Source organism: Trichosurus vulpecula, chromosome 3, assembly GCF_011100635.1.
Source record: "Trichosurus vulpecula isolate mTriVul1 chromosome 3, mTriVul1.pri, whole genome shotgun sequence".
Classification (NCBI taxonomy): Eukaryota; Metazoa; Chordata; class Mammalia; order Diprotodontia; family Phalangeridae; genus Trichosurus; species Trichosurus vulpecula.
The window spans coordinates 283,791,506-283,935,684 of NC_050575.1; positions in this window are offsets into that span (position 1 = coordinate 283,791,506).

Below are 144,179 nucleotides of genomic sequence, written 5' to 3' on the forward strand. Positions count from 1 at the left end.
AGTTCATGTTCATTGTCTCCATCATACTATCTGTCCATGTTATCCTCTGCCATGCCCGTTTTACCTTCAATCTTTTCCAACATGAGGGTCTTTTCAAAAGAGTCTGTCTTCTCGTTACGTGGCCAAAGTACTTTAACTTCAGCTTCATTATGTGACCTTCAAGTGAATAGCCTGAATTAATTTCTTTAAGTATTAATTGTTTTGACCTCCTTTCTAAGGGACTCTCAAAAGTCTTGTCCAGTACCCAATTTGAAAGCATTGATTCTTCAGTGCTCAGCTTCCCTTTTAGAACAACGCTCAAGGCCATACATTACTACTGGGAAAACCATAGCTTTTACTATTTGGACCTTTGTCAACAAGGTGATGTGTCAGCTTTTTAGTATGCAGTCCAGATTTGCCACAGATTTCCAAGGAGCAAGCATCTTTTAATTTAAGACTACAGTCTCCATCTGCAGTGATCTTTGAGTACAAGAATATAAAATCTGACACTTTGTCCATTTCTTCTCTCTCTTTTAGATATAATAGATGTGCCTGTATATATATATGTAGATATGTGTGTGTATGTGCCTGTATAAATGTTTCTCCATGGTGTGAACTTAGGATCTACTTCCTCACTAGTGTCTTGGGAACATACCTGGGCTGGGAGTATCATTTTGAAAAGAACTGAAGTACCATTTTGAATGGGAACTTTGAGTGTAGGCCTCTCTCTAGCCAAAGATAATGACCATATCTACTTGATGCATAGAAGGATTCTGTTCTCAGGGAGCCATTGATTTTTGAGTAAAGAGTAAGAGGTTTTGTTGCTAATTCATGCCCATGATTTCATCAGTGTTGGGAATGTCTGATGTGGATCTCCCCAGACCAGTGTAGATGGGTGCTTTGTCTTTAAATTATAGCATAGGGAGTTATATGGAGACACTGAGATGTTAAGCAACTTGATCATGGTTTCACAGATATTTAGTGAAGGAATAAGATTGGAATCCAGATTGTTTCTGAAGTCAAGATTAATACTTTATCATAAAAAAGTTTTTTTTTTCTCTTTTCTACTTCAATAACTTTCTGCATATAAAGGAATTCTGCTTTAAGCAAATGGATCAAATCCAACAAGTGAAAATCCATGTATCTCTCTGTCCTCTGTCTTTTTGTCTGTCTCTTGTTTTGTCTCCCTTTGTCTGTGTCTTTTTTCTCTTTCTCCTTATCTGTCTCTCACACATATGCTCACACACCAAAATGGGAAACAGTACAAAGGAGCTACAGGATTATTTTAAATAATTAGCTTCCCAGGGCTCTATTAAGCAATTTAATTCACACATAGAATTTCTCACAGCTCCTGCATAAGGTGAGGTACACCTGAATTTTCTTCAGAAAATTACATACAAATTCCTAACAGGAGGGTAATTATTTTTCAAATGAGTTAGTGCAGTCCTTTCCAGTATAATTATTGAGCAATCTGCTAAAATATGTAATTATAAAACATTTGCAATTTCACCAGAGAGTAGGTGCTTAGTAAAGAAGGCATGGTATTTTCTTTGTTTGCAATGCAAGTGAAGAGAAACAGGATTCTGTAGGGGTAAAGGGATGAGACAGGAAGTGTGCATGCATGGGTACACACATGTGTGTGTATGCATGCACACACCCCCCCACACACATATCAAGGGAAGTACAAATGTAAAATCTGCAGAGGCGCAAAGGGAAGACAATACAGGAGCCCAAACTTGGTCTGCAGGTCATTTTCCTGGTTGAAAAGAGCAACATTTTAGAGTGGAAATTAGTTTGCTTATTCTGATTGTCTTTTTGTAGTGATCTCATGGAAAAGCAAGGCTTATACCTGAACACCTCAGAAGTATGATGAGTGAGGTGGCTAATGAGGGCCCAGTCTTTTGAACATGCATGGATTTCATCTTCCTAGCAAGTTATACAGAGAATGTACAAATATTGCTTGCATTGTTCCATTCTATCACATGGAGGCTTTTTGAGCCTATTTATACAAATATGTGAGGCAGTGTAGTAGCAATTTAGATTTGAAGATCTTTCCCACCTATTAATAGGCCATGTGACCTGCTTACATCACAGGAAGCCTAAGTCAAATGTGGTGGGAGGAGCTTCATGACAGGAAAAGGAAGTTATGTCACAGGAAATGCAGAGAGAGAGAGAGAGAGAGAGAGAGAGAGAGAGAGAGAGCAATGATGGCTGCTAATGGCCACCCTCATGATTGTTAGAACTGAACAGGCTGACTTAGCTGTACTGTGAGTTTGTATTTGGGAAGACCCCAGCAGGGGGTTGGAAAGGTTTTGGGATGGTGAGGCTCCATGCTGTGATATGGTGTTTTAAGTTCCTTGCTATTATGATAAAGTGGGCTGACTGTTTGTGGGAGCTGAACATTTGGTTATGGGATATGGTTCTCTGGTGTCTGAATAAATGTTATACTTCTTTTACCTTCTTTATGGAGAGTCTCTCATACTTTGCGATACGGAACTACATAGGCATATTCGTGATTATCATTAATGTTGTGTTTATTGCCTTACTGATACAGGCAGCTAGATGGTTCAATGGATAAAGCTCTGGGCCTGGAATCAGGAAGATCTAAGTTCAAATCTGGCTTCAGATGCTTACTAGTTGTGTGAACCTGTGAAAGTCACTTAACTTCTATTTACCAAGAATAATACTAACAATAATACAATCTTTGCCAAGAAAACTCCATGGAGAGTATAGTCCACAGGGATGTGAAGAGTTGGATATGACTAAACGACTGAACAACAACAATATAAATATGTGGGTTGCAGTATACAAATACATAACTTTGTATAGATGTGAATATATGTTCATATATTTATCCTTACAACAACTACTCTAGGTCATAGATGCAATTATTATCCCCATTTAACAGGAATACGGAACCTGAGGCAGGCAGAGGTTGAGTGAATTTCCAAAGGTGACACAACTAGTCAGTGTCTAAGGTAGGTCTTTTTGAATGGGAACAGTGAATCCAGAAAGGTTTTATATGGTGTCTTATGTGGTGCCTTACTTTATGTGGTACCTTAGCTGAGTCTTGAAGGAAGAGAAGAATTTTTGATGAGGAAGTGTGTTCAATCCAGGAAGCACAGACAATGCAAAAGAACGGAGATCAGAGATAGGGTACTATGTGTGAAGAAGAGAGAAAAGGCCATTTTGTCTGGATCACAGAGTGCATGAGAGGCAGTCATGTGCAATGAAGCTGAAAATTCAGGGTCATAACTTTAGAGGTGAATTGGGACCCTAGAGAACATCAAATCTAAAACTTTCATTTTGCAGAGAAATGAGACCTAAAGTGATTGGCCCAGGATTGCAAAGCTAGTGTTTGAGGTTGGAATTGAACGCAGACCTTCTTGGTTTTCTGTCTTCATCTTCACCCACTACGGTTTGCTGCCTCTTACAATAGTTCAGGCCCAAATTATAATGGGCTTTAAAAGGCAAACAGAGGAGTTTATATTTTGTACTAGATGTATTTTTCCCCTTCTCCCTTTCTCCTTTCCTCTCTCCTTTCTTATATGCACATGTGCACATATATTATCCCCAAAATCTAAGCTTAAAAATGCCCTAAGACTTTTGGGACACTATAAGAGTGTGTGTGTGTGTGTGTGTGCGCGCGCGCGCGCACGCGGGCGTGTTTGCATGCATGCATGTATGTGCACACATACATTCAAGGACCCAAAGGCATATATTATCTAATATGTTCCATCAATCAAACCTAACACATATTAAGAATGTGCTAGCTGTGTTCCTAACAAGACACAAGGTGAAAAGTGAAATAGTTACTGTTTAATAGCTTAAAACTACCTTAAAACTTTTGAGATAATTATGTACTTAATGTATATTTCTTGTTTTTAATTTTCATTTGGGACAATACTTTTCGATACCTATAAAATTTTTTAATCCCTTTAATTGACCTCTCTTTTTTCAGATTTTCTAAGATTCACTCCTTCGTCTAGTGTTTTGGTACTGTCCCGTGACCTCCGGTTTGCCAGCCCTAACCCTTCTATCTGTTTGACTTTAGTGCTACATGGTCTAGTTTTGGTTTTTGCCCGATCTTAGTGCTGTCAGTGACATCTGTGCTTTACAACAGTTCTTCAGTATGTACAGGGACTATGCACGCAAATTGATTGCATTAACGAGCAGTGGAAATGTACTGAATTCTGAGTCAGGAAACCTGGGTTTTATTCCTAACTTTGCCACTTTGGACAGTTTATTTCAAACCATATTTATTAACCATTAAATATATTTCAGTCACTTCAGTAGGTGTTGCAGAGATATAAAATGTCAAGCAATACTTTTGCTGGGGATATCCCTCGTGCCTGAAAGGTCCTTCCTTATTTCCACCTTTTGCAATTTTCAGTTTCTGTAAAAGGTTGGCTCAAATATATCATTTATAGAAAGCCTTTCCTGATCCCTCCCAACTGCCTGCATCTCCCTAAAACTACCTTGTATTTATTTTTATATAGTTTGTATGTATCTTTATATAATTGGTATCCATTGACATATGTGGGGCAGCTAGGTGGTGTAGTAGATAGAGTGCTGGGCCTGGAGTCAGGAAGACTCATTTTCCCTGGTTCAAAACTAGCCTCAGACACTTACCAGCTGTCACTTAACCCTGCTTGCCTCAGTTTCCTCATCTGTCAAATGAGCTTGAGTAGAAAATGGCAAACTACCCCAGTATCCTTGTTAATAAAACTTCAAATGGGGTCATGAAAATGGCTGAATAACAACAATATTGATGTATTGTAAGCTGTCTCCCTCTTTAGAGTGTTAACACTCCCAAATCTTTAATTTTGACTTTTGACTCTGTGTGTCAAGTGTTGAGTACACAGCTAGCACATGCTTCATACATATTAGGCTTGATTGATTGAAGGTATTGGATAGGATATGCCTTTGAGTCCGTGAATTGGGGGAATCAGAAAAAAATGCCTATTAACTATGGTGCAAGGCAGAATATGGTACATTCCATTAAGAGGTGTAAATGAAGTGTTATTAAAACTGTAATCATTAAAACTACATCTACCTTGGTAAGGTCACTGAAAGCTTTATGGAAGAGGTGGAATGTGAAACGAACCTTCAAGGATGAGTAAAATTGTGACAGGCAGACATGTAGCAAGAGAGTATTCCAGGTGAAGGGAACAACATAAGCAAAGGCTTAGAGACATTAAAATGTTCAAGCATGATCAAGCAAAGGCAAGCACACTGTCCAGTTCAGTTGTGGCTTTAAGCAGGTATAAGAGGGTAGTGTAAGACTATAAGATAAGTAGAACCATATTGTTGCAGAGCTTGAAAGTCAGGGTAAGGAATTTGGAATTTGTTACATGGGAATAGGGAGCCATTGAAGATTTTAGAATGGATAGTGACCTTTGAGAGCCATGGTTTAAAATGATTAATTTGACAGTGAATTTGGTAGTTGTATAGGATGGAAGAGGAAGAGACTAATGGTGGAGACAATTGTTGGGGTGCAATTGTTACAGGGAGAAGTAATAAATTTCTGAACTAGGATAATAGCAGTCAGAATGGAAAGGAGAAGATAAACCCAAGACTCATTTTACAATTAAATCCAAAGCACAGGGCAACAGATTAGATGTGGGCAAGGAGAGGCAAAATTAACTTCTGGATTCCTAGCCTGAGTGACTGGAAAAACAGTGACAATATTAATAGTACTAGGAAGGTCAAGGATAAGCTGATTTGAAGAGGAAAGCCTACGTTAAGGGGAGAAGGGAGGGGTAAAGATGAGAATCAGGAGAGTGTCATGTCTTAAGTTAAAGCAGGAGAAAGTCTCAAACAGTGTGAATACTATATTATGTCAATACTATGAAGAAGAGATGAGAGAAAAAGAGAATATAAGAGAAATGACCCTTTAATGTGGGGGAGAAAGTAAAGTTCTAAGAAAACCTTGGATTTGGTGATTAGATCATTGGTGACCTTCAATAACAACAAAAAGAGGCTCATTTAGTAATGGAGTCACAAGTGAATTTAGAAATGGTTAAGGACTGAGTAAATGGAGTGGAGAAGGGAGCAACCATTTATTAAATGTCTACTATTGCCAGGTACCGTACTAAGAGCTTTATAAATATTATCTCTTTGGATCCTCACAACAACCCTTGGAAACAGGTCCTATCATTTTCAATTGAGGAAACAGGTAGAGAGAGATAAGTGACTTGCTCAAAGTCACACAGCTAATAAGCATCTGGGGCCAAATTTGAACTTAAATATTATGAGGAAATACAGATAGCAAATACAGGGTAGTCTTTTGGGAAAATTGATTATAAATGGAAGGAGAAAGAGATGATGATAGTCTGAGGGAGTAAGTGTCTAGGGAAAGAGTTGGATTTTTTTGGGGGGGGAGGGGAATGAGTGGAGGTTACAAATGGAAATGGGTCATTCTCCCCTCTTCTTCTTACTGTGGGGCTTCCCCACCATGTTCAGACTGCCTTCTCATTCTGGAACTCCCCTCAGTGACTCTTGCCTTCTTGCCCTGTAGTATTGCCCTGCTTCTCTGCCCCCATTCTCCTACTGATGAGTCCCTCCCAGGTCCTCTGTTTTAGAGATGAGACCATGATTCTTTCTCATCTTGGCTCCACTTCTGACTCTCAGGACTGTGCCACCATTTTCCCCATGTAAATACCCACTCTCCCTGCTTTTAACCTCCCTTTTTGTGTTTATCTCTCCTGCTATTATAAAATGCAAACTCCTTGAGTACAGACACTATCTCTTTTTGCTTGTTTTCTATCCTCAGCACTTACTACATATAGTAAGCACTTAATAAACGCTTATTACCTAGCTTTCTTTTGTAGATAGAAGTGTAGCCATAATGGCTTTTGTTTTCTTTGAATGGCTCAGCTTGCCTCATTGAGCCTCTGGACACTGTGGCTTGCTCTTCCGGGGCAGGAGGCCCGGGGAGCATGCCGGGAGGCAGACGGCTTCCTGTGTGGGGAGTCATGGGGCTGGCTGAGGGGAGGTGTTAATGTCTATGCTAGGGGGAGGGGCCAACTCAGGAACCAATCGGCTCTGGTCATTTGGGCGGAGCTTGATGATGTCAAAAACCCTATAAGAGGGGAGAGGACAGCTTGAAGATTCTCTTTCCTTTTTCGGTTGGAGCCAGCGACAGTTACGACAGTTACGTCAGTTACAGCGACCGTTACATCGTCAGTTTCAGTTGCAGCTTCAGTTACAGACACAGACACAGCTGAGGCAGGAGCTGCCAGTAGCAGAGCTGACCTACGGGAGGAAGCTGAACAAAGACTTCAGGCCAGTGGGTAATCTTATTACCATCGAGGGGGAAGCATGATTTTGCTTTACGCAATCATGCTTCTCTGTAGCCTCCTGGTTACTCTTGCAAGGCGTACTTATTGGGCCTGGAAGATTTTGATCAACATATCAAAATGGGGCTTCTGGTTCATGGGTTGGTTACTGTGGAGCCTAAATAAATGTTTTGATTCTTCTGCCTTCTACTTTGAGAGTTTCTTATATCCGGCGGTTCCTAACCTTTCAGACATGTTTATGATCCTCTTTGAGATTATAAACTCGGCCCTCCTGATACAAGAAGGGATGGCTATAGTAGAGACAGAAAAACTGGAGATGCATGCGAGAGGGGCAATTGATGGAACAAGGTCCTAGGAAATGCAAGATTTGATACTTTGGGAGATCATTATTTGTCCATTTTATGGAACCTGACTTGGTTCTTTAAGCTATATCTAACTGTTCATGGGGGCACGCATATGAAAAAAAATAACTTTTATCTGGTGTTTTTTTTTCTTTTTTTCTTTAAGTAGAATACCTTGAAAAGAAGTCAGCAGTTACTAAAATATAAACGTAGCTCTCACTGGAATTTCTCTAACTCTGATAGAACTAAAAGTGAAAGAGATTTTAGAGAATATCTAATTCAAACACCTCATTCTATTTATGGGGACACTGACATCTAGGGAAGTTGAGGTTGGCTAAAGTCGTACAGAAAATAATCATCAGATTTGAACCCAAGACCTCTGGTTGTATTCTATGCTTCTTTCCCTGTCCAACACATACTCTCCTATTCTGGTCAGGCAGACATGCCCATTTATGAAATGAATGGCAAGAAATTTTAGATGATTTCAGTCAGTTTGGAAAATTGAATCAGAGAGGGAGTTCATTATACGCTCTCCCCTTCTGGAGTTTAGTTTTATGATGATGGTTGGATTAATTATGAGTCTCCTCCAAGAGGAACAGTATAGAAGGTGCTAGAAGGAAAATCAGAATACTTGGATTTTGGTTCCAGCTGTGTCAATGCTTATCTGGTGCCCTTGATCAAGCCCCTTTGCCTTTTTGGCCCTCAGTTTCCTCGTCTGTCAAATGAGGTCATAGGAAAGATGATCTTGAGATCCAATTCCAGCTCTAAAGGTCTATGTCTTTACAAACTCAGACCAGGAAGGGCTAATATAACTACCCCTCCTCCCCAACCTGGAACAATTGTGGAGAGAAAGGAGTAGTAGTATCATAAAGCATCCTTGAGAAGGGATGGCAGTGATCAAAATCAAGGCGATATTCATTCCTTTAGCCACTCTCACTTCTCGGTGCACCATAAACTATTTGGCTTGAGATAAAACATCTTAAAAATCCTCACTTTTCTTCTTATTTAAAAACTGTCAAGAAGCTTTATATCTCAACTGAGTATGTCTTCCCTTCTATTTGGAAGCAGCATTATTAGCCTCTCAGCTCCTAATTTAGACTTGTGTTTGAAGAGAGATTTCTACCCATCTCTTGCTCTCCAGAGAACTAATTTTCTTCAGGGCAAACATTCAGCTCTTTCTGTGAGCACTCAGACTGCTTTTTTATTCCTTTCTAGCCAAAGAGAGTTGACCCTCTTCACCTCTACCTTTGAAACCACTCTATTCTACAGTTTTCCTTTTCTTTCTTCTCCCTTCATCTCCCCACCCCCTTTTCTATTTTCCTCTTCATGATTTCTAAAGACTGAATTTGTGTTGATTCTGCTCAAAGATTCCTCACTTCACTTGCCCAAAATACTGTCTTTGCTCACTTTTCATCTTTATCCTAGAAATAGGAGTCTGTAGAATTAAATGACTCAAATGACCATTTCCTGCTTTCTCCGGACACCAAGGACCTCCTAATTGTCTAATTTTTCTTAGTCCACATCCTCCTTGACCTTCCCACAATATCTTACACTCCTACTTATATAAGATTCTCTTCTTCTTTGGCTTCTATGACACTATTCTATACTGGCTATCTTCCTAACCATCTGAATGCTTCTTCTCATTCCCATTTACTCACCTGTCTTGTGTATCTATAAAGATGCCGTTTGCTCTAGAAAATAATGTGGGGGAGCCCATCCATCCCTTTCTCATGTTTTCACTAAAGGTCATTTAAATACAACCAACTCATCAACTTACTGATAAGTAAATTGAGTCCAAGAGAGAAGAAATGGCTTGTCCCAATTAGTTTTATAGGAAGTATCAAAGTTAAGATTTGAAATTAGATCCTCTGATACCAAACAATAATAACAGTAATGATTATGATAATAATAATAACATAAGCATCTGCAAAACAATTTAAAATTTGCAAAATGTTTTGCATGTCTCATTTGATCTTCACAAAACCCAAGTATTTAGGTGCTATTATTATCCACATTTTACAAATGAGGAAACTGAGGCTGAATGATGTAATTGACTTACCTAGGGTCACACAGAAAATAAGTGTCCCAGGCAGAATTTGAACTCAGACCTTCCTGACTAGTAGTCCAAAACTCTATCCACTGTGCCACCTAGCTTCCTAGATGGTATATCTGTCTGTCATGTCATGTGAAAACTTGTTGCCATTAAGGAAAAGAAAGCATTTAAATTGGCCCCATGTGGCTCATCAATTTTCAGGATAACAGTAATTAATTTTAATTTCAGGTATTTTTTTAATAAATGTCCTGGAAAGTTTTATCAGAAAGAACACTTTGATTGGCAGTTTATCATCCTGCCGTATAGGTGGAGATGTGGTACTCTCAAAGATAAGATTAACTGATACTAGGGCAGCTAGGTGGCGCAGTGAGTAGAGCACCAGCCCTGGAAGCAGGAGGACCTGAGTTCAGATTCGACCTCAGACACTTGACACATGTACTAGCTGTGTGACCTTGGGCAAGTCACTTAGCCCCAATTGCCCTGCTGGAAAAAAAAAAGAAAACCAGGATCACCTGATACTAACAATTTATAGCTAGCAAAGTAAATTTCATTAAATATGAAGTTGTAAGGAAAGAAAATGTGAACAATAGTAGCAAAGTAGTTGCTGATCAAAGACAACTAGACAAACATATACACAAATACGTATAAATGTATATATGTATTATGTATACATACATGTGTTGGTGTGCATATATAGCATATATATAGGTATATATGTGTGTATATATATACATATATATGTATATATATACACACACACACAGACACACATTTACACAAATGACATTGGTGGGTTGTCCACCAATCCAATTTTTACTACTCTCCTTTTTTCTTCTAGATGTTGCTGTACAGGATTTATCTTGAGTACATTTTTTTTTTCTGATCAGGTGAATTGTAAATTAATCTATAAATAAAATCATCCAATAGGATATAATTTCCCCTTCCTATGTTTTTCACATAAATGAACAGAATCCTGCACTCATTTATTTCATTTTTCCATCTCTGTTTTGCCTGTGAAATGCTAGACCAATGAGCCTTCTAACAGACAGAGGTGATGATTAAAACAAAGATCCTTGGATTTCTGAGGGGCACTGAATCCCACTGCTCTCCTATAATGCTTTGAGTTTTGTGGCTTGAAATTGACCATTTCATGAGTTAACTTTAGCTATTAATAAAGCTTCTAGAAGCTGGCAGCAGGGAGTGGGGGCATGTTCAGAATGTGATTTCCTTCAGGATCTAGCTAAAGAGGCACTTCTTCCAGGAAACTTCCCAGGAAAGCTCCACACCAGGAGCTTCCTTTGCTCTAGGTTTTTATAGCAATTATTAGGATCATAAACCCCATGCTGCTTTATGCATTGTTCTATTTTATTCCCTAGCTATTTTATGTGGGGACATTTTGTCTTCACAATTAGGGTGCCAGCTCTAAGATTCAGGGACATTATATCTCACACTTCTCTTCCATTTATGTGGCCCTAGGGCTAGACATAAGTAGGCAATGACTGTGTATATTTAGAAGCACTGTCCCAGCACTAGGGAACACCCTAGAAGGGGGACTGCCTTTATAGAAGAGAATCTTTTTTTCTCTAAGGGAGACAGTCTGATTAAGCCCATGGACCCCCTTCCAAGAACAATGCTTATAATGCATAAAGTAAAATCCACAGGATTACAAAGTTTACCTACTGCTAGTAAAAATGCGTATGATTTCTTTTCACCCAAGTTCATAAATCTACTAAAGCCTAACCCTGGTGCCTTTAAGGCTCTGTAGACAGTGGGTTAAGAACCCCTACTCTACGGTGTCATTTGAAAGAGTTCAAGGAGTTAGGTGGTATAGTATATAGACAGTTGGTTCTGGAGTCAGGAAAACCTGAGTTCAAATCCAGGGTCAGGCACTTAGTAGCTGTGTGACCCCTGGGTAAGTCACTTAACCTCTATCTATCTCAGTTTCCTTCACTGTAAAATGAGTATCATAAAAAAATCTATGTCACAGGGTTGTTGTGAGGATGAAATGATATATTTATAAAACATTTGTGAAGATCAAATGAGATAATATTTGTAAAACACAGGGCCTGGGACATAAATATTTGTTCCTTTCCCATCCCTAAAATTCCAATCATCGAAGCTGTTTTAGATTTTTAAAAAAAGGCAAGAAATATGAATTGACTGCTTGGATAATAGCTCTCATTTAAATAGTGCTTTGAGGTAGAGGAAGCACTAACCCTAGGCAAGCCCAGTGTGGTAAGGTAAGGAAACCAAGATTCAGTTAGAGATAATAATAATATTTCTGTAGCACTTCCTATGTGCCTGGCACTGTATTAAATACTTTACAATTATTCCTCATTTGATTTTCACAACAACTTGCAAATGCATTTGGACCAGAAGAAAAGGTAAGCTAAGGGGCCAAGGTCATTCTCTTCACCCACCTAGTACTGATTCCTACATTTGTTAAGTGTTCAGCCCAGATGAAGCTGGGCAACCGGAGGAGGAAATGGGAGGTTAGTGTGTATTGTTGTTTGTCCTTCCTTCTGGAAGAGGATCAATGATGTCAGGAGGGTCATGTCTTGACTTGCAAGTGAATTGGATTTGTGAGGCAGGGCAGTGCAAAGTCATCAAGCCTACTCTCTCCTCCAGAGTCACTGGAGTCCAGTGGCATTCATTAGGATGACTGGCAATGGCCCTGGATACAGTAGGAGACCTTGGCCTTTCTAAGCTAAGGTCTTTTCCAGGTCTCAGTTTGTCTGAAGCAAAAACCATTCAGAGGTTAAAGGCTAAGTAAGAACTGAGGTTAGAAGGTGGCCTACTTTGCCTTCACAAAAGAATTAACCAGGGAGAGAAATACCCTCAGAGCTTCTGGCCAGAACAGAAACAATTGCTATCTACACTCACCCTGAGCCATTAAAACCCAAACAATCTGTTAGTGTTTAACAGGCAAATTGAACTAGCAGGAGTACCAGCACCACCACCACCACTCCCATCTCCTCTGGAACCCTGATGGAAGCAGTCCATGCCTGCAGCCCAAGAACTTTGGGATGAGCCATACCACTACCACACCTACTTTTTGCTTACCCTCTGCAGGCATCATTGAGGGGAGAAATCACTGAGAAGAAGGGTCCCAACTTCCTCATCAAAATCAGTAACAACAGCTGATCAACTGCCACCAAAAGGCAGATGGGCACAAGAGCCTAGGCCATACAATATCTCTCATATCACCATCTCAGCCCCCATACATATTATCCAGGGAAGCGAGTTCAATGGAGAAGAGGCCAGCTGTCTCTGCTACCTAAGCAGCCTCGGAGTTTGAAGGAGAGACAGATGGCAGATGTTTTAGGCAAGTTAAACCACCAGCACAACCTTGATTACAACCTCCCCTCAAACTGATAGAGCCCAGCACCCTGAACTTAAGGTCCTTGGGAATAGCAGTGCTTACAACCTAGTGCCTTTAGCCATTATCCTTGAATGCATCGTTTATGGAGATGCCACCTGACCATTGCTGTTCTAGAGATTATAGCCACAGCTGCTCAAGACCTAGGGAAGAAAGTTCTTGTCCCCAAAGTTCTTGGCATAGTCAGATGATTCAACATCTGAAAATGATGTGATTTTATCAGTGGAAATGACATTAAAGAGAAGATGTTGCCATTCACTTTTTCCTTGCGCCCTAAGGACCGTGGGACTTTTCTAACTGACTTGTGGCTGAAAACTTCCGTATATGTTGTCTCCCACATTAGAATGTGAGCCTGAGAGCAGGGACCCTCTTACTTTTCCATTTATGTTCCCAGAATTTTGCACATCACCTAGCACATAGCTAATACTTCATGAACGCTTTACTCTATTCATTCAATAACGTTAGTAAAAGGCAACATCAGATAATTTAAGGTTCCCATTTGATGGAAGAACCTTTAAAATAACATTTCTAAATGATTGCAGATTCACAGAACTAGACAGTGTGAAGGGATCTCAGAAGTCATCTATTGCAAACTTCACATGAAAGAATTCCTATTTTATTATACCTAATAAGTGGTCGTACAGCCTCTACTGATTTTGATATCTGAATGGGAGAAAGGAAAGGTGACCAAAAGTCACTACCCCCTTCTATTCAGGGCAATAATAGAGTTAGTAGATGGCAGCAATCATCTATCAGATGGCGAGGCTTCAGGACATATGAAAATTTGATGACATTGTGGCCTTAGTGGGCCAGTTAACTCAGATAGACCATAGTGCTAACAAGATCAGGGTTATGGGTCCTAGCCCTAGTTTATTGTTTCACATGTTATTTTCAGATTTTAAAAAAACTATCATGCAAATACTTTGTTTTTCCTTTTAGTAATCAAGTAGAAGCTTTCCCCTTCTTCCTCTTCCCCAATTCTCTTTTTAAAGGAGAATTATAAAGCCTGTTGCAAAATGATAGCCTCTAGCCTTTACCTGAGTAGTGTAAATTGTTTCCTTGGCCTTTCGAAGGTAATTAAATATATCATTCGTCTAGAGGTGCATGCAGCGTATTAAAGTTTTACGTTATTCATTAATGATTTAGTTGCAGACTCTCACTCCAAACGAAACAATCTTCTATGCATTAGATTTTCTTTCTTTACTTTAAATTATTATCTCCTCTACTCTTTCGCATGTATTTGCAACAAAACCTTGTGTGAAATATAGCCCTTTAAATGAATAAAGTATGAGCTCCCCTCAGTCCCTCTTGCTGGGCCCTTAATGAAATCTATTTCTCTTTGATGTTCTCAATTAAAAGAAGTTAAGAGATGGGAGTGTGACTTTAATTATTTCTTGATCTATCTGTGCTTTTGTTTCAATCATGGCAGTAGGGCTAGTCCACGGCCAGGGATCCCCAGGACTTTCTGCCATGCCTAGAATCATGTGAGGTATTGGAGAAAGGGGGGGGGTCCTTTTCTAATCCCTTTTAATTCCCCTCTGCTGATTATTTCTAACATATCTTGTACATAGCTTGTTTTTACATAGTTGTTTGCATGTGGTCTCCCACATTAGAACGTGATCTCCTTGAGGGCAGGGTCTATCTTTCACCTTTCTGTGTATCCATAACATTTAGCACAGTGCCTGACACAAAGTAGCCACTTAATAAATGTTTATTGACTGACCAAATGTTTAGTATAATGGAAATGAAGCTAGTGGGAATCTACAAGGAGCAAAGAACAAGGAACAAAGAACAGAACACTGAATCTTGTGTTATAGGGCCAGTATGATCCCTATAAACATCTTTTAATACATGAAAGGGACTAAAATACATCACTTGACTTAAACCAATCTGATGGAACATATCTGGACCCTCAAGGAGTGTGATGAAGCCTGCTAACTTTTTTCCACTGAAGAATGGATGTCCCAAGGGAAAAAAAGTAGAATGTCCAAGGGTCCTTTATTTTTCTTTAAGTACATTTTAAGATCAACTAATTGTTGCTGAGTGTCTACTATGTGCCAGGACAATGTGGTATAGCCACATAGGTTGTGTTTATCTCAGAATGGGTTTCGAAGATTATAGCTTTACTTAGGTCAGGGCAACTTCATATGTTCCCAGCGCTCTGAAACTTAGAGAGTGCTAATAATATCATCTTGGGATGTGCTTCCTTCCCCAAATAACCACACTTCCATCCTCTATCTCTGGTCCATGGTCAGAGGCATCCCACCTCTTACCTCCCACTTCCTTAACACTGTCCAGCCCTTCAGTGGTATAAAGAAATTTTAGTCTCTAAGGATATACTTTCTCTAAGCTTAGCCAGTCCTCACTATATATATGCAGCATCTATTTCTTCTTCAGCATAGAAGCCTGGCAAACTCCTGGGGTATTCTTCCAACATGAAGTAGCTGTATCCCAGGTGAGGTAGAAGGATCTACCCCTCTACTGTACCGCCACCTCTTACCCTTACTTGTGTGAAAATTCCAAGTTATATCTTTATTTATGTTGCTTTTCCTTGATTGGGTAAATTCTGAAAATACCACAACTCAACCCACATGCCCTAGGCCTGAGAGAAATCAGCACAGGCCATATGATATTCCAATTATAGGAACAAAACATATGAGGCATTTACTTTACTTTCTTTTTTCTTGCTTATTAAGATTGGCATTTATTTTCTGTAGGAAGCTGCTGTACTATCCTGTCATAGTCATAGGGGCAACCGTGTAAAAAGGTAAAGAGAGGAAGAAGACAGTATTGAATGTTTCATCAGTAATTAATACATACAGATGCTACTCCTGTCCCATCATCAGTTGCATATGTGCTTTGAGTTGTATTTGTTTTCTTTTTTATCCCAGAAGTAGTAGGGGCAGCTAGTTGGCGCCATGGTTAGACTACTGGCCCTGGAGGCAGGAAGATTCATTTTCCTGAATGTAAATCTGGCCTCAGATACTAGCTGTGTGACCCCAGGCAAGTCACTTAACCCTGTTTCCCTCAGTTCCTCATCTTTAAAATGAGCTGGAGCAGGAAAAGACAAACCACTCCAGTATCTTTGCCAAGAAAACCCTAAATGGGTTCATGAAGAGTTGGATATGACTGTTTCTGTCTTGGATATGACAGTTGGAAACAACTGAACAATGGGGATGCCTATGAAGTTGCCCTTGTGATGCAGCTGGCTAAGGTTTCGCTGTTGGTGACGTTTTTCTTTATGGAAGGTAAAGAACCTAACCATGACTTTGTCCTAACCAACATCATCCTCTAACTAAGCCCTAGCTCCTAGTTTCTAATGAGAAATATCGCCTTAGGCAAGATATTTCCTCTCTTCACACTTTAGTTTTTCTCATCTGCATGAGAAAGGGGTTGAATCGCATGGTCACTGTTGTCATATCTAGTTCAAATGTTCTATGAGCTAAAAGCAAAGTAATATTAATACTCAGGTCATGCTTGGAGACTCAGAAAAAGGGTGGGAATATTTTGCAGCTTTTCTCCTCACAACTATTTTGGTCAATCTAATGTGAAATTCTACAGTATAGCTGTATTAAAATCTTCCCCATGCATTAAATATGCAGTGGTGTATGTGGGGATGACCTATGGCAAATATACAGGTACATATCCTCTTGCCTTATCCCTTCCTCACCACCTATCAAATCTTCCTGAGCTACTCCCCTGCCTCTTAGCTGGGATACACAGGACTGTCGTCTAATGCTATTAACCCTCTAACGAAGGAATATTTTTACTGCAATATTGTGATGAATACATAATCTCATCAGCATGGTTATTTCACATCCTGGCAGAGTTCATATTCCATCTATACTTTTACATGCTGTGCAACTTTTGGTTATGTCTTTCCATCACAGTAGGGGATCTGACAATTTCTGTGATATCCACAGACCATGTATTTAATACTCGTCTGTATGCTATGTAGGAAATAAACTCCCCAACTTTCCATTGGATGGGAGCAAGGTGAAAAGCAACCTCTTAATATTATATTTACCCTTAGTTTTGTGTTGAAAATTGATGTTAAAATTGGATTTAGCTTCATAAACCTAATCCTGAACCTGAAGAAAAAAGTCCTTTTCATGTGCATCTCTCGGCAGACCCAAGTAAGAACCAAAGCAAGTGCTACGTGAACTCTTACAACTAACTCTTGAGGCATTCCCTATTGTGGAATAGGGACCATGTCAATTACAAGTATATGATGACCCCAAGAGTAAGTCTGGTCTAGAGTGAAACTCCTTCTCCATCAGACATTAGCTATAATTTCAAGAGCAAGAGTTTGAGGCTTGTCCTTTTTCACTGTCTCTGTCTTTAAGCATCTCATTATACTATAAATATCTGTGCCTCTAAAACTTCTATGACTTCAATACAAGTTTACTTTTTGAATAGGAATTCAATACCAAGGAAAGCAAATCCTTTGCTGGGTTACTTTGACATATTGTTGGCATTCTTTAAATGGTTAGAAAGCCATGAAGGACCAAACTTACACTTCTTAAGAAAAAGGGGCTCTTTGGAAAGCTGCAAGTCACAGCGACACTGCTGCATCAGTGACTAGCATGAATGGTCACCTGGTGTTCTGGTGAGAGAACTCACAGAGAGGGAAGTGCCATGAAGTATCTTCCTATATCATGTGGCTCATAAACAAGAAACAATACAGGGTCAAAGGTCTTCCATTTTCAAAAGTACAGTCTATGAATTAAAATTTGGCAGTGGTTATTTCTTCAACAAATTGGATAAATACATCCTTCTGGTCCTCCCTCTTAGAGTCATTAATTTATTGAACACCTCCCTCATTATGTACAATGAACTTACAGAGATGAAGTGTGAGCCTGCAAAGAGCTTAAAGGCTAACATGAAGCAGAATGTGATGTGTCACAAGCTTACACACAAGGATAGTTTGGAGAGGGAACATATATCCTCTCGTAGGAATTAGGGAAGGCTTCATGAAAGAGAAGGATGTGCAAGACCCACAAGTTTATAGCATCACCTGTTTAAGGGAATATTTACTGGAACTAGATGCCTTTTTACATCTGTAAGATGGAGGGCACAGTCTCACAGCATTGGTGACTGCAAAACATAAAACCTGTAAGCATTGAGTGCCTCCATGGAGTGGAGCCATGCTGGCTCCATGAACACATCCTTAAGATTCTGGTGTATTCTTGGCTACATTTTGCTAATTCTTGATTCCCTTAGGTAATATCAATGCTTGGGGCCACCCACAATGACTGTTGACTCCCTAGTACAGAGATAAGACCTTTTCTGAGTTAATAGTTATCAGTTATACAACACTCACAGGTTTCAAACACATTTTTATATTATCTCATTCTGTGAGAGAGACATTCTTACCAATGTGATTTTACAGTTGAGGAACCTGAAGCTTAGAGGAACTAAGTGACTTGCCCAGGATCACCCTACTCATGTTTGAAACTTTCCTGACTTCAGATCCAGCATTCTATCAATCATGCCACACTTATTTCCTGGATCAAACCCTCAGCTCCCTCCTTAATGATAACTTGCTTTATCCCACTGGTAATTTTGCCACATGACTTTTTCCTCCTCTTTCCTATGCTCACATAAGGCTACTTTGGCCTTTGGTAGATTCCATCATTAATTATTGTCCTTGCCACACCATCCATTTTTCTGATCAAAGTTACCATTTTTAAGTTGGACCTTAAAGGGTAGATAGGTAGGATTTCATGGAGGAAAACTGGAATGCTTTGTAGTCTCTGTAAACTAAAGTCAATGGCTTCTTTTTGGTCACTTGCTTTTCTGAACTCCTATAGATAGCTCTCAGAATATTCTAATTCAAAGCATTCAAAACACCACCAAGTTTAGCAACTGACTGGAACTGTCTTACATTATCCTCCAGAGGCAGCTTGACCATAGCAAACAGAATGCTAGACTTGAAGCTAGAAAGATCTGGTTTCAACAGTAGTTATGTGATCATACATAAGTTACTCAACTGCTGTATGCTCCAGGAAACTTCATGGGACATAGGTATTAACCCAAAGATGGCTTCTGAGGGAGTTTATCCCTGACAAAAATCATTGATCCTTTATTCCTTGTATTGCAAAGGCATGGAGAAAGAGTTCTGGACTTGGAGGCAAGTGACCTAGGTTCAAATCCTGCTTTAGACCCTTACTACCTATGGAATTATGGGCAAGTCACTTAACCTTTTTGTGTCTCAATTGCCTTCTCTGTAAAATGGAGATAAATACATTTGCACCAACTACCTCCCAGGGGTGGAGGGATTAAGAATCTTGGCAAACCTTAAAAAGACTAAAGAAAATCTAGTTTAGAAATTTAGTTTAATTTATAGTTATGTGTACATGCCTTATATTTTCCAGTAAAGGTGGGAGCTTACTGAGGGTTTCATGGCTTCATACATTCTTGTATAGCTCCTACAACACCTTGAAAAGGTCTGAGAATATATTAAAAAATGATTGATTGAGTAATTATTTGCTATGCCAAGTATAGTAAGGAAGAATTGCTGCTGGTCAGACTATAAACCGCCTACATCTTAGGGAACATATTTAATGCTTATTGTTGTCTCATATTGACTAATCATGGCAGGGAGACTATTATGCAATTTCCATCTTGTCAATGATGAAATTGAGGCACCAAGAGATTGTAAGTTATTTAACATGGATAGCCTAGGATTAGCTGAAGAAAGATATTCTTAAATTCAGTTGTGGCTCATAGCATTGCGTTTACAATCCACACTATGAATCATAAAATATTTAAGCAGGATACCAGAGAACTCAAAGCAGTGATAGTTCCACAGTTCGAAGTGTTCTCTAATCAGGCTCTGCTGTTCTAGGAAAAATGTTTCCAGGAGGAACAGTTTAAAGATAGGCTTTGCTAAATTGTGGACCATAGCCCCATGGGCCATTTTTACAGCTCTCTTGATTATTGGGATATTGCCCCACTCCCTCACTCACATCCCTTTTAAAATCTTCCTTTACCTCTGTGCATCTCAGTTATTCTTTGGACAATCCCAAGCTTCTCAGGATATAAGGTCAAATGTTGACTCAACAAAGACACAAATTTATATAAGATGTATGTAAAAGGTTCTTGCCTAGGCATGCAGCAAGGCTTTGCTGAATAGAATTGGATTAGATCAATTTAAATTTGGTATAGAAATATAATACAAATAGCAGTTTACATTTATATAGCATTTTATAGCTACAAAGATGTTTTATATAGTGTCTCATTTAATCCTGTAGATAAATTATTATGTCCATGTGTGCTGTTATGATTGTTGTGCACCTTACATTTAGGGAGGGTTTCTCATGAGAAGCCTTTGGTCTCATTCCCATGGGTTCTGGTACTTCCATTGATGGAGGTTATGGGATGTGACACTGTTGACTCCTCCTATCCACTTCCAGGACCTTATTGTAATGACCTGTAACTACCGTCTCCCTACCACATGCTTTTATTTTCTTCTTCCCCATCCAGGCACCTTTTCTACTCCACTTTGGTGCCCAACTTCTTGGGAAATTTGGCTATACTTGATATCCTCGCTGCATTTCTGCCCCTTCTCCTTCATTCACTTGGGTTTGGAATCTAGCCTTTGTCCACACAAACTATGCGAATTTATTTCTGAGTAGATACCAACAATTGCCTAGTCACCAAATTCAACTACTTCTCCCCCACCCCTGTCTTCATTTTTCCCTGGTTTTTCTCTAATTTTTGACATGTTAATCAATACTTCCTTCTAGATATTTTTGCCTCCCCTGAATTTCTGTGACATGCATGACACATCTCTGATTCTCTTTTTATCTAATTACTCCTCTTCTCCATTCTCATTCTATCACCCACCCTCTAACATTTTTTCTGCCTTTGTCTCTCTTCACTACTCTCTTTTATATTATTACCCCTGGCGAACAACTGTCACAACCATTAGGTGTTTCCCAGTTCCTCAGCTCTGAGTTCTCTCGTGAGCATCCTGACCCACCTCTGCAACTGCCTATCACATATCTTCCTTCTGGGTCCTATCAATACCTCAAACTCACCATAACTAAAGCTAAGTTTTTTGTTTGTTTTTTAAATCTTTTCCCTAAAAACTCTTTTATCCTTTTGATTTTCTGAGGAACAAGCATTGGATACATTGACACCTAAATCTTGTCTTTGACTTTTCCCTTTCCTTCATTTCTTATATTTGATAAATTACTAAATATTAGTGATTCTATTTCTGAAACATCTGTCACATTTCCACTCTATTCTTATGTCTATCTGTCTCCTTCAGGCAGGTAATCCATATAGTTTTCATGGACTTCATAGACTGTTTTCATAGTCTTCTAAAAGGTCTTCCCGCCTCTTTTCTTCTCTTGCTGTGCCAATCTAGGCTTCATATAGCTGTCAGAGTAATCCTCCTAATACACAAATCTGATGATATCATTATTCTGCTTGAAGACTCTTCACAGGTTTCCTTTTTTCTCTAAGTAATTTAGTAAGTAAATTTCAAATTTGTGTTCCAGACATAATAACTGGCACTTACAAAGTGCTTTAAGGTGCTAAAGCACTTTACCTAAACTACCTCATTGGATCTTCAGAACACCCTGGGAAAAGAAGTACTACAGGCTTTATCACCCCCATTTTATTACAAAGGAAGCTTAGTCTCAGAAAGATTAATTGACTCCTCTCCGGTCAAGTACCAGAGGCTAATGAGAATAAGAGGCAAGATTCAAATCCAAGTATTCCTGACATTGAGTTCAGCCCTCCATTCACCATACCAGGCTGCCTCAAGCATTTGGGGAACTTCCACAACCTGATGTTAACACCTTTCTAGCCTTATCTCTCTTCCAGATTCCAAATACTCTGTGTTTCAAATTGGACTCTCATTTTTCATGTATGACCAAGAATTTTTATCTCTGTGCTTTTGCTCATTAGATTCTCTATACTTCCAATGACCTGTAACCTCCTCCCGCCATGACATCTTCCCTTATGACCTGTCAATAATGGTCTTCACTCTCAGACATTAATAGAATGTTAAACCTCTCTAATGCACATGTTGTTACTTATTTTGTATTGCAATCATTTAATGAAGTTCTGTAGTCCCTTGTTAAGCTGTACACTCCATGAAGGCAGGCTCAAATCTTGTCTAAACATTAAGCCTTCACGAATGCTTCACATGTTATTTTGTATAAGTAACTGTTTACTAAATGTTTGCTAGGTTGAAAATTGAATTCATGCCAACTCCATGATAGAGGTGGGAAAAGTAGTATTATTTGTCTTTTATAGATGAGGAAACTGGGAATTATAGAAATTAAATGACTTAATTAAGGTCACACAAACAATGAATGAAAAAGCAAGGATTAGAACATGTCTTTTTATTCAAGGCCCAGTGCTCACTCAGTTATTACAAAAGGAAATACAAAAGTATTAATAATAATAGCCCTACCACTATATATGTATATGTTTGTATTCCTTTTCTAATTTTGTTTGCCCCAATTTTAATGTTGACAGAAAATTGAACATTGGAAGAATTATACAATTTAAACTTTATTATAGGTCTTTTTCTGGAGTCGGTCCTACATATCCTTTGGGCACTCATAACTCCTTGTGTTGTCCTGTCATTTTGTTATAAAGTGTTGCACAAAAGTGATGAGTAAATTCTTTTTGGTTCATAAATGTCTCAAACCATTTTAAAGTTCTTTCAGAAATTGATTTTGCCTCACAATTTTTGCATTGAATTTTTTTCCCTGGTGTATTTTAAAGGAAATGGAGTAAGTACTTTTCTGATTTATTTACACTTAAATTCAACCAAATGGAAGAGTTTTGCCAACAGTAAATGACTTTGGTCCCTCCAAAGAATTGCAATGGGGTTGGTACTCCAAATCCACAAAGTGAGAATGGGGTCTTATTTCAGCCCAATGCAATTCTCTCATCCCTCATTCTGTGTGCTTTGAAGTATGGTAGGAGCACATTATAAAGCCCAACATCTGTGCACTGAAGACAGAGTGGCACATTTCCCAAAGACAAATAATATAGTCACTGTGTTGAGCACACGCTTAAACCACCTACAGTGTTGAAAAACCTGATTAATGAATATCTACAAATAGGCTGATGCAAACTTGGAAGAACTTATTTTGGATGTTCTGAAAACTAGAGTCCTGAAGAATTGATTTAAACCAGGATTTGATTATATCGAATCGAACCATGTTTCCAGGCACTTTGATTGAAGTCTAAGTCTAACATGAAATCTCAGGAAGCACTGTAGTGAAAAAAAGCACTTGAGCTTTACAAATAGCAGGGCAATAGTGGTGTTTTGTTACAGTCCCCTTGAAACCTTAGGATGATTTAGAGTCAGCAGACACCCATGCAGATATTACCTACAGTATTCATAGTAGCACATAAGTGATAGAATTCTCTTCCTTTGGTGGTGAGTCCCACCTTTCCCCTGAGTCATACAATCTTCAAACTCCTGTGGTTTAGATTCCTCCCAGAGGATAATTAATTTGGTTTTGGTATCAAGGAAACCCCCTGATATTCCAGCAAGTCAAATTGTTCAGGGAATTCCTCTATCTCCTATACTAGGAAAATGTGGCTCCCAAAGAATACAACTCCCTTTATTTATTAAAAAGGTGTGGAGAACTTCTGTAACAGTAAAAGATTTTATTTGATACCTTTAAAATGCTAATTTCTACCTCTACACTAGATTCCTACTGTGACAACTTATTGTGGTATGGAGGTGTCATGGGTGCCCCAAAAGTATGAACTCTAACAGGTCAAATTAGTATAAAAGCTTTGAGGAAGGCTGGGAAATACACTTTGATGTCCAAGGACCAGCCTAGCAAAATATGGGACCAGTCTGGCTATGGGGTAATGAATTATTCAGATACAGCAATTCTCAACCACTATATGGTCAATCAACAAACATTTATTAAACAATTAATATATCTATCTGCCAGTTATTGTGCTGAGTACTGAGGGTCTAAGGAGAAAATAAAAAAAAAACATCATCCCTGCCTTCTTGTATTCTCTCATTTCTAGATTTTATTGATAATGATCTCCCCTGGTTCTTTTCTTGACTCTTCCTTCTGCTTCTGATTGCCCTTTATCTGTTGTCTCTCTTTTTTTTGGCGTTTCATACAGGTCGTTTTCACTAATTATGGGCATCCCAAAGCTTATATCTTGAGCCCTCATCTCTTGGCAGGAATGTGGTGCAATATGTGCTGGACTTGGACTCAGAAAGGGTTGAGTTTAAATTTGTCTGAGACATTCACTTCTGTGTGACCCCGAGATAAGTTATCTTATCTTTGTTTCAATTTCTTCATCTCTAAAATTTCATTAAACAGCATCTACCTTTTAGGTTTTTGTGAGGACCAAATGAAATGACATATTTAAAATTTTTATGCTATATAAATTCTATTTATTATTTTTAGTTTGCTTTCTTGCTTAGTAATATCATTAGGACCCATGGATGCAATTATATCTCTCTGAATGATTCTCGGATACAATCCAGACATGATATGTCTTCTGAATTACAGTCCCATATTATGAACTGATATTTGAACATCTCAAATTAAATATCTCTAGGCATCCCAAATTCAACATTGTATTGTTAATGTATGGGAAGATCATTCCCATCCATTAATAGGCCCATGTGACCTGCCTGAGTCATATGAGTCTGAGTTGCATGGAGCCTGTGGTGGGAGGAGCTTGCTGAATGGTGGAGCAGGAAGGGGTGGAGCAGGAAGTGAAGCAGAGCAGTCAGAGCTGGGAGAGGGAGAGCAGGCAGAGGACCTAGTGTGAGTGAGAGAGAGAGTGATTTTGCTTACCTGAGTTTGTTTTGTGGGGAGGCCTGATGGAGGGAAGGCTTGCAGATGGCAGTGCTCCCTGCATTGGTAAAGTGTATAGAATTCTTGGTTACTATGATGGGTTTCTTTATTACTATGATGGATTTGGCTTTCTAGTGTTGGAATAAATGTTTTGCTTTTATCTTCCATGGAAAGAGTCTGTTATATTTTGTGATTCAGAAATATGCTAACATATTCATAGCACCACTGTAGGTATCACATTGGTACTACAAATATGTACAAAAGGGAGTTAATTATCTTGTTTCCCACCCCCAAACTTTCCATCTTACCAACTTCCCTATTACTGTAAAGAACAACTCTCATGCACACAGGTCAGCAACAATGATGTCATCCTCTTTATTCACAAGGCCATAACCCTTATATAGACCCTCATCATCTCTCTCCTAGAAAGACTATTCCAGTAGTTGTCTTATTATCCTTGCATCATCTTTCCTCACTCCAGTGCATTATCTACTCAGTGGCCAAAGTGATCTTATATAATGTTAGATTTAACCGTTATCATCCTGCTTCTCAATAAACTCCAGGCATCTTCTATTAACTCCAGGATCAAATATTAAATGCTGTGTTTGGGATCATAAATGGCCAGTTGCCTATCTTCCCATTGTTTTCCCAATATTACCTCCTACTCGTGTCCTGATCCAGTTACTACAACAATCTACTTGTTCTTCCTTACATAACACTCAACCCCATGATTTCAAGTCTATCTCTCTGAGGTTACCTTCTATCCCCACTATAAAAATCATGTATATAAATAATTGTTTGCATGTTGTCTCCTCCATTAGGTTGAGTTCCATGAGGGCAGGGATCCTATGTACTCAAAAGGTAGTTATTGACAGACTGCTATTTTAATTGAGGTGAAAATGTGATTAAACATTCAGTCAATAAACATTTTTAATGCATCTACTATATGCCATGTGCTACACTAAGTACTGGTGATTCAAAGAAAGGTGAAAGACTGTGCATGCTCTCAAGGGACTCAGAGTCAAGTGGGAGAGACAATATGAGAACACATATATTCAAGTAAAATATATACAGGACGGGGGCAGCTAGGTGGCGCAGTGAGTAGAGCACCAGCCCTGGAGTCAGGAGGAACTGAGTTCAAATCCAGCCTCAGACACTTGACGCGTGTACTAGCTGTGTGACCTTGGTCAAGTCACTTAACCCCAATTGCCCTGCCAAAAAACAAAAAACAAATATATACATGTACAGGACAAATTGGAGATCACTAATCAAGGAAAGCATCAGCATCAAGGTGATTGGGAAAGGTGGTCCCTATAGAAGGTAGGATTTTAGCTGGGACTTGAAGGAAGTCAGAAGTCATAGATGAAGAAGGAAAGTATTCCAGGCATGGGGACAGTCAGTGAAAATACCTGGAATCTGGAGAAAGAATATCCTCTACAAGGAATATCAAGGAAACCACTGTTACAGGATTGAAAAGTACATGAAGGTAGGATTAAATGTAGAAAACTAGAAAGATAGGAGGGGGCTAGGTTGTAAAGAATTTTGAATGCCAAACAAAGCATTTTTCCTTTTATTTTAGAGGTAACATAGAACCACTGAAATTTATTGAATAGGGACAGTGAGAAGGTCAGACCTGGGCTTTAAGGAGATCACTTTGACAACTGAGTGGAGGATGGCCTGGAATGGAGAGATTTGTGGCAGGAAAACCACCCATGAGGCTATTTCGGTAGTTCAAGAGTGCAGTAATTAGAGTCTGCACCAGGGTGATGGCAGTGGTACAGGAGAAAGACATTGCAAGATTAGAATTGATACAACTTGGCAACAGATTGCAAAACCTGCATCAGTGAAGGGAGTAGTCATACCAATGACATCGTAGATCATGCAAGTGTTTTTAAGTACAGCTCTGCACTCTTATCCACAAATAAATATGAAGAGGGAAAAATGAGTTGTACAAAGGGAAAATTCAATTCAAAGTAGACCTCAATTCCACAATAATATGTCAACAACATATAGGTTCCCAATTACTCCCTTTATTTTGAACTATTTCCTCCAAAGGGATCACACATATTTGTTCTGAATTTTCACAAATTCCAAATGAGTGGACATCACAATTGCAAAGATTTTGCAATTACTGAGCAATAGAATTCAGAGCAACAATGAATTAGAAATGCCAACTGCTGGTAAATTATAAGATTACAGAACTATGAGGCAACCTCTGCAATCCATATAATCCTCTGCCCTCTTGCTCTCTCAGATAGATGGCAATGATCATTTTAGTCCAGTGGTCCAAAGAGCTGCTCAATATGATCTACCAAATTGTTTAAAATTAGTCTTTCTATTTCCCCAATGTTTGTGTTTAAGCATGGCCTTTTCAGAAGGTTGGCCAGTCTGGGATTTGTTTTATTTAGAAGGTAAACCCACTCAACTGGCAATGAAGCCTCTTATGTGTACTTCAGAGGGATAAGTGCTCCAGTGCTTCTCATTAAGGCTAAGTATAACAGTCCTGATATAGGACATGTAAAAAAACAAACAAAAAACAAAAAAGGGGAGGGTGCTCTCCTGTCCTCCACAGTATTTTTACTGAAATAATTAAAAATCATGGCAACAGAGTGCTATTCAAAATTGGGTTCAATGTGTATGATTTTTCTCCTCTTGGTAAGGTACTGAGCCTTGAAGTACTTTTGTGCCCTGTCATTATTGGGCTCTGTTGCAAAAGTCCAAACACTGGGCAAGAAATGTCGTTCCAGGTGGCTTGGAGATGTGTTTTGTAATGAGTTTTTACAACTGAAAAATATTGCATGTCAGAGAAGATGCATTTTGACGCTGTTTTCCAATCTTCTCAGACATCTGCTCTCAGAGGATTCATAGCTGTTGTCGTTCTGGTCCAGTATTCTCCCTAGCTATTAAGTTTTGTCCGTTTCTCTACATTGTATTTTTGCAAACCTTTCTTGGATTTGATATTCTGGGAAGGACCTCTTACTTTGAAAGCAGTGAATCCCCAAGCCCTATAATGGAATCCCTTTAAACTTGGCAATGGTGGCCAGGAGCACCTTCCAAAGATCAAAACCCTCAAAGTTGAATATTATATGATAGTTTGAATGAATATGGTTAGAAGATAGTATTTTCATTGTCCTGGGAGGATTCTCAAGATTACCAGGATGGAACATTCTATATTCTTGGTAAAGGCCAAAACCATACAGTCTCAATTCTTTAAAAGGGTTCGTATTGAATGCTAACAATCACTTGACCCAAACAATATAGACTAATAGACCGAGGCCAAAAGTGCAAAGAATAGCCAGTTCCTCTCTCTGTGAGTTTGCCTTTTCCTTGGTATGATCACATTCTCACTCGTGATCTTATGATGGAATAGGTACTGTATATTTTTCTAAAATCCTTTTTTCTGTTCATGCTAATATTCATGGATTTGAGAGTGAAAAAACCCACTTCCTTTATATTCTGGTTCTGAGAGAATAAAGTAGGTGTAGAAGACAACTTAGCACCTGCTAAGAGTTCTCGGGGCGGGGGGGAATGAAAAAAACAAACAAAAAGAAGGCAGCCAAACAAATAATTTGTTGTGGTACAGTTTAAAGAACATTGATTCTGTATTCAGAGGACTTTGGTTTAAATGCAATCTCTGATATTTACTGTGCAACCCAAATGTCCACCCTGTGCCTAAGTTTCTCATCGTTAAAGTAAAAGAGTTGGACTAGATAGCCCCTTCTATCTCTAGATGTATGATCCCTTTAAAGCTTTGGAATGGAGATGGGGTATGTTGAGCTCTGGGTTAATTTTATTTGGCCCATGGAAAATGCTCCAGAAAAAAAAGATGCTACTCAGGAAATAGGTGTGTACTCAAGAGAATAATTTGCTATATCAGTTCTCATTACAGAGCATCTGCATTAAGAGCTAACTACGGCAAAGACAAACAAATATCAGAAACTCTAAGAAGAATGGGAATAAAGGACACTGTCAAAGAAACTATGAGAGAAAGAGAGGATGTGTTGCTTATACGGCAAGAGCAAGGGATGAGAGCTGTGCATCTAAAGTGTGCATTGGTAACCTCTCAACATTGGGAGAAAACCACAAAGGCCTATGGGCTTTGGGGAAAAGATTTACAAGAGGCACCTGGAAGGCCAGACACGGAGGTGTTTGTAATCTTCAGCATTGTAGGGAACTCCTCAAAGGATGAGATCACAAAGCCATTACTAGAGTATTAAATAATGTATATGAGGAATTTAAAAAACATGGGAAGATCAACAGTTCAAACTCATAGGGATTACAGAGGGAGACAAGGAGAATCCAACAACAATAGAAACAGCGACTACAATCATATAAATGAAAAGATCACCAAAAAAAGAAAGAAACTAAATAATTAAAACAGCAATGTTGGCCCTGGAGAATATATACTGAAACACACCTCCCTCTCATGGCAGAGTCAAGGAACTGACAAACTACACACACACACACACACACACACACACATATATATATATGCACACACATACATACACACGTATATTTAAATTTGAATACCATCACAATATTGGGTCTTCTTGCATATTTGTATTTATTTGTTACAAGGGCAGGTTCAGTCTAAAAAGTGAAGAAATCACATAGAGCAGTTGCAAGAATATTTCACATGGAGTCAGGAATATGGGTTTATATTCTGCCTCAGACATTTATTGGTTAAGTGACCCTGGGCAAGTGACTTGAGCTCTTTCAGGCTCAGTTTCCACATCAGTAAAATTGAAATAATAATAGTCCCAACCTCACGGAGTTGTTGTGAGGCTCAAATGCAATAAATGTATGACAAGGAACTTGCCAACCTCAAAGTACCATATAAATGTTTATTATTATTTTAAATTGTTCATTATTATCTCAGTTTCCCCCTTGCCCCCTGTAGTCTTTTGCCTTTCTCTACCTCCCCCTCTCTTGTCCATCATCTGGGGACATGGATGGACCACGCTAGACCCTTAACACTAGTCATGTTGTAAAGAAGAATTATAATGAATGCAATGAACCATGAGAAAGAAGAAACAAAATAAAAAAAGAGAGACCAAATAGTATGCCTTGATTTGCATTCAGACTCCATAATTCTTTCTCTGGATGTGGATAGCATCTGCCATCATGAGCCCCTATGAGGTGTCTTAGAGCCTTACATTGATGAGAAGAACAAACTCCATCAAAGTTAGTCATCACACAATGTGGCTGTACCCATGCACAATGTTCTCTTGGTTCCACTCCCCTCATTCAGCATCAGTACATATAAGTCTGTCTAAATTTTCCTGAATTCAGCCTGTTCATCATTTCCCCACAGCACAGTAGTATCCCATTACATTCATATGCCACAGCCTATTGAGCCATTCCCCAATTGATGGGTGTCCACTCCATTTCCAATTCTTTGCCACCACAAAAAGAACTGCTATAAACATTTTGTACATGTCAGTCCTTTTCCCATTTATATGATCTCTTTGAGATATAGCCCCAGACGTAATATTGATGGGTCAAAGGGTATATACATTTTTATAGGCCATTGGGCATAGTTCCAAATTACTTTCCAAAGTGGTTGGATCAGTTCACAACTCCACCAACAATACATTAGTGTTCCAATTTTCTCACATCTCCAGCATTTATAATTTTCATGTTTTGTCATGTTAGCCAATCTTACAGGTGTGATGTGGTACCTAATTGATTTGCATTTCTCTAATCAATAGTGATTTACAGCATTTTTTCATATGACTATAGATAGCTTTAATTTCTTCCTGTGAAAACTGCCTGTTCATATCCTTTGATCATTTATCAATTGGGGAATGACTTGTACTTTTATAAATTTCAGTCAGTTCTCTATATATTTTAGGAATGAGGCCTTTATCAGAGACACTGGTTATAAAAATTCTTTCCCAGTTTTCTGCTTCCCTCCCAATCTTGGTTGCATTGGCTTTGTTTGTACAAACCCTTTTCAATTTAATGTAATCAAAATTATCTCTTTTGTATTTCATTATGTTCTCTATGTCTTATTTGGTCATAAATTCTTCCATTCTCCATAAATCTGACAGGTAAATTATTCCTTGCTTTCCTAATTTGCTTATAGTATTAGCTTTAATATCTAAGTTGGTTTTATGAAAAAAAAACAATAAAAGAGATAAACCTTTGGTTAATTTAATTTTAAAAAAGAAAACAAATTATCAGTATCAAAAGTGAAAAGGGTGAATTCTCCACCAATAAAGAGGAAATTAAAACAATTATTAGGAACTATTTTGCTGAACCTTACACCCATAAATTTGACAATGTTAGTGAAATGGATGAATATTTACAAAAAATATAAATTGCCCAGACTAATAGAAGAGGAAGTGAATAACCTTATCTCAGGAAAAGAAATTGAACAAGTCATCAATGTTATTCCTAGGAAAAAATATCCAGGGCCAGTTGGATTGACGAGTGAATTCTTTCAAACATGTAAAGAACAATTAATTCCAATAATATATAGATTATTTGGGAAAATAGGCAAAGAAGGGGTCCTACCAAATTCTTTTAATGATACAATTATGGTACTGATACCTAAACTAGGAAGAGTTAAAACAGAGAAAGAAAATAATAGACCAATTTCCCTAATGTTAAAATATTAGCAAAAAAGATTGCAGCAACTTATCACAAGAATAATACACTATGATGAGGTAGGATTTATTCCAGAAATCCAGGGATAGTTCAGTATTAGAAAAACTATCAGCATAATTGATCATATCAACAACATAACTAACAGAAAACATATGATTATCTCAATAGATGCAGAAAAAGTTTTTGACAAAATATAACACTTAGTTCAATAGTTTTCTTAATTTCAATTTTATTAATCTCTCCTTTGGTTTTCAGTATTTCTAATTTGTTATTTAATTGGGGATTTTTAATTTGTTCTTTTCTAGCTTTTTTATTTGGATGCCCAATTCATTGATATCCTCTTTCTCTATTTTATTCATGCAAGCATTTAAAGATATAAAACTTCCCCTAAGAATTGCTTTTGCTGCATCCTGTAAGTTTTGGCATGTTGTCTCATTATTGTCATTCTCTTGGATGAAGTTATTGATTGTTTCTATGATTTGTTGTTTGATCTACTTATTCTTTAGGATTAGATTATATAGTTTCTGATTGATTTTTAGTCTATCTTTCCCAGTCCCTTTATTACCTATAATTTTTATTGCATTATGATCTGAACAGGATGCATTTGATATTTCTGCCTTTCTGCACTAGATTGTGAGGTTTTTATGCCCTAGCACATGGTTAATTTTTGTGTAGGTGCCATGTATTATTGAGAAAAAGGTATATTACTTTCTATCCCCATTCAATTTTCCACAGAGGTCATCTACCGCATCTACCTTTTCTAAAATTCTATATACCTCCTTAACTTCTTTGTTGTTTATTTTGTGATTAGATTCATGTAGTTCAGAGAGGAGACTTTTGAGGTTCTCCACTAGTATGGCTTTACTGTCAATTTCTTCATGTAACTCCCTTGGCTTCTCCTCTAAGATTTTGGATGCTTATCCTTGATGCATATACGTTTAGTAATGATATTGCTTCACTGTCTATGGTGCCTTTTAGCAGGATATAGTTTCCTTCCTTATCTCTTTTAATTAGATCCATTTTTGCTTTTACTTTGTCTGAAATCAAGATTGGTACCCCTGCTTTTTTACTTCCACTGAAGTATAATATATTCTACTCCAGCCTTTTACCTTTACCCTGTGTGTATCCCCGTGTTTCAAATGTGGTTCTTGTAAACAACATCTTATAGAGAATTCGTCCCACTCACATTCGCAGTTATGATTACTATCTGTATTTTTCTCTTCATTCTATTCCCCCACCCCTCGTTTATGCTTTTCTTTCTCCTTTCTCTCTTTCCCTCCTCACTAGAGTTTTGTTTTTAACCACCTCCTCCCTCAACCTGCCCTCCTTTCTCCCAGCCCCCCTCCCTTTTCTTTCCCCTTTCCCCTCCAAAAGCCTATAGGGCAAGTTAGATTTCTCTACCTGAGTATATTATTCCCTTCTTGAGCCAAATCCGATGAGAGTAAAGTTCAAACAATGCTTCCCACCCTCCCTTCTTTCCGTCTAATGTAATACATTTTTGTGCCTCTTCATATGAAGTATTTACCCTTTTCTGCCACCTCCTTTTCTCTTCTCCCATTACAGTCTTTTTTCAGCACTTAACTAGGTTTTGATCATCACATCAAAATCAACTTAAACCCATCCCCTCTACCTATGTATTTCCCCTCTATATAATGTAATAAAGATACAGTTCTCAAGAGTTATAAATATTATCTTCCCATGTAGGGATAAAAACAGTTTATCCTTATTGAATAACATGTTTTGTTTTCCCTTTCCTGTTTACCTTTTTATGCCTCTCTTGAGTTTTGTATTTGAAGATCAGGTTTTCTGTTGAGCTCAAGTCTTTTCATCAGGAAAGTCTGGAAGTCCCCTATTTCATTGAATGGCCATCTCCTCCCCTGGAATATTATGCTCAGTGTTACTGGGTAATTGATCCTTGGTTGTAACTGAAGCTCCTTTGATTTACAGAATATCATATTCTAAGCCCTTTGATCTTTTAATATAGAAGCTAAAAGGTCCGGCTTAATTCTGACTGTTGTTCCATGATATTTGAATTGTTTCATTCTGTCTGCTTTCAGTATTTTCTCCTTGATGTGGTGATTCTGGAATTTAACTACAATATTCCTTGGCACTTTTAATTTGGGATCTCTTTCAGGAAGTGATCAGTGGAATATTTTACCCTCTGGTTCTAGGACTTCAAGCCAGTTTTCCTCGATGCTTTCTTGAAAGATGCTCTGCAGCCTCTTTTTTTCATCATGGTTCTCAGGTAGACCAATAATTCTTAAATTATCTCTCCTGGATCTATTTTCCAGGCCAGTTGTTTTTCCAGTGAGTTATTTTACATTTACCTCTGTTTTTTCCATTCTTTTGATTTTGTTTGACTGATTCTTGATGTCTCATAGAGTCATTAGTTTCCACTTGCCCAATGCTAATTTTTAACAAATTGTTTTCTTCAGTTAGTTTTTGTACCTCCTTTTCCATTTGGCCAGTTCTACTTTTTAAGGAGTTGCTTTCTCAATGTACTTTTACCCATTTTATCAATTGTATTTTTTAAAAGAAATATTCAATTTTTCTTTACCCTCTCTTGTTTGGCTTTTAAAATACTTCTTGAGCTCTTCCAAGAAGGCTTTTTGGGCTTGAAACCAGTTCATATTCCCCTTTGAGTTTTTGAATGTGGGTATATTGACCATATTGTTCTCTCCTGAATTTGTGTTTTGAACTTCCCTACCACCAAGATATTTCTCTATGGTCATTGTTTTTCTTTGATTCTTCTTGCTCATGTTGTTTGTCTTTTTTCTGGCTTTTAAATTTGATCTTTGCTTCTGTGGCCCAGGGGGCACCCTCCCCGATGTCTTGGGCTAGAAGCTAGGGGCCTGGTTACTGGTTTTCTGTACCGGGGCCTAATGTGTTGGCAGCTGGATGTTTTAGTGGTGTGGTAGTTTACCTGGTGTTGAGATGGAGCAGGTGATGGTGGTTGGTGTGTTCCTGGTGTTGATGCTTGCTTGCTCCCCCACCCTGGGGCTCAGGATCTCCTGCTGATTTGCTGAGGTGAGGCTTGCTGCTGAGTTACTGGGTTGGCTCCCATCTTGTATTGGTCCCCTTCAACCACAGCAAAAGGGACTTTCCTGTTAATCCCCCTAGCCTCTGGAGCTAAAAGACTGCCATACCGCACCTTTCTGCAGGCTCTACTATTCCAGGATTTTTCTTGGGGCAATATTCTCTGGGTTTTTCAAAGTCTATAAGGAAGGGTGAGAGCAACTTACTGCTTACTCTGCTATCTTGGTTCCCAGAAAATTAAATAGATGACTTTCAAACATTTAGTCTGCTGCCACTAATGGTTGCTGCTGCTGTAGCAGGACTTCACAGGACTGTACTTCTCTCTCACCTAGTTCCAAAAGACCCTCCTGTGCTGAGAGGTCTGGGCATCATACCACTGCCAGTGATTCAGTCCACTGGAGGCTGCTCCATCTTTGCTATGCATTGGTGCAACCTCTGTGCTAGACTGTGCTCCTCTCTCAGCCAGGTTAAATAGACCCTTCCTGTTGACCTTCCAGTTTGTCTTGGGCTGGAAATCTGCCACATTCTGTCTCTTTGTGGATTCTGCTGCTCTAGAATTTGTTCAGATTCACTTTTTAGAGGTATGAAGGGTTTGGGGGGAGAGCTCAGGTGAGTCCCTGCTTTCTCTTCACCATCTTGGCTCTGCCCCCTTACCTTAAAAAAATATATATGTATATATATATATATATGTGTGTGTGTGTGTGTGTATGTATGTATGTATATCTACACACACACACACATATATATATATATATACATATATATTCATAACTGTTTTCACTATAACTGGTTTCTGTTATAATCATGCATATTTTATTTTATTCATTTAAAAACATTATTCTGTCCAAAAGCTTCACTGAATGTCAAAAGACATCCATGGCATATAAATCCTCATAAGGGTTGAGCAGGAATAAACCAATAAGTACATATTCAGCCCTTAGTACATGCCAGGTGGAACAGAGGATAAAGTGTCAGATTTGAAGTCAGGAAGACTCGTCTTCCTGAGTTCACATCCAACCTCAGATACTAACCAGCTGTGTGACCCTGTGCAAGTCACTTTACCCTGTTTGCCTCAGTTCCTCATCTGTAAAATGAACTGGAGAAGGAAATAACAAACCCTTCCAGTATCTTTTCCAAGAAAACCCCCAATGAAATCACAATGAGTTGGCTATGACTGAACAACTTCAGCATGCCAGATTCTGTGGCTAGCAATACAAAGTCAAAAGCAAGATAATCACCAGATCTCAAGGAGCTTAAATTCTATGGGAAGGAATAGAATATGTTTATGTGTGTGTGTGTGTGTGTGTGTGTGTGTTTGTGTGTATGTATGTAAATTATGATGTCTACAGATACAAAATAAAAATAAAGTTAAAACAAAGTGGGGACAATAAAAAACTGGAGAAATCAGGAAAATCCTCTGTAAAGAGATGGCATTGAGAAAGAGAAAGCTAAGGGTTACAACTAATATTTATATACTGCTTTGCTTGTATTATCCCATTTTTAAATCCACAATAACCCAGGAACATAGGTACTACAGAAATTTTTGTGAGACTTATTTTTTGCCTCAGGGTCTTCCTATAAAAAATGTAAAATTGTAACCCTTAGCTTTCTCAATGCCATTTAATAGTGACTATCTGCTACATGCAAAGTATAAGCTCTAGGTAGCAGGTTTATGGCTGTATATATAATGCAAATGTGGGAAAGAGGACTTTGTATGTCAGACAGGTTGGCACTTCTATCAGTCATTTCTCTGAATGGATTGAAAGATGAGCCCCTGCTGCTAAATCCACTCCTTTCTCAAATGGGAATCCAGGCAAACCACAGCAACTTGGACTTGGAGATCCTCAGGGTTCAGTAACTACCAGGAAATTACATAATCTTAGGATCAGAAATTTAGAGTTCTGAGGGATCTTGGTGAGGAACCTTGCAACAGACATTGCTTGAAAAATAGACTTAAAAATGACAACTTCCCTTTTTAGAAAACCATTGTTGGAGGGGAGGTCATTGTCTAATGCTCCAGGGTTCACTGCAAAGTGTGTGTGTGTGTGTGTGTGTGTGTGTGTGTGTATACAGACACACACATATATGCACATACATACACACGTAAACATGTACATACACATACACACATGCATATATATGTATACATGTATATATACCTGTATATGCATATATGCCAAAAAAAAACCAGGAAAACCAAATGCTTTCCCTAGTGATTTCTCCTTAGTTCTGCAAGAACCAGGCTTGGGTGCTGATCTTTCTATTTCTGTTCCCTACTACTACAAAATAAACTGTAAAAGTGAAGGGTTACAGCCACAATCTCTGTATCTCTTCCCAAAGTTCTTACCTGAGGTAGCCCCTATCACTCCAGGAAACTACTATCCATCCCTCCATAGTATTCTTTCCTTTTTCATGTTGTCTTCTAGTTTCTTGAGGAGCAGGGACTGTCTTTTTCTTTTCTTTGTGCCTGCAGCATATAGTACAGTGCCTGGCATGTGGTCAGTACTTAATAAATGTTTATTGACTGACTTATTAAAACAGATGTGCTACCTATATAACTTTTTTTTCTTGGCTGGGCCTTTTCTGCAAGATATTCTCCAGGAAACAAGGGGCTGCAATGTGTTTAAGCAGAGTTTGAATGGTTTGTATAAGGTACCGTCTCTTTCTACTCCAGCCCTGAGCTATATGTTTCAGGTCTTCTACTACTAATAAAGTTGGTGAAGATTGATCCTAGTAATGGTTTGTTTGGATTTGAGGTGAGGAGACAAAGCTTATACTCACTGGAAACTCACCTTAATAGATTAATGAACACTTTTATTCTTTAAAAATATTCATTTAAGTTATTTAGTGTATTCATTATTTTCATCAGTATTCACAATGTTAGTTTATTCATTCTCTTAAGTTATTCAACTAAGTTTTAAAGTAAAGGATATAGTGCCAGTCTATGAATAGTGACCCAGGGCCCCTTTTGCCTTGATGTGGAATATGACACAGCACATACAAAATTCATCTAGGAGCTGATGAGTTCTGCGAGAACTATAGCATGATCTGAGCAGCTTGGGAACCTTGTGACTTGAGTGATTTTATGTCCAGGAGAGCATCCCTTTACAAGTTGATCTATGGTGAGCAGTGCCCTGGTATCTGTGAGCACACCAATTGTGAGCAAGTTAGATAAGAATTAAATTAGTGGTAAAAGTCCTTTAAATATCAGGCTGAATTTCACAGACTCACAAAGTTTGAGCTGGAAGGGACCTCATTGACCATCTAGTCTAACCTGTAAATGAAAGGGATCACCATAAAAATATCTACAAGAAGTGGTCATACAACCTCTATTTGAAGACCTCCTAAGAGAGAGCCCATCTACTTTTGAGACAGCCCTCATATGAATTCTTCATTTATTCTGTATGAATCTGTCAACATTTTTTCCCCTCTCCCCTGGGGGAAGGGACATTGTCTGATCAGACTATATCATGTCCCTTTCTTGTGTCCCCTAATTCCCTCTTTGTTTCAGGGTATAAGCCAAAATCCTTTCACTTATGCATTGAATTATAGGTCTCAGAATTGAAAGGTCATCTAGTCTAAGGAAATTACTATAGAGAAGAACCAGATTTTGAGTGACTGAATTTGTGTTCAAGATCCAGTTTTGTCACTCATTGTCTATGTAAGAGGAAAAACACTTAGCCTTGTGGTCCTGTTCCTTCATCCAGAAAATGAAGGGTTAGACTAGGTGACAGCCTATGGTACTTTCTACCTCTAACTCTCTGAAAGCATGGAAACACCTAATTTAGCAGATGAGATAATGGATGTATTCTTTCTGCCTAAACATTAGATCTAGTGGGATGAGAGAATCAAAGTTTGCTGTTCTAATGATTAATAAAAACTATATGTCTTGTGTTGAGCCAACTATGCCTACATTGTTGACAAAGGGTATTTATTTTTGTAATTAGAGGGGGTTTTTTAATTTATTTATTTATTTTTAGTTTACCACACACGGTTCTACATAGTTTTGAGTTCCAGATTTTATCCTCTCCCTCTCCCTCCCCAAGACGGCATGGAATCTCATATAACTTTCATGTATAACTTCGCATTGAATTAATTTATGCACTAGTCAAGTTGTAGAGAAGAATTTTGACCAATGGAATGAATCATGAGAAAGAAGACACAGAACCAAAAAAAAAAAAACAACCCAAAAACAAAAACAAAAGAGAAGCAAAAAAGGCGAGCATGTAGTGCGCCTCGATCTGTATTCAAACTTCACAGTTCTTTCTCTGGATGAAGGTAGCATTCTCCATCGTGAGTCCCCTGGAGTTGTCCTTGCCCCTTAGGTTGCTGAGAAGAGCTCAGTATGTCAGGGCTGGTCCTCACTGAATCCATATATCTGTGGCTGTGCACAACGTTCTCCTGGCTCTGCTCCGCTCACTCAGCATTATGTCGTGTAGGTTTTTCCAGGTTGTTACGAAGTCTGCATCATCCCCATTTCTTATGGCACAATAGTATTCCATCACCTTCATATACCACAGCTTGTTCAGCCATTCCCCAATTGATGGGCATCCCTTTGATTTCCAATTCTTGGCTACCACAAAAAGAGCTGCTATAAATATCCTTGTACATATGGGTCCTTTTCCCACTTGTGTGATTTCTTTGGGATACAACCCTAGAAGTGGTATTGCTGGGTCAAAGGGTATGAACATATCTATAGCCCTTTGGGCATAGTTCCACACTGCTCTCCAAAATGGCTGGATCAGCTCACAACTCCACCAGCAATGCAACAATGTTCCAATTTCCTCACATCCTTTCCAGCATTTATCATTTTCCTGTTTTGTTATTTTAGCCAATCTGACAGGAGAGATGTGGTATCTAAGAGTTGTTTTGATTTGCATTTCTCTAATCAGTAGTGATCCAGAGCATTTTTTCATATGCCTATAGATAGCTTTAATTTCTTCCTCTGAAAATTGCTTGTTCATATCCTTTGACCATTTCTCAATTGGGGAATGGATTGTATTCCTATATATTTGGCCCAGTTCCCTGTATATTTTAGAAATGAGGCCTTTATCAGAGATACTAGTTGCAAAGATTTTCTCCCAATTTTCTACTTCCCTCCTAATTCTTGTTGCATTGGCTTTTTTTGTACAAAAACATTTCAATTTGACATAATCAAAATTATCCATTTTGCATTTTGTAATGCTCTCTATCTCTTGTTGGGTCATGAATTCTTTACTTTTCCATAAATCTGATAAGTAAACTATTCCTTGCTTTCCCAAATTACTTATAGTATCAGCTTTTACTCCTAAATCATGAACCCATTTTGACTTTATTTTGGTATATGGTGTAAGATATTGGTCTATGCCCAGTTTTTGCCCTACCATTTTCCAATTTTCCCAACAGTTTTTGTGAAATAGTGAATTATTAGCCCAGAAGCTGGCCTCTTTGGGTTTATCAAAGAATAGATTGCTAAACTTGTTGATTTCTCCTACTTGTGTACCTATCCTATTCCACTGATCCACACCCCTGTTTCTTAACCAGTACCAGGCAGTTTTGATGACTGCTGCAGTGTAGGACAGTTTAATATCTGGTGTGGCTAAGCCACCTTCTCTAGCATGTCTTTTCATTAATATCCTAGATACTCTAGACCTCTTGTTTTTCCAAATGAATTTTGTTACTGTTTTGTCCAGCTCAGTAAAAAAAATTTTTGGTAGTTCGATTGGTATGGCACTGAATAGATAGATTAATTTAGGTAAAATTGTCATTTTTATTATATTAGCTCGGCCTAACCATGAGCAACTGATATTTTTCCATTTATTTAGATCTGATTTTATTCGCGTGAAAAGTGTGTCGTAGTTATGTTCATATAGGCCCTGGGTTTGTCTTGGCAAATAGACTCACAAATATTTTATAGTGCCTTCAGTAACTTTGAATGGAATTTCTCTGTCTATCTCTTGCTGTTGGGCTTTGTCAGTAATGTATAGGAATGCTGAGGATTTATGTGGGTTTATTTTATATCCTGCAACTTTGCTAAAGTTGTTTATTATTTCAAGTAGTTTTTTACTTGATTCTCTAGGATTCTCTAGATAAATCATCATATCATCTGCAAAAAGTGATAATTTAGTTTCTTCTTTCCTATTCTAATTCCTTCAATTTCTTTTTCTTCTCTTATTGCTACAGCTAATGTTTCTAGTACCAAATTGAATAATAGGGGTGATAATGGACATCCTTGTTTCACCCCTGATCTTATTGGGAATGCATCTAGTTTATCCCCATTACAAATAATGCTTGTCGATGGTTTTAGGTAGATGCTATTTATAATTTTGAGGAAGGTTCCACTTATTCCTATGCTTTCTAGTGTTTTTAATAGGAATGGGTGTTGTACTTTGTCAAAGGCTTTTTCTGCGTCTATTGAGATGATCATATGGTTTCTGCTAGTTTTGTTGTTGATATGGTCAATTATGCTAATAGTTTTCCTAATATTGAACCAGCCTTGCATTCCTGGAATAAATCCTACCTGGTCATAGTGTATTATTCTCGTAATGAGTTGCTGCAATCTTTTTGCTAATATTTTATTTAAAATTTTTGCATCAATATTCATTAGAGAAATTGGTCTATAATTTTCTTTCTCTGTTTTAACTCTACCTGGTTTGGGTATTAGTACCATATTTGTGTCATAAAAAGAATTTGGTAGGACTCCTTCTTCACCTATTTTCCCAAATAGTCTACAAAGTATTGGAATTAGTTGTTCTTTAAATGTTTGATAGAATTCACATGTAAAACCATCTGAACCTGGAGATTTTTTCCTAGGGAGTTCATTGATGGCATGCTCAATTTCTTTTTCTGATATGGGGTTAGTAAGAAATTTCACTTCCTTCTCTGTTAGCCTGGGCAGTTTATGTTTTTGTAGATTTCATCCATATTTCTAAGGTTGTCAAATTTATGGGCATACAGTTGGGGAAAATAATTCCTAATTATTGTTTTGATTTCTTCTTCATTAGAGGTGACCTCACCCTTTTCATTTTTGATACTGGTAATTTGATTTTCTTCTTTCTTTTTTTTAATCAAATTGGCCAAAGGTTTATCAATCTTATTGGTTTTTTCATAAAACCAGTTCTTTGTTTTATTTATTAATTCAATAGTTTTCTTGGTTTCAATTTTATTAATCTCTCCTTTGATTTTCATTATTTCTAATTTGGTATTTAATTGGGGGTTTTCAATTTGCTCTTTTTCTAGCTTTTTCAGCTGTATGCCCAGATCATTGATCTCCTCTTTCCCTATTTTATTCATGTATGCCTTTAGAGATATAAAACCTCCCCTAAGAACTGCTTTTGCTGCATCCCATAAGTTTTGGTATGTTCTTTCATTATTGTCATTCTCTTGAATGAAATTATTAATTGTTTCTCTGATTTGTTCTTTGGCCCACTCATTCTTTAGAATTAAATTATTTAGTTTCCAATTAGTTTTTAACTTATTTTTCCATGGTACTTTATTTAAAATGATTCTTATTGCATCATGATCTGAAAAGGATGCATTGACTACTTCTGCTTTTCTGCACTGGATTGTGAGGTTTTTATGCCCTAGTACATGGTCAATTTTTGAGTATGTGCCATATACTTTTGAGAAGAAAGTATATTCCTTTTTATCCCCATTCAGTTTTCTCCAGAGGTCTACCATATGTGCCTTTTCTAAAATTCTGTTTACCTCCTTAACTTTTTTCTTATTTATTTTGAGGTTAGATTTATCAAGTTCAGAAAGGGGGAGGTTGAAGTCTCCCAATATTATAGTTTTGCTGTCTATTTCTTCCTGTAACTCCCTTAACCTCTCCTCTAAGAATTTGTATGCCTTACCACTTGGTGCATATATGTTAAACAATGATATTTCTTCATTGTTTAAGGTGCCTTTTAGCAGGATATAATGTCCTTCCTTATCTCTTTTAATTAAATCTATCTTTACTTTTGCTTTGTCTGAGATTAGGATTGCTACACCTGCCTTTTTTTACTTTAGCTGAGGCACAATATATTTTACTCCAGGCTTTTACCTTTGCCCTATGTGTATCCCCCTGTTTCAGATGCGTTTCTTGTAAACAGCATATTGTAGGATTATGGTTTTTAATCCATTCTGCTATCTGCTTCTGTTTTGTGAGAATGTTCATCCCCTGCACATTCAGGGTTATGATTTCTATCTGGGTCTTTTTCTCCATCCTAATTCCCCCTGTTTATGCTTTTATTTCTCCCTTTCCCCTTCTCCTCCTCAACAAAGTTTTGCTTTTGACCGTCGCTTTCCTCAGTTAACCCTCACTCTTTATTCCCCTCCCTTATCTTACCATTACCCACTTGCTACTTCTCCTCTCACTTCTGACCACCCCCCTCCCTTTTTCCCCCCTTACCCTCCCACTTCCCATAGGACAAGTTAGATTTCTAAACTTATCAGAGTATGTTATTCCCTTCTTGAACTAGATCAGATGACAGTAAAGTTTGAGTAAAGCTCAAACACTGCTCTTCTCCCTCCCTTCTTTCCCTCTACTATAATATGTTTTTGTGCCACTTCATTTGGTGTAATTTACCCTTTTCTACTACCTCCTTACCGCTTCCCTCATAGCCCCCCCCTTTATATCTTAATCCCATGTAAAGATGTAAACAACCTGCCCTTATTGCTTAATAAGGTTTGTGGGGTTTTTCCCCCTGGTTACCTTTTTATGTCTCTCTTGAGTTTTGTATTTAGAGATCAAATTTTCTATTGAGTTCTGGCCTTTTCATCAGGAAGGTCTGGAATTCCCTTATTTAATTGAATGTCCATTGCCTTGCCTGGAAAATTATGCTTAGTTTTGCTAGGTAGTTGATCCTTGGTTGTAGTCCCAGCTCCTTTGCCCTTCGGAATATCATATTCCAATTTCTCCTGTCTTTTAATGTGGAAGCTGAGAGATCCTGCATGATCCTGACTGTAGTTCCATGATATTAGCTTCTTTTTGGCTACTTGCAGTATTTTCTCCTTGAGTTTATAGCTCTGAAATTTGGCTATAATATTTCTTGATGTTTTCAGTTTGGGATCTCTTTCAGGGGGTGATCCGTAAATTCTTTCAATGACTATTTTGCCCTCTGGTTCTAGGACCTCTGGGCAGTTGTCTTTGATAATTTCTTCGAAGATACTGTCAACGCTCTTTTTTTCATCGTGGATTTCCGGTAGACCAATAACTCTCAAATTGTCTCTCCTGCATCTATTTTCCAGGTCAGTTGTTTTGCCAATCATATATTTCACATTTTTTTTTCTATTTTTTCATTCTTTACATTTTGTTTTATTACTTCTTGGTGCCTCATAGATTCATTAGCTTCCACTTGCTCAAGTCTAATTTTTAATGAGTTAGTGTTTACATTTTGCTTTTGAGTCTCCTTTTCCAATTGGTTGATTTTGCCTCTCAGGGTGTTCTTTTCTCTCTCTAGATTCTGAATCTCTGTAGCCATTTCACCAATCTTATTCTTTAGGGACTTGATTTCATCAGTGGATTTTTTCTCCATTTTTTCCATATTTTCTTTTAGCTCCCTAATTTGGTTTTTAAAATCCTCCTTTAGCTCTTCCAGCAGTGCTTTTTGGGCTGGAGACCAGTTCATATTAACTTTTGAGGTATCTGATGTATCTCCAGTATCGTTACTTTCCTCTTGCATATTTGTATTTTGATCCTGCCTGTCTCCATAAAAAGAATCTATTGTCCTCGGTTTTTTTGTGTTCTTCTTCATGTTGGTTTGCCTTTTGCTGGCTTTACAACGAATTTCTATCTGTGGGCCTCAGGGCTTTCTGTCCCAGCTTTCTTATTCTGGGGGTTATGAGTCTAGAATTATAACCTTCAGTTTCCTGAGGTGTGGGGGAGGAGTCTGGCTCCCTGGCATCTCACTCCCTGTGGGTGCTCTCCAGCACTTGCTTTTCAGCAATGGTCTCAGCTGTTTGTTGTTTGAGCTGATGTCTGGCACTTCCCCTGGGGGAGCAAGGCTACGTCTGGGCTCCTGGCGTTGACCCCTGCTGACTCTGCCCCTATGGGACTAATGGACTTCGGCTATTTGACCACTGAAGCCCCACTACTTTCTGCTCAGTTCCAGCGTTCTTTTTTTTTTTCCCCTGAGGGATTCTCTGGGTGGGGAGGGGAGGGATTAGAGCTGTTTACCTGGACATTAAGAACTCCCGGAAGTTCAAGAAGCCGCGTTTAATACATTTGGGCTGCAAACTTCTGGAGATGGTAATTCACGGCTGGTGGCGTTGCGCTGCCTCTCGTCGCTTCCACAGGCTGCCGTCCTGTGTTGGGAATCCTGGGGATCTCCGCCGGTTTCGGGAGCCCAGCTTTCTCCCAGCCCATCTCCCACCTGGATTTCCCGGCCAGACGCTTCCGCCTTCGTCTGGAGCAGCTCCGCACAGAGCACTCTCTGAGCCTATAGGTTCATGCCTCCGGCCTTTCAGACTCTCCCGGCTTGGAAATTTGCCCCACGCAGATTGCTCTCGGTTTCTGACTCTCTCAAATCTGCTCAAATTCACTTTTTTATAGGAATCTGACAAACCTTATGAGAGAGCTCCGGTAAGACGCTGCCTTCACGCGGCCATCTTGGCTCCGCCCCCTAGAGGGAGTTTTTTAATTTCTCTGGAAAAGAACATCAAGATACAGCACCGAGTCAATTTAAATTCCCATATGATTTAAGTCTAAAATCAGTAAATGGCCCTGAAGGATTATTTATTTGGGAAAACTGGGCTCTGAACATTCTGCCAATTCACTTGCCATTGCTTCATTCAGAATAATTGGCTCATCGGACAATATGCCCAGAAGACTTATATTAACTGATGCAGAAAAAAAATGAGCAGAATCAGGGGCAATTTACGTGACGACTACAACAATGTAAAGGAAAACAACTTTGAAAGACTTTAGAACTCTGACTAATGAAACATCCAATATTTTAAGATTCTTGATGAAGTCACTGAAATTTACCACTTCTGGGAAGGGGTGATAGACTGCAAGTATAGAATGAGACATACATTTTCAGATATTGCTAATGAATTAATTCATTTTGCTAGGGCCATAATTATATGTTACAATAGAAGAGTTCCTTGGACAGAAGGAGTGGTTAAGCAGAAATATTGTTGAAAAAATGAATTAAAGAACATCAGTGAAAATTTCCCAAAATACACAGAAGAGAGTGGGAGGAAGTTCAGAAGATGACACAGAAAAGCAGAGCATATTATATTTATTTTAAATTGAATCTGCACCTTAGAAAATAAACTGTGAATAACAGAAGGTCACAGTTCTAAATAATACTTGTATTTGATGATGGATGTTAAAGTTCATAATAATAAAAGAAAGTTTATAGTGAAAAAAGAAGTATGTCCAGGAATATATTGATGTCATATCATTTTGGGCATCTTAGTTGAGAATACACATTGTACTGGGGGTTATGAGAGAAAGTCATTTTATCATGAGACTACAAGGGTTTCATCTTTGTGCTTTTTTAATTTAATGATTCTAAGAAGGAAATGAACAACCCTGGATGATAATACAATCAGCGAAAAAAGAAAAAAAATATTTACCTACTTCTTCACATCTCCAGGCAAGAAGAATGCCAGTAGCATGTAGCTAATAAGTAAATAAGATGCCAGGGCACAGCTTTTTCACCAGTAGTTCTGATGGCTCCATTTAAAACACAATTGGCTATTGAAACTTTCAGCAGAAGGTGGAAACACTAGCATATAGCATGCAGGATATGAGATGAGATCTACAATATCTGGGTGTGAACACTATCTCAGACTTCTATTAGCATCACACTAACTCACAACTACTTTGAGCCTCACTTCCCTTATCTATAAAATGGGAATAATAATAGCACATATAGTACAGCCTTGTTTTAAGGATAAACAATTTATTTGGAGTACTTTGCCAAACCTTAAGGCTCTATTTAAAGGCCAGCTATTACTATTCCTTATACCCATATGACTTTGGATTTATCCTTTCTAGGTCTGTAAAGAGAAGTAGTTGGACTAGATATACTCTAAGGTCCTGTAACAACAGTGTTACTTGAAGCTGCTGTGGAGGTGTAAGGCCAATAACACCAGCACACAGGAGAGCTGCTAGCACAGGTTCTTTGATCTGCTTTTCTAAATGAAAAGGGGTTAACAATCTTACTTTACAAGGTGTTAAGGGGTTAACAATCTTACTTTAATTAAACATACATATGTCATTCACCTAGTTCAGGGGAAAAAGTCATCACCCTGATCTTCAGAGCAAATACAAACAGAAATTACAGAAAAAATAACACAAATCAAAAGACAGGCCTCTAATTGTTTGACCATAGCAATACATACATAGTTACCAGAGAGATAAGCACCAACATCTGGGTTTTCAAAGCTGGGAACTCCTTAGTCTCATCTGGCTACATCACATGAACACTCATCCCATGAGTGAGCCCCCAAAGCAAAATGCTAACCTCAGAGTATATATACTGTTTCCAATCAAGGACTCTTGATTCAATCAAAGACTCTTGATTCTAACAAAGGCAAGACTTAATCAAAGGCGCTTGATTGCCTTAGTGCTGAGAATCACTCCAAAAGAAGAACAACACAAAGTTCCACTTCGTTTGCCATAACAAGTCCCTCCTTCCATTTCTAAGCATATAGACCTATGATTCTAAGGGCCAGCTGGGTGGTACAGTGAGTGCCAGACCTGGTGTCAGGAAAATAAATCTGACCTTAGACACTTAATAGCTGTGTAACTGTGGACACATCACTTAACCCTGTTTGCGTCAGTTTCCTCATCTGTAAAATGAGATTGAAAAGAATATAGCAAACAACTACAGTACCTATCTCCAAAAAAAGGGGTCATGAGGAGTCAGACACAACTGAAAACAACTGAATGAGGGTGATTCTAAGAGTAGCAAGTGGGAGCATCCACCTGCATCTGCCTGCTAAGATAAGGACAACTCCACAGCATGTTCCAAACATCTGTCTGCCATGAGGGAAGAAATATTTTAAAAAGAGATGAAGATTTTGAACATAGGCAAAAAAGCCTGAGTCAGAAAGATGTTAGTAAAGTTAATAGACTTTACTAAAAGGAATACTTCATAAATCAATAATGCTATAATGATGACCAGAAAAGGCAAAATTCCAACAATTGCACTAAGCCTGGGTAAGTCTCCATTTATATTGTAAGGAATATACCACATTGTAAAAAGCAGCAGGGATTGATTTATACTGAGTCCTCAGATGTCCAATTTCACAGAGTAAACTGTGTTTTACAAGGGCAATAGAAGTTAATTTTAAAAAGCAGATTTGGGGAAAACTATGTGTAGATTTTTATTTAACTAATCAACCAGCAAAAATTTATTAGGCATTTACTAAGTGCCAGGCATTGCATTAAGTGCTAAGGATACAAAGCAAAGACAAAAACTATCTTTGCCATAAGAAGCATACACTTTAAGGGGAGAGAAAATAAATAAATGAATGAATGAATGAATGAATAAATAATTATGGGAGGGAGAGAGAGAGACAGAATGACAGACAGACAGAAAGACAGAGAGAGAGAGAGAGACAGACAGACAGAGACAGAGAGAGACAGACAGAGACAGAGAGAGACAGAGAGAAAGCTCCCATAGGAGGTTTTTGTAAGGATCCAGGGATTTTAATACTTGAACATTGAAGTAAGAGCATTCCAAGCCAGTGCAAGTTATAGGGCCAGGTAATGGAGTGTTTTCTGTGAGGAATGACAAGTATGACAATAAGGTTGAATCACTGAGAGTACATAGGGGGAGTGATATTTAAGAAAACTGGGAAGACACATCAGAATGATATAGGGTGTCCCAAAAATCAGAGTGTAGTTTTAAACTATTCAGGTTTAAAGCTAATAAAATTTATTCTCGATTCAGCTAATAAAATCCTAACTGTTACCCTATCGGATTTTGGTAAGAATGTTAAACTCATCTCCCTTTGACATGGTGTTACTGACATACTGAGATAAATTAAAACTCTGAGAGATAGTTTCTTGGTAATTAATAATCAATTTATTGACTATATCTAGCAAATAATAAATTGAGGTTATTGGTTCTCTTGGAAACCAAAGATGAACCTTGGAGACCATCTACAAAGTTTTGGAAAAGAGGTTGTCCCTGACAGGTGGAACTCCACACTTATTAGTTAATAATTAATGAGAAAATGAATATATAATGAGAGGTGGGTTTCTATTCTTTTTTTTTTCCATTGATAATTTTTTTTTATTTTTTTTATTTTTTTTAATGCAATTTATTTATTTAACATATTTGGTTTTCAGCATTGATTTTCACAACAGTTTGGATTACAAATTTTCTCCCCATTTCTGCCCTCCCCCCCCACTCCAAGATGGCGTATATTCTGGTTGCCCTGTTCCCCAGTCAGCCCTCCCCTCTATCACCCCCCTCCCCTCTCATCCCCTTTTCCCTTCCTTTCTTGTAGGGCAAGATAAATTTCTATGCCCCATTGCCTGTGTATCTTATTTTTTAGTTGCATACAAAAAGTTTTTTTGTTTTTGAACATCTGATTTTAAAACTTTGAGTTCCAAATTCCCTTCCCTCTTCCCTTCCCACCCACCCTCCCTAAGAAGTTGAGCAATTCAACCTAGGCCACACATGTATTATTATGTATAACCCTTCCACAATATTCATGTTGTGAAAGGCTAACTACATTTTGCTCCTTCCCAACCCATCCCGCTTTATTGAATTTTCTTCCTTGACCCTGTCCCCTTTCCAAAGTGTTTGTTTTGATTACCTCCACCCCCATCTGCCCTCCACTCCATCATCCCCCTGCCTTTTATTTTTTTTTTATCTTCCTCCCTCTTCTTTCCTGTGGGGTAAGATACCCAACTGAGTATGTATGGTATTCCCCCTCAGGCCATATCTGATGAGAGCAAGGTTCACTCATTCCCCCCTCACCTGCCCACTCCCCTCCTCTCCTAGAACTGCTTCCTCTTGCCACCTTTATGGGAGATAATCCACCCCATTCTATCTCTCCCTATCTCCCTCTCTCAGTAAGTTACTCTCTCATCCCTTAATTTCATTTTATTTCTTTTAGCTGTCTTCCCTTCATCCTCAACTCACCCTGTGTCTGCTCTCTCTCTTTTACATATATATATATATATACACATACATCCACATACATACATATACACATAGATACATGCATACATACACATTCACTTATATATATACATAAACATATATATATGCATATATATATATATGCATATTCCCTTCAACTACCCTAATACTGAGGTCTCATGAATCATACTCATCATCTTTCCATGTAGGAATGTAAACAAAACAGTTCAACTTTAGTAAGTCCCTTGCAATTTCCGTTTCTTGATTACCTTTTCATGCTTCTCTTGATTCTTGTGTTTGAAAGTCAAATTTTCTATTCAGTTCTGGTCTTTTCACTGAGAAAGCTTGAAAGTCCTCCATTTTATTGAAAGTCCATATTTTGCCTTGGAACATGATACTTAGTTTTGCTGGGTAGGTGATTCTAGGTTTTAATCCTAGCTCCATTGACCTCCGGAATATCGCATTCCAAGCCCTTCGATCTCTTAATGTAGAAGCTGCCAGATCTTGGGTTATTCTGATTGGGTTTCCACAATATTCAAATTGTTTCTTTCTGGATGCTTGCAGTATTTTCTCCTTGATCTGGGAGCTCTGGAATTTGGCAACAATATTCCTAGGAGATTTCTTTTTGGGATCTATTTGCGGAGGCGATCGATGGATTCTTTCAATTTCTATTTTGCCCTGTGGCTCTAGAATATCAGGGCAGTTCTCCTTGATAATTTCCTGAAAGATGGTATCTAGGCTCTTTTTTTGATCATGGCTTTCAGGTAGTCCAATAATTTTTAAATTATCTCTCCTGGATCTATTTTCCAGGTCAGTGGTTTTTCCAAGGAGATATTTCACATTGTCTTCCATTTTTTCATTCCTCTGGTTCTGTTTTATAATATCCTGATTTCTCATAAAGTCACTAGCTTCCACTTGCTCCAATCTAATTTTTAAAGCAGTATTTTCTTCAGTGGTCTTTTGGACCTCCTTTTCCATTTGGCTAATTCTGCCTTTCAAGCCATTCTTCTCCTCATTGGCTTTTTGGAGCTCTTTTGCCATTTGAGTTAGTCTATTTTGTAAGGTGTTGTTTTCTTCAGTGTATTTTTCAGTATTTTTTTGGGTCTCCTTTAGCAAGTCATTGACTTGTTTTTCATGGTTTTCTCGCATCCTTCTTATTTCTCTTCCCAATTTTTCCTCTACTTCTCTAACTTGCTTTTACAAATCCTTTTTGAGTTCTTCTATGGTCTGGGGCCAGTTCATGTTTTTCTTGGAGGCTTTGGTTGTAGGCTCTATGATTTTGCTGTCTTCTTTAGGCTGTATGTTTTGGTCTTCTTTGTCACCAAAGAAAGAATCCAAAGTCTGAGACTGAATCTGGGCGCGTTTTCGCGTCCTGGCCATATTCCCAACCAACTAACTTGACCCTTGAGTTTTTCAGTGGGGTATGACTGCTTGTAGATTACAGAGTTCTATGTTCTACGTTTGGGGAGGAGGTGCCAGCTCTGTCAGAGCCGCACTCCTCCTTCCCGAAGGACCCCCAGTCCAGACTGGGCTCAGATCTTCGGCAGGCTGTGCACCCCTGCTGTGATCCGTCACTTAATTCCCCCCACCAGGTGGGCCTGGAGCCGGAAGTAACAACAGCTGTAGCTGCCCCACCTCCTCTGCCCCCGGGGCTGGAAGCCGAACCGCGAACTCCTTCCACTCCCGCAGCTTTTCCCACTAACCTTCTCCGTAGTCTTTGGTGTTTGTGGGTCGAGGGGTCTGGTAACTGCTCACGTATTCAGGGCGCTAGGGCCCCCTCCGCCCGGCTTCTGGACTGGATCGTCCACGCCGCTCAGGCTGGGCTCTGCTCCACTCCGTTCCCAGCTCCCAGCTCCCAGCTCCCAGCTCCGTGTGGAATAGAGCTCACCCAGAGACTATCCGGGCTGTCCTGGGCTGGAGCCCTGCTTCCCTCTGCTGTTCTGTGGGTTCTGCCGTTCTAGAATTGGTTCAGAGCCATTTTTATAGGTTTTTGGAGGGACTCGGGTACGGAGCTCACTCTAGTCCGTACTTACCAGCCGCCATCTTGGCTCCGCCCCCCGTGGGTTTCTATTCTAATGAGGGTCAGGGAAAATGTGACTTTCATCCTGTAAGTACTACCCCCCTCCTCCTTCTAGACAAAGAGATCCTTCTCCACCAAGATCACTTGAGTAGTTGAACAGTAGGTGAGAATTCACCTAGCTTAGATTCACTTTACCCTTTAATCAGAAACAAGCTCTTACTATTGAGTGGGATGCTGCTGAAGATTAAAGAGGAAAATATAAAATTGGTTACTAATATAATAAGAAAATGAGCATTTTGGGAGGTGGAGCCAAGATGGCAGCTGAAAAGCAGGGACTTGCTTAAGCTTTCCCCCAGGTACCTCTAAACACCAATAAAAATGGTTTTGAACCAGTTCTAGAGCTGCAGAACCCACAAAAAAGCAGAGGGAAGCAGGGCTCGAGCCAGGGATGGCCTGGATGATCGCTGGGAAGGGTCTATCACATGAAGCTGGGAGTGGAGTGGAGCAGAGCCCAGTGTGGGCTGTGCCAAGACCAACCAGACTGGGAGCTAGGCAGAACAGGCCATAGTGCCCTGAATCAGACCTGTGGCAGTTACCAGACTTCTCAACCCACAAACGACAAAGACAACAGAGCAGGTTAGTTGGAAAAAACTTCTGGGAGAGAATGAAAGGAGTTTGAAGTCGCCCATCACCCTGGGGGTGGCAGAGGTGGTACAGCTCTGAGGCTATTCCAGAGCCCCAGCTGCAGTTGCTTCTGGCCCCAGGCCCACCTGGTGGGAGGAATTAAGTGGCAGATCTGAGCGGGAATGCAGAGCCTGCTTTGCCCTGCCTGGATCTGGGCTGCAATCCTGGTTGAGAGGGAGCACTGGTGTGGCAGAGATTGCTGTGTAGAAGTAGCTCTGAAAACAACAGTACAGCCCTGAAAGCTTGGGACAAAGTATTTGAGCTCCGTACCCGAGTCCCTCCAAAAACCTATAAAAATGGCTCTGAACCAATTCTAGAATGGCAGAACCCACAGAACAGCAGAGGGAAGTAGGGCTCCAGCCCAGGACAACCTGGATGGTCTCTGGGTGAGGTCTATTCCACATGGAGCTGGGAGCTGGGAACGGAGTGGAGCAGAGCCCAGCCTGAGCAGCGTGGACGATCCAGACCAGAAGCCGGGCGGAGGGGGCCCTAGCGCCCTGAATACGTGAGCTGCGGCCGTTACCAGACCCCTCGACCCACAAACCCCAAAGACTGCGGAGAAGGTTAGTGGGAAAAGCTGCAGAAGTGGAAGGAGTTTGCGGTTCAGTTTCCAGCCCCAGGGGCAGCGGAGGTGGGGCAGCTACAGCTGTTGTTACTTCCGGCTCCAGGCCCACCTGGTGGGAGGAATTAAGTGGCGGATCAGAGCAGGAGTGCAACAGCCTGCTGAAGATCTAAGTCCAGTCTGGACTGGGGGTCCTTGGGGAAGGAGGAGTGCGGCTCTGACAGAGCTGGCACCTCCCCCCCAAACGTAGAACATAGAACTCGTTAGTCTACAAGCAGTCATACCCCACTGAAAAACTCAAGGGTCAAGTTAGTTGGTTGGGAATATGGCCAGGCAGCGAAAACGCACCCAGATTCAGTCTCAGACTTTGGATTCTTTCTTTGGTGACAAAGAAGACCAAAACATACAGCCTAAAGAAGACAACAAAGTCATAGAGCCTACAACCAAAGCCCCCAAGAAAAACATGAACTGGCCCCAGGCCATAGAAGAACTCAAAAAGGATTTGTAAAAGCAAGTTAGAGAAGTAGAGGAAAAATTGGGAAGAGAAATGAGAAGGATGCGAGAAAACCATGAAAAACAAGTCAATGACTTGCTAAAGGAGACCCAAAAAAATACTGAAAAATACACTGAAGAAAACAACATCTTAAAAAACAGACTAACTCAAATGGCAAAAGAGCTCCAAAAAGCCAATGAGGAGAAGAATGGCTTGAAAGGCAGAATTAGCCAAATGGAAAAGGAGGTCCAAAAGACCACTGAAGAAAATACTGCTTTAAAAATTAGATTGGAGCAAGTGGAAGCTAGTGACTTTATGAGAAATCAGGATATTATAAAACAGAACCAGAGGAATGAAAAAATGGAAGACAATGTGAAATATCTCCTTGGAAAAACCACTGACCTGGAAAATAGATCCAGGAGAGATAATTTAAAAATTATTGGACTACCTGAAAGCCATGATCAAAAAAAGAGCCTAGATACCATCTTTCAGGAAATTATCAAGGAGAACTGCCCTGATATTCTAGAGCCACAGGGCAAAATAGAAATTGAAAGAATCCATCGATCGCCTCCGCAAATAGATCCCAAAAGAAATCTCCCAGGAATATTGTTGCCAAATTCCAGAGCTCCCAGATCAAGGAGAAAATACTGCAAGCAGCCAGAAAGAAACAATTTGAATATTGTGGAAACCCAATCAGAATAACCCAAGATCTGGCAGCTTCTGCATTAAGAGATCGAAGGGCTTGGAATGCGATATTCCGGAGGTCAATGGAGCTAGGATTAAAACCTAGAATCACCTACCCAGCAAAACTGAGTATCATGTTCCAAGGCAAAATATGGATTTTCAATAAAATAGAGGACTTTCAAGCTTTCTCAGTGAAAAGACCAGAACTGAATAGAAAATTTGACTTTCAAACACAAGAATCAAGAGAAGCATGAAAAGGTAATCAAGAAACGGAAATTGCAAGGGACTTACTAAAGTTGAACTGTTTTGTTTACATTCATACATGGAAAGATGATGAGTATGATTCATGAGACCTCAGTATTAGGGTAGTTGAAGGGAATATGCATATATATATATATATATATATATATATATATATATATATGTGTATATATATATATGTTTATGTATATATATAAGTGAATGTGTATGTATGTATATATCTATGTGTATATGTATGTATGTGTATGTATGTGTGTATATATATATATGTGTTTATATATATATATGTGTATATATATATATATATATATATATATATATGTATGTAAAAGAGAGAGAGCAGACACAGGGTGAGTTGAGGATGAAGGGAAGATAGCTAAAAGAAATAAAATGAAATTAAGGGATGAGAGAGTAACATACTGAGAGAGGGAGATAGGGAGAGATAGAATGGGGTGGATTATCTCCCATAAAGGTGGCAAGAGGAAGCAGTTCTATGGGAGGAGGGGAGAGGGCAGGTGAGGGGGGAATGAGTGAACCTTGCTCTCATCAGATTTGGCCTGAGGGGGAATACCATACATACTCAGTTGGGTATCTTACCCCACAGGAAAGAAGAGGGAGGAAGATAAAAAATAAATAAAAGGGGGGTATGATGGAGGGGAGGGCAGATGGGGGTGGAGGTAATCAAAACAAACACTTTCAAAAGGGGACAGGGTCAAGGGAGAAAATTCAATAAAGTGGGATGGGTTGGGAAGGAGCAAAATGTAGTTAGCCTTTCACAACATGAGTATTGTGGAAGGGTTATACATAATAATACATGTGTGGCCTAGGTTGAATTGCTCAACTTCTTAGAGAGGGTGGGTGAGAAGGGAAGAGGGAAGGGAATTTGGAACTCAAAGTTTTAAAATCAGATGTTCAAAAACAAAAAAAAGTTTTTGTATGCAACTAAAAAATAAGATACACAGGCAATGGGGCGTAGAAATTTATCTTGCCCTACAAGAAAGGAAGGGAAAAGGGGATGAGAGGGGAGGGGGGTGATAGAGGGGAGGGCTGACTGGGGAACAGGGCAACCAGAATATAAGCCATCTTGGAGTGGGGGGGAGGGTAGAAATGGGGAGAAAATTTGTAATTCAAAATGTTGTGAAAATCAATGCTGAAAACCAAATATGTTAAATAAATAAATTGCATTAAAAAAAAAGATATTATAAAACAGAACCAAAGGAATGAAAAAAAAATGGAAGATAATGTGAAATATCTCTTTGGAAAAACCACTGACTTGGAAAATAGATCCAGGAGAGATAATTTAAAAATTATTGGACTACCTGAAAGCCATGATCAAAAAAGAGCCTAGACATCATCTTTCAAGAAATTATTAAGAACTGCCTTGATATTCTAGAGCCAGAGGGTAAAATAGAAATTGAAAGAATCCACAGATTACCTCCTCAAATAGATCCCAAAAAGAAAAGTTCTAGAAATATTGTCACCAAATTCCAGAGCTTCCAGATCAAGGAGAAAATACTGCAAGCAGCCAGAAAGAAACAATTTGAGTATTGTGGAAATACAATCCGGATAACACAAGATCTAGCAGCTTCTACATTAAGGGATCAAAGGGCTTGGAATATGATATTCCAGAGGTCAATGGAGCTAGGATTGAAACCAGTCCTTACCTACCCAGCAAAACTGAGTATAGTGCTCCAAGGCAAAATATGGATTTTCAATAAAATAGAGGACTTTCAAGCTTTCTCAGTGAAAAGACCAGAGCTGAATAGAAAATTTGACTTTCAAACACAAGAATTAAGAGAAGCATGAAAAGGTAAACAAGAAAGAGAAATCATAAGGGACTTACTAAAGTTGAACGTCTTGTTTACATTCCTACATGGAAAGATGATACGTATAATTCATGAGACCTCTGTATTAGGGTAGCTGAAGGGATATATATATATATATATATATATATATATATATATATATATATATATATATATATATATATAGACAGAGGGCACAGGGTGAGTTGAATATGAAGGGATGATATCTAAAAAAATAAAATCAAATTAAGGAATGAGAGAGGAATATATTGAGAGAGGGAGAAATGGAGAGATAGAATTGGGTAAATTATCTCACATAAAATTGGCAAGAAAAAGCAGTTCATTGGAAGGGAAGAGGGGACACGTGAGGGGGAATGAGGGAATCATTCCATTTGGATTTGACCTGAAGAGGGAATAACATACACACTCATTTGGGTATCTTACCCCACAGGAAAGAAGGAGTACGGAGATAAAAATGAGGGGATGATAGAAGGGAGGGCAGATGGGGGGAGGAGGTAATCAAAAGCAAACACTTTTGAAAACGGACAGGGTCAAAGGAGAAAATTGAATAAAGGGGGATAGAGTAGGAAAGAGCAAAATATAGTTAGTCTTTTACAACATGAGTATTGTGGAAGGTTTTTGCATAATGATACACGTGTGGCCTATGTTGAATTGCTTGCCTTCTTAGGGCAGGTGGGTAGAGAGGGAAGAGGGGAAAGATTTTGGAACTCAAAGTCTTAAAAGTAGATGTTCAAAATAAAGAGTTTTTGCGTGCAACTAGAAAATAATATATACAGGCAATGGGGCATAGAAATCTATCTTGCCCTACAAGAAAGTAAGGGAAAAGGGGATGGGGGGGAGTGGGGTGACAGAAGGGAGGGCTGACTGGGGATTGGGGCAATCAGAATATATGCCATCTTGGAGTGGTGGGGTGAAGGTAGAAACGGGGAGAAAATTTGCAATTCAAACCTATGTGAAAATCAATGCTGCAAACTAAAATATTAAATAAATAATAACTTAAAAAATTTAGAAATAAAATTATAAATCAACATTAAAAAAATGAAAGTGAATGTGGCAGCAGTATGTAGGATGGGCTATCGGGTAGAGAGACCAAATGAAAAACAGGGAGGGAATTTGGAAGCTTTCTATAATAATCACTCATATGGTGATAAAGGTCTCTACTTCTTTGTTGGGTCAAATCATAGCATGTTTGAGCCAAATCACAGCAGACTGGAAGATGTGTGTAGGCCCATGAAGTAAATCCATGATGTGATTTTCCTATGTAGCTAGGAGATAGCTAGGTACCTAGGCCTGAAATCAGAAAGAACTGAGTTCAAATCCTGTCCCAGACATTTACTAGCTCTGTGACCCTGGATGATGTACTTAACCCCTCTCAGCCTCAGTTTTTTTTTAAATGTAAAATGGAGATAATTGCATCTACATCTTAAGGTTTTCATGAGGCTTAAATAAGAAAATATTTGTAAACTGCTCAGGACACTGACTGGTGCATAGTAAGTATTTAATACTTATTTTCCCTTCCATCCTTCCTTTCTTTCTTGCTTCCTTCCTTCCCTCTTTCCTCCTTTCCTTCTCTCCTTCCCTCCTTTCTTCCTTTTCCTCCTTCATTCCTTTGTTTCTTCTTTCACTCCTTCCTTCACTCCCTCCTTCCTTTTTCCCTTTCTTCCTTCCTTCTTTTTCTCCTTCCTCCTTCTTACCTTATTTTCTTCCTTCCCTTCTTCCTTCCCTCCTTATTTCCTTCCATCCCTTTTTTCTTCCTTATTTCCTTCTTTCCTTCCCTCATTCCTTCTTTATTACTTTCCTTCCTTCCTTCCTTCCTTCCTTCCTTCCTTCCTTCCTTCCTTCCTTCCTTCCTTCCTTTCTTCTTCCTTTCTTTCTAATTCATGCAGATGTTAAGAGTAGGATGACCTCTGAAAAGGTCAGGTTTAAAAGTTCAGTTTTCCCAGTTTGATAGCACCTTTCTGCAGAAGAAACTGAAGTGCTGGATAAGCCTCTGCTTACCCAGCTAGTGTAACTTCTTTAGGCAGTATAAAACGTAAAAAATTCAAACTGCTCTTGCCCTTAGGACCAGAGCTCACTCATCCTGGTCTCCAGTGTAATTTTTGTGACATGATATGCTGGGCTTCTTGTTACTTCATAGCTCTTACAGTCACACTTAGAACTACTTGACCCCCCACTTGTATTTTTATCCTAGTCCCAGTTTCTTGGACTAATCTTGTTTTGAGTTAGGGGAGAATATAAGAAGCCATTTAAAATCAATTGAAATTAAAACTTCTTTTTTCATTTGAGTAGTCAGATAAGTGCTCTTGAAATTCACAGTCAGCAAAGATCACTGAAGCTTGTTTTAAGTAGGCATTTTAAACAGTTTTTGAATTTCAAGTTTGGAATTAGTCTCTTTGATTTATTCTTTTGCATGCTCAAACAAAAAGAGGATACTTTTTACCAATCCTGATCTTCACTGACTTGAAGTGACAATCGGCATTATTATCTTCATTTACAATAAAGGAAGGTCAAAACTCCAAAAGTTTTAAGCGATGTGTCTATAGTTAGGCAGTGAGCCTTTTTTAAAAAAAACTGGAAATAGAGAATCCCTGAGGTTGGAAAATCACAGGATCCACATTTACTGCTCTGCACAGAATAGGTTCTAGTTAAATGAGGATAGAATTGAATTATTGTGCTATATAGAAATAGTTTTGTCAAAACAGAAAAGGAATTTGTAATTGTAGCAATAGATAGATATTATCAAATACTTAAATCAGGAAGGGAGGGAGGATGGAAGAAAAATTATTTATTAAGCAATTATCATGTGCCAGGCAATGGATAGAAGGGTCAAAGGATGGGGAGGAGCCACATCAAAACAATTAAACCAGACTGTATGGAGAAATTACCAGAGAACCTTCAATGTGGTAATCCTATATGGATGTTAGTAGTGAGCTTTCAACCAAGGATCTGGGAGGGTCAGATTGAAAACTAAGTGTTAGCAATACAAATATAAAAAAGTGAGACAGCCCTTTTCTTTAACAAGTAGATATTGAAGAATTGAGGGTGATAGCGTCCAACCTAATATAGAGCAATCAGTGGTGACCAGTGATGTGTGTTTTATTTGAAGAGAAGAGAGTTATCCAGGAGATGGTAATTTGATCCACAGGATGATCAATTGACACCCCTCTCCAATTGCCCTCTGGGCAATTAACAATAGATGGAAAACAGGGCAGAGAGTAGGAGTTCCAGTGCGTGGCTCTGGTGACAGTTCATTCACTGACTTGTTTGCCATATAAACAACTCACTTAACTTCTGTATTCCTTATCAGAGAAATGGAGTTGATGCTATCTGTCACAAAGTCTTATCTCTGTTTTAAGGAATACCCTGAGGTACTACAATCAATTTAACTCAGTCAGAATTATTAAGTGCTTACACTGTGTCAGACATAGAACTAGTGATATGTCTACAAAGACAAAGTTGTAGTACTCCCGGCCCTAACACAGGAAAAGAATATGAGTCTTGTTGTCTATAAAAAAGTTTTTTTTTAAACCAGATACTTAGGGTCCAGTTGTAAATATCAACAAGTACCATCAATAAACATGGCTGAAAATCTCAACCATTAAGGAGAGTGAGGTAGGCATGTATAGAGCCTGCTTTGTTTGTATTTATTATAGTTGAATGACAGTCAAAGACAGATGTAGGCTGATCTCACTTCAGGAGGGGAAGTCAAGGGACTTGAAGAAAACATGTTCATACTTAAGATTTTTAGGAGTACTTAAGGGTTCCTAAATAAAATGGATTAAATGGGAAAGAAATAGAACTGAGGCTGGAGAGAGGAGACTTCATCCTTCTCAGGATGATGGAGAGTAGAAGACTGTTGTACAGAGAAGAAAGGGAAAGGGCAACTATACAATTAGATCTTAGAAAGAGATAAAAAGAGACAAGTGGTTAAATGATATAAACAAATGGCTCTCAAAGGAAGAATTGTAAATTATTAATCATTCTCAATTATTAATGATAAGGGAAATGCAAATTTTAAAAACCCTGAGATTTTATCTCTCAGCTAATAAATGATGACAAAAGATGGGAAAAGTCAATGGTTGAGGAGTTGTGGAAAGACAGACAAATGCATTTTTAGTGGAGCTACAAAGTGTTTCAACCATTCTGGAAAGCAAGTTGAAGTTATACAAAAAGAAGAAAAGGTGACTAAAATATCCATAACCTTTGACCCAGAGATTCTATTCCTAGGCAGACATACCAAGAAAGTCACTGACAAAAAGAAAGGCTCCATATACACAAAATTATTTATATTAGCACTGTTCATGGTAGCAAAGAACTGGAAGCAAGGTCTATTTTATGTATTGGGAAATGCCTAAAGAAAATGTGGTGCGTGAAGGTAATGGGAATATTACCATGCTATAAGAAATGGTGAATATGATGAATACAGAAAAGCATGGCAACACCTACATTGCCCAATATAAAGTGAAATGAGCAAGCAAGAAGAACCAGTAAAACTGTCTGTCTTTCTATCTATCTATCTATCTATCTATCTATCTGTCTGTCTGTCCGTCCGTCTATCCATCTGTCCATCTATTTATAATGACTGTCACAATCTAAATGGAAAAAAAATCCCTACAAATTAATTGAAATTGAATGTTGCAAATGTAAAAAATAGATGAAGATTGGCCCCAAAGAAGAAATATGAGAACACCCAACCCTTTTTATACCTTTGCAAAGATGGTGGTGACGATGTGTGTGTGAGAAAAGGGGTGTAGGAGTTGTGGATGTGGAACATTTTCTATAAGGTTTTTATGTGTTCATTGGATTATTGCTTATTTGTCTTTTCTCCTTCAACAACAAAAACAACAACAAACTAATTTTGTTATAATAGATGGCTCTCTGGTAGGGGAAGGAAGAAACAGACAAGAAAATCTAGGTTAAAAAAACCTAGGTGTAAACAGACTCTCAGGGGTTGTTGTGAGGATCAAATGAAACAATTGTAAGGAATTTAGTGCAGTTCCTAGCACATAGTAAATGGCCATGTAATTGTTAGCTATTATAGTTATTAACAAAGGATAATAATATTTTGAAAGCATCATTGAGGCTCATTTTTAAGGAGGGAAAGCTGCTACTCTGAGGAGGAAGTAGACTGGTATGGAAGAGTCATGGAAACTAATCAGAGGGAGAGATTATCTACCAAGGGGAATAGGGAGAGAAGGGTGGTAGCAGTTGGTACCTGCTCGGGCACAGTAAGGCACCTTTTTATTGATCTGATGGCAGTAATAGAAAGGTTTGTTTTCTTCCTTGGGCACATATTCAAGACATACTAGAACATCTCAGGTCATCAAAATAGGTGACAATTACCCATTTTTGGTGATTCATGTGGCCAAAATGGCTTCTGTAGAAGACTAAAATTATTGCCAATGATTATGAAGTCCTGGTCAAGAATTTGAAAGTCATAAAGGTACAGAATATATTTTCCTCATTATTACCTAACAAAGATGTGAGATACAGGAAAGAAAAAAAATAATTTGGAAAGTAAAGATCTAGTTAGGAAGATAGTATCTAGAATAGGATTTGGATTTCTAGATTGTGGTATATAATATAGCATTGATTGATTACTGTCTGTAGAGGGAACACACCTAAGAAAAGTGGATAAGAATACATTTGCCTCATGGCTTACAAATCAAATCAAAATATCTTTAAGCTAAAAGGATGAAGGGATGATAGGTACTGTAGAAGGTCTTGAATGTATTATCACAGAGATCTGTGCCTGGTTCTGTGCCAATGACTTGAATATAAGCACAGTCAGTATGCCTATCAAATTTGCAGATAATAACAAAACTGGGAGGTATACATAATATAGTGGAAGATAGAATTGGGAACCAAAAGGAAGCTGACAGACTAGAGCTAGGGCTGATTTTAATAAGCTGCTATAGGGAATAGGTGCAAAGTATTGCAATTCAGTACAAAAACAATCAACTATTCAAGGACCAGGTGGGGATTATGAACAGGCAGCAGCTTTGAAATAAGATCTGGATATTTTGGTGGACTTCATGATCAATATGAACCAATAATGTGATATAGTAGAAAAACAATGCGACCTTGAGTTGCATTTAGAGTTGTGTGGCTTCCCAGAACAGGGAGGTGATTGGTAGTTCCACTATGTTCCGTTGTTAGCATACCTTATCCAGAACATTGTGCTCAGTTCTGAGTGCCATGGTTTAAGAAGAACACCATTAAAAATGAGAGTGTCCATAGGAGAGCAATCAGGATAGTGAAAGACCTTGAGTCCATGACACATTATGATTAGATGGAGGGAATAGTGATATGTAACTTGGAGAAAAGAAGACTTGAGGCAGTCACAAGTGTTATTTTCAGCTACATGAGAGGCTATGATGTAGAGCAAAAATAAATCTTTTCCTCTTTTGCCCCAGAGAGCAGAATGAGGTACAATTGGGTGGAAGTTATAAACAGACAAATTTAGGTTCAATTTCAGAAAAATAAAACAAAACAAAACTTTCTAACAATATGAGTTGTAAAAGCAGAATGAGTCACCTTGAGAGGCGGTGGCATTGCCCTCCATGGGAATTTTCAAGCAGAGGCTATATGATCACTTGCCATATTCAGGTAATTCTTAAAGTCTTAGTGCTGTTTTAAGCTATGAAAGCTTCCCTCTGTTGAGTTAAGTTACTACAACTTAAAACAATCTAAGTTTATAGTGGTGATTCCTTTTTATGCAAAAAACTTAGACATCTCTAGGCTGATGATTCTCAGATCCATCCCCCACCTTTCATCTGACCTTCACTTTCTCATCTCCAACTGCCTATTAGACATCTCAAACCAAATGCTCTGTAGACTCTTGTCTCAACATGTCCAAAACCAAAATCATTATTTTAGACTAGATGGCCATTGAGGTCCTTTCCAACTCTTAAACTCTAAGACTCTAAATCCAGCACTTTCCCAACTGTGCCATAATATTTCCTGTTTCCTCTGGACTCTAATATATGCTATGATCATAAACTGAAGCTAATATGATCTCTAAGAGGGAAACCAATTTAGTAAAACAATTTGTTGTGGTTCTATTTCTAAAAAAAAATGACTTTTATTTTTATACCATTTGATAAAATTTTACATCTGTTATTTATTTGATCCTCACAAAAATTCTGTGAGATGGGTAGTTCAAGGATTATTATTTCATTTTACAAGTGAGGTAACTGAGACAGAGAAATTAAATTATTTCCCTAGGGCCACACAGGTAGAACTTAGAAGGGCTCTTGCCCTGTAAGGAAAAAGTCTTGCCTAAGAACAAATTGAGTTTGACTAATCTTCTACTTTTCTTTGAGTTGGATATAAGTACAAAGACATGATTTATTTCACTATTTCCCACTGAAACTCGAGGATATAACTTTTATTCTTTATTATATTGAGAATACAAATTTTTCAAATAAAAGGAACTACTACTTGACACATTGCTTTTAATTTTATAGAGCCCGTTTAATTTGGGATTTTGTAGAATAAAATAAATGTGTTCAAAAAATGTTTAGCTAAATTTATGGATAGTAGCTCAGTGGTGGATTATCAAGAGAAACTATGGGTATTTTGTAGAATCATAGGTTTAGCCCTAAGGAAGGGATCCTAAAGTCTTCTATCCTGACTTCCAGATTTTGCACAAAAAAATTGAGACATAGAAAAATTAGGTGACTTGCCCAAAGCCACACAGTAGTAAGATATGGAAGTGGGACTTGAACCAAGGTCCTCTGACTTAAAATTTATCCCTCAGGATTTTAATCACCTGTGCTATATGCTACATCCATACAAAGGAGATATAAAGGAATCAGACCAGTCTCTGTTCAAATGAAAAATTTTTCTTAACAGCCTGATTGATAATAAACTAGAAAGGAGTTTTCATAAACAACAAATCAACTATGAAAAAATTCCTTAACCAACCTACTGGAATTATTGTCCTTTGGTCAAATGCAACTGATAAACACAGGCTAATATAAAGTGATTGGTTAAAGTATTACTCTCACCATTCAAGGCCTAGTTACAAAAAAGCTGGCCCCCCTTTAATGAGTGTATTCTGGAGGAAGGATTGGGTTCTAGAGACAACTTTTCACCTCTTGTAGAATGTGGCTAGTGTTTCTCTCTCTCTCTCTCTCTCTCTCTCTCTCTCTCTCTCTCTCTCATTTCTTTTTCTCTTCCTATGCTCCCTCCCCCAAATCAACATCAACAATAGCCTGTTGCAGCAGAAAGCACATGCCATCATCCAGTGAGGAAAATTCAGCTACAAAGTGAATTATGTCAAGTCAAACTTGTACATAGGGGAGAGAGTACAGAGACTAGATCTGGGATCCTATTCTAGGTGTCAGACTCTCCTCTTGTCAACAGCAATGGAGCTGCTCATAAGTCAGGTGGATAGATCATAAGCCATGGACAATTTCTTAGGCTATGATGTAAAATACCCTGCATAAAACAAAGGAATGGAATCTTCAAAGAGAATTAAACTGAATGACTCTAGTTGTTGTTAAAATATACATTACTGCCCATACGATCATTCATCTATCCTAGGTGACATAATGGATAGAATATTGGACTTGGAGTCAAGAAGATCTGAATTCAAATTCTCCCTCATACCCTTACTCTCTGTTTGACCCTTGGCAAGTGACATAAACTCTCTCTGCATCAGCTTCTTCGTCTGTAAAATGGGGATAATAATATCTCTAACTTCACATGAATGTTTTGAGAATCAAATGAAATGATATGCATAAAGCACTTTGTAAAACATAGAACATTATTATCATAACTATTATTATTTAGTGGAAATAAGGATTATATTTAGGAGAAGAGCACCACTTAAGGTATTCAACAATATTTGGGTCTTTAGCTTTGACTTGATTGATGCAAAATAAGCATCTATCCCCAAGCAACAACTAGGTCACAATCTTCCTCTGCCCTTACAGTTTACAATTAAGTTTTTCATGGGTTCATTGTTTTTTGTCCTTTCATTGAAATGTTCCATTTGGCCTGTGTAACTACAAGCTCCCTTCACTTTGATTAGTAATTAGTATCTTTATTAACTTGGATAAAGTATTTTCCCTGTCATTTACAGCTGTGTTATTTATAAAGTTATATACACACAACACATACAACACACACACGGACATGCATACACACACACATGCACACATGCAGCACTTGGAGAAAAATATTCTCTCATCCTGAAAAGTTCTATGAGTTTCCTTTGGTCCCTTACTGCAAAAATGCTAATGGAAAAACCTCTGTGAACCCCATAAAGATAATGGCATCAAAAGCGATGTGCATCATAGCTTGGCCTATAAAAATAGAGTATGACACATGCCAGGATGACTGAAGTCTGGCTTTGTACTTTCCTGCAATGTTATCTGTATAGAAAGGTTTAAAAATAGATGCACCGGGCAGACACAATGGCCTTTTATAGAAATATAAAATGAGTCCATGAGGGCAACAGAATGCCCATTACCCTTGAGGTCAGAAAAATATTAGGCATAAAATCCCTCAAGGTGCTACTTCATGCATTATGTCAAATTGGTTTGGATACGTAAACCCAGATTGCTGCCTAGCTGGTGAGCAATGGATTGTTATAAATCATGCCGGTCTCTAACAAGGCAAAGAGAGGTAAAGAATTCTGGGGAACTTTTTAGGGTATAATTGGAACACAGCTTTTATTTATAAATAATGATGAGAGGGTAGGTCAGTATATTATCAGCAGAGCCAAAAAAGTCAGGATGAGACATTTTTCCATCCTAGGACAACTTAGGAGGTCAAAAGGAGAAACTTGTGACACTAGAGTTAAAGCCTATCTGGAAATCACAAGCAATCAGGCAGCAATTGCAGCAGCAGTAACAGCTTTGGGAGCTCTCAGCACAGAGATGGCAAGGATGTTGGACATTTGGTCAGAAAGAGATGACATTTATTAGTTTATTCTATTCTCTCTCTCCTTCTACCCAGTTCCTTGTGAAAAGTGTTTTACTTCTGACTGCCAGCTCCTCCAATCTGCCCTCCCTTCTGTCACCCCACCCTCTTCTCTTATCCCCTGCTCCTCCTCTGTTCTTATAGGGTAAGATAAATTTCTATACCCAATTGAGTAGGTGTGTTATTCCCACTTTGAGTCAATTCTGATGAGATTAAGGTTGACTCACACCCTCCCCACCTCCCCCATTTCCCCCTCCACTGTAAAAGCTTTGCCTTGCCTCTTTTATGTCAGATAATTTACCCCATTCTACCTGTGCCTTTCCCTTTCTCACAGCACATTTCTCTCTTGCCCCTTAATTTTATTGTTTTAGATATCATCCCTTCATATTCAACTTGCACCTGTGCCCTTTGTCTATATATATATATATATATTTATGTATATGTATATGTATATGTACATACACCTTCTAATTGCTCTAATAATGGGAAAGTTGTTTTAAGTATCATCTTCCCATGTAGGAAGGTAAACAGTTTAACCTTACTAAGTTCTTTATAATTTCCCTTTCATGTTTACCTTTTTATGCTTCTCTTGAGTCTTGTATGTGAAAGTCAAATTTTCTATTCAGCTCTGGCCTTTTCATCAAGAATGCTTGAAAGTCATCTATTTCATTTGATCTCCATTTTTTTTCTCCTGAAAGATTATACTCAGCTTTTCTGGGTAGGTGCTTCTTGGTTATAATCCTAACTCCTTTGCAATCTAGACTATCACATTCCAAGCCTCTGATCCTTTAATGTAGAAGCTGCTGAATCTTGTGCTATTCTGTTTGTGGCTCCACAGTACTTGAATTGTTTATTTCTGGCTGCTTACAATATTTTCTCCTTGACCTGGGAGCTCTGAAATTACACTATAATATTCCTGGGAGTTGTCATTTTGAGATCTCTTTCAGGAGGAGATAGGTGGATTCTTTCAATGTCTATTTTACACTCTGGTTTTAGAATATCAGGGCAGTTTGCCTTGACAATTTCTTAAAAGATAATATCTAGGCTCTTTTCTTTGTTTTGAAGATGGTTTTCAGGTACTCTAACAATTTTTAAATTATCTCTCCTGGATATATTCCCTGGATCTGTTTTTTCCAATGAGATATTTCAAATTGTCTTCTATTATTTTTTCATTCTTTTGGTTTGGTTTTATTTTTCTTGATTTCTCAGAAAGTCATAAGTTTTCATTTGCTCAATTCTATTTTTTAAGGAATTATTCACTGCAGTGTGCTTTTGTACCTCCTTTTCCATTTGGCCAATTCTATTTTTTAAATTTAATTTATTTACTTTTCAGCATTGATTTTCTCAAGAGTATGAATTACGAATTTTCTCCCCATTTCTACAACCCCCACTCCAAGATGGCATATATTCTGGTTGCCCGGTTCCCCAGTCAGCCCTCCCTTCTGTCACCCCACTGCCCTCCCATCCCCTTTCCACTTCCTTGCTTGTAGGGCGAGATCAATTTCTATGCCCCATTGCCTGTGTATCTTATTTTCCAGTTGCACGCAAAAACTTCTTTTTTGTTTTTGAACATCTGTTTTTAAAACTTTGAGTTTCAAATTCTCTCCCCTCTTCCCTTCCCACCCACTCTCCCTAAGAAGTCAAGCAATTCAACATAGGCCACATGCATATCATTATGTAAAACCCTTTCACAAAACTCATGATGTAAAAGACTAACCTATCCCCTTTATTGAATTTTCTCCCTTCACCCTGTCCCTTTTTGAAAGCGTTTGTTTTTGATTACCTCTTCCCCCTATTGGCCCTCCCTCCTATCATCCCCCCCTTTTTATCTTCATCTTCCTTCCTTCCTGTGGGGTAAGATACCCAATTGAGTGTGTATGGCATTCCTTCCTCAGGTCAAATCTGATGAGAGTAAGATTCACTCATTCCCCCTCACTTGCCTCCTCTTCCCTTCCTACAGAACTGCTTTTTCTTTTGTCCAGCTCAGTAAAATAATTTTTTGGTAGTTCGATTGGTATGGCACTGAATAGATAGATTAATTTAGGTAAAATTGTCATTTTTATTATATTAGCTCGGCCTAACCATGAGCAACTGATATTTTTCCATTTATTTAGATCTGATTTTATTCGTGTGAAAAGTGTTTCATAGTTATGTTCATATAGGCCCTGGGTTTGTCTTGGCAAATAGACTCCCCAATATTTTATAGTGCCTTCAGTAACTTTGAATGGAATTTCTCTTTCTATCTCTTGCTGTTGGGTTTTGTCAGTAATGTATAGGAATGCTGAGGATTTATGTGGGTTTATTTTATATCCTGCAACTTTGCTAAAGTTGTTTATTATTTCAAGTAGTTTTTTACTTGATTCTCTAGGATTCTCTAGATAAATCATCATATCATCAGCAAAAAGTGATAATTTAGTTTCTTCTTTTCCTATTCTAATTCCTTCAATTTCCTTTTCTTCTCTTATTGCTACAGCTAACGTTTCTAGTACCAAATTGAATAATAGGGGTGATAATGGACATCCTTGTTTCACCCCTGATCTTATTGGGAATGCATCTAGCTTATCCCCATTACAAATAATGCTTGTTGATGGTTTTAGGTAGATGCTATTTATAATTTTGAGGAAGGTTCCACTTATTCCTATGCTTTCTAGTGTTTTTAATAGGAATGGGTGTTGCCCTTTGTCAAAGGCTTTTTCTGCGTCTATTGAGATGATCATATGGTTTCTGCTAGTTTTGTTGTTGATATGGTCAATTATGCTAATAGTTTTCCTAATATTGAACCATCCTTGCATTCCTGGAATAAATCCTACCTGGTCATAGTGTATTATTCTCATAATGAGTTGCTGCAATCTTTTTGCTAATATTTTATTTAAAAATTTTGCATCAATATTCATTAGAGAAATTGGTCTATAATTTTCTTTCCCTGTTTTGACTCTACCTGGTTTGGGTATTAGTACCATATTTGTGTCATAAACAGAATTTGGTAGGACTCCTTCTTCTCCTATTTTCCCAAATAGTCTACAAAGTATTGGAATTAGTTGTTCTTTAAATGTTTGATAGACATACTGCGCTCTTCTCAGCAACCTAAGGGGCAGGGACAACTCCAGGGGACTCACGATGGAGAATGCTGTCTTCATCCAGAGAAAGAACTGTTTAGTTTGAATACAGAACGAGGCGCACTACATGCTCGCCTTTTTTGCTTCTCTTTTGTTTTTGTTTTTGGGGTTTTTTTTGGTTCTGTTTCTTCTTTCTCGTGATTCATTCCATTGGTCGGGATTCTTCTCCGCAACTTGACTAGTACATAAGTTAATTCAATGTGAAGTTATACAGGACAGTTGTATGGGCTTCCATGCCGTCTTGGGGAGGGAGGGGGGAGGGAAGGGAGAGAGTCTGGAACTCAAAACTGTGTGGGACCATGTGTGGTAAACTAAAAAATAAATAAATTAATTAAAAAAAGAACTGCTTTTTCTTGCCACTTTTATGTGAGATAATTTACTCCATTGTATCTCTTCCTTTCTCCCTCTCTCAATATATTCCTCTCTCATCCCTTATTTTGATTTTATTTTTTTTAGATATCATCCCTTCCTATTCAACTCACCCTGTGTCCTCTCTCCCTCCCTCTCTCCCTCTCTCTCTCTCTCTCCCTCTCTCTGTCTCTCTCTCTGTCTCTCTCTCTGTCTCTCCCTCTGTCTCTCTCCCTCCCTCTCTCTCTCTGTCCCTCCCTCTCTCTCTCTCTATACACACACACACACACACACACACACATGTATATATGCATATTCCATTCAGCTACCCTAATACTGACGTCTCATGAATCATACACATCATCTTTCCATGTAGGAATGTAAACAAAACAGTTCAACTTTAGTAAGTCCCTTGTGATTTCTTTTTCTTGTTCTTTTTCTTGATTATCTTTTCATGCTTCTCTTGATTCTTGTGTTTGAAAGTCAAATTTTCTGTTCAGCTCTGGTCTTTTCACTGAGAAAGCTTGAAAGTCCTCTATTTTATTGAAAATTCATATTTTGCCTTGGAGCATGATACTCAGTTTTGCTGGGTAGGTGATTCTTGGTTTCAATCCTAGCTCCACTGACCTCCAGAATATCATATTCCAAGCCCTTTGTTCTCTTAATGTAGAAGCTGCTAGATATTGGATTATTCTGATTGTGTTTCCACAATACTCAAATTGTTTCTTTCTGGCTGCTTGCATTATTTTCTCCTTGATCTGGGAGCTCTGGAATTTGGCTACGATATTCCTAAGAGATTACTTTTGGGGATCTGTTTGAGGAGGTGATCTGTGGATTCTTTCAATTTCTATTTTGCCCTGTGGCTCTAGAATATCAGGGCAGTTGTCCTTGATAATTTCTTGAAAGATGATATCTAGGCTCTTTTTCTGCTCATGGCTTTCAGGTAGTCCAATAATTTTTAAATTATCTCTCCTGGATCAATTTTCCAGGTCAGTGGTTTTTCTAATGAGATTTTTTACATTGTCATCCACTTTTTCATTCCTTTAGTTCTGTTTTATAATATCTTGATTTCTCCTGAAGTCACTAGCTTCCACTTCCTCCAGTCTAATTTTTAAGGTAGTATTTTCTTCAGTGGTCTTTTGGACCTCCTTTTCCATTTGGCTAATTCTGTTTCAAGGCATTCTTCTCCTCAGTGGCTTTTTGGAGCTCTTTTGCCATCTGAGTTAGTCTATTTTTTAAGGTGTTGTTTTCTTCAGTGCATTTTTCAGCATTTTTTTGGGTCTCCTTTAGCAAGTTATTGACTTGTTTTTCATTGTTTTCTCGCATCCTTCTCATTTCTTTTCCTAATTTTTCTTCTACTTCTCTAACTTGCTTTTCCAAATCCTTTTTGCGCTCTTCTATGGCCTGAGACCAGTTCATGTTTTTCTTGGAGGCTTGTGGTGTAGACTCTTGCACTTTGTTGACTTCTTCTGGCTGTATGTTTTGGTCTTCTTTGTCACCAAAGAAAGATTTCGAAGTCTGAGACTGAATCTGAGTGTGTTTTTCCTGCCTGGCCATGTTCCCAGCCAACTTACTTGACCCTTGAGTTTTTAGCAGGGTATGACTGCTTGTAGAGCAAAGAGTACTTTGTTCCAAGGTTGAGGGGATGTACCATTGATTTCAGAGCTATTTCTGCACAGCAAGCTCTGCCACACTAGCACTCCTCCTTCCCCAAGAACCCCCAACCCGGACCTGACAAAATCTTGAGCAGGCTCTGCACTCCTGCTCTGATCTGCCACTTAATTCCTCCCACTAGGTGGGCCTGCGGCCAGAAGCAATTGCAGCTGTAGTTTCGTAGCTGCACCACCCCCACTGCCCCCGGGGTGGTGGCCAAACTGTGAACTCCTTTTACTCTCTGCAGCTTTTCCCACTAACCTTCTCTGTTTTCTTTGGTGTTTGTGGGTTGAGAAGTCTGGTAACTGCCACAGCTCACTGATTCAGGATGCTAGGGTCTGCTCCTCCTGGCTTCTGGTCTGGTTCATGTGTGCAGCCCATGCTGGGCTCTGGTCCACTCCGTCCCCAGCTCTGTGCCTGATAGACCTCACCCAGCGACCATCCAGGCTGTCCTGGGCTGGAGCCCTGTTTCCCTCTGCTGTATTCCCTCTGCAGTTCTAGAATTTGTTCAGAGCTATTTTTAATAGATTTTTGGAGGAACTTGGCGGGGAGCTCACACTAGTCCCTGCTTTCCAGCCACCATCTTGGCTGCCAATTCTATTTTTTAATGAGTTTTTATTTTCTTCAGTGAATTTTTGTGCCTCTTTTTCCATTTGACCAATTCTGCTTTTCAAGGTATTCTTCTCTTTATTGGCTTTTTGGACCTCTTTTACTATGTTCCCTAGTCTGTTTTTTAAGGTGTTATTTTCTTCAGTAATTTTTTGTGTCTCCTTTACCAAGCTGTTGACTTTTTTCATGATTTTCTTGCCTCACTCTCATTTCTTTTCACAATTTTTCCTCTACCTCTTTTACTTGATTTTCAAAATCCTTTTTGAGCTTTTCCATGACCTGAGACCAATTCACATTTTTCTTGGAGGGTTTGAGTGCAGAATCTTTGACTTTGTTATTTTCTTCTGAGTGTATGTTTTGATCTTCCTTGTCACCATAGTAACTTTCTGCAGTTTACTCATTTTTTCCAATCTATTTCTTGCCTTTTAACTCTTTGCTAAAGTGGAACTCTGCCACTAGGATGGGGGTGGGGCACACTGTCCACAGCTTTAGGAGTTTTGTGCAGCTCTTTCCAGAGATACTTCTAGGCATGTATAAGTTTTTAGTTCTTCCAAGGTGATATGATCTAAAGAGTGGTGTGTTTACTACTCTTCTGGCCTATGCTCTGGTCTGTGAGAAACCACAAGCACTCTTATTTACTCTGGAACTGTGAGGAGGGTCCCTGTTCCATTGGGCCTCAAGCACTGCTCTGCTAGCACTCCTCCTTACTATGGGTCTACCACCTAGGACTCTGACCCAGATCTGAGTATGGGCAAAGCAACTTTCTTGTCCCCAGTGCTAGCAAAAGAGACCCCTATAATTGCCTTCTGACCAGTTGTTTGACCCTCTTACTGTCTGTGGGCTACCAGCTTCTGAAGCAGCCAGTTCTGCTGCTGATTCAGTGGCTCCTAAGGCCTGCTCCTGGTTTACTAGGGCTGGGTCTGTGCTGGCATGGCCTGCACTGAATTGTTCTTCACTCTCATCCAGGTGCAACAGACCTTTCCTGAAAATTTTCTAAGTTGCCTTTGGCTAGAAAATTATTTCACCCCATCCTTTTGTGGAAGATGCCACTTCAGGAATTGTTCATGGCATTATTTAAAGGTGTTCAGAGGGGTTTGGGGGAGAGCTCTGGTGAGTTGTTTCCTTTTCTGTGCAATCCTGGCTCTGTCCTTCCTCACTTTCTTAAAGTCTATAAAACCAGTAATAAATCAAGCCCTGATTTGTAGCATTTAAAAATTTCTGATATGTAAATTCTCACACTGAAAATGTCACAGTCTGCTCAAGCCAGGAAGAGCTAGCTCTAGCTCACCCCCACCCCCATTTGTGTTATGTGCCAATTCAATGAGTGTGGCATCTAGGTGTTTATCCAAGTCATTGATAAAGATGTTAATTAGCGCAGATCAAACCATATCCCTGGAGTATTCTACTGGAAAACTCCTGTCATGCTGACATTGATCTACTAACAACTGTTCTTTCAGTCTGACCATCCAACTAATTGTATTCTCTATAATCCTTTCTTTCTCATCTTCTCCATAAAAATAGTATAAAATAAATTGTCAAAAACTTTGCTAAAATTTGGGAATCTAAGTAAACCTTATCAACACTGTACCCCTCATCAACCAATTTAGTAGCTCTGTAAAAAATATTTCTCTCCCTATCCCTCCCTTCTCTCCCTCTGCTCCAGAATTTAGGTCCTTCTAGAAGATATGTTGGCTCTTTGTAGTCCAAATCCTTCATTTAAAAGATGATAAAACTGACCAAAATAAGTGAAGTGAATTGCCAAAAGTCACACAGCTATTAACAGCAAAGCCAGAATTTGTCTAGTACTGCTTTTTAAATCCATTGTGATCTCCATGTTTCTCTATAATAGCTGAGGAGTGAGCACAATTTTCTATCTTTAAATTCTGCTAAAACCTTGTACATGCAAGCACGATCAACAGTGTCAGGCTTCTGCATGCCCACTTCATCTTCCCCACAGAGTTACTTTTTCAACTGTGGTCCCCTACATATCAAACACATAGAGATCATCTAATCCAACTTTTCTACTTCCCCTCTACCATTATTCTTATTCTTCAGCCCCTTTCCTTCTGCATAAAAGAGCCAAGCTTTGGCTGCTGGTCAGGGCCTAAGAAAGGAGTGTGCAAGTATAAGTGTTGAGACATAGAAGCCAAGAGGGAGGTGGTACATACAAGGTTAAGAGGAAGAAAGGAAGAAGATGGTGTGGAGGGTAGAAAGAATTCCTTTCAGTGTTTGTCCTGCCCTTCCCTACTTCCAACTAATCTATTAGCTATGGTTTAGCTATGGCAAGAAGCAATTAAATATTCCTGAAACTTTGAAATGCTGCTTTCTCTTCAAGTTATACCTCACATGACAAGAAGGGTCATGCAGGTTGTAGATATGCAGTTCTCAAGTTCTTCATTGTTTGACTCTACCAAAATTATGAGTCAAACATAATTTTGGGACTGTGGTATATTCTCTCTACTTATCTTCCATTGTCTGCTTACATAAAGAGTTCCTATATAAAGTGTGTCTTCCCCCAAATTCCTTAATTCAGAGCAGCTAAAATATTTCTTTGGCATGGTTTTGATTTAGGAGAAATTGGGGCTATGGAGTTGAGTTTAGATGCTTTATTATCAATTGTTTATTTTATTAAGATGACAGAAAAATTATTATCTGTCTGTTTGTCTAGATATAGATATACTTAAACATACTTGTTCTTGTGTGGACATGAATTGATTATGGCAAGTTTACAAGACTAAGGCTGAATGAAAATTAACAGATTTAGGCAAGAAGGGTCATCTGCAGTAGATTTGGTCTCAGAGTACATTCTGATTGGATGGTACCACAGTAGCCATACCCCTTTAGAGTAGCAATATTATGTGGCTACCCAGAAAGAAGTTAAGCTGAGAGATAGAAGGTCATACATTCTCTGAGAACCATAGGGAACTTGCAGCTTTGCCAGCAATGCTGCTCAAGCTAGTGAAGCAGATAGAAAATTTCTGGTACTTGTTGGTTCTCCAGTCTTATGTAGAATATCAAGCAGGTTTGGCTGTCCCAGGGATCCCAAAGCAGTTCTTTACAAAAATATATGAAAGTACCAGATATTAAACTGTACTATAGAGTAGCAGTCATCAAAACTACCTGGTACTGGCTAAGAAACAGTTGTGGATCAGTGGAATAGGATAGGTACACAAGATGGAGAAGTGAACGACTATAGCAATCTACTCTTTGATAAACCCAAAGAGGTCAACTAAGAATTCACTATTTCACAAAAATAGTGAAAATGGTAGGGCAGAAACTGGGCACAGGCCAATATCTTACACCATATACCAAGATGAAGTCAAAATGAGTTCATGACTTAGGAATAAAGGCTGATACTATAAGCAATTTGGGAGAGCAAAGAATAGTTTACCTATCAGATTTATGGAAAAGAAAAGAATTCATGACACAATAAGAGATAGAGAGCATTACAAAATGTGAAATGGATAATTTTGATTATGTTAAATTGAAATGTTTTTGTACAAAAAAAGCCAATGCAACAAAGATTAGGAGGGCAGCAGAAAATTGGGAGAAAATCTTTACAATCAGTGTCTCTGATAACGGCCTCATCTCTAAAATATACAGGGAAGTGAGCCAAATATTTAGCAATACAAGTCATTCCCCAATTGAGAAATGGTCAAAGGATATGAACAGGCAGTTTTCAGAGGAAAAAATTAAAGATATCTATAGGCATATGAAACAATGCTCTAACTCACTACTGATTAGAGAAATGCAAATCAAAACAACTCTTAGATACCACATCTCTCCGGTTAGATTGGCTAAAATGACAAAACAGGAAAATGATAAATGTTGGAGAGGATGTGGGAAAATTGGAACATTGTTACATTGCTGGTGGAGTTGTAAGATGATCCAGCCATTTTGAAGAGCAATTTGGAACTATGCCCAAAGGGCTATAAAAATGTTCATACGCTTTGACCCAGCAATACCACTTCTAGGCTTGTATCCCAAAGAGATCACACAAGGGGGAAAAGGACCCATGCGTACAAAAATATTTATAGCAGCTCTTTTTGTGTAGCTAAGAATTGAAAATCAAAGGTATGCCCATCAATTGGGGAATGGCTGAACAAGCTGTGGTATACGAAGGTAATGGAATACTATTGTGCTATAAGAAATGGGGATGATACGGACTTCTTAATAACCTGGAAAAACCTACACGACATAATGCTGAGTGAGCGGAGCAGAGCCAGGAGAACATTGTACACAACCACAGATATATGAATTCCGTGAGGACTAACCCTGACAGACTTCGCTCTTCTCAGCAACACAAGGTGCAAGGACAACTCCGAGGGACTCATGATGGAGAATGCTATCTACATCCAGAGAAAGAACTAGGAAGTTTGAATGCAGATTGAGGCACAGTTCATGCTTGCCTTTCTTTCTTCTCTTTTGTTTCTGTTTTTGGGTTTTGTTTTTGTTTTTTGGTTCTGTTTCTTCTTTCTCTTGATTCATTCCATTGGTCATAATCCTTCTCCACAACTTGACTAGTGTGTGAATTAATTCAATACAAAGTTATACGTAGAAGTTATATGGGATTCCATGCTGTCTTGGGGAAGGAGAGGGCAAGGGAGGGAAGAAAATCTGGAACTCAAAATTATGTAGAACCGAGTACTGTAAACAAACAAAATATTAAAAAATATATGACAGTAATGAAGAGTCTACCTATGAACCATTTCCATTAACACACAGGCTGCCTGCTGATCACATGCTCTGCATCTGACACCTGACATCTCCCCACTTCACTTCTCCCTAGATAGCCGCACCATACTTCTGCTCTAAGGAGGTATGGCTAGTGTGGTATCATTAATAAAACAACAACAAAAAAACCTTCCCTGACTCTTCTGCCCCATAGAAGTACTATCTTGTTTCTCTTCTCCTTTTTACCAACAAACTTAAGCCAATAGAACATACCCAATGTCTAAACTATCCTCGCTATCCTCAATCCCTTGTAAGGTTATTTCTAACCCCAGAACTCTATGGAAATGGTTTGTACAAGGTCTCCAATGACTTCCTTATTGTCCTATCCAATCGTGTAGCTTAGTGTAAATTTAAGGTAGGCTTACAAGGGATTAGGCTAGTGAGGAGAGTTCAGATACTGGGGGAGATATTTGTTGTTCAGCTATTTCAGTTGTGCCTGACTCTTCATTGTCTCATTTAGGGTTTTCTTGCAAAGATACTGGAGTGGCTTGCCATTTCTTTCTCTAGCTCATTTCTATAGATAAGTAACTGAAACAAACAAGATTAAGTCACCTGCCCAGGGTCACATAGCTACTAAGTGTCTGAGGCTGAGTTTGAACTCATGAAGGTGAGTCTTCCATATTTTAGGCCTGTACCATATAATGACAATTAAGATTGAGACCCTGACCTTATGGAGCTTATAATGTATCAGGAAGCACACAGCACACACCCAAATATATGCCTAATTGCACTCTCTCTTGCTTTCTCTTTCTCCCTCCCTCTTCCTCTCTCTCTCTCTCTCTCTCTCTCTCTCTCTCTCTCTCTCTCTCTCTCTCCCTTCCTCCCTTCCTCCCTCCATATATGCATATATACACACATACGCACAAACATATATACATGTATGTATATATGTATATGCATGTATATCTTTAAAAATAACCTACTAAAACAACACTGCACTATGGCTTTACCCTTTCACAAACCCAACTCATTAGGATCTTAGTATGAAAAGGAAGATGTACAGGAAGTACACAGAAAACTTCAATATTCTGTAGCATTTTGGGTCATCCATTGTTATTAGTAAGAGGCATTTGACCACAAGGATGGGTGAAGCATGGTAATATATCTAAATTTGGAAATGGAGATGAAAAGAAATGAGAAATGTCATTTCCTAGCATTTATCTATAATTTTTCTCAGAGAAATGCAAAAAGTTTGTTTGATGAAATATTTTTTTTTAAAATAGCCTATCCAGAATTAGCCAAATGAGTATCATAGGATCATAGAGTCAGAGATAAGAGACGACCAGAGAGAGATCATCTAGTCCAAAACCATCATTTTGCAGGTAAGGGAACTGAGGACCAGAGTGGGAATATGATCTACCCAACATCACAGAACTAGTCAGTGATCCATCAGGAATAGGAATCAAGGTCTCTTGTCTTCTTTCTAGTCACTACTACTTCCCAAGGACATGTATTCAGCATGTTACTGAATTCTTTTGAAGATTCAAAGGGGGAGAGCGTAGTAAGTAGTAAAGAGGTCATGTAAATGAATATAAGGTCTGCAGCTCCTCTACCACCCATCAGTGATTTAATTTCTCCAGAGAGAAAGAAAGCCAAGAATCCACTTAAATTTGACAGGATAATTGATCTCTTGTGAGGCAAGAAAGATGACTCAATGAATTGGCTCCTTCTGGGGAAACAGGTAATAGACAGGAAGCTGGGGGGTGGGGAAAGAGCCTTACAGTCTATTGCTGACCAAAGGGAACCTAGGGTCAGGAAGCTATTTCACAACAAATGAATGTTTGTTATTGCTTTTGAAAATGTCTGTGTCACCTGAAATGGGTGACACACTAAACCATTCTTAGCCATGAACACCATGGGCACAGATTAGTCTCCCGCCAACGTAAAAATAGAAAATAGAAAAAATAATAGAAAAAAATAGCAAGTTGGGCTCTGAAGGAAGAACAAGATTTGAAAAGAGAATAAAACTTGCTAGGTGATGTATTCAGAGCTAGAAAGGACCTTTGAAATCATTTATCCTGACCTCATTTTACATATAAAGAAGTTTGAACCCTGGTGCTCTGTCTGTTAAAATTCAATTCACCCATTACTGCTCCATACTTAATTTCACATTGTCTTAGACTAGTATTAGTTATGAAACACATTTAAAAATTTTATTTGTATTATGAACTTAAAAATAGACATTTTAATAAAAAACAGAAAAGGATTATATATAAAATGATAAACATTGTAACATAGATTGTTTAAAATGTATATCTAACAAGATATTAAAAAAACTTCCTTGCTCCTTGTGTCCTCTTCTGAACTCATTTTTACTTTGTCCTGTGTAATTTAAAAAAAAACTACTTAATTGATGTTCTTTTCCCTTTTTTATATAATCTTCATTATTTATTAACTTACCCCACTCCTACCCAAAAACAAACCTTCCCTTGTAACCAATATTATCAATTAGAACAAATTAATGCATTGACCATTTTTTAAATCTACGTTTCTTTTTTTAACTATTATAGGTTATCTTTCTGCTAAGATGGGGGAAGCATGCTTAATTCCATCCTAAGAACTCTTTATTGGACTTTGCACTAATCAGAACCCTGAAGTCTTAAAAAGGTGCTTTCCTTTAGTTTACTGTAGCCATTATGTGAAATGTTCTTCTTGTTCTGTTTACTTTACTCTACATTAGTTCATATAGTACTTCCTGTGTTTGTCTGAATCTATCATGTTTGTAAGTTCTTTTGGTGAAATTAATAATAATAACAACTAACATTTATGTAATACTTACTATATGCCAGGAACTCTGCTAAGTACTTTACAATTATTATCTCATTTGATCCTTACAACCATCATTGGAAGCAGGTGCAGTTATCCTCATTTTACAGATGACAAAACTGAGGTAAATAGAGATTAAGTGACTTGCCTTGGGTCATATAGCTACTAAGTGTCCAATGCCAAATTTGAACTCAGGTCTTCCTGACTCCAGGCCCAGAACTTTATGTACTGTGCCACCCAGATATCCAATAATATTCCACTAATTAATTTCCAGTTTGTTTAACCTTTCCCTGCCTGATGCACCCTACTTTATTCCAAGCTCTTCACTATGACAAAAATATCTTCCATATATTTTTATAAATGAATCCTTATATATTGTCTCCAATTCTTTTGGGTTATTCGCCTAGCAGTGTTATTGCTGGATCAAATGATTGGTATACATTAGTGGTTTTTTGGGGGAAGGAAGGAGGTGTAGTTCCAAATTGCTTCTTAAAATGGAAAAACCCAAAAACAATTTTTCACTGCCCATCTTTCCATAGCTCTTCCACTAAGTGCCCCTTCCATTTTTTGTTGTATTTGCAAATCTGATGGATATGAGTTAGAATTTCAGAGATGTTTTAATTTAGGTTTCTCTTATCAGTTATTTAAAGCATATTTATTTATTTATTTGCCTATTTATTTATTTATTTAATGTTTATTTAACATTCTCAGTTTTCAGCATTGATCTCCAAAAGAGTTTGAATTACAAATTTTCTCCCCATTTCTACCCTCCCCCACCCCAAGAGTGCATATATTCTGATTGCCACATTCCCCAGTCAGCCCTTCCTTCTGTCACCCCACTCCCCCCGCCCATCCCCTTTTCCCTTACTTTTTGTAAGATAGATTTCTATGCCCCATTGACTGTATATCTTATTTCCTAGTTGCATGCAAAAACTTTTTTTGACCATCTGCTTTTAAAACTTTGAGTTCCAAATTCTCTCCCCTCCTCCCTCCCTACCCCCCCTCCCTAAGAAGGCAAGCAATTTAACATAGACCACATGTGTATTATTATGTAAAACCCTTCCACAATACTCATGTTGTGAAAGACTAACTATATTTTGCTCCTTCCTATCCTATCTGCCTTTGTTCAATTTTCTCCCTTGACCCTGTCCCTTTTCAAAAGTGTTTGCTTTTGATTACCTCCTCCCCCAACTGCCCTCTCTTCTATCGTCCCCCCCCTTTTTTGTCCTTCTTTCCTGTGGGGTAAGGTCCCCAATTGAGTGTGTATGTTATTCCCTCCTCATGTCAAATCCGATGAGAGCAAGATTCACTCATTCCCCCTCACCTGCCCCCTCTTCCCTCCCGACAGAACTGCTTGTTCTTGTCACTTTTATGCAAGATAATTTACCCCATTCTGTCTCTCCCTTTTTCCCTCTCTCAATATATTCCTCTCTTATCCCTTAATTTGACATTTTTTTTAGATATCAGCCCTTCATGTTCAACTCACCATTTGCCCTCTGTCATATATATATGTATGTATTATTTCCTTCAGCTACCGTAATACTGAGGTCTCATGAATTATACATCTTTCCATGTAGGAATGTAAACAAAACAGTTCAATTTTAGTAAGTCCCTTATAATTTCTCTTTCTTGTTTACCTTTTCATGCTTCTCTTGATTCTTGTGTTTGAAAGTCAAATTTTCTATTCAGCTCTGATCTTTTCACTGAGAAAGGTTGAAGTCCTCTATTTTATTGAAAATCCATATTTTGCCTTGGAGCGTAATACTCAGTTTTGCTGGGTAGGTGATTCTTGGTTTTAGTCCTAGCTCCTTTGCCCTCCAGAATATCATATTCCAAGCCCTTAATGTAGAAGCTGCTAGATCTTGTATTGTCCTGATTGTGTTTCCACAATACTCAAATTGTTTCTTTCTGGCTGCTATCAGTATTTTCAACTTGATCTGGAAGCTCTGGAATTTGGTGACAATATTCCTAGGAGTCTTCTTTTTGGGATCTTTTTCAGGAGGCAATCATTGGATTCTTTCAATTTCTATTTTACCTTCTGGTTCTAGAATATCAGGGCAGTTCTTGATAATTTCTTGAAAGATGATTTCTAGGCTCTGTTTTTGATCATGGCTTTCAGCTTGTCCAATAATTTTGAAATTATCAGTCCTGGATCTATTTTCCACGTCAGTGGTTTTTCCAATGAGATATTTCACATTGTCTTCCATTTTTTCATTCCTTTGGTTCTGTTTTATAATATCTTGATTTCTCCTAAAGTCGCTAGCTTCCATGTGCTACAATCTAATTTTTAAGGTAGTATTTTTTTCAATGGTCTTTTGGACCTCTTTTTCCATTTGGCTAATTCTGCCTTTCAAGGTATTCTTCTCCTCAGTGGCTTTTCGGAGCTCTTTTGCCATTTGAGTTAGTCTATTTTTTCAGGTGTTATTTTCTGCAGTATTTTTTTGCTTCTCCTTTAGCAAGTCATTGACTTGTTTTTCATGATTTTCTCTCATCACTCTCATTTCTCTTCCCAATTTTTCCTCTACTTCTCTAACTTGGTTTTCCAAATCCTTTTTGAGCTCTTCCATGGCCTGAGACCAGTTCATGTTTTTCTGGGAGGCTTTTGTTGTAAGGTCTTTGACTTTGCTGACTTCTTCTGGCTTTATGTTTCGGTCTTCTTTGTCACTGAAGAAAGATTCCAAAGTCTGAGTCTGAATCTTAGTCTGTTTTCACTGCTGGCCATGTTCCCAGCCAACTACTTGACCCTTGAGTTTTTTGTTGGGGTGTGACTGTTTGTAGAGTATAGAGTACATTGTACCAAGCTGGAGGGGCTGTGCTGTTGTTTTCAGAGCTACTTCTACACAGCAATCTCTGCCACACCAGCACTCCTCCTAAGCCTAAACCCACCAATCTGGACCTTGACTCAGATCTGAGCAGGCTATGCCCTCCTTCTGAGTAGTTCCTCCCCCCAGGTGGGCCTGGAGCCTGAAGCAACTGCAGCTGTAGTTCTGTAGCTGCACCACCTCCTCTGCCTCCAGGGCAGTGGCCAAACTGAGAACTCTTTTCACTCTGTCCCCGAAGTTTTTTCTCACTAACCTTCTCTTTTGTCTTTCACGTTTGTGTCTTTAGAAGCCTGGTAACTGCCACAGCTCACTGATTCAGGGCCCCTTCCATCTGGCTCCCTGTATGGTTGGTCTGGTTGCAGCCCAAGCTGGGCTCTGCTCCCAGCTCTGTGTGATAGACCTTACCCAGTGACCATCTAGGGTGTCCTGGGCTGGAGCCCTGTTTCCCTCTGCTCTTTTGTGGATTCTGCAGTTCTATAATTTGTTCTAAGCCATTTTTATAGGTGTTTGTAGGGTCTTGGGGGAGAGCTTTAGGCAAGTCCCTGCTTTCCAACTGCCATCTTGGCTCCGCCCCTGTATGTATGTCTTGAAGCATTTTTCAAATGGTTGTTGATAGCTTGTATTCTTTCCTTGCAAAGCTCAATATTCTTATTCTTTAAAAATTCATCTATCGAATTGGCTAATATGATAGTAAAGGAAAATGAAAAATGTTTGAGAGGATGTGGGAAAATTGTGACACATGCGCTGCTGGTCAATTGTGAACTGATCCCACCATTCTGTAGAGCAATTTGGAACTATGCTCAAAGAGCTATAAATCTATGCATACCCTTGGATCCAGTGACACCACTACCAGGTCAATATCACAAAGAAAAGGATCTATTTTTACAAAAAATTTATAGCATCTATTTTTGTAGTAGCAAAAAAATTAGAGATTGAGAAGATTCCCATCAACTGGGGGTGGCTTAATAAGTTGTAGTATATAATTATTATGGAATATTATTGTGCTATAAGAAGTGACAAACAGTATGCTTTCAGAAAAACCTGGAGAGATTTACATGAACTGATACAGAGTGAAGTGAGTAGAACTAGGAGAACATTGTACACAGTAACAGCACTATTGTACAGTGATCAAATGTAAATGATGTAGCTTTTCTCAGTGGTATGATGATGCAAGATAATTTCAAAGGACTCATGATGAAAAATACTTTCCATCCCCAGAGAAAGAACTGATGGAGCCTGAATACAGATGCAAGCATCCTATTATCACTTTATTTTTATTTATTTATTTTTGGTCTGTGTTTTCATCCACAACTGACTAAAATTAAAATTTTTTTTTTGCATGATGGCACATATAAAAACTATATCAAATGGCTTGCCATCTCAGGGAGGAGAGAGGTGAAAGAAGGAGGGAGAAAATCTGGAACTCAAAATTTAAAAAAATTGCTAACATTGTTTTTAGATGTAATTAGAAAAAAGAAAACTAATCTGTTGGAGAATGTCTCTGAAGTTTTCTTCACAACTTTGTGAGATAGGATAGATAGAAGAGCATTCCTAGAGCATGAAGGAAGAACTGGAGGCAGTGAGGGAAAGATGGAATTGGCCAAACAGCATCATAAAGAAAAAACATGTAGCAGTGGAAAGAATACTGAGTTTAGAACGAAAAGACCGGGGTCTGATTCCTACCTCTATCACTTATGAGTTGTCTGACCTGAACCTCAGTTTCCTTATCTGTGTAAAGGCAATGTAATACTAGCACAGACTGTTTTACAAGATTTTGTAAGAATTCATTAATAAGGGGCAGCTAGGTGGCACAGTGAGTAGAGCACTGGCCCTGGAGTCAGGAGGACCTGAGTTCAAATCTGGCCTCTGATACTTGACACACTTACTAGCTGTGTGACCTTGGGCAAGCCACTTAACCCCAAATGCACTGCCTTCCCCTTTCCAAAAAATTCATTCTGCCTTCCCCCCTCCAAAAAATTCATTAATAAGCATTTTCTTAACTCCTAAATATATATCAGGCAGTGGTCAGATAGTAGGGAGACAAAGATAATTTCTGTTTTGGTTATGTTGAGATACCAATGGGACAACCAGTTTGAAATGATTCAGGATTGGTGCAGAGAAAGATACTTCTCTATAGATTTCAGAGTCATCTGCATAAATATAATATTTAAACCACTGAGAGTTGATGAGGTCACCAAATGAGACAATGTAGATGGCGATGCCAAGAGGGTCCAAGGCAGCATATTAGTGTATACCCACAGTTAGAGGGTAGAACTTGAATTATGAGCCCACAATGGAAATTGAAATGAGCAATCAGACAGGTGAGAGGAAAATTAAGAGAAAATTCAGAGAAGGGAGAAATTGGTGTCAAATGTTGCTGAGAGATTAAGGAGGACTGAGAAAACGCCATTGGATGTGGCATTTAAAAGATCATTGGTAACTTTGGAGAGAGAAATTTCTATTGAGTGATAAGACCTGAAGTTAAATTGTAAAGGGCTGAGAAATGACTGAGGAGACAGGACAGAACAACTAGCATAGACATTTTTCCCTAGAAAATTAGATGTGAAAGGAAGAAAGTGTCCAGAACAATAACTAAAAGGGAACGTAGTGTCTAGTAAGGGTTTTTAAAGGATGAAGTGGATTTGGGCATACACAGCAGGAAAGGAAATATAAAGAGAAAACAGAAGATTAGAGAAAGGGAGGGGATGCTTATGGGAACAATGTGCTGAAGAGAGAATCAGATGATGTCAAGGAATAGATATAGAAGGACTGGATCTGGTGAGTAGAAAAACTGTAGTAGACATGTTATTGTTGTAAGGGTTATTGTAAGGATGTATAACCTCACAACTGATAACGTATATAGAGTGCTGTAGCAATACTAGCTTTTTATAATAGGTGCTTAATCAATGTTTGTTGGATGGACAATCACTTAAAGAAGAATGCAAGGAAGACAATGAAGTGATAATTTAAGGAAGGGCCATTCTCAGGGTCTAGCTCTCCAAACTATCTCTTTTTGATCTCCAGGGATGAAATGACACATGTCTCTGCTTTCAAGGTCGATCATCACCAAAGTAGGCAGGATGTTTAGGGTGGTACCCTCAGCAATAGCATTGCGAGTGCTGGATTTTTTGATGCAGGAGCCAGAGAAGCATGGAAAAGCCAGGCCACATTTTCTCTCCGGCCTGCCTTCTTTTTCATCTGGTTTTAGAAACTGTGCTTATCAAGCATGAGCTGCTAAGTCTCACACTGTTGAGTACCACATATGGGTAAATGAGCTTTTCTCTGCTCCTGTATCTGAGTTTTGGCTCAATTCCCCATGCCCACAAAGTTCTAATCTGTGTCTTTGCCTTTGGAATCTTTCTTCCATTAAGGCCCATTTTTAATTTTATAGCCTCCACCCTTTCTGATCTCCTCCTCCCCCCCACCCCTACCATCCTAGTATGAGTTCCTAAAAGAATTCTTCTCTTTTAAGTCACTCAGTACTTTCAGTTCCAGTTAATTGCATAGGATACCTCCTAATATTCCTCTTCCAATGTATCTTTGTTCAAAGCTCATCTCAAGTAACAGCTTCTCCATGACGTCTTCTCTTGCCCTCCCCACCTTCGTTACTTAGTGCTCCATTTTCAAATTGTCTTGTATCTACTGTGTACATGTATTCTTCTATATAATCGGATCTCCTAGAAGCCAGAGCCAAGACTATGTTTGTTGTTTATACCCCAAGCACTTGTCAGCACAAAGCAGCTTAGTAAACATCTATTGGATCAAATATAATTAAGTTTTACCTCTTCATTAGTTGGCAAACTTTTAAAGACAGGGGCTGTTTCTTATTTCAAAGTCTCTCACCACCCAGCACATAGTAGGTACATAAAAATGCTCATTTACTTGGAATTTGAAACATAGCTTAAGTATTCACATCCACTTGCTCAGTGGATTTTGTTATGTGAAAGTGCCTTGTGCATTGTGCATTTGCTGTACCTGAAGCAAGGAGAATTCCAGAGAAACTGTGTTTGCTATCCCAGGACAGTAGGCAAGAGTTTTCCAGCCCTTCCCTTTTTAACTTCCATCAGTTATCTCTTCTTTCTCACCAGTGATGTCCAACATTCAATTAATTTTTTGGATGTTTTCACTGGAGGGAGGAATGCGGAGGCAGAAGCCAAAGGAAACCTTAATGAAGCATGAATAGAAGCTCAATGGCTAGAAATTGCTGCATCACTGAACCAATATCAAAACCTTGGCCTCAGATGGGAGGATCTGTTCAGGGTGGTGAAGGGATAAGCATAAGGTGAATAGATTAGAAGGCAAGGCAAATTCTAGGTGACTGGGGACTGGAGGGGGATTTTGCCTTCTTAATTAGTGGGCTTCAGTGCAAGGAAATGAGACTTACCTATCTTTCTGCAGCCCTGAGTTCCATACTTATGAAAAGGTATTGTCTATTAAATACCATAGCAAAAATTCACTTCTCTTGTTAAATCACACGCACACACACATACACACAACACACACACTTACTTGTAAAATCAATATGCTTTTTTATGTTTTAGCATAAGCATATATTTAGACTGAAGCCAAGGGAAGAGAGTTAGGCTTATTAGGCAGCATCTTTAGCAATTCTGAGGAAATGGTCCCACCTATTTTTGTTTTCATTTCTGCAACAGACACACCACTTCAAATGCTGTCCCTTGGCTTGTAGAAGGTAGAGGAAGGCAAAATGCACTTGTAAGAGTGTGTAGCTAGAGTGAGGGGAGCAAAACCAGGAGATCATTATGCATGATTACAGACACACAGTATCTTTAAGGACTAACTTTGATAGACTTGACTCCTCTTATCAATGCAAGGTTCAAAGACAGCTCCAAAAGACTCATGATGGAAAAAGCTATGCACATCCAGAGATAAAATTGTGGAGTCTGAATGCAGATTGAGGCAAACTATTTGCTCTCTTTTTTTTCCTTCTTTTTTGGTTTCGTTTCTCCTTTCTCATGATTCATTCCATTGGTTATAATTCGTCTTTAAACTGGATAAACTATAAATAAGTTAAATATGAAGGTATATGTAGAACCTACATTGGATTACATGCCATCTTGGGGGTGAGGGGCGCGGAGAAAGAGGGAGAGAAAATTTGGAACCCAAAAACTTGTGGAACTGAGTGTTGTAAACAAAAAATAAAAAATAAATTTATAAAAAAAAGAACTGTCAGTCCAGGTGTCATTCACAAAGGGATGAGACTCGTTAAACCTGGTGGGGCCTTAGATAATGAGACCTTTATTATTGATATTCTGGCCTCCTTTTCAAACTTACACTTTTGTCAATTCTCTTTACCAATTGAGAGGGATCCTCTCTCATGCTATCTGAGGTAGACAAAAGGGGAGGAGACTAGAAGCATTTTTGGCCTTTCCTTTATTTAAGTATAAGGAAAAATGAGGATATTAAGGGAGGGGGGAATTGAAATGTAGAAATGAGAAGATGTAATCAAGGGGTGGGGTGTGGTGAAAGCTGACCAATAAGGGTCAGGGCACAAAATTCGAATCTAAAAGAATTATAAAAGAACTTTTGTAACTAGCTTAAGGGGGCTTGTGCTGGCAAAGAGGCCAAGTCACCCTGTCAAATAATGATGTGAAATAAAAATCTTTTTCTCTAAATTAGAAAAAAAAAGAGTGCATAGCTAGATGGCTTAGTGGATGGAGTGTTGAGCCTGGAGTCAAGAAGGTCTCAGTTCAAATCTGGCCTCAGACACTTATTAGCTGTGTCATCCTGGGCAAGTCACTTAAACCTGTTTGCTTTTATCTATTAGAGAAATATTGCTTGCTGCTTGTGCTTACTTCTGGAAGAAGATCATGACATCAGGGACTTGTTGCCATGACGTGCAAGTGAATTGGATTTAAGTGAGGGAGGGCTGTACAAAGTCACCAGCCTCACTTTCTCCTCCAGAGCCATCTGGGTCCAGTGGCCAGTTATGGGTCAGGACAACAGGAGATGGCTCAGGATGCAGTGGGAGACCTTGACCTTTTCAAGCTAAGGTCTTTAAGAGGTCTCAATTTGACTGAGGCAGCCAAAGATTGGTCTCCTTAAAAAAATTAGGTCTTGGAGGGGAAGACCCTCAGGATTTCTGGCTAATATTTACAGAGTGCTTTATGTATGTTATCTTATTTAATCCTCAACAACAATCCTGGGAGTTAGGATTTGTTACCATCATTTTACAGACAGGAGAATTGAAGCACAAAGGTTAAGTGATTTGGGCAATTTGGGCTAGTAAGTGCCTGAAGGAGGATTTGAATTGAGATCTTCCAAATGCTAAGTCCAGCACTCTATGAACTATAAAACCCAGCTGCCTGGATGTAGCAGATAGAGAACTAACCTTTGGGTTACCCAGAACCTTTGGGTAAATTAGAAAAATCTAGGTTCAGATCTCAAGTTTGGTACAAGCTAGGTATGTGTATCTAGGCAAGCTCTGTGTGCTATAGAGAGTTCCCCCATTTAGGAGGTCTATATTTCCATTAGACTGTGAGCTCCTAAAGAGGAAGGACTTTTTCCCCCTTTTTTATATCTGTAACACTTTCCACAGTGCCTGGCATTTAGCAGACACTTTATAAAAATTTCTTGACTGTTTCAATGAAATCATGGATCTGCTCTTTTTCCCTTGCCCAAAGAAGTCATTCCAATGGTATGTTTATGTGTATATATGTGCATATGTGAATGTGTGAGTGTGTGTTCAATTTTTCACAATAGCTGACTATCTACAGAAACAAGGAAGGGATGGATGAAGGCACTGGTTGTCAATTGGTCACCCAATCTAGAAAGATTTGTGATTCTATGGAAAGAGCGCAGGACTGGGAGTCTGGAGTCACAAGTTCAAACCTTAGCTAGGCCAATAATAATCCAGGGGACTTTGGGAAAGTTATTTTAACCTCCTTGCCTCAGGTTTTTCATGTGTAAAATGAGGGTGTTGGATTAATAATCTCTAATGACCCTTTTGTGTATAAAATTTGTATTATTCAATTCTTTAGTTATGCCTCCTTCTTATCTTTCTTGTCCTATGCATTACCTCAATTCACACCTATACCTGACCTCTCTGCTCTATAGTTTAGCCATATTGGCTTTCTTGCTTCATTTCTCATCTTTTTACCTTTGCACCAGCTTTCTCCTCTGCCTGGAATCTTCTCCCACTTCACCACTACCTCTTAGAATCACAGGATTCCTTCCTTACTCATTTCAAACTGTGGAAGGCCTTTCATGGTCCTCCCAGGCTTCTAGAGCTTTCTCCTCCAAAATCCACTTCTCTCTATTCTGCATGTGTTAAATGCATCTTCTTTATATGTGTAGATTTAAATATCTCACCTATTAGAATATAAGCTTCTTGAGGGCAAACATTACTTTTGCCTTCCTACTTACCACAGTAAGTGTTTGGTATCTAATGAGCTCTCAATACTCGGTACTCATTCCTGTGTCTGTGCTTTGGCCCATGCCTGCAAAGCTCTTACCTCTGACTATTCCTTCTCCATTTTTTTTGAAAAAAACTAACCCCACCCAGAGCTCTATGAAGGTTAGGATGATATTTTAAAGGGGTAAGGAATCAGGTAGGAGATTGTATCAGAGAGTAACCATGATGTTTTTTAGATTGTGGGGGACCTTACCCTGAGTGTTTGACCCAACAGATTGTAGGTGGAGAGGATTAGACTTTTGCATCATTTTAACTACAAAGTTGATTCTTTGGATCTTTTAAATGAGCAAAGTGGTTTTCTTTTGATTTGTATTTGATGGCTCCCAAGTGTCTTATTGCATTTTAATCATCAAAGCTGAACCACTGGATGGACTTAGCTTAGGCCTGGCATAGGATAATTGCCACCCTTGGCTCCCTCCATTATTCACACACTGCCAGATTTCAATCCTTCAGTGAACTCCTAGATCAACCTTCTCCATTTTTACCCTTGGGCTTCTGAAAACTGAAGTAAGTCAATCAAGCATGCTAATTGGCTGACTGACAAATTAATGAAATATAAAATCTATTAGGCCTTCACTTTTGGGTAGAAATTTACTTAGTCATGACAGATTGACTCTCTATTATGTTCTCAATTGCCACTGTTCTAAACTTTCCCCCCTCTTTTCAAACCCATAATACATTCTCTTAACTCTATTATCAGACAACTTTGCCTTCTACTTTAATGAGAAAATTGAGGCTACCTGTCACAAATGCCCTTGTCTCCTGTTCTCCATACTTCAAAATCCCTCTTAGATCTTCCTTTGTTCTTTTCTTTTTTGATCCAATCTCTGAAGAGTCCTTCTCTTTGGCAAGGCTAATCTTTCTACTTGAACCCGTAACCCTGTCCTTTGCTCTAGAAGTTCAACTCACTGATCATTTTTCATTATTCCCTCTCTCTTATCTGTCCTTTTCTACTGGTTTCTTCTCCACTGAACAAAACTCTACTGCCTTCAGGTTGCTCTTATCCTTCATAAAAATCAAAATCAAAATCCCTCACCTTACCTGTCAGTTCCCTGAGTTATCACACAATAGCTCTGTTCCATTTCATACCAAAATGCTTGCATTAGCATTCACTTGCCTGAAATTTTTCCCAATCCATTCACTTCCCAAACCCCTTGTAATGGTAATTTAAATTTGAAGATCTTTCCTACCCATTAATAGGCCCATGTGACCTGCTTATGTCACAGGAAGCCTAAGTCGCATGTGGTGGGAGGAGCTTGCTGAACAAGTGGAACTAGAAGGGTGGAGCAGGGAACTCTCAGAGCATTTAGAGCTGAGGGAGAGAGCAGATGTGTGCTAGCTGTATTGTGAGTGTTGGTTGGTGGAAAGGCCCCAGCAGGGGGTGGGAAGGTTATGGGATGGTTTGGCTCCCTGCTGTGATGTAGTATATTAATTTCTTTGCTGCTGTGATGGATTGGGCTCATTGGTTTGGGGATCTGGTTCTCTGGTGTCTAAATAAATGGTTTATTTCTACCTTCTATATGGGGAGTCTCATATTTTGCAATACAGAACGACATAGGCATATTGACAATTATCGTCTATCTTGTGATTATTGCCTTCCTAATACACCCCTTTAAGTCTGGATTTGAATTTACTAGTGTATGAGATCTCCTCTTACAAACTCCCTTCTGTCTCTTAAGTGGTAAAGCCAATGTCCTTGTCTTAGACCTTATCATCACCAACTATTAAGTACTTCCTAAATGCCAGGCACTGTTCTAAGTACTGAGCTAGAACTCATGGTTTTCCCTACTTCAATAGAAAGAAGGAAGTTTGGAGGTAGATTTGGGGAAAGATAATAAGTACAATTTTGGACATGCTGCATTTCAGGTTATGACAGGACCTGTATGTAGAGTTTAGTAGGTATCTGGTGATTTGAGGTTTGAGATCAAGAAAATGTTGTGCTGAATATAGAAATTTGAAAGTTATTTGTGCAAAAATTACAATGGAACCCATGAGAGTTGATAAGATCACCAATGAATGAAGGAATGGAAAACCATTTATAAATTGCCGGTGTGCTAGGCACTTGGGATACGAATATGCAAATGAGGTAGCTGTTGCCAGGAGTTTATCTTCCAACAGAAAGAAACAACAAATATATGAAACTGGTAGCTGGTGAAGGGAGATATGTGACCTGCGCAGTTACAGGGATACTAAGTAGAATTGTAATGGCATCGGTTTGACTTTTCCAGAAGCAATGGTACTAATGATTTGATCTCAGACTTGTTCCCAGAACAAGAGGTGTGGAGTACAGTTGAATGGTGGCAAGGCTGATAGCAAGATACCCATAGTGAATGCCTTAATTGATTGGCTATGGAGGATAGTCTGGGGCCAGTCATATATACATGGTTAATTGAGTTTGCAGTCTTTAATTAGCAACCAAGATTTCTCCAACCCAGGTCTTTATTTCTAAAACAGATTAGATTTAATACTCTAAGGAGGGAAAAAAGAGAAGAACATGATCTCTGGAGGTAAAGTCTATAGAGAGATCAGTCTGTCAGTCAGTCAACAGGCATTTATTAAGTATCTCTTTTGTACAAGGCACTGTGATAAACACTGGGGATACAAAGAAAGGATATGTATATATATATATATACACACACATATATATATATGTATATATACACATATATACATACACACACATGCACACACACACACACACACACACACACCAGATCCTGTCCTCAAGGATAAGAGAAAAGCATTTAGGAAAGAGCTTTGAGGAACAAACACACTTTGGGGGTGAGTACTGGATGGTGATCCATCACAAGAGACTGAGAAGAAGTGATGAGAAAGGTAAGAGGAAAAAGGTGGGGGGGAAGCAATGTTCTGGGAAGCCAGAGTAGAAGAAAATGTTTCAGTAAGAGGAGTTGGCTGACAGTTTAAGGATGAGGATTGAGTTGAGGATGAAGATTGAGTAAAGGCTATCATATTCATCATTTCAGAGAACACTGGAAAACTTGAAGATTTAATGATAGGCTTGGAATCCAGAATTATGAAATGACTGAATTGTATTCATTGACTTTTAAAACTTAGTTGGTTAATAAAGGCCTTTGTTTGGCACTAGGAATTCAGTGCCTAAAAGAAACTCCCCTTTGTGAATGAGCCTAAAACAGATAGAAATTTCTCTACTACTTCCCTCCTCCCCCATACTAACCAACCCAGCCCAACATTCAAGATATTCCTGGGTAAGTTGAAAGAGTTGGCAGAATTTATTCTTTCTTAGGACAGAGCTATGCAGCAATATTCCTACTAATGTTTCAATAATGCTTCCTTATCATAAACTTAGTAAGCAGTGAAAAAAAATAATGTAGTATTCATAGAATAAAATGTAAGCATATTAAGGCCAAGGGGCTGTTGTGTTTTTTTACTTCTGAAACCCCAGTACCTGAAAATAGTACACACTATAATAGTATACACACTTGGAGAATAGTACACACCTAATACAATTCTTGTTAAATTGAATTCTAAATTTTCAGATAAGAAATACAGGATCATAGACTTAGAGCTGGAAAAGGTCATCTTCCTTAGCCAAATCCACCCATCCCTTGCATACAGATATATTTTCTATAAAGCAGCAAACAAAATAATGTTAAATGTGCCAGAAAAAAAGAATATGTATCTAAAAGACTTGGAGCCAGGGAAGAGATGAGCAAGAGTTGAGGTGAGAAAAGGACAGGAAGGGAAAGGGTTCTTCTTATTCTCATGAAAGGAAGAATGAAGGGGAAGACTTGGAAGGAGAGTGCTTATATTAAAACTGGTTAGGCCTGATGCCTAAGAAATTCAGTGAGGGAGGATTGTACCAAATTCCAGAATGATGGTGCTAAGAAAGACCTTAGCGAATCTAACTGCTTCTTAATTATTCACACGAATAAAATGACTTGTCCAAAGTCACATAGTTAGTATGTATGAACCTAAATTTTCTATATCCAAGTCTGACACTCAAGGGATGTAGGTGTATGTACCTCCTTCAGGTACTGGAACTGAGTATTATTTTTAGCTACTTTATGGGGGGTAGAAGGCTGATAGAAACCATGGTTATTATTTTTGTAAGAATCACAATTTTATTTTATTTATTTTATTTTTGTGTGAACATCATTCTTTATTTAAGATAAATTAATTTATTTTTAGTTTTCAACATTCATTTCTATAAGTTTTACATTTTCTCTGCCTCCCACCCCTTCCCACTCCACAAGATACTGTAGTCCAACATAGGCTAGGCTCTACATGTACATTCTTACTAAACATATTTTCATATTTCGTGTAGTATGGAAGAATTAGAACAAATGGGAGGAACCATGAGAAAGAAAAAACAAAACAAAGCAAAATAAAAAAAGAGAGCAAATAGTATGCTTCGATCTGCATTCAGACTCCATATTTCTTTCTCTGGATGTGGATGGCATTTTCCGTCATGAATCTTTTGAAATTGTATTAGGTCCTTGCATTGCTGAGAAGAGCTAAGTCTATCAAAGTCAGTCATTGCACACAGTGGCTGTTACTGTGTACAATATTCTACTGGTTCTGCTCACTTCACTCAGCATCAGTTCATACAAATCTTTCCAGGTTTTTCTGAGATCTGCCTGCTCCTCATTTCTTACAGCACAAAAATATTCCATTACATTCATATGCTACAACTTGTTTAGCCATTCCCAAATTGATGGGCATCCCCTCAATTTCCAGTTCTTGGCCACCACAAAAAGAGCTGATATAAATATTTTATACATGTGGGTCGTTTTCCTATTTGTATGATCTCTTTGAGATACAGTCCTAGAAGTGATATTGATGGGTCAAAAGGTATACACATGAAACGTGGATAATTAAGATTTCACATTGTTAATTCTCACTAAAGGAACAGATAAGCATGATGCTAAGGGCTTCTCTACCTCACAAAACTATGCCACCTTATTTTTGATGCACCAAATTCTACAATTACAGATAAAATGATTTAAAATGGACTTGCACATATAAAGTAACAACTTCATGTGAATGTTTACTTCACCACTCTTTATTTTTTTATTAAGATTTTTTGTTTTTAGTTTACAACAGTCAGTTCCACATGATCCTGAGTTCCAGATTTTCCTCCGGCCTCCCCACCCCTCCCCAAGACAGCATGGAATCCGATATATCTTCTACATTAAACTTCACATTGAATTTATTTACCCAAGTTGTAAAGAAGAATTATTACCAATGGAATGAATCATGAGAAAGAAGACACAAAACAAAAAAAAAAAAAAAAACAAAAACAGAAGAGAGAGAAAAAAAAAACAAAAGAAAAAAAGGAGAGCAAACAATTTGTCTCAATCTGCATTGAGTCTCCATGGTCCTTTCTCTGGATGTAGATAGCTCTTTCCATCATGAGTCCTTTGGAGTTGTCTTTGAACCTTGTATTGCTGAAAAGAGCTAAGTCTATCAAGGTTAGTCATCACAGAATCCATGTATCTGTGGTTGTGTATAATGTTCTCCTAGTTCTGTTCTGCTCACACAGCATTATATCTTGTAGGTTTTTCCAGATTATTATGAAGTCCATATCATCCCCATTTGTTATAGCACAATAGTATTCCATTACCTTTATATACCAAAACTTGTTCAGCCATTCCCCAATTGATGGGCACCCCCTTGATTTCCAATTCTTTGTTCCTACAAAAAGAGCCACTATAAATATTTTTGTACATATGGGTCCTTTTCCCACTTGTGTGATCCCTTTGGGATACAACCCTAGAAGTGGTATTGCTGAGTCAAAGAGTATGAACATTTTTATAGCCCTTTGGGCATAGTTCCAAATTGCTCTCCATAATGGCTGGATCCGTTCACAACTCCACCAGCAGTGTAACAGTGTTTCAATTTTCTCACATCCTCTCCAGCATTTATCATTTTCCTGTTTTGTCATTTTAGCCAGTCTGACAGAAGAGATATGGTACTTAAGAGTTCTTTTTATTTGCATTTCTCTAATCAGTAGTGAGTTAGAGCATTTTTTCATATGCCTGTAGATATCTTTAATTTCTTCCCCTGACAACTGCCTGTTCATATCCTTTTACCATTTCTCAATTGGGGAATGACTTGTATTCCTATATATTTGGTTCAGTTCCCTGTATATTTTACAGATGAGGCCTTTATCAGAGACACTGGTTATAAAGATTTTCTCCCAATTTTCTGCTTCTCTCCTAATTTTTGCTGCATTGACATTTTTATTCACAAACTTTTCAATTTAACATAATCAAAATTATCCATTTTGCATTTTTAATGCTCTCTATCTCTTATTGCATCATGAATTCTTCCCTTTCCCATAAATCTGACAGGTAAACTATTCCTTGCTTTCCCAAATTTCTTATAGTATCAGCCTTAATTCCTAACTCATGAACCCATTTTGACTTTATTTTGGTATATGGTGTAAGATATTGGTCTATCCCCAGTTTCTGCCAAACTATTTTCCAATTTTCCCAACAGTTTTTTTTTTTTGTGAAATAGTGAATTCTTAACCCAGAAGCTCGATTCTTTGGATTTATCAAAGAGTAGGTTGCTATAGTCATTGACTCCTGTGTCTTGTGTACCTCACCTATTCCATTTATCCACCACTCTGTTTCTTAGGCAGTATCAAGTAGTTTTGTTGACTGCTGCTTTACAATATCATTTAATATCTGGTATGGCTGTGCCACCTTTCCTAGCATTTTTTCATTGATTCCCTTGATATTCTGGACCTTTTTTCCTTCCAGATGAATTTTGTTATTATTTTATCCAGCTCTGTAAATGCATTCCCAATAAGATCAGGGGTGAAACAAGGATGTCCATTATCACCCCTATTATTCCATTTGGTACTAGAAATGTTAGCTTTAGCAATAAAAAGAAAAAGAAATTGAAGGAATTAGAATAGGCAAAGAAGAAACTAAGTTATCACTCTTTGCACATGATACGATGATTTACTTAGAGAATCCTAGAGAATCAAATAAAAAAACTAGTTGAAATAATAAATAACTTTAGCAAAGTTGCAGGATATAAAATAAACCCACATAAATTCTCCACATTCCTGTGTATTACTAACAAAGCCCAACAGCAAGAGATAGAAAGAGAAATTCCATTTAAAGTTACTGTAGATGCTACAAAATAATTGGGAGTCTACCTGCCAAGACAAACCCAGGACCTACATGAACACAATTACAAAACACTTGTCACACAAATAAAGTCAGATCTAAATAAATGGAAAAACATCAGTTGCTTGTGGTTAGACTGAGATAATATAATAAAAATGACAATTTTACCTAAATTAATTTACTTACTCAGTGCTATACCAATCAAACTACCAAAAATTATTCCATTGCCCTCTCTTTTTCTCATAAAGGCAAAACATCTAATGGGGACTTAATGATAACTTTATCCTTTGAAAAACAAATGAAGAAAGAGAAATTTCTGATTGTCAGGGGAAAAAACCAACCTAATAATTAGAGATACCCACAAGTAGAAAGGCTTTCCTCAGCAGTTAGTGGACTTCCCTTCATTGGATGTCTAAAGGTAGAGGTTAGTCCACCACTTTGCTTAAATATAGTTAGTAAGAGCTTTGGTTTGCATTAGAATCTAGAAGGTTCTTGAGATCTCTTCCACTTCTAAAACTTTGATTTTATATTGCAGAAATTTCTCTAGACTTGGAATTAAATAAATCTGTATTTGAATCCTGTCCCTAGTTCTCACCACTTATGTGACCATGTTTAGTCTCTTCTTTTGTATCAGAAAAGGTGATAATGACTGTAATGCCAACCTACTTAGGTTGTTTTGATGTTTATATGCTTTAATATATAGAAAAGCCTTGTCAAACTTTAGAATACCATGTAAATGTCTATTATTTTTTAAAGTCATCGGAGTATAAATAATTCCTGTTTATAAAATTCTTCCCTATTTTAGTGACAGTGTATATGAGAGCAATAAAGAGTATAAAATCTTTGAGGACAGGAGAGGAAGAGTGAATTAGCATCAGGATGAGGTAAAGGGAGAGTCCAAAAACAGGAGACTATGCCAGAAGACAAACTGCAGAAGATTTCATATTTTTTTCTTCAAATAAACCCTATCCTTTTTCATGACCAGGACAAAGAGGCTGTGTACTAAAGTAATTCTGTCTTTACCTTAAGGTCAGGGAACTTTTCTTATCTAAAGGCTGCATCACCCTTGAACCTAGCAGAACTCTGTGTACCCAGTTAGGCAAATGCTTAAAGCTTTTTAATTAGATTCTCTTGAGATGAATTTGCTTTGTCACATATCTGTGTGTGTTTGTGTGTGTATAGACACACACACATACATATATACACACCCATATATATATATATATATATATATAAAATATATATATATATACACCCATGTATATATACATATATATGGCAAAGAAAATTCATATATATAATGTATATATGTGTATATGTGTGTATATCTCTATCTCTCTATGAAAAAAAAATTGTTAAAAGCCACATCAATCCAAATTTCACCTCAGTATGTGGTTTCTTTCTTTCTACTTTACATTTGCATCAAGGAGTACATATTTATAATCTGTATTAGTAATGAGTCATACTCCTCCAAAGGTTAACAGCTCAATTTAATTAAATTCAAGATACATTCATTAAACTTCTACTACTTTGAAGGTACTATGTTTGGTACCAAGGAGATACAAAGATAAAAAGTGACACAGTAGTTCATGTTTTCAAAAAACAAAAGAAAGCTTCCATTCTACTATGGGATTGTACATAGATAAATATTATAGGAGGTAGAATGCAATTGTATTCTAGTTGAAATTCATTTTAATGACTTTAGGAAAATTTAGGAAGAGAAGATTTTCAGCTATAGTGAGGTAGAAAACTAGGAAAGACTTAATGGAGTAGGTAACATCTGAGCTCAACCTTTAAGGAAGAAAAAAAGTTGAAAGGCGAGATGAAAAAGTTTAGGGAAGACCTGCTGGAATGAACCAGATTTTTTTAATATCTAAGACAGCCTTATTTCCTATGATAGAGTGTAATGACACTCATCTAATGTCCCTTGGGGACCAGCAAACTATTTTTTAAAGGTGAGCAGGCTTTACTTTTTAAAGCATTTTGAGCTTTTTGTGGAAAGCTGTTATCCTTAGACAAACCATTATCATTAATGATTCATTCATTCATTTATTTCAATTCAGCAAGTCAAATACTTGTTATACACCTACTACTACCTGCAAGGCACTGTGCTAGATGCTAATGATATTCAAAACAATGTTTAAGACTATTCCTAAAACATACTAAAGTCTTCACAAATGCTTGTTGCCTAGACAAACGAAACAACTCTATTCTACAGAAGTTTAATTACTTCAATGTCTCCAAAGACTCTAACTTTCTTTGGTGTAGGGATTTCCTCTACCCACAGAGATCACAGCTACTCTGTGACTTTGTATGTTATGATCTTCAAGAGTTGTTGGTATGAATTTATATAAAAGGTTTTGGAGGATGTCCCCAAGCAGTCCTGGAAGCCATTTCAGTTTCTATTGGAAGAATTTGTCTTTATTGGTATAACCTTCAGGAACCCAAGGTTGTACACACATTATAGCACGGTAGAAGCTTAGGAATAATTGCAATGACTTTTGTTTCTTCAAATACTTCATAAAGAAATTCCTTATTCTAACATTATTCACAAGATTTGAAAAACAACCAAGATGAAGAGGCATTTGACTTGTTCTACTTGGATCCAAAGTACAGAAATAGGAACACTGAGTGGAAAGTGCAGAAAGGCAATTTAGGTTTCTGCTTAAGGAAAAACTTTCCAACATTAAAAGCTGTCCAAAAGCAGATGCATTTCCTCAGGATAAAGTAAGTTTTTCTATCACTGGAAGTTTTTAAACAAAGACTGGGTAGATGATAACTGGTCTGATAGAGGGAGATTCTTGGTCAGAAACATATTGGGCATTTAATAAGCTTCTAAGGTATACTAACACACATAGAATCTGTAATATTGTTATTTTTGTAACTTTTGTAATTTGTGTTTGTGTGTGTGTGTTTATACATGCACATATACATAAATACATACCTGCATAAATATACATACATAAATACACATATATACATACACACATACATACACATGTATATAAATTATTGCTTTGAATTGGTATACTAATTTTCTACATGCTCCTAAGACATATTTTAAAATAATTCAGAATAATTGAAAACTATAGATAATCTTCAAGTCAGACTAAAACACTTAAATTTTGTGCTATATATAGCAGATTACCATAGAGCTTTCTAGCGGAAAGTAAAATTTTTTCTTTCCTGCAAGGAGCTAAGTTTTTATTTCCTCCTTGGAATTGATAGCAATAAAATCCAAATTATTTCATATCCATCCTTTGGAAAGGTAGCTCCACATTTAAGCTGAAATACTGAAGTTAGATAAAGAGGCAGGTTTTCTTAAAGAAGCTGCTTCCTCTACATTCTATGCATGTGGATTCTGGAGGCTGTTGTCAGAGTTCCTTGCTTCTGGCCTCCTTTATAAGAAAAGAGGTTTTGCTGAATATATCTCCAGTTTAAACACTCTGGAAAAAATATTCTGTATGATTCAATAGTTTATGGGGATGAGGAGTTCCAGCTCTATCTGTGGTCAGTAATTGATTCCTAATTTAGACTCTGGACAGAAGTACAGCAGCATGAAACATAGGGTGTTGGGGTGGAGTTCAGTAGGTGTGGCAAGAATGCCCCTCTAAAGGCATGATCTTATTCCAACAATCATTCTCAATTTATCATCAGCCTCTCAATCTATTGACTCCTTTTCATCTCCTGGAAATTTTATCAGTTCTCTACACTCCTAAACAAATACAATAAATATCCCTTGGTACTTATACCTCAGTCATCTATTATTTAATTTCTTTCTTCCATATGAAAATTCTTGAAAAAGTAATCTACATCTCTTGCCTCTATTTTACCAGGAATCACCTTTTAAATTCTTGGCATATAACTTTTACACCCACAACTTTATCGGAATCTGTCACATTCAGTGACCTTTGAATTGCTTCTTTCTAGTTGCTTGCAATATTTTCTCCATGAGCTAGGAACTCTGGAATTTGGCTACAATATTCCTAGGAGTTTAATTTTTGGGATGTTTTTCAACAGGCAATTGGTGGATTCTTTCAATTTCTATTTTACCCTCTGATTGTAGAATATCAGGGCAGTTTTCTTTGATAATTTCTTGAAAGATCATGAATTTCAGATAGTTCAATAATTTTTAAATTCTCTCTCCTGGGTCTATTTTCCAGGTCAATGTTTTTTTTTTTTTCCAATGAGATATCTCACATTGTCTTCTATTTTTTTCATTCTTTTGGTTCTGTTTTATAATTTCTTGATTTCTCATAAAGTCATTAGCTTCCATTTGTTCCATTCTAATTTGTAAGGAATTATTTTCTTCAGTGATCTTTTGGACCTCCTTTTCCATTTGGCCAATCCTGCTTTTTAAGGCATTTTCTTCATTGGCTTTTTGGACCTCTTTTGCCATTTGGGTTAGTCTGTTTTTAAGGTGTTATTTTCTTCTGTATTTTTTGGGTCTTCTTTAGCAAGCTATTGACTTGTTTTCATGTTTTTCTTGCATCCCTCTCATTTATTTTCCCAAATTTTCCTCTACTTCTCTTACTTGATTTTCCAAATCCTTTTTGAGCTCTTCCATGGCCTGAGACCAATTCATATTTTTTTGGAGGCTTTGGATGTAGGATATTTGACTTTGTTGTCTTCTTCTGGTTGTATGTTTTGATCAAGATTCTTTGTCACCAAAGTAAGATTGTATAGTCTGAGTTTGTTACACTGCCTGCTCATTTTCCCAGCCAATTACTTGACTTTTGAGCTCTTTGTCAAGGTATGACTCTGCTTCCAGAATGGGGAGTGCTCTGTCCCAAGCTTTAGGGGTTTTGTGCAGCTGTTTTCAGACCTGGTTCTAGGCACCTGTAAATTTTCAGTTATTTTGAGGTGGTGTAATCCAAGGAGAAGTGTTTACCCCTTTCCTGGCCTGTGCTCTGGTCTATAAGTGACCTCAAGCACTCTTCTCTGCCCTTGACCTGTGAGGAGGATTCCCTCTCCACAGCCACCACAAGCTCCGCTGCACCAGTGCTCCTCCTCACCCCAGGACTGCCACCAAGGATTGTGACCCAGATCCAAATAGGGCAAAGCAAGAGAATCCTGCCTCAGTGCCAACAGAGATTACTGCACTCCTTCTCTGATCAGATACTTGATTCCCCTACCATCTGTGGGCCTGGAGCTCTGGTAGCAGCCATTGCTGTTGCCCCTTCTACTGCTGATGTTGCAGCTGCTTCCACCAGCCCAGGACTGGGGCCAGACCAAGCTCTTTTCTCACCCAGCTCTGTCTGACCTTTTATGATGTCTTTGGTATTTGTGGGTTTAGAAGTCTGGAAACTGCCACAGGTGGCAGTGACTTAGTGCCCTGAGGCCTGCTATGCCTGCTCTGCTCTGGCCAGGTCTATGCTGGGCTGCACTCTGCTCTCAGCACACTGTGATAGACCTTTCCTATCAGCCTTCCAGGCTGTCTTGGGCTGGAGGCTTGTTTTGCTCTGTCATTTTGTGAGTTCGGTAGCTCTAGAATTTGTTTAGAATCATTTTTTCAGGTATTTGGAGGGATTTGGGGAAGAGCTCAAGCAAGTCCCTGTTTTTACTCCATCATCTTGGCTCCACCCCCCATGAATGATTGCATTGTTCAAAGCTCTTAAGAATGTCAAAACTGTTCATTTTTACAAAGTCAATTTTAAAGGATGAACTGCTTTTCTGGCTCTTTTCTCTTTACTCTCCCTCAGTTTGTATAAGTCTTTCCAGATTTTTCTCAAATTGGTTCTTTCCTCATTTCTTTTTTTTTCAAAATTGCTTTAATCAAAGTCTACTGAACCCATTAAAAATGCAAAGGAGAAGGTTTTAGTAAGTAGAAAAAGCAGAAAAATGGGAAGAAAGTGTGAGAAACGCGACTTTGTGGATCACTGGACTTCCCCAAATTGTGAGAAAACGTGGTTTTGGGGATCACTGGACTTCCTAGGCAGGGCCAAAGTCCTGAGGAAGAACCCTGTGATAATCCCTAAGGAAGGCTGTGCAGACCACAGGACTCCCAGGGGAAGGTCAAGTGGTAGCCCCCCCTCCCCGCTTAATCTGTGGGGATCACAGGGCTTCCTAGGGTCAGACCCTAGGAGGACCCAAATGTGGCCCCTTAGAATGGCGGTAAGATCACAAGGCTCCCAAGACAGGGCCGGAAGACTCAAGTGATGTCCCCTTAAGAAGGCTGTGCAGACCACAGGGTTCCCCAAGGGAATCCAGAGTGGTAGCCCTCTTAACACCACAGTGGGGATCACAGGACACCCCAAGGCAAGAGAGTAAGCCCGAGAGGAGCTTCCGCTGCTCTTTGCTTCCTTTCACTTAACCTTAGGAAGATCCATATGATTTGCCCATTCTCACCCAAAGAGCTCAGGACCAGATTGGGCAGAGGGAAGCATTTTATTACGCTTTGAGGAACGGGTGTAGTGCTCACTGGAACACTCACCCTTTCCTCATTTCTTACAGCACAATAGTATTCTATTACATTTATATGTCATATTTTGTTCAGTCATTTCCCAATTGGTAGGAATGCTCTAAGTTTCCAGTTTTTATCACAGCCAAAGAGCTGTTATGCATATTTTTGTACATATTGGACATTTTCTGATTTATTTAATCTCTTTGGGTTATAATCCTAGAAGTAGTTGGTCAAAGAGTAAGGTAGGTACAGTTTAGTAATTTTAGGGCACAGTTTGAAACTGCTTTCCAGAATCACTTGAAATTAACAGCTTTACAAATAGTACATGAGTGTGCCTATATTTCCATAGCCCCTCTAGCAATTGCTATTTTCCTCATTTTTCAGCTTCCCTAACATATCATATGTGATGTGTAACTTCAGCGTTGCTTTTACATTTTTTTAATGCTTTGTGACATCATTCACATTGCTCGTAACAGCTTAGATTTCTTCCTTTAAGAACTGTCTGTTCTTTCTCTTTAACAGTTTAATCAGTTGGGTTATGGTTGATATTTTTATAAATTTGAATCAGTTCTTTTTTCATCTGGGAAATGAGAATTTTGTCAGAGAAATTTGCCAAAAAGTTCTCCCCTCTCACTCCTTTAACTCTTCCCTTCTAATCTTAGCCTCATTAGATTTGTTTGTTAATTTTTTTTTTGATTTTATGGATTTCCCTCCATCATATTTTCTTATGCTTTTCCCTCTCTTTGCTCCATTCTTCTTTACAAAGAAGAAGAGGGGTGTGGAACAGAAGCATCAGTGCTTGATGCAAACAGCTTCACCTAGAGGCAGCTAGGTGGTACAGTGTAAAAAGTTCTGGACTTGAATTTAGAAAGACCTGAGTTCAAATACAGCCTTAGACACCTACTACCTATGTGACCCTGGAAAATTCACACAACCTCTGCCTGACTCAGTTTCCTCATATGTTAAATGAGGATAATAATAGTGTCTATATCCCAGGGTTGTTGTGAGGATAAAATTTGTAGAGTGCTTTGAAATTCTTAAAGAACTATTACTACTGCTACTACTACTACTACTACTACTACTACTACTACTACTACTACTACTAATACTGCTGCTGCTGCTGCTGTTACTACTGCTACTACTACTAATACTATCTTCCACTTCCTTTCCCTCTGTTCTCCCCTTTAACCAAACCCAAATCTAAAGTTTTTACCCCTTTTCTTTCCTTTTAAAGTTTTTTTTTTCCTTGATCCCATCTCTGAACTTAAGCTTTGTTTTACCTAGGAAAAATTCCTTCCTAAATCTAGCTTCCCTTTCTCTTATTCCCTTGTTTCTTCTCTTCCTAATACTTTAATATAATCAAATCTTTGCATTTGTGTGTTCTATCCTTCTTTGATCACTTCAGATAAAAATGAGATTCAAGTGATATCTAGTCTCCTTTATCCCTTCCTTATTTGTATGGGATTCTAATTTCCCCTCAATAATACAAGATGTTACCACGGTCCTCTCACTTCTTCCCTATTTGATTATTCCCCATCTCCTTTGTTTTCTTCTTTATTTTAAAATCGTTAAGTATTTGTATTTTTTAATTTATGGAATAAAACAAGCATTTCTATAACAGTACAATAAAGATGATTATACATGCAACTGCAAATCTACTATGCACAACTTGCTATTCCTTTCAAATCTACAAAATTGTAATCTAATTTTTTTTCTTTCTTTACTTCCCCCAATGATGACTACTATTGGACACAAATGGGCATATATGTAAAATTATTCTCTACATACTTCTATTTATCAGTTCTTTCTCTGGATGCAGGTAGTATCTTCCTTCATATCCCCTTTACAATTAATTTGGGTATATATAATAGTCAAATAACTTATTCACTCAAAGTCCTTCTTAAAATAATGTTGCTATTACTGTGTTCAATATTCTCTTGGTTCTGCTCATTTTCTTTTCATTATTTTTTGCAAGTCCTTCCATTTTGTTTCTAACATCATTGAGCTCAACATTTCTTATAGTACACTAGTATTCCATCACAACCATATACCACAACTTTTTCAGCCATTCCCCATTTGTTGGGCATCCCTGCAATTTCCAATTCTTTGCCACCACAAAGAGAGCTGCTATAAATATTTTAGAACATATAGGTTCTTTTCTTTTTCCCTAGTTATCTTTGGAAATAGACCAAGTACTGGTTTTGCTGGGTCAAATTGCATGGGTAGTTTAATAACTCTTTGGACATAATTCCAGATTGCTCTCCAAAGTGGTTGTGTTATTTTACAATTCCACCAACAATTAATGTTTCCCAGTTTTTTTTTACATTTTCTCTAACATTTGTAACTTTCCCTTTCTATCATTTTTAGACAATCTAATAGGTATAAAATGATATCTCAAGGTTGTTGCATTTCTCTAATAAATAATAATTTAGAGCATTTTTATATGACTACAAATTATTTGCTTTCTTCATTGGAAAACTACCTGTTCATAACCTTTGACAATTTATCAATTAAGGAATGACTCACATTCTTATAGATCTGACAAAGTTCTAATTGTTATTTGTAAATTTCCCTCCATTTTATTTTTACTTACTATTTTTCTTCTCAGCCTCTCTGTTTACCTGATCCCTGTTACCTTATCTTTTCCCCTTACCTTCTTATTCGTTTTTTAAATTTATTTTTTATTTTTTGTTTACAACACTCAGTTCCACAAGTTTTTGAGTTCCAAATTTTCTCCCCCTCCCACTCCTCTCCCCTCCCTTCCAAGATGGCATGTAATCTGATATAGGTTCTACACATACCTTCACATTAAACTTATTTACACAATAGTCAAGTTGTAAAGAAGAATTATAACCAATGGAATGAATCACGCGAAAGAAGAAACAAAACCAAAAGAGAAGGAAAAAAAGAGAGCAAATAGTTTGCCTCAATCTACATTCACACTCCATAATTCTTTCTCTGGATGTGCATAGCTATTTTTGTCATGAGTCTTTCAGAGCTGTCTTTGAACACTGTATTGCTGAGAAAAGCTAAGTCTATCAAAGTCATCACAAATACCATGTGTCTGTAATCATGTATTCTTGTTCTGCTCCCCTCACTCAGCATCAGTACTCTCTTATTCATTATTTTACTCATTCCTCTAAAATTCCCTCCCTTAGCTTCTACCCTCCTAATCTCACTCTATACACCCTTTTAAAAGTCCCTACCTCACCTTATCCCCCAATTTTCTCAGTTCTCTAGAAGTTCAGGAGATTTCTAAACCTCTTCAGATATACACTGTTTACTCTTCTACCCAGATGAGAGTAAAGTTCCAACATTACCAGCCCTTCACCCCCACCTGTTTCCTCTGTATTAGTTCTTCCTGTCATGTCCTGTTTTTGATCATATACTTGCTGCTTTTTTACCTTTTCCTACCTAATTTTGTTTTGTATAATCTCCCCACCATACACAACTCAGCCACAACCTTTCTTTCAAACTACCTTAGTAATGATAAAAGTTTTAAGAACATGGACATTTTCATATATCATAAGTAAACAGTTTAACCTTTATCAGTGACTTATAATTAGTCTTTAATGATTTCCTCACATTTCTTTTGGATCTTTTATTTTCCATTGAATTCTGGACTTTTTGTTACAAATGCGTAAAAGTCTTTCAGTTCATCAAATGTCCATTTTTTTCCATTCAAAAGTATACTAAACTTTGCTGCATAAATTATTCTTACATGCAACCTTGCTTCCTTTGCTCATTGAAATATAATTTTCCAAGACCTATGGTCTTTAATGTAGGAACTGCTAGATCTTTTGAAAACCTGAATGTTTTTCTACAGTATTTAATTTTTTTCTTGTTCCTTGCAATATTTTTTTTCTTTAACCCGGGAATTTTGAAACTTGGCTATGACAGTCCTGTATGTTTTCTTCCTAGGATCTCTTTCAGGTGCTGCTTCATGGATTCTTTCTATTTCTACTTTACTTTCCTATTTTATAACTTCAGGGCAATTTTCCTTGATAATTTCTTGTAATATTATATTCAGATTCTTTTTTATCATAACTTTCAGGCAGTCTGACAAATCTGGCAATTCTTATATTGTTTCTCCTTGATCTGTTCTCCAGATCAGTTGTTTCTCTAATGAAGTGTTCCAGATTCTCATCTATTTATTGTAGTTTTATTATATCTTGGTGTCTTATTATTTGATTCCACTTGACCAATTCTAATTGTATTTTAAATTTAAATAATATTTTATTTCCCCCCAATTACATATTATTTAAAAATTTTAGCATTCATTTTTACAAGATTGTGAGTTCCAATTTTTCTCCTTCCCATCTTCTGAAAATGGTAGGCAGTTTGATATATTTTATATATGTGCTATTATGTGTCAAAGTTATGGAAGAAGAAACAGATCAAAAGGAAATAAGTGAAAAAATGTGCTTTGATTTGCATTCTGAGTCTATCAGTTCTTTATCTGGATATGGATAGCATTTTTGTTTGTGAGTCCTTTGTGCTTGTCTTGGATCATTGTGTTGCCAAGGAGAGATGAGTCATCCATAATTGATCATTTACAATGTTGCTGACACTGTGTACAATGGTTTCCTGGTTCTGATCATTTCTCTTTGCCTCAGTTTGTACAAATGTTTCCAGGTCTTTCTGAAATCTTCCTGTTCATAATTTCTTATTGCACAATAGTATTCCATTACATACATATTCCTCAGCATGTTTAGCCATTCTGTAATTGATGAGCATCCCCTCAGTTTTTTATATTTTGCCACCACAAAAAGGACTGCTATAAATAATTTTTGCACATGTAGGTCATTTGCCCTTTTTATGATCTCTTTGGGATACATACCTAGTAGCAGTATTTCTGGATCAAAGAATATGCACAATTTGATGACCCTTTGGCCATAGTTCCAGATTGTTCTCCAGAATGGTAGTATTAGTTCATGACTCCACCAACAGTGCATTAGTGTCCCAACTGTCCCACACCTATACCAGCATTCATCATTTTCATTTTGTTGTCATATTAGTCAATCTGATTGGTGTGAGGTGGTATTTTAGAGTTGTTTTAATTTGCATTTCTGTAATCAGAAGTGATTTATAGCACTTCTTCACATGCCTATGGATATCTTTGATTTCTTTATCTGAAAACTGCCTGTTCATATTCTTTGACCATTTATCAACTGGGGAATGTCTTGTATTCTCATAAATATCACTCAGTTCTCTATATATTTAAGAGATAAAGCCTTTACTAGAGACATTTGCTATAAAGATTGTTTCCCATCTCTCTGCTCCCCATATAACTCTTGGTTTCGTTGATTTTGTTTGTGCAAAAGCTTTTAAATTTAATATGATCAAAATTATTTGTTCCATATTTTGTAATGTTCTGTACCTCTTGTTTGGTCACAAATTCTACCCCTTCCAATAGACCCTACAGGTAGACCATTCCCTGCCCTTCTAATTTGATTGCTTCATTGTCTATGGCACATTTTAATTAGGTATATTTTTGCTTTTACCCCCAGATCAGGATTGTACCCCTGCCCTTCTTACCTCAGCTTATGTACATTCTGTTCTAGCTCCTTGTCTTCACTCTGTGTGTATCTCTCCACTTCAAGTGTGACTCTTGTAAGCAACATATTGTTGGATTCTCATTTTTTATCTACTTTCTGCTTCCGTTTCATTGGAGAGTTCATCTCATTCGCATTCACAGTTAACATTACTACCTTCGTATTTCCCTCCATTGTATGGTTCATCCTGTTTGTCCTCTCTGTCCCTTCACCTTTTCCCACCATACCAGTGTTTTGCTTCTGTCTACCCCATCCCCTGATCTGCCCTCCCTTATGTCAGCACACCCACCTTTACTTAATCCCCTTTCCTCCTCCTAACCTGTGGGGTAAGATAGATTTCTATACTCAACTGACTGTGTATATCATTCCCTCCTTGAGCCAATACTGATGCCCATCACCTACCTTCCCAACTCCCCCTCCACTGTAATAGTTCTTTCTCACCTCTTCATACGAGATCATTTACCCCATTCTACCTATCCCTTTCTTTGGCACCATTTGTACTCCTTTTTCTCATCCCTTAATTTTTATGCCTTTCCCTCAGATTCACCTTATACCTATATCCTGTTTATGTATATTCCTTTATTGTTAGTGATACATTTTTTTCCTTTCCTTTTTTTTCTTTTTTTTGGAGGGGAAGGCTAGGCAATTGGGGTTAAGTGACTTGCCCAAGGTCACACAGCTAGTGCATGTCAAGTGCCTGGGACCGCATTTGAACTCAGGTCCTCCTGACTCCAGGGCCAGTGATCTGTTCACTGTGCAACCTAGCTGGCCCTAGTGACACAGGTTTTAAGAGTTACTAGTATCATCTTCCTGTGTAGGGATGTAAACAGTTATCTCTATTGAATCCCTTATGCTTTCTTTCCCCTTTTTACCTGTTTATGCTTCATTTGGTTTTTTTATATTGGAAGTCAAATTTTTAGTTTTATTCTGGTCTTCTTCTGAAGGCTTGAAATCCTTCTATTTTGTTGAATGATCATTCTTCCCCTTGATGCATTATGCTTAAGTTTGGCTGGAAAGTGATTCTTGGTTGTAGTCCTAGCTCCTTTGCCCTCCAGAATATCACATTCCATGACTTCTGATCCTTTAATGTTTCAGCTGCCAGATCTTGTGTGACAATGATCATGACTTCCCAATATTTAAATTGTTTCTTTTTAGTCGTTTGTAATATTTTTCCTTCACCTGGTATTTCTGAAATTTGTCTATAATATTACTTGGCATTTTTATTTTGGGGTCTCTTTCCTGAGGGGATCAGTGCATCCTTTCAATGCCTATTTTGCCCTCTGGTTCCAGGATTGCAGGGCCATTTTCCTTGATAATTTCTTGAAAGATGCTGTCCAGGTCCTTTTGATTATGGCTTTCGGATGATTCTGATATTGTCTGTCTTGGATCTATTATCCAGGTCAGTTGTTTTTCCCATGAGGCATTTTACATTTTATTCCATTTTTTTCATTCTTTAGAATTTGTTTCATTGATTCATGATGTCTCATAGAGTCATTAGCTTCCACTTGCTCAATTCTAACTTTTATGGTATTGTTTTCCTTGATTAGCTTTTGTATTTTCTTTTCCATTTGGCCAAATGTACTCTTTAAGGAGCTGTGCTCTTCAGTGGTTTTTTGTATCTCCTTCTCCATTTGTCCATTTTTACTTTTAAAACAGTCTTCCAGGCTCTTGATTTTTTTCATAATTGTCTTGCATGATTCTCATTATTTTTCCAATTTTTCGCTCTCTCTTTCATGTGCTTTTTAAGCTCCTTTTTGAGCTCTTCCATGAGATCTTTCTGGACTTGAGACCACTTCCAGTTTTTCTTTGGGTTTTTACCCATAGGTGTTTTCACATTGTGGTCCACTTCTGAATTTGTATCTTGGCCTTCCCTGTCACCATAATAACTTTCTATTATCAGATTTGTTTTATTTTTGGTTGTTGTTTTCTGCTTACTCCTCCACCCTCTCTTTTTGACCTTTTCCCTTTCTTTTAAATTTGAGCTCTGCTGCCTGGGTAGAAGGGACATTGTCTTTGGCTTCTTGTGATAGTGGCTGCGGGCCTGAGATGTTTACCTGGCCCTGGGCCGATATTGCCCTGAGGCCCACAGGGGACCCTCATGTCTGGTGCTGCATTGCAAACACGGGGTGGGAGTTGGCTGGTGCTGCTGGAGACCCTAGGGCTCTGGCAGCTTACTTGGTACTGAGCTGGCATCCTAGTGGCAGAATCTGGTATATACTGAGACTAGGTGGGGTTTTTATGTATTTCCCCAGGGCTACACTGAAGCACTTGGAGGTCTGGCCTCTGGAGGATGCCTATTTGCCCTGAGTTGTGCTGAAGCCTGGGGATGTCTGGCTGCTGGAAGATGCCCATCTGCCCTGGGCTGTGCTGAAGCACATGGAGGTCTGGCTGCTTGAGGATGCCTGCCTGCCTAGGGCTACACCAAAGCTTGTGGCAGTTCTTGCAGCTAGAGTCTGCAGGTTTCCCTGGCCATGTTAAGGTGCATGGGGGATCCAGGTATTGGCGTTTTCCTCTTCCACCACACTAGGTCTCAGGATCTCCTATTTATTTGCTGAGGCAGAGCTTGCTCCTTGCTTTCTGGGATGCTTCTCATCCTAAACTGTGCTCCCCTTTTACCCAAGTGAGATGGGCCTTTCTTGCTGATCTTGCAAATTTCTTGGGCTAAAAGATTGTTTCACCCTGTCTTTTTGCTGGTTCTATTGTTCCAGAATTTGTTTGGGGGCTTTTTTTATGGGTATTTGAAGTATGGGTGTATGGGACAGTTGCAGCAGTTTACTGCTTAATCTCACATCTTGGCTCCTGGAAGTCCTATAATTGTAATGTTCAAGGAGTTATTTTCTTCCTTAAGATTCTATATCTCTTTTTCTAATTGGTTAGCTTTCTTTTCATAATTTTCTTAAATTGCTTTTATTTTTTCCTCTTTCTCTCTTATTTGATTTTTGAATTCCTTTCTAAGTTCTTCTAAGATGTCTTTTTCAGCTTGTGACCATTTGATCTTACTCTTTAGGGTATGAGTGGCTTTTAAAAAAAACTCATTATCTTCCTCTGAATATGAACCCAGATCTCCTTCCATATCAATGTAGCTTTCAATGGTTAGGTTCTCTTCCTTTTTCTTACTTATTTTTATTTTTAATTTGACTCAATTTATTTTTTTGTTGTTGTTTTTAGGGTTTTTTTGGAGGGAGGAGGTGAGGCAATCAGGGTTAAGTGACTTGCTGAAGGATACACAGCTAGCAAGTGTCAAGTGTCTGAAGATGGATTTGAACTCAGGTCCTTCTGACTCCAGGGCCAGTGCTCTATTCACTGTACCACCTACCTGTACCTCATTTTACTTTTAGCAGCTTAGTGTTATCAAGTTTTAATCCCAAATTGTGGGTAATGTTGTCCTAGGCCTCAGGTCCTTTTGATTTGTTTTCTGAATTCTATCCAGGGGCTTAACCTCAGGCACTTCTCTCTTCCTCTCCAATATTTCAACCACAATTTTCCTGAAAATATTCTTGCTCCCTGTGGTATCATACTCACTGGGCTCGTGCTCACTCCTCCTCACCCACCTCACCCAGAGCCACAGCCATAGATCACATATGGTCAGCACCACTAGGTCTGACTTCTGGAAACAACAAACTTCCTTTCTTCTTTAAAGATCATTAAACATAGGAAAACTCACTCCCACTACCTCTAAGTAGTCTGACTCCCTCTCCTGATTATAGTAAAATTCTTCAGGGATGCATGTATAATCTCCCTCCCTTCTCCTTTAAAATATAAATACTTGATCCTCATAAAATTTTTCTAATTGGACACTTTCATTTGCATTTTTATATTTCTCTTTACTATCATGTTTGTATTTAAAAGTTCCTTTTAAGCTGTGGTCTTTTTCACTCAAAATGGTAAGAAACCTCCTATATTTAATAGAAGAACATTTTCCCTTATAGGATTACACTCAGTTTTACTGAGCAAGTTTTTCTGGGTCACAAGCCCTTATCTTTTGCTTTTTGGAACATTATATTCCATGCTTTCTGTTTCTTTATAATTATAGTTTTCAAATCTTGTGTAAGCCTGACTATGGTTCCTGGGTATTTGAATTCTTTCTTTCTGGATGTTCACAGTATTTTTCTTAGACCTGAAAATTCTGGTATTTGGCTAAAACCTTCCAGAGAATTTTTGTTTTGGGATTTCTTTGAAGAAGTTACTAGTGGATCATTGCTACTTTTACTTTGATGTTTGAGCTAAGAGATCTAGGCAGTTATATTTCATGACTGTTTAAAATATATCTAGGCTCTTTTAATTGGACATATTTTTCAGTAGTTCAGTGATTTTAAATGAACTTTCCTTGACATATTTTCTAGTTAATTTTTCACATGAGATACTTTACATTTTATTCTATTTTTCAATATTTTGAATTTATTTTAATATATTTGTTGTTTTTCACCTAACAGAGTCATTAACTCTGTCATTAGCTCACTTTAATTTTCAGGGAATCTTTTAGTTGGTTAAGGTTTTGGATCTCTTTTGCTACACTGTTCATTGTCTTTCCAATCTCTCCTCCATAGCTCTCTCTTTTTAAAAAAAGTTCTTTCCTTTATTGTTTCCACTTCATTCATATTATTTTGTTTCATCATTTCTTCTAGGAATTATAATATATCTTATGATCAATCCATGTTTTTCTTTGAGGCATTATTTCTTCTCCTCTTCTGAATTTCTGTCTTTGGTAACTCGGATCTTCTAACAGCTTTTTACCTTTTTTTTTTTTTTTTTGCTTAATCATTCTTTCAGTAATCTGGTTTGAGCAACAGTATTGCTCACCTAACTGAGGACTCTGAGTGATTTCTGTGATCCTGATCTTATTGTAAGAATCCCTATATTTCTATCTGGATAGGTGACTGAATTAAATATCTGCTTAGGATGACCCTGTACTGAGTATACACGCTCATAACCTCTGGGAGAACCTGAGCTGCTGGTCTGGTCCTGGGAACTAGGGAAAGATATATTCAAGGTCACTTCTGGGTATTCCCATGCTGATGACCTAGGTGGAGGTTTGGACATGGAGGCCTAGCTCTTGGCCCTTCACATTGCTGTTATCCTAGTTCAGTGATGGGTCCATAATAAGTACTGGTTGAACTTTTAATAAAGCTATGAAAGTTAAGTAGTCTGGTTCTCGAATCATAGTATTCAAATCCTTTCTCGCTTGATAGAATTTTATGTTTGATCCCTATTACCTTCAGCACCACATATAATATCCTTTGACTTTTTAACATTTCACAATCTGGTCCCTTTCTACATTTCTAGTCTTCTTATACTTTATTCTCCTTCATGTAACTTACAATCTAGCAAAGCTGGTCTTGCTATTCCTCAAACACCACACTCAAACTCCACATTTTGCCTGTTTATTGGTTATCCTCTGTACCTAGAATGCTCACCTCCATCTTGTCGATTCCCTGGCTTCATTCAAGACTCAATTCAAATCCCACTTTCTGCAGCAGACCTTACCCAATTACCCACCACACACACACACACACACACACACACACACACGCACGCACACGCACACACACATGCACACACGCATGCACGCACTCACACACTCACTTCCACACATATCACACATACATGCACAAATGCACACATAGAGACACAGTGTTAGGACCTTCCTTCAGAGATTATCTCCCACTCCCCTCATTTGTACTGTATATACAGCCAGGTCCCAATTAGATCAAATAATAAATCCTCTTATATGCTTACAATTCAAATTGGCACTGCATAGTTCCATTGAACAGGAACTAATTGCTGTATTCTACATAATTATAAATTCAAGTGGTATATATTTGAATACATGAAATGATTTCAGGGTATTCATTATTTGCACTAATCTGGACTTATTTGTATCTTCTAAGTGCATAGTCATTTGCATGTTGTCTCTCCCATTAGAATTTGAGCTCATTGAGAGCAGGGCCCATGTTTTTGCCATTCCTTCTATCCCCAGGGGTCAGTAGAGTGCTAGTACATAGCATGTACTTAATATATGCCTGTTGAATGACCAGCCAGAGTCTTTTATTTTAGATTAGTGTTTCAAAGGAACATAGCCAGCCTTTCATTCAACCGATCTACCTACAATAGTTTGTGGATAACATACAAGCCTCTGGTAGTGCAGACATTGCACAAAAAATGGTATAAAGAGACATAGACTAATCTGGTTCCTTGACATGCTAGGTCTCAGAGGTTTTCATTGTGATGCTTAGAGATAAAACTGCCCACATAGTAGTTCCAGGAAAGCAGACCTGCTTTTTTCATTTACTTGGAAACCCAAGTAGTTTAGAACAAACTATGATTAATACATAGGAGGTCAAATTGGGCTAGAACTCTTTGAAAGTGTGAATGTAGAATAATCAGACCCAAAGCACCTCTGAACATAACAGTTATAATAAGCTAGATAAAGATAAATGCACAGACTAGTAAAATTCTTTGGTGTGCAGTGGCTGCACTTATGGACCAGTCATTCTGTTTTTTTTTCCTATCCATCTCTAAGGAAAGAAGACTAATATGGCTTAGATGAATCAAAGAGTTTATACTTCTCTGACCTTATACTTATACTGATCTCAGGAACGTACAATAAGAAAGTTCCATGATAAGGCAAAGAAGTTATATTTTATTGAATGTGTGAATTCTTACTTTTCCTTTGAAACACAATCCGAATCCTATTTGCTTCATGAAGCTCTCTCTGACATTCCACCTCAGATTTCACAGAGCACTTCATTTGTGCTTCACTAATGGAGTATAGCTATTTATGTGTTGGATCCCACTAATGGACTATATGATCAAGGAAGGCAGGGATGACGTTATTTAAACTTTCGGTGTACATAATGCTTTGCATACAAGTAAACATTTACTAAATATTTATTGAATTTTTGAATTATTGTAATCATGCTCATTAGATATTATTGCTCAAATCCTACCCCTGCCCACTTCAAACATATGATAAATGATAACAACAACAATAACAACCATATAGCAGCTAATATGCTTTATATATCTTAACTCATTTAATAGAAATGGAGCTTACACCACCAATACCTCATCTCTTTCAATGACAGCCCTGGAAACACTTCATAGTTTCGAATTTGAAATTTCAAAGAGGCAGACATTATCTTAATATAAGGAAACTCTTTCAAAAAAGAGCTGCCCCAAAGTCAACTGGCCTCTCTTGGGAGGCAGTAAGTTCTTCCTTATCAGAGTTTCCTATAAACATCTAGTCATGGGCATATTATAGGGCAGATTCTTGTTCACATGAGGGTTTGATTTGATGACCCCTGAAATCCCTTCCTAGGGAGGGGAAAATTCTGTGATTTGAGAGGATATTTGCTTAAAGGAGGTTGGGTTTCTTATCCTTTTTGTGAAATATCCATTCATGAATAGACTTTGAACATAAATATTGAACAGTGGCCCATTAGAGAAATTGCATACAGTTTCAGCATAACCTAGTAAAGGAGCAAATAAAGACAAAGGCCCTGGAATGGCTTGGAAACATTAGAAATATTAAGTTTCCTAATGGGTTGGGCTATGATTCTCTTGTCCCCAGTTCAGCGTGTTCAACTCTCATGAAGACCTTGTCTTTGTCCTCATTTGAGACTTCTTCCGCCTTTCTATTCCATTTTGCCACTGGCCACCTAGTTCCTGCTCATTAGAGTAACAGAAAAACCCCAATAGTCCAGATGTTTATTTAGAGAACTGATAGCTGAAATTTTTTACCTAATGTATTTTTCTCTGCAATTCTGCGGTGAGGGATTTTTAAAACATCATTTAGTAAGCATTAAACTTTGTCTATTGAAAGAAATATATTCTCTTATTTTCCTTAGTTCTCTTGGTTCTAATGATGAACACCCACCTCCATCCATTTTTTGCTACAATTTTTATTTCCCAATAATTCTCAGAATGTGAGGATTTAGAAAAGATTTGCAAAAATATATCACTATTGGATTTTCTTCTTTCAGTGTTTTTTACATGTGGTTTGCACTTTTTTTTGCTAAGCTCTTTACAAAGAGAAGAAAGGAATAGAATATAAAAATAAAAATGAATTTTTTCTCTTTTCTTTCATTACCTTGTCACTCTCAAGCTTTTGTCTTTATTTTTCTATATTTTAGTTTTTCTCTTCTTCCGTCCTTTCCCTTTCTTTTGTTTCCTCCCCTCTCTAGTCATCCCTATATCTTTGGATTTAGAATTGAAAGAAACATTAGTGATAATCCTACCCTCTTATTTTTGTAGAAAAGGAAACTGAGGTCTAGAGAAGTTAATTCATTTGCTTGGGATTATATAACTAGTTAATGACAACATATAACTACTTTGTCTTTTTCTCCCTTTTCATACTCCTTTCCCCTTCCATATTGTTCCCTATTTCTTTTTTTTCTTATCATACATCTTATTTCTTTTCTCCCTAATTCTCCCTGTTCCCTTTCCTTTCCTTCTTATTCTTTCTTTTTCTCATTCACTTGCTTTATTCCATCTCTTTTTAATAGATTGTATATCGTTATTATTCATAAACAGTCTTATTGAAATATACACTGATTTATTTGCAAATATGGAAATATTAAGGATGTTGAATTTGAGAATCACAGAATTTAGACTTCTATCAGAGAGAGATATCCCATGGCAATCTCCTGGGAAGAAGAGATTTGCAATGTGGCCCTCCAAACCCAAAGAATATCAAGGAACTACAAAATCACAATATCAAGAAGAAGGGACCTGAAATTTACTTGTCTCCCTCCTGCCCCATAGACTATTTCTGTGATTTATTTGGACAATATAAGTTACTGGGAAGAAGACCATTCTTTTCCAGTATCACATGGGCTTCTCTTCTAGAAAGGAGTCCAAACCCACAAAGTAGAGGCTGAATGCCTGTTTGGGTCCCTGGGAGATGAACATGGGGCTGACTGGAATAATAGAAGGTTATGGATCTGGAAAACTTCTTTACCTTCTGAAGAAGAGTGGTGATATGTATCTGGATACCATTATGGCCCCTGGGAAAATAGCATTACTGTGGAGATAGAGGAAAAATGTGTTGGGTTTTTATATAATATATGATCATTCCTTTTTCTAAAAGTCCATGGTGTTTTCCATGTATTCGGTGGGTTGAGATGAAGGCTGTCCTATATTTGAGATATACATTGTTATATTGAGTGTATATATGCTATCTGGTGACTTTGTTACCTGCATTTGTCTAAACTTCTACATAAGCAATATTTGAGCTGTAGTCTGAGATGTTCCAAAGAGAAATGTGCTTAGAGGTAAAATGAGTTGAAGTTTAAAAAATGATATTTTATGGGCAACCACAAAGATTGGACTCCTTCCATGTAAACTCTGAGCTTGGGGCTATGGGCTACAGGTTTCAGTCACTATCTCTGCTTGCTATGTTTTTTTCCTATAGTAATAGATGACAGCAATAGATCTTGCTTCCGTAGCTAAATAGTAGATATGCAAGAGAACATTAATACATCTACTAGTGTCTACTTACTCTACCAATATAGATTATATCCTGTACAACTTAATCAATCATCTTTCTGTTTTTAAAAATGATTTATCTTTATTTTTTCATTGACTTACATTTTTATAATTTTTTTTCTTTTAATTAACAAACATTTATTTTCTCTCTCTTTCACCTTCTCCCACCCATTGTAAAAAATGTTGCACACAAGTGATCCTCACAACAACTCTATAAGGGTTGTTGAGAGGAAAATTATTTGAAAACTTGCCATGTGAATGTATCATCATTAATCCTATTTCACAGGTGAATAACCTAAGTCTCAGAGGAAGTAAGTTACCCAGGATCACATAGGTGGTAATTACTGGAACTAAGACTCAAACCCAGGGGTTATGATTCCAGGTCTTATGCCTTTTCCACTAAACTATACTGTCTGAAGGAGAATAGGTCCATTTGCCCTGATCAATAAAAACCTAGATTAAACAGAGATCTAGAATAGTGGTTAGTGCTAGCATTTTGGCACCTATGCCAAGTTGTCATTTTCAGGAGTCTTGAAGTGACTCTGATGATGATTGTGGGAGAAAGATGATGGATTCTAGACAAATGGATTCCAGTGCTTCTCTTCCTTCCTCAACCCCTTCTGGGAAAATTTTGTCAAATGGTATTACTGTAGCAAAGTACCAATTTGTTCTATCTTTTCTTTAACATGGCATTTAGAATTGCCCGTGGTTCTCCAGAGGAGGGCTCTCTGGGGTTGATTATATTAATACAGTGAAAGATTCAACCTATTTGTGGAAGCTCTTGTCTAATACTCACTTGCCTCGTGCAGTAGCTTATCATCCATTTGGTGGCTTAAATGTGGCATGTACAAGGTACTTGGCAAGAACCTCTTCAGTCTCTCCTCTGATCTTGGCTCTGGCTGTCCATCCTGCTCAGTCTCTGGCTTCATTTGATCCCTAAACATTGAAAGCTCTGAAAACCACTCCAGAATGCAAGAGGAAAATTGAGTTAATTGCACTCATTCAGTTTGGAATAGCAAGTCTCTGAAGGTTTTTTTATACCAGCTTTCTCAGTGATGCAAAAAAGCAGGTTCCCAAGCTCAGGTCATATCCTCCATAGACTGAGATTAGGAACAATGTCAGTTGGTTCTGCTCATTCATTGACAGCAAATATGGCGTTTTCTTTCATCCTGGGAGGCGCAGTCTCAGATATCCAATTGCCAATGAAAATCCCAGGAGTAACATCCTATTTGTGATTGAAGCGTCTAATGAAGAAAGAAGGATAAGAGACAAACCAACTCTGAATTACAATTCACTGGGGAAAGTTGGACAGAGCTGTGTATCAAGGAAAATAGGAAAATAACATTTGATGAGACTAAATCAAATTCCTTGGAGAATCACAGTTCTCCAAGTCATACCAGTGCCAGCTTAGCAACATGGGCAGCACAGCAGGATTTTAAAATGATTGTAGGAATATCTTTAACCTGCCTGAAACCTTACCAGTTGAGCATTCAGGAAGTGCATGGGATGATGAGGTATGAGCAAAGAATTGCAGAAAAGAGGTGGAAGGGAAGAGTGGGCACTTTCTTTCTTAAAATCCTTCCCTTTCTAAAAGTATCACCACCCACACAAAATAAAAAAAAAAAACAAAACAAAGATTAATCACAGCATCTGGGACCCTAGAGGCTATCTAGTCCAACCCCTACGTGAGCAGGAATCTACTCTACAATATTCCTGACTGAGGGATATGTTGCCTCCACTTGAAGACATTGAGATAAAGGAAGCCCATGACCTCTAGAGTCCATTTTTGGACAGTTCTAATTTCTAGTAGGGCAGCTAAGTGGTATAGTGGATAGAGCACTGGCCTTGGAATCAGATTTTGTGAGTTCAAATCTGGCTTCAGACACTTACTAGCTGTGTGTCCCTGGGCAAATCACTCAAGCCTGTTTGTCTCAGTTCCTCATCTATAAAATGAACTAGAGAAGGGAATGCAAACCACCTCAATACCCTTGCTAAGAAAACCCCAAATGAAGAGTTGGACATGACTGAAAATGACTCAATATTAATAACAATTTCTAATTGGCATTTCCTATATTGAACCTAAAAATACCTCCATTTGACTTGTATCCAATGCTCCTAGTTCTGCTCTCTGAAGTCAGGTAGCACAAATCAAACTCCTTGTTCACATGATAGTTCTTTTGATGCTTCAAGGCAGTTGTCCTAGCCACCCTGACTCCCAAACTTTCTTTAGGCTAAATAGCCTCAGTTCTTTCAACTGCCCCTCATAGACCATGGTCTTCTTTTCCTTCACCATTTTTAGAAGAGGAAAGGAATGATGGGGGAGAATGAAAGGAGCTGAATCTTATCTTCCATAACCTAAAATGTCTTTGGACCAAAGTACAGAGTGATGTGAATGCTTACAATTGATAGAGCATTCTTCCCAATAATTGTTTTCATAGTCTCCCTTTCTCCCAGGGACTATGTATGGCATTTTTTCCTCCTTAGTGTCTTGGTTTGGATAAAACAGGCTCTAGGGTCATAGGCTACCTGGTTACAATGGACCATAGCAGTCATCTAGTCTGACATCCTCATTTTACAGATGAAGAAACTAAATCTGGGTGAGGTTAACTGACTTTCTCAAGTTCACTTAAGTAGCAAATGAAAGAGCAAGAATTTGAACCCAGTTCCTCTAACTCCAAAATTAGTTTATTTCACAAGATTGTAATATATCTTTCCTATTGTGATTTTATCCCTTCATTCTATTTTTTCATACTTTTTAAATCGAAAGAAGAAAATACGCACAGTGCCAATTTCCTGGTCTATTTATTATTCCCCATGCAAACTGGGGACATGCAATATGCAAATTTCACTTACTAACTTCTTGCTTTTGCACACATCCCCTAAGCCACAAATACTCTCCATCTTTACCACACCTTGTAGATTCCCTAACTTCCTTTATGATTCCAATAGTTATTCATGTCCTCATTCTCCAAACTTACTTGATAGTATATATATTTAAAACACATGTATACTTGTTATAATCCTCCAATAGCTAGCATTCAGCAAGTGTTTATGTAGCACTTTAAGGCACAGCTAGGTGGCCTAGTAAATAGAGTGCCAGACCTGAAGAAAGGGAAGACATATCTTCCTATGTTCAAATCTAGCCTCAGACACTTACTAGCTGTGTGACCTTGGGCAAGTTACTTATCCCTGTTTGCCTCAGTATTCTCACCTATCAAATGAATTGGAGAAAGAAATGGCAAACCACTAAAGTATCTTTGCCATGGAAACCCCAGATGGAATCACAAAGAGTCATACACAATTGAAAACATCTTATCAACCACTAACGTATAATTATTATCTTATTCGATTCTCACAATTTTGGCAGGGATGTGCTATCAGTATCCCCATTTTGCAGATAAGGGAACTGAAGTAGAGAGAGGTTAATTGACTTGTGTAGGGTCTATAGCTAGCAAATATCTGAGGTAGGAGTCAGACTCAGGTCTTCCTGATGCCAGTCCTCTTTTACCTCTACTATTCTACCACTTAGCTGCCTTAAATCAATTGTAAATGCATTGAGGGCAGAGACTGCTTTATTTTTCTTCTTATGTCATGTGATTACACACAGACACAGATGCACACGAACTTATTTATTTATTTTCTCTTGGTTCATGGTAGGTGCTCAATAAATGGTTGTTAATTGAATTTTTCAGGTCTTTGATTTTTATCTTTGATTATTATTTTTAATGAGAAGTTCTGTGTGGAGTCAACATTTTTTAAAATTTACTAGCTTTAAAAGTCATCTCATATGCAGGAACCTTATGTCTTTATAATTTATATAATTCTCTGAACACCTGAATGATTAAACTGTCTGCTTCTTAAAAGCATTTGAGAGATTGATGTTATGCTCAATAACTTTTAGTGACCTTTGAGATTATGGAGGACTGGAACAACATTATACAACTAAGAAGGGCCAAAATGTAATCTCAATTTTCAAGAAACAAAAACCCCAGAGTACAAAAAAACTATAATTCCCACCAAACCTTTGCATATATAATTAAAGGGATTGTTATTGAAAAGGAGGTTTTTGTGATCAGAAAAATGCAGAGTTTCTTTATCAAGAACAAATCATAAAACCAGAAATTTGACAGAAATTAGATTTAAATCCATAATTTGTACCACGTCATAAAAATTCAAATGAATATATGGCCTAAATTTAAAATATCATATAAAAAAAGAAGAGAATTGAAGAATCATAGCCTGAAGAACTTCAGAGATTATTTGGATAATTCCCTTTTCTGGCAGTTAAGGAAAATGAGGTCTGTGAAGTTCAAATGACTTAACTAAGTGATGTTAGAGGTGGGAATACCTTCCTTGGAGCCAAGATGGCAGAGCAGAAGCAGGGACATGATTGAGCTCTCCTCCCAAACCCATCAAAATACATGTAAAAATGACTATACAAATTCAAGAGCAGCAGAAACCACAAAATGACAGTGAAACAGATTTCCAGCCCAAGACAAAAGGGAAGGCCAACAGGAAGCATCCATTGTACTGGGCTCAGAGGGACTAGAACAGGGCTGACAGCACTGAATCACTGGCAGCTGTGGCAGTTTACAGACTTTTTCACCCACAAATGCCAAAGACAGCTTCAAAGGTCAATGGGAAAGTTCTCTCACCCAGGCAAGAGAGGAGCATGGTCCAGCCACATCCCTAGCTCCAGCCTCAGCCCCAGCCCCAGCCCCAGGGTGGCAGCAACCACTGCCACAGCCTGGAGCTCACCTCCTAAAGATGGTGGGGGGAATGAGCAACTGATCTAGGTCACAGTCCTGTGTGGCAGTCCTGGGGTAAGGAGGAATGCTGGCATGCTAGAGCTGGTAGTAGCTTTGGAGAGGGAACCTTCCTCACAATTCCAGGGCAGAAAAGAGTGCTTGTGTATATTCATGGACCAGAGCACAGGCCAGGAGAGGAATAAACACCTCTTTTTTGATCATACCACTTTGAAGGAACTGGGAATTTACAGGTCCCTAGAGATAATCTCTGAAAACAGCTGTACAGCGGTACACCCTGCACTTAACAAAGAGCTCAAAAGTCAAACAAGTGGCTGGGAAAATAAGCAAACAGGGGGAAAATAAGAATATAGAAGGTTACTTTCTTGGTGAAAAGGTATTTTTTATGTCCTTGGTGGCAAGGAAGATCAAAGTATACAACCAGAAGAAGTTAAAAGCATACAACTGGAGGAAGACAACGAGGTCAAGGCTCCTACATCCAAAGCCTCCAAGAAAAATATGAAATGGTATTAGGCCTTGGAAGAGCTCAGAAAGGAATTTGAAAATCCAGTAAGAGAAGTAGAGGAAAAATTGAGAAGAGAAATGAGAGTTATGCAAGAAAATCTTGAAAAACAAGTCAACAGCTTGCTAAAGGAGACCCCCAAAATGCTGAAGAAAATGATACCTTTACTGATCAAGCCATTCTGAAGAGCAATTTGGAACTATGCCCAAAGGCATAGGCAAAATGTTCATACCCTTTGACCCAGCAATACCACTTCTAGGGTTGTATCCCAGAGAGATCACACAAGTGGGAAAAGGACCCATATGTACAAAAATATTTATATTGGCTCCTTTTGTAGTAGCAAAGAATTGAAAATCAAGGGGATGCCCATCAATTGGGGAATATGTAGATAAGTTGTGGTATAGAATACTATTGTGCGATAAGAAATGGGGATAATACAAACTTCATAATAACCTGGAAAAACCTACACAACATAATGCTGAGCAAGCAGAGCAGAACCAGGAGGAGATTATACACAACCACAGATATATGGATTCTGTGAGGACTAACCCTGATAGACTTTGCTCTTCTCAGCAATACAAGTTGCAAAGACAAGTCCAAAGGACTCATGATGGAGAGAGCTATCTACATCCAAAGAAAGAACTATGGAGTCTGAATGCAGATTGAGGCACACTTTATGCTCACTTTTTTTTCCTTTGTTTTTTTTTTCTCATTTCGTCTTCCTCATGATTCATTCCATTGGTCATACTTCTTCTTTGCAACTTGACTATTGTGTAAATAAAATCAATGCAAAGTTAGATGTAGAAGATATATCAGATTCCATGCCACCTTGGGGAGGGAGGGGGGAAGGGGAGGAAAGAAAACCTGGAACTCAAAGTTATGTAGAACCGAGTTTATAAACTAAAAGTAAAAAATCTCAAAAAAAATTAAAAAATAAAAAAAGAGAAAATGACACCTTTGAAAATAGTCTATCGCAAATAGCAAAACAGGTCCAAAAAGCCAGTGAGGAGTAAAATGCCTTAAAAGCAGAATTGGTCAAATGGAAAAGGAGGTCCAGAAGCTCACTGAAGACAATATTTCCTTAAAAATTAGAATGGAACAAATGGAAACCAAAGACATTATAAGAAATCAAGAAATTATAAAACGGAACCAAAAGAATGAAAAAATAGAAGACATTGTGAAATATCTCATTGGAAAACAACTGACCTGGAAAATAGATCCAGGAGAAATAATTTAAGAATTATTGGTGTACCTGAAAACCACAATCAAAAAAAGAGCCTGGACATCATCTTTCAAGAAATTATCGAGGAAAAATGCCCTGATATTCTAGAACCAGAGGGTAAAATAGAAATGGAAAAAATCCACCAATCACTTCTTGAAAGAGATCCAAAAGGAAAACACCTAGGAATATTGTAGCCAAATTCCAGAATTCCCATGTCAAGGAGAAAGTATTACAAGCACCCAGAAAGAAACAATTCAGGTATTGTGGAAATACAATCAGAATAGCACAAAGTCTAGCAGCTTCTACCCTAAAGGATTGAATGGCTTGGAATATGATATTCCAGAGGTCAAAGGAGCTAGGATTAAAACCAAGTATCACCTACCCAGCAAAACAGAGTACAATACTTCAGGAGAAAAAATTGAATTTCAATGAAATAGAAGACTTCTAAGCATTCTTGTTGAAAATACCAGAGCTGAATAGAAAATTTGACTTTCAAATACAAGAACCAAGAGAAGCATGAAAAAGTATACAGGAAAGAGAAGGCATAAGGGACTTATTAAAGTTGAACTGTTTACATTCCTATGTGGAAAGATGATATTTATAACTCATAAGACCTTTCTTAGTATCAGGGTAGTTAGAGGGAATATATATACATACATATACACATATATGTACATATGTATCTGTACGTATATATACATATGTGCGTGTATATGTATGTATATACATATGTGTATGTATAGACATATATTTATATATGTATGTATATGTGTGTGTGGATAGAAAGATAGATAGATAGATAGATAGATAGATAGATAGATAGATAGAGGGCACAGGGTGAGGGGAATGTGAAGGGATGATACCTAAAAAATAAAATTAAGAGTTGAGAAGAATGTACTGGGAGAAAGAGAAAGGGAGTGGTAGAATGTGGTAAATCATCTCACATAAGAGAGGCAACAAAGAGCTTTTACAATGGAAGAGTGAGAAGGAATAACCAAGCCTTACTCTCACTGAATTTGGCTTAAGGAGGGAATAACACACACTCAATTGGGTACTGAAATCTATCTTACCTTGCAGGAAAGCAAGGGGAAAGGGGCTAAGGGGAGGGATAATAGAAATGATGGCAAATTGGGGGAAGGGGTAATCAGAAGCAAACACTTTTGTGGGAGGACAGGTCAAGGGAGAGAATGGAATAAATGGATAGAACGATAGGATAGAGGGAAATGTGGTTAGTCTTTTGCAACATGACTGTATTGGAAGTGTTTTGCATGGCTACACATGCAAGACCTATATTGAAGTGCTTGCTTTTTCAATGAGTGTGGGTAGGGAAGGAAGAAGGGAGAGAATGTGGAACTCAAAGCTTGAAAATAATGAGCATTAAAAATTGTTTTTGCATGCAACTGGGAAATAAAATGTACAGGTAATGGGGTATAGAAATCTATCTTGCCCTACAGGAAATAGAGGGGTATGAGAAAGCAGGGGTGATAGAAGGGAAGGCAGATTGGAAGAAGGGGTGGTTTGGTTGCACACTGCCCTGGGGTGGGGGGAGAAGAGAGATGAGGAGAAAATGTGGAATTTAAAATCTTGTAGAAGTGAATGTTGAAGACTGAAAATAAATAATATATAATTTTTTTAAAAAAAGAGAGAATACCTTTCCCAGAGAGCATTAGTTTCAACAAAGAATAATGACAAATCATAATAGATGAAACTGAAAATTTCCATGTTGTTTTTATCTTTTTGTGTCATTGATACTTTGCAATTGGTGAAACCTATGGACCCCTTAGAGTAAAATTTTTAAATGCATACAATAAAAGTCACTGGATTCAAAAAATTATATTGCCCAAAATATTTTAAAAACAAGTTTATTGGCTCCATGTTAAGGACTCTTGCTATAGAAGGACTGTATTGTCTAAGTGGCCTTTAGTGATGGTAGATTTAATTTGATCCTAGAGAAATTATTCATTGCTTTTTTTAAAATTTTCTTTTGCAAATATTCATTGATGCTCTAAAAACAATTACTGTCAGTTCCTAAAGTCTAAAAATGCCACTCTTAATAGAACGCTCCCTTGCAATAAATATATGCAGTTGAACAGAACTAATCAACGCAATGATCCTGTCTTAGTCTGAACCTAGTCTGCCACCTCACTTCAAAGAGACATGTATCATCATCATCAGCTTTTAAGACACAGAAATCTGTTGCTGTGTTTAAAAATGTTTCTATTTTACATTTCAAAGCTTATCATTAAGGATTCAATTTCCATTATGCTGATGCGTTTGGACTTAGTTGAACCAGGAATTTCTCCTATCTCCCACTAAATTTTCTGACTTTCTCTTTTTATCTCTGTCTCTCTATGTCATGTCTGACTATTTGTCTTTATCTCTTTTTCTCTCTGTCTGTCTCTGTCCTCTCTCTCTCTCTCTCTCTTTCTCTGTGTGTGTGTGTGTGCGTGTTTTGGTACTAGAAATGTTAGCTTTAGCAATAAGAAAAGAAAAAGAAATTGAAAGAATTGGAATAAGCAAAGAAGAAACTAAGTTATCACTTTTTGCATGATAATATACTTAGAGAATATTAGAGAATCAAGCAAAAAACTAACTGAAATAATAAATAACTTAAGCAAAGTTGCAGGATATAAAATAAACCCACATAATTCCTTGGCATTCCTATATAATACTAACAAAACCCAACAGCGAAGGATAGAGAAATTCCATTTCAAGTTACTGTAGACACTATAAAATATTTGGGATTCTACCTGTGAAGACAAACCCAGGAACTACATGAACACAATTACAAAACACAGATAGGTAGCATCTACCTAAAATCATCAGCAAGCATTATATGTAATGGGGATAAGCTAGATACATTTCCAATAAGATTGGGGGTGAAACAAGGATGCCCATTATCACCCCCATTATTCAATTTGGTACATGACTTTCAGGTAGTCCAATAATTTTAAAATTATCTCTCCTGGATCTATTCACTAATTTTCATTTTTTCCAATGAGATATTTTACATTGTCTTCCACTTTTTCCTTCCTTTGGTTCTGTTTTATAATATCTTGATTTCTCATAAAGTCACTAGCTTCCACTTGCTCCAATCTAATTTTTAAGGTAGTATTTTCTTCAGTGGTCTTTACCATTTGGCTAATTCTGCCTTTCAAGGCATTCTTCTCCTCATTGACTTTTTGGAGCTTTTTTGCCATTTGAGTTAGTCTATTTTTTAAGGTGTTGTTTTCTTCATTATTTTTTTTCAGTATTTTTTGGGGTCTCCTTTAGCAAGTCATTGACTTGTTTTTCATGGTTTTCTTGTATCACTCTCATTTCTCTTCCCAATTTTTCTTCTACTTCTCTAACTTGCTTTTCCAATTCCTTTATTGAGCTCTTCTATGGCCTGAGACCAATTCATGTTTTTCTTGGAGGCTTTTGATGTAGGCTCTTTGACTTTGTTGACTTCTTCTGGCTGTATATTTTGGTCTTTGTCACCAAAGAATGATTCCAAAGTCTGAGTCTGAATCCGAGTGCGTTTTCGCTGCTTGGCCATGTTCCCAGCCAACTACTTGACCCTTGAGTTTTTTGTTGAGGTATGACTGCTTGTAGAGTAGAGAGTACATTGTTCCAAGCTTGAGGGGATGTGCTAATTGTTTTCAGAGCTTTTTCTGCACAGCAAGCCCTGCCACACCAGTGCGCCTCCTCCTCCCCCAAGAACCACCCACACAGGACTCAGATCTTAAGCAGGTTCTGTACTCCTGCTTGGATCTGCCACTTAATTCCTCCTAGTAGGTGTGCCTGTAGCAGAAGCAATTGCAGCTGTAGTTCTGTAGCTGTACCACCTCTGATGCCCCTGGGGTGGTGGCCCAACTGCCAACTCCTTTCACTCTGTCCCCACAGCTTTTCCCACTAAACTTCTCTGTTGTCTGTGGTGTTTGTGGGTTGAGAAGTCTGGTAACTGCCACAGCTCACTGATTTAGGGCACTAGGGCCTGTTCTGCTCAGCTCCTGGTCTAGTTGGTCCGGGTACAGTCCATGCTGGGCTCTGCTCCACTGTGGGCCCAGCTCCGTGTGTGATAGACCTTACTCAGCGACCATCCCGGCTGTCCTGGGCTAGAGCCCTGCTTCCCTCTGCTTTTTCATGGGTTCTGCAGTTCTAGAATTTGTTCAGAGCCATTTTTTATGGGTGTTTGGAGTGTCCTGGGGGAGAGCGATTGTGTTTCATTGGTACTTGAAATGCTTCTTTCTGTATGCTTGCAGCAGCTTTTTTTTTTCTTTAACATAAGAACTGGGTTTTGTCCATGGTAGTACTTGTACTTTCCTTTTGGTGGATTCTTTCAGGAGCTGATGTTGGATTTTATGTGTTTTCACTTTACCTCCTAGTTCTAAAATCTGAACTGTTTTCATATATTATTTCTTGAAATACCATATATGGGCTTTTTAAAAACTCATCGTTTATCAGGGAGTCCAATTATTTCTAAATTATTTCTTCTTGACAAATTTTCCAGGAAATAGAATCAGATGTCTTACATTTTCCTCTATTTGTGTATTATTTCAGTTTTTTCCTAGTTATTGTCTCATAGAGTCATTGATTTCTATTTGTTCTACCCTGTTATTTAAGGAGTCAGTTACTCTGGTAAGCCTTACTATTTTCTCTCCCAAGTTCATTAATCTCTTACACTATCTTCCCGAAGAGCCTTTCTTTCATTTTAAAATCTCTTCATTTCTTCTAAGTATTCATGTAGACCTTGTGAAAAATCTGGTTTTTTTCTTTAAATCTCTGTTTTGTTAAGGACTTATTTTTTTTTCTTTTACTTTTCTGGGATTACTATACTTATAATCATTTTTGATAAAGATTATTTTTGAGGGGTTTACCTGTCTTTCCAACTTTATTTTCTGAATTCAAGTTTTGTTCTAAAACCAGGCTCTACTGACCCCTGCTATATTTTTGTGTGAGAGTTCTGTCCTTCTTTGTTCTTGAGTCACCTGTTTGTGCTGACTTGCACCTTTCATGGTAATCATCCCCCTGCCCCTCCCGTACTTGAGGTTGAAGCAGTGAATCTGCAGAGCCTTCTTTGGTGTCTTAGAACCAAAGTAGTCTTAAACATTCAGAGGAGAGTTCTAAAGACCACAGAGCCCTGGAGTATAAAGTTAGAACCACCCACATTGGTCGGCATTGCTCCCTGGTGTTTGCAAGTTTCTCCTTTGTGGGTTTGGAATCAAACTGATGTTTTCTTCAACGATTTGTCTTCTTTTCTCTGGACAGAGAACAATAGGTCACACACATTACTGGCCTTATGCTGGTTATACTGGGAGGCCAGTGGCTTGTTTGCCTGTGGTGATGCACCCTCAGCTGCTACTCTTCTTTTCCATGGTTGTGCAAACTCAGTTCCAGTAAGCTTAACAGCTAATTCTATTAGATATAATTGCATAGTCTACTTAGCTTTCTGATAACGTAGCTACTCTTACTCATTACTAGCCAGATATCCACATGCCAAGTCAGGATGTTATTTATTTATTCATAGTTATGATACACTATCCCTGGTTCTCTCCAAGAATAGAACTAGAGCTAGGACTAGTCAGAGGCTGATATGGGCTATAGTTCTGTTGGGCTGGCTCAGCTGGGTGCAAAGTTCATAGTTATAACATCTAGAATATATCCTTCCCAAATCTGGTGGAAGACAATAAATTTAACTTATAAAAACCTGCCATTAAGATAATCTGTAATGGTAACAATAAGATTTTGGACAAACTTATCTCAATAGAAGTTGTATGTCTTTGTGGTTGTAAAGCAGAGGCAGAACCATGTGGTTCATGGTACATGGGTGGTACAGTGAAGAGAACAATGGGCACAGAATCAGGAAGATCTGAATTCAAATTTGATCTCAGGTACTTACTAGCTGTGTGATTCTAGGTAAGTCATTTAACCTCTGTTTGCTTCAGTCTCCTCATCTGTAAAATGTAATGTAAAATGTAAAATGTAAAATGTAAAATCTGTAAAAAAATAATAGCACCTACCTCTCAGGGTTGTTGTGACGATCAAGTAAAATAATAATTGTAAAGTGCTTAGTACAGTATCTACCAGACAGTAAACACTAAGTAAGTGTTAGCCGATATTATTATTATTATTATTATCATTAACACCTGTGTAACCTTGGTCAAGTCACTTCACATCTGTTTTTCTCAGTTTCTTCAACTATAAAATGTAGATAACAATAACACCTACCTCTCAGGCTTGTTGTGAGGATCGAATGAGATAATATTTCAAAGCACTTAGCACAGTGCCTGTCACACACTAGTCACTATGTAAATGCTTATTCCCTCCCCCCTCCCCTGACTCATGAAATTCTATGACTTTCTGACCTTGTGGGCAGGTTTGTGTGATCCCTTTAGGATCTGTTCTTTTGTTGTTTGTTCAGGGAAGGATGTCTTGCCTGTGTGTTGTTGCATGATCAGGGCACCATATATATGGAGAGATTAAATTTTAGAGCTCTAGAAATGTCAGCTATTGTGTTTTTCATTATTATTCTTACCACTAGACTTGACAACATTAAGGACCTATGACTCTGCATTGAGCAGTCTGGAAGGGTTCATTTTTCTCCGGCAGAATCTTTTAGTTTGTACACAGATAGTATATCACTTGGTGTTGTTGTTCATGAAAAGTATAAAGCACATCTGGAAAATAAGTATGGTATGTGAGATGGAACTAATTAAACAGTGAGAACTCTGGTACGATCATTTGTCATCATATTGTATGAACAAAAGCAATTCAGATTGTCCTTCCAAAGTCATTTTTTACCCACTGTGCAAAGGCACATAATCTCATTTCAATCCTGAATAACATAAGTGCTAGGGAAATTTATCTTAATTTTGCTAAAGCACTTGATCAACTAAAGCTTCAATTGGACTGTGAGGGCTTAAATGTATAGCTGTCCTCATGGAGGGAAACACGCCTTGGCACACAATGTCTAGAGGTAGAAACTACATTAATATAGACTTACTCATACTTCTCTTTCTACGTAAGTGGAAAGATGTGAAGGAATAATGGGCTTGCACATATACAAATTGTGATGTGCCCATGTGAAACTGGTTTCACAAGGCACAGATAAAAATCAGTCTTGTTGCTTTATTTTTTTTACCCATTTAATTGTATTTTATTTGTTTCCAATTACATGCAAAGACCATTTTCAACATTCATTTTTACAAGATTTTGAGTTCCAAAATTTTTCTTCTCCATTCCTCCCCTCCTAGCCAAGACGGCATGCAATCTAATATAGGCTATACATGTAAAATTGGACAAGGAACTCCAGGTCATTCACCACAGTCTAGGGCAAACAGGCATGCTCCAGGTGCCAGACCTCCATGTGCTTCAGGCAATTTCTTTTTTAATTAATTTATTTGTTTTTAGCTTTCAACATTCATTTCCACCAAATTTTGAGTTGCAATATTCTCCCCATCTCTCCTCTACTCTCCACCTCAAGATGGCATGCATTCTGATTACCCCTTTCCCTAGTCTGTCTTCCCTTGATCACCCAGCCTTATCCCTTCTCCCTTACTTTCTTATAGGGCAAGATGGATTTCTATACCCCATTGCCTGTATATCTTATTTCCCAATTGCATGTAAAAACAATTTTTAACATTTGTTTTTTTAAAATTTTGCGTTCCATATTCTCTCTGTTCTTCTCTCCTCACCCACACTCATTGATAAGGCAAGCAATTCAATATAGGTTACACATGTGTCATTATGTAAAACACTTCCGTAATAGTCATGTTGTGAAAGACTAACTATATTTCCCTCCATCCTATCCCATCTCACATATATTCTATTTTCTCCTTTGACCCTGTCCCTTTTCAAAAGTCTTTGCTTCTGACTACCCCCTCCCTTCTATCATCCACGCCTCATCCCCTTCCCCTCTCCTTTCCTGTAAGATAAGATACCCAATTTAGTGTGTATGTTATTCCCTTCTTAAGCAAAATGTGATGAGAGTAAGGTTGACTCATTCCCTTTCGCCTCCCCTTTCTTCCCCTCCATTGTAACAGTTTTTTCTTGCCTCTTTCATGTGAGATAATTTACCCTATTCTATCTCTTCCTTTCTCCTCCCAATATATTCCTCTCTTACCCCTTAATTTTGGTTTTTAGATATTATCTCTTCATATTCAACTCACCCTGTGCCCTCTGTCTTTATATACATATATATGTGTGCATGAGTGTGTATATATATGTGTGTGTATGTATATATTATATATATAAAATGTGTGTATATGTGCATATCTTCCCTTCAACAACCCTAATACTGGAAATGGTCTCATGAGTTACAGATATCATCTTTCCACACAGGAATGTAAACATGTCAACTGTCCCTTATGATTTCTCTTTCCTGATTACCTTTTCATGTTTCTCTTGGTTTTTGTATTTGAAAGTGAAATTTTCTGTTCAGCTCTGGCCTTTTCATCAAGAATGATTGAAAGCCCACTATTTCATTGAATTTCCATTTTTTACCCTGAAATATTATACTCAGTTTTGCTGGGTAGGTGATTCTTGGTTTTAATTCTACCTCCTTTGACCTCTGGAATATCATATCCCAAGCCCTCCAATCCCTTACTGTAGAAGCTACTAGATCTTATGTTATCCTGATTGTCTTTCCACAATACACAAATTGTTTCTTTCTCACTGTTCGCAATATTTCCTCCTTGACCTGGGAAATTTGGAATTTGGTTACTATATCCCTAGGACTTTTCATTTGGGATCTTTTTCAAGAGGCAATTGGTGGATTCTTTCAACTGCTATTTTACCTCCTGATTCTAGAATACCAGGGCATTTTTTCCTTGATAATTTCTTGAAAGATGATGTCCAGGCTCTTTTTCTAATAATTTTAAAATTATCCCTCCTGGATCTATTTTCCAGGTCAGTGGTTTTTCCAATGAGCTATTTCATATTATCTTCTATTTTTTCATTCTTTTCATTATCTTTTATATTTTCTTGATTTCTCATAAAGCCAGTAGCTTCCATTTGCTCCATTCTAATTTTTAAGGACTTATTTTCTTCAGTGATCTTTTGGACCTCCTTTTCCATTTGGCCATTTCTGCTTTTTAAGGCATTCTTCTCCTCATTGGCTTTTTGGACCTCTTTTGTCATGTGATGTTATGTTTAAGGTATCATTTTCTTCAGTATTTTGGGGGTCTCCTTTAGCAATCTGTTGACTTGTTTTTTAATGATTTTCTTGCTTCACTCTCATTTCTCTTCCCAATTTTTCCTCTACTTCTCCTACTTGATTTTCCAAATCCTTTTTGAGTTCTTCCATGGCCTGAGACCAATTCATATTTTTCTTGGAGGTTTCGGATGTAGGAGCTTTGACTATGTTGTCTTTTTCTGGTTATATGTTTTGATCTTCTTTGTCACCAAATAAGATTCTATAGTTTGATTTTTATGCTGCTTGCTCATTTTTGCAGCCAATTACTTGGCTTTTGAGCTCTTTGTCAAGGTAGGACATTGCTTTAAGATTGGGGAATGTTCTGTCTTGAGTTTCAAGGGTTTTGTACAGCTGTTGTCAGAGATACTTCTAGGCATCTGTAAATTTTCAGTTCTTCTATGGTAGTATGATGAGAGGAGAGGTGTTTACTCCTTGCCTGGCTTGTGCTCTGGTCTGTGAGTGACCTCAAGCACTCTTTTCTGCTTTGGAACCATGAGAAGGATTCCCTCTCCATAATCACTACAAGCTCTGTCATGCCAGAGCTCTTCCTCACCCTAGGACTGCTACCCAGGACTGTGACCTTGATCCAAACAGGGAAATGCAAGAGAATCCTACCTTAATGCCAGCAAAGATATCCCTTCAATCCCTATCTGATAACTTGATCCACCCCCCCATCTGTGGACCTGGGACCCCAGAAGCAGCCACCACAATCTTCACTTCTGCTGCTCTGGGGCTGGGGCCTGAACGCACTCTTCTCTCACCCAGGTCAGACAGAGTTTTCCTATTGACCTTCTACTTTGTCTTTATCATCTGTGCATCGAGAAGTCTGGAAACCACCACAACTGCCGGTGATTCAATCCCCTAAGGCCTGCGCCAGTCCAGTCTGTGCCAGTGTCGCCCATGCTGGACAGCAAACTGCTCCCGGCCCAGCATGATAGACCTGTCCTGTCACCCTTTCAGGTTGTCTTGGGCTGGAAACGTGTTTCACTCTGTCATTTTGTGGGTTCTGCTGCTCTAGAATATGTTTAGAGTCATTTTTACAGGTATTGCAAGGGATTTTGGGGAGACCTCAAGCAAGTCCCTGCTTTTACTCCACCATCTTGGCTCAGCCTTCAATCTTGCTGCTTTATAATGACAACTTTTGTGTATATAAACACATAGCAAGTATCATGGGATCATACATCTAGAGTTGTGGAAATGCTGTGTAATGGATAGAATAGGTTAAAATCCTGCCTTTGACCTACTTATCTAAGTGACTGTGTTGGCAAGTCACAATATCTCTGAGACAGTTTTCTCAGCCATAAAATGGAGATAATAATCCCTGAAATACCTATCTCATAAAGTTGTTTTGAATCTCAAAGAGATAATATCATGGTTCTTTGCAAACCATAAGGTGCTATAAAAATGTGAACCATTATACTACACATTAATACTTCATGTATATTTGTGCATATGGAACAATAACATATACACATATGTATATACACATTTAAGCACATACATGCATACATATATGCATCTATCTGAAAGGGAGCTTTTGCGTAATATTTATATTTTATTTTCAGGTATTCAAAGTACTTTGCGATTACTTCACTTTAACATTAAAACAACCCTAGAACTAATTAAATTTTAAAGCACTGGATTAATGTCAGTGATTGTTGTTGCTGTTGATGTTTTGATTGTTGTTATTGACATGCCATCATGCGTGTTTTACAGATGAGGAAACTGAGGTCCGGGGTAGTTAAGTGACTTATCTATGATCATACAATTAATAAGTGTAAAAGACTGGATTTGAATTCGGGCCTTGCCTGAAGTTAAGTCCAACACTATTTCTATTCAACTCTGCATCTTGTAAATAATTCCATCTTATGAGATTAGAATTCACAAATATAATATATACACATACAAGCACAGGCATGACTCAGAAGTGAAGGTTCTGATAATGAAGGACTTTAACCATTAGATAAAGAATGAATATCTTATATAACCTTTCTCAAAGAAACTGTGTGAAATCTACAAGCCTTTCCATCGAAATTGTCATGTACAGAAAGGAGTAACCTTGATAACAGTGATAGCATTTATCACAAAATTAATTTACTTTGTATCTAAGAGATTAAACTTCTGTATCCACTCTCCTCTTTCTGCATTCATACAAAGTAGACACTTTTAATCAGCTCTCATTTATAGACACATTGCCTTCAAAATGACCTGATTTAAAAGGTTCATTTTTCTACAGCTAGAGTTTTTCTAGATGTGTTTCTCTCAAATCCTTTTCTCTCTCTGAGGTATCTATGTTAGCTTTGTTCCATGCAACTCAGAGATAGATAGATAGATAGATATAGAGATGTAGATATACATAGACATGCACATGTGTGCACTCTTTCTCTTGCAGCTGTCTTCACTATCAAAGTTGTTGGGAGCTCCACAGTTCCAAAACTACCTTTATCATGAAGATTATTGAATTATTGAAGGGAGGGAGGGATTAAAGGAAGGGAGGAATGTTAGAGTAGACGAAACTGGAAATGGATGCCCCTATACTATTTATATAGTCTGTAATTTGTTGGAGATACCATTTAACTATTCCATCTAGTATGGATGAATAATGAAGACTGAAAATTAACCATTTAATTGTCAATAAAAACGTAATGCTCTCTCTGCTAACCTAACCATGGACAATGGTTCCACAATCCACTCCCTCCCCTAAAATATTTACTCTTGGAACACATCCGGGATGAGGTTTGTGATGAAAATTTGCTACTCATTTCCATTTATATGAATCTGAAGGGTAACTATTTTCAAACTCTGTCAGAGAGGATGTTAGAAATGACGTCAGAGAAAAGCCTTTGCCCACTGACTTCCAAGGGATGAGGAAGTGGACAGACCGTTTTGGGAAGTACAATGCGTGAATAGGACTGCTTTTACTTTCTCACTAAGTATTTCACTAAGCAATCAGGGAGTAATATGATAATTTGTCTTCACTGGGAAATGGAAAATGAACCCAAAACAGATGATTCAATAGTCTCAGGAAATTCACTCTACCTACTTTATTTAATTTTTTGGTTAAGCCTTCACTAGGTGCTCTGAGGCTTTATACAAGTTGTCCCTTATGCTTGGAATGTATTCCCACCTCACATCTACCTTGCAGAATCCCTAGCTTTCTTTAAAGTTCAATGCTGGATTTTTCTGAGCCAGAGCTGCATTTTATATCTAACATCTAAGGATCAGTTTAAGTAAACATAGAGATACACATAACCGATGTGTTGGGCATGAGACAATTAAGAATTTGGTAGTGGAAAATCATGAAATCACACCCTAAAATGTGGTGGCCTACGATCTGAATCCCTAAAGGGAATAGCCCTTCTGAGAGTATCACATAGCCTAGGAGTGTTGAATTTAAAGAAAAAATGACCTTTAATGACACAAAAAAGATAGGAATGAGTAGTTACCAAATGTACTCACACATTTTCCTCCTGTAATTGTGTACTTCCATTTGGCAAAGTATAAAGGGAGAACAATTTTCCCCAAATACTTTTCCTTATTTCTCAGCTTTCCCCCCATATTTTAATTGAAATACAATGTGGTATAATGGGAAGAGTGTTGGAATTGGAGTGAGAAGATTTTGGTTTGATTCTCAACTCTGATTTTTGGTAACATTTTGACCGTGGAAAAGTCCCCTAATTTCTCTGGGTTTCACTTTCTTCCATAAAAAGTTGGACATCTTGATTAACATTCTTTCCTATTCTAAGTTCACTGATGCTGACAGTTACAGCAGTTTTGCATCAGAGAGTAGAAAGTCAGTCCTCTGGCAATTAAAAACTTTGATGAAAAACTCATAAACAGGCTTCTGGGTGTTGGCAATGACAGAGAATTAGGTCCTGTATTTCTAGGACTGTTTAGTAAAAATATAATCATAACTTCTTGACAAAGAAAGTAGCATGGACATGTTTATAGCTGTCACAAGAGCTAAAAGAGACCTTAAAGCTTTCTAACACATACACACACACACACACACACACACACACACACACACACACACAGAGACACACATACTCACACTCGCATATACACATGAAAACCAAGAAGCAACTTATAAGTCACATAGGTAGTAAATATCAGTCAGGATTAGAACTCAGGTCCTTTGTCACCAAATTCAGTCCTTTATCCACTGTACCATGCCACTTCTTTTTTTTAAATTTATTTTTATTTTTGGTTTACAACACTCAGTTCCACAAGGTTTTGAGTTCCAAATTTTCTCCTCCTTCTCCTCCCCCATCCACCCAAGACAGCATACCATGCAACTTCTACATATTATTATTGAGTGATGTTATTTTCTTGCCTTTCAGAGACATTGCAAAAAAAAGATAAGCATCCATTTCCCAGTGGAGAGATATGGTAGTATACATAAGAATATTTAGTTCAATGAAAGAGAGAATAATAGACTTTCAGGTGGAAAGGTACGTGAGGTACATTTAGATCTACTAAATGCAGGAGTATCTTTAGCAGGATGCCCAGAAAGTGAATGCCTGAATTCTGAGTTTAATATTAATGAAGGTTATTGATAGTAGACCCAGGACTACCTTTGCCGGTTCATATGATTATAACCCTTCCCCTTCAATTTCTGAAACAGAAGAGGGAAAATTCATGAGCAAATACAGGGTGTTCCTAAAGTCTGGACCCATAGGCAATTGACGGCAATGTGGAGTTATTGCATCAAGTTCATGTGAATCTGGCAAAGTGTATCAACTTTTGCATCACAAATGAATTGAAGATGTTATTTGTTAATACTCCAATTAGATAAAATGTTGTCGAAAATTTAATTCATTTCATTTCTTGAAAATATGCATTTTTGCCTCTGTGTCCAGACTTTAGGAATACCCTGTATATTTTGGGTCAAAGTTAACAGTGAATCAGCAACCCACCACAAGTATTTGTTTCCTTGTCTCAGGAAACATCACGTTATACACCTAGAAAATCCTAAAAATAACTGTCCCAATCCTTAAGGGTCTTTCAAACTGTTTCAGGAGAGGATTGTTAGATAAAGAGTAGACTAATGGAAAAGCATGTTTTAAAAATTCTTAAATATAGCCCAGTTTATTTTGATGTGAATCACAAACATTTCCATACCTCATACTGCGTGACTTTCATCCATGTCTTACCACAAGGTGTACATGGAAAACCCAACAAATTCTCTAGAACTTTTACTATAAACTTTCTCAACCCTCCATTGGTAGCAGCCTAGGACCCAGGTTTCCCTTATGCTAACTCTGCTGACATTTGGCTTCATTTTTTTGCCTTCTTGTTTCATTTCAAACAATATATTACTGATATGATTTAGTATCTACAATATAATGTCATCTAATTGGTAGTTAGGTAAGCATCTCACCTTAGTTTTTGAATGCCATGCCAGTCAAACTCAAACCCTAGAAAGTTCTATTGAAATGGAAAGCTTTTCAAATGTGCTTCTAAAGTCAAAATATGTCATCCGTATGAGCGTAATTCCAGCTACATACAAAGAGCCTTTTCACTAATAAGTTGGCCCCAAGGTGATAAATTATTAAGTAGTAGTAAACCATGGAATAAATAAAAATACAAAATTACTCTAAGTCCTGTTAAATGGTTTTTACTTCATTAGTCTTATTGTTACAGTGGTTGGAAAAGGGGAAGAGTATCATAAGAATCATACAGTTTTTTCTCCTTGTCTTCAATATCAAGCAATAGATGATGAGTACCTAATAGGCAGTGCAAATAAAATACTTTAAGAGTCCGGACCAAGGAGAGATTAGTGAGGAATAAATACACAGAAAAGTCTCATCAAGAAGTTATGACTTGAAATGAAGTCAGTCAGTAAATGAACCCTTACAAAGAGACTAGAATGTTCCAGGCACTATGCTGAGTGCCACATATTATGCTAAGTTCTGGGGATACAAATACAAATAAAAATAAAGACAATCCCTACCCCCAAATAGCTTACAATCTCATGAGGAAAGACAGCACACAAAAACTTGTAAAGTGGAGTAGGAGAGGGATGAATTTACACCATGTGAGGGCATGAAAGGAAGTTCCAAAGAAGTGCAAAACAATATAGTTGGTAAGAAATGGAGAGAAAAACTATTCTGAGATCTCTCTTTAAATAGAGACCCTGGAGCCCCTGCCCTGCCCTTCAGCTAAAGGGTCCAATCAAGGGCCTGAAGATACTGGTGAGATGAGAATAGCAGGCAGATTCAATCTTGAAGCATAATGAAATTCCCCAATGATGAGTTTCCTGGGGAAAGGAGGCATGATGAAAATTTCAGATAACATTCAAAGCAATGGAACTGGAAGTATGATTAAGATTTGGATGGGTAGAGAGAAAGAGGAAGTAATTCAAAGGAGAAGTGCTGGAAGAAACATAGAGAAAAGAGCATTAATGATGCATTTGATGGACAGCCTGGCAGGACCTGAGGGTGTATGGAAGGCAATAGTTAGATAGCTGGAGATACAGTAATTCCAGAAAGTTAGACTGGGAACATATTGCAGGAGGACTTGCCCAGAAGTTTAGATTTTAAGTTTTAACTTTCAAAAGTTTATATTTTATTATACAGGCAGTGAAGCCATGATTATGGAAATGGAATGTGTTCAAGTGTAATGAGCTAAGAAACAGAAACAAACATATTTCTGAGGCTATTTAAACAGTCTATATGAGGTATATTAAAGATTTGAACAAGGGGCTAATACAAATAGAAAAGTATAAACATATAATAGATCACAATTTGGTAATTGATGACTTGGGGACTTATTGGATATAAAGTCAAAGGAGAAGGAGGAGATCATTTCTGACATTGAATTTTTGAGATGAGTGACTAGAAAAAATGAAAATAATAGAAGAGACTTTTGCAATTTCAGATAAGGCAAAGTATTTCTTAGGAAATGGCACAATATAACTTTTATTTTTGCCTTAGTATAAGAGAACAGAATAAAGTAGCAACTTAGATCCCTTAAATCTTGTTCAACTAAATCTGAAGGTATCTAGTTGGGCCCTCCCTTCACTCAGATGCAAGTAAGCATTGGGAACAGACTAAATTAAGTGAATAACATCAAAATCACTATATGAAAAATGTACGAGAATTCTAGATAGAATGAAGGTTTCACTAACTGAAGAAAAAATCTGATAAAATCAACCTTTTCAATTAAATGTCAAAAAAGTATATTCAGAATGTTAAATCTGTTGAAATTAAACAGCCTCCATTATCCTTCTCAGGTGTCAAGATCTCCTGATGAATGATGGTCCAACACAAATAATAATGATCGGTGGGGATGGAACTGTGAAAAACTATATGAAAAGAATCAGAATTTGAGAGTTTTTTATTATGGACTTGAGAAAATTGATTTATCATCCAAAGAACATTTATTGAGCATTTACTATTTACCCATATTTTGGTTATTGCTAGAGAAATTCTTTTTAATTTTTGCATTTATTATTCTCTATCAAAGAAAAAGGGGAAAAGGATTTACTTTTTAATGAGATTAATACACTCAGAAGGAGCATAACATTTAAAGGCTGTGGGAAATCTGTTGGGGTTGTATTGTTGTCCTTGGAACCAAAATGAATGTCTTGATTGTAATCATCTATCAAATTTTAATGGATAGTAACTCATATTTACAATATTTGGTTCCATAGGTTTTATGGATTACTTTTCTCAAAAGATCCATGTGAGGTCATTATTTTACAGATTAGAAACCCAGGCTCATATTTGCCTAGGGTAGCACAACTAGAAAGAGATGCTGAGGTGGGATTCAAAACTGGGTTTTTACTGATTCTTTCCCATGTGCTAGGTACATTTACATTTCTAAAGTGAACATTTTTAATGTGCATAAATGTAATGGATGTAATCTTGATGCACGACACGGAACATAGTCTTTCTGGAATTCTATGTAAGACATCAAATTGTTCTTTGCATCTTGAGAACTATCTCAATAATTATCTCATGAAACCAACCAAAAAATAGTAATCGATTCATCCATGTCAACCAGTATGCGGCCAGCAGCAGACTTCTGTAGGATGATATTATTAGCCAACTTCTGTTTGAAAAAAAATTAATAATAACTCAAATGAATATACAGCATTCATCAAGTTTGTGGATCCTATGAAACTGAGGAAAAATTAATGAATTAGATGACAATTATCTAAAATGGTCTAGGAATACTTTGTTCATGAAAATATAATAAGATTAAATTCAAAGAATCAAAAATCAAATGTTTGAGTAAAGGGTCAGGGGTTTCTCTAAACAAACAAACAAAAAAGAACAGAGACCTTGGAATTTTAGAGGACTGGAATTCATTTAGAGTCAAGGCAAGGAAAGACAAGAGAACAAACATTTATTAAACACTTAAAATGTCCCAGGCACTGTGTTGAGGACAAAAATACAAGCAAAAAGAAATGCAGTCCCTGCTCTCAAAGAGCTTGCATTCTAAGAGGAAAAGACAGCAACCAAAAGGGATTTGTAAATTATGGGATGAGGGGAAAGGGGGTCAAATGAAAGTGTTACCCCAGGGGCATAGTGATGAAGTTCATAAATTCATAAGTACAGCCAGCCAGGGACCAAAGATTGGCCATCCTGGGTCCCTTCCCCAAATAGAGGTATCAGGATAAACTCACAAATGGGAGAAGGGGGCTGTTACCTGGGAAGAAGGCTACAGGAATGAATAGATGTTCAAGGGGGTGGAGGCTTCCAGAGTTCAGGGAGTCTCCAGGGTGAGACTATATTTATAACATGGTGTTGAAGTCTAGAAAGTAAGAAGCACAATAGGGAGGAAAATGTAAGTTGTCAACATACAACTTCATGGCATGGAAGCTGAAAAAATGTAATTTTAGATTATGTTAGAAGAGACATAATGTTTAGAATGTTGGGGATGATAGTTCTACTGTATTAAGTCCTGGAAATAGCATATTTGAAATATTATGTTCAATTCTAATCATGCATTTTAGGAAGGACATTGATAAACTAAAGTATATTCAGGGATGTTTTAGCCTGTATATTTGAGAGGAGGTAACATAATAGCTGTCTTTAAGTTTTTGAATGTGTAAGAAGTGTTGAATGTCTTCTTCAACTAGAGCAACAGGGAAAAGTTGCACAGAGGAAAATGTAAGGAAAGACTATGAGATCTCTCTAAAACTAGAATGGATTGATGGTTGTGTTGTCATGCACTTGCAATCCCTATAGGTGGTGGAGACTAAGGCTGGTGGATTGCTAGATTGAGTTCAGGAGTTATGAGCAGCAGTAGAACTAAAAAGGTTCTGAGGTCTGCGTAGGTCTTGTACCTACTTGCTAAGCCCTGATTAAGGTGGTGTAAGTTGGCCCCACCTTAGGGGTGAATTAGTGTAGAAGATTTTCCACCTATCAGAAGTGAGATCAGGTTCTTGAGTATCCACTGTACTTTGAGCTTGTGAAAGACAGGAAGACTGTCTCAAAAAAAAAAAAAGAAAAAAGACAGAAATGGTTTACGTCAGGATAGTAAATAAACATTTATTGTCTATGTGCCAGGCTCAGCATGAAGCACTGGGGATACAAAAAAGGTAAAAACATTCCATGGTTTCAAGAAGCTTATAGTCTAGTGAGGGAGCCAACATGCAAACAACTGTAGCCAGCTCCTAATTGGTATGAGCAATGAATCCTATGAAGTGGTCACATTATTGAAATTCATATTTCATGTTTCCATTGGGCTAGAACCAATTACCATACTTTACATAATTATGACTTTGAATGGTGTAAATTTGAATAAATGTGACCACTTCAAGGGATTGTTTACACTAATTGGTACCTAACTGTTTTTACAAACATGCTACATACAGGATAAATTGGAAATAATGAACAGAGGGAAAACACTAGAGTTAAGAGGGGGTTGTAGATGGGAAAGATATTTTATAGTAAGTGGTATTTTGGCTGTGACTTGACTTCAATAGGAGGTGAAGATAGGAGGGAGATCATTCCAGGCATGAGGAACATCCCAAGAAAATGCCCAGATTCAGATATGGAATATCTTATTTGAGGTGGAGTGTCTCGTTCAAGGAACAGCATGGAGGCCAGTTTCACTGGATCTTATTATATGCATGTGTGTAAATACAAGTAAGGTACAAGAAGACTGGAAAAGCAGGGAGGGGGCAGGCTGTGAAAGGTCTTGAATGACAAACAAAGGGTTTTATATTTGATACTGGTGATAATAGAGATCCAATTCAATTTATTGAGTAGCGAAATCACATGGTAAGACCTGTGTTTTAAGATCACTTTGATAGCTAAATGAAGGTCAGATTGGAATGGGAAGGTATGTGATGGGCAAACCAACCAAAAGGCTATTGTAATAGCTTAGGGGTGAGGTGATGGAGGCCTGCATCAAGGTGGTGGCAGTGTCAGAGAAGAAAAGTGGATGCTAAC